This window comes from Microtus oregoni, unplaced genomic scaffold (assembly GCF_018167655.1).
Source record: "Microtus oregoni isolate MIOR12 unplaced genomic scaffold, Mior012 000007F_ref0000211, whole genome shotgun sequence".
Taxonomy (NCBI): domain Eukaryota; kingdom Metazoa; phylum Chordata; class Mammalia; order Rodentia; family Cricetidae; genus Microtus; species Microtus oregoni.
In genome coordinates, this window is record NW_024543066.1 from 29,593,015 (window position 1) to 29,737,193 (window position 144,179).

Genomic DNA, 144,179 nt, shown 5'->3' on the forward strand with positions numbered 1-144,179 from the left:
ACAAGATATAAGAACACACTGGGGATCCTATTTATGGTGAAAAATTAAGATTTTTGTCAGTGTGGCATGTGTCATAGGAGCATACTAATAAAATCTTATGGGAGGTTTAGTCATGTAGATGATTATCATAAATAAAATTGCGTAAAGCTTAATTTTCAAAAAGAAACTCCAAAAGAAAATACAAATATTTTTAATTTTTTAATTGATTTTATTAAGTTATACATTTTTCTCCGCTCCCCTCCCTTCCTCTCCACTCTCCTTATAACCTCTTCTATGGTCCCCATGCTCCCAATTTACTCAGATCATGTATTTTTCTACTTCCCATGTATATGAGATCCATGTATGTCTCATATATATATATGTGTGTGTGTGTGTGTGTGTGTATGTGTGTATATATATATATATGTGCAAATATATATATTTGCTTATTTGCAGCTTCTGTTTCAAAACTTCTATTTGGAGTATCCTCTTGTAGTTTCAAAATTGCATTTTTATCACCCTCTTTCATCTAAATATTTTTATATCATATTTAATCAACTTTTTGAAAAACATTATTCAGATCTCCAAATTTTTCTCTTTATTCCTACTACACTTGCAATGAATGACAAATATTGAAGAAAATGCTGAATTTTGCATTACAAAAAAAATAGATTACTAACAACATTTTTTAAAATATCATTCCATAACATATATGAACATTTTACTGGATGTAGAATCAGAGACAATGATTGTTTTATGATTTATGTATTTTATTTCTACACCTAGTTAAGTGTTTCTTTGTTTTGTGTTTTGTTTATTTGTTGCTTTCTGTGCAACATCTGCTCTCAGTGCCTGAATACATGAGAAAGCATTGGAGCTGGAGTTACATGCAGCTGGTGTAGAAATTGAACCTAGATCTTCATATTAGTAAGAATTCTCATAGAATATCATAGAATGATAATTTAAAATAAAACAATAAGGTGAAGGAGAGACGTCTCAGTGTATAAGAGCATTTGTTCCTCTTTCAAAGAAAAAAATAATTTAGTTTCCAATACACATCAAAGCTAACAATGATCTCCAGCTTCAGGGCACTTTTCTACTTAAGAATACTTCACACATATTGGGTATAGACAAACATGGAGACAATCACCAGTACACAAAAGTATCAATAATAAAATAAAAAATATTTGTTAGTTGATGTGTGTATAGTTTTTTTTTTTAAATCACAAACATTATAATCAGTTTGGGGGGGGGTCAGCTTTGTTGCATTTCCTCTTGTCCTCAAAAACAACACCAGTTCATCCATATCTAAAAAACCTATAAAATATTATTATTAATTTAACATCCAAATACCTAATAGTTAATTGATCTTGTATGTATATAAAATCATGCAATCATGTACAACTTAGATATTAAAAAGACAAAGGGAAAGAACAAACAGTAAATTGTAGGATAACACACACTTCCTTCTTGTGTCTCATCTTATTACACAGAGACTTTGGAAGCCTTGGATTCTAAATCCCATTACTGTATATCAAGGTTTTGACCATAAATTCCAACACACTTTTTCAACCTTTATTTGCTTGTATTAAGTCTACAGATAATTCATGAACTAACACAGGATTTTCTAATGGCTTTATTCTAAAGTATACTGTAATAGAATGCCAGCAAGAAAACACAACTTGTTAGAGAATAACAATAACAAAAAAAATCGCTAGTACAATTCTGAATGAAAAATTACTCATAAAGGGAAAGAGGAAATTTATTTCTAACATTACACCTAAAGGATACTTTCAAAATTGTTCACAGATACATAGCAGAAAAATAGAAACTTATCCAATCCGATGAAGCAATAACCATAGAAAAAGGAAATAGCAATGGAGAATGAATTATGTTTATACACTATATATACTATATAATACTCTCTTTCAAGATGGAAGCACAGGGGTCTTCAAGAGTGTCACTCACTAAAGCATTCAAAATCTGCAAAAGTGGTTCTATCAAACTGAACATATATTTACACAATGTTTGGATCAAAAAATAACCAGTAAAGTATTTATTAAATAAAATAAATTATAACAAAGATAATGAGTCTGTAATTCTTGAGATCAAAACACAGCTGTCCTTCCTTTAACCAACAGAGCTATTTATGATAGACAGGTATAAAGAAACGGGTGTGATTTCATCTTCTCTAGATACCAGAGTAAGGATGGAATATCTTCAAGAAGAGAGCACTCTATCATCATTTACAATCCTCTTTATCTCAAAATTTCAGCAGCTCTCTTTTAACTCAATATATACTAGCTTGCAATTGAATTACCATTTCTGACCCTCTATTTATGGAAGAAGGACAGAGTCAACAAGGGGACATAATGGAAGCAGGAGACTGATTGCTGTGCTGAGGAAAAAGGTACCACCATGTTATAGAGAGTAGAACAGAAATATGGGTCAATTTAAGTTGTAAGAGCTAGTTAGTAATAAGCCTAAGCTAAGAGCCAAGCAATTATAATTACTAATAATTCTCTGTGTGGTGATTTGAAGATACACCAGTCCCATAAAAGAACCCTACCCACAGGAATTGTACTATAAATTTGTTAGCAGAAGGCAAATCCAAGGCAACCATCATTTGGTATTTCTATTTTTTTCTTTTCTTTTTTCCCCTTGATCAGTTTTCTTCCTGAGTTTCTTTAATGTTTAGGTTATGTTGAATATTGTCTGATTTATGCTATATTATTTGATTAAATCTCTATTTTTATATCAATTGTCAATAAATATGTATTCAGAATGAAATACTTAGAATGGAGCCTAGGTGTTCTCTATTTTATTGTAATAACATTTTAGAAAAAAGGAGATAAATTTAAATGGCATATAACAAGAAGTTATCTATATGTATGGTATATAGAGATCGCTGATCCTAATTACTGTCTAAAATTTTGTGATAAATTTTTATCACAAATTGTTGAAAACCTTACCAGCTCGAAATGAAATAGAAGTGTACTTTGTCACGGCAAGATTTATACTTGATTTCAAATGCTTATTTGAATACATGTTTCAACTCCCCCCTACTTCTGCAACCAGCATGGGAGTTAGAAAGAAAAATAAAGGAAATTATTTTAAGTAAATCATCCCTAAGGAACTCACAGAGAATAATGGAACAAAACACTCTAACTCAAGGCTCATATGTATAAGATGTGTTGGATAAAAGAGGTAAACAAGACTCATATTGAACTATTTATACAGTAGCCATTTAACCTATAATATGCAATATTTTGATTTGGGCTGTCTCAATTCAGGACCCATGTGGGTAGTGATAAAAGCTACATTGTGGACTCTGAACTTGACATTGCATAATGTTTTTAACAAAGAGAAAGTCATAATGGGATTTGGGATTCTAAAACTCATTGAATACCATGGGATCTTCTTTTACCTTGTTCTTTTTTTTTTTTACTTTTTTTTAAATTTTATTTATTTATTAAAGATTTCTGTCTCTTCCCCGCCACCGCCTCCCATTTCCCTCCCCCTCCCCCGATCAAATACCCCTCCCTCTTCAGCCCAAAGAGCAATCAGGGTCCTCTGCCCTGTGGGAAGGCCAAGGAACCCCCACCTCCATCCAAGTCTAGAAAGGTGAGCATCCAAACTGCCTAGGCTCCCACAAAGCCAGTACGTGCAGTAGGATCAAAATCCCCTTGCCATTGTTCTTGAGTTCTCAGTAGTCCTCATTGTCCGCTATGTTCAGCGAGTCCGGTTTTATCCCATGCTTTTTCAGACCCAGGCCAGCTGGCATTAGTGGGTTCCCGATAGAACACCCCCATTGTCTCAGTGTATGGGTGCACCCCTCGCGGTCCTGAGTTCCTTGCTCCTGCTATCCTTCTGCTCCTGATTTGGACCTTGAGATTTACCTAGTTCTTAAAGGTTTCCCAGCTCAGAAGAAAGATCTCCCTCTTGGGAAAAGTTGCTGTTTTATTTTAAATCAAAAAATAGAAAAAAAGAAAAGAAAAAAGTTTTTGGGAAACATAGAATAGGCTATTGTTTTTTTTTTTATAAATTATAATTAACATAAAGCTGTTATAACCCAAAATCAACACCATATTAGTTTCTTGTTGTTAGATTTATGACAGTGCATTTTACTTAATTTGTTTGAGCAAATCTTAGTTTTTAGGTTGTTGGTTGTTTTCAAGAAAGAGTTATTATTTAACAGTTATTTGAAACCTTCTCCAGAGGAAATTCCTCGACTAACAATGCATACAGTCTTATTAGAGAGAGTTTTTATAGGAGAACCTTCCCTGATTTGTATAGCATTTAATAGAAAGTTTTAACAACTTTGGAGAAAGTGGAGTAAAAGAAACTCTATTAGTATTCCTGAATCAGTTAGTGGGTATTTATACAATCATATCTCACTTAGAATTACATGGGGACTATCATTAGCATTATAAGTATTAACTTTGGTAACATTACATGAAGAGTCAATAAATGAATGCATAATGTAAGAGCAGTATCATGTTCCAATATTAGCAACTGTCCTTGAACAGAAATTTCTTTTTTTCAAATTTGTGAACATTAGAATCTGGAGTTGAGTTGCTTCTTAATCACTTCCCTGCACTCACTGATAGCAATGCTTATTTTTAAGATTAAAGAGAAAACTACTGTGAATATATTACCCACAATAGATTTAGAGTTGTGTCTGGTACTTCTTCTAGAAAGGACACTTGTTTTCTTCATATCAGATATTACTAAGAAATCACTGATCAATGAACTATATTGGATAACTTTGAAAATTAAAATGCTTTTAGGTAATTTGGTAAATTTAGAATAATTAAGGATAACATAAACTGCTAAAGAACATTGTATTTTCATGTAAATTTTAAGCATAATATGTTTAAACTTAAAACAATTAAATATCAAAACTAAATATATAACTGCATATAAATATATTGTATATTCTGGTGTATTATAATGGTTATTTCTAATCTGTCCAGTATTCTATCCACTCAATTAGAACAGGTTTAGGGAAAGTTTTCTAATCTATGGGTCTTACTTAACTAAACAAAACTTACTTACTTCAAACAAAACTTGCTTATTTTCAATCTGAACAGGTTGAAGGCAAGATAAAATGGACTTCTTGAACGAGTACTCACACTGAAGTAGATAATCACATTTCCCTTAAATAAGGTTCATTCTGTTTTCTTTATAAGCATAACATCTACTAACTTACCGAATTCAGCCTATGAGCTCTAGTAATACAACACCACCCAGGTGCAGCTTGGATGAACTGAAGATACACCATGAAATCAAAACATGAATGATCCCCAAATTGGATCAAGCTGCTCAGTAAGTGTCCCACTCAGTTTAGCTGTTCTCTCATGAGAATGCCTAAAGCCTCACTTATTACTTTTCCCAACACTTCTGCTGTTATACAGACTCTTGTATGCCCCTCTCAAGCTCTTTCCATCCCTTTTCATGAAGACTCGCCCAAGTCCCAATGCTAGCCTCCTGTAACACTCCAGCTGCCACAGAAGGAAGCCTGGTAGGTTCCCTTGCTCCAGCAACTCTGTCAACACCCTCTTTACTCCCCCAAACCTCAACCACAACTGCCATCATATTACAGAGTCCCTCTCCAATGGCACGAGTTCTGGTAGGCACAAGTGAATATGTTCTTTGATCATCGCCCTTTATCCCCAGGACTTTCCAATACCCAGCCCTCACGCCAGGCCCCTACAACATTCAGGTTGCCAAGAGTTTGCTACTGCTGCCTCCTAGTGACCATTTGGCTAAGGCAAAGAACTGATAGCACCTGGCAAGGCTCCTTAGGAATCGCCAAAACTTATTCTAATTCACACTGTGACCCTCCTGCTAGGGTACAAGTCCCATGTCCTCTTCCTCTATTTATCTCAGTTTATGCCTCTTGGGATTCCTTAATTCACTGGCCGTAGACGTTAATGAATTTGCAAGGACAGACAAGCTTCTCAACACCTTGGGACTCTCCCATGCTTCATATTTCTCCCTCAAAAATCTTTAAATCTGCTCTCAAAGGCCAGTAGAACTGCACACAGTTTTGGACATGGACCAAAGCACAATCAAATATCTAATTCCATTTGTCTAGTTCCCACAGCAAAACCACAATCTAAAACAAAATCTCCCCTTCAAAACTTAAAAACTCAAATAAATGCTCCATAAATAAAACTTAAGACACTGACTAGCAATCAACAATTATATGTGTATGAAAGGAATTCAAAAATTCAGAGGGTACAAATGAGTGGTATTAACTCAAAGACACCAAGATTAAACAGAAGGTAAGGGCTGTGATTCACCAACATCTGGGCATAACATTAAAAAAATGCAATAAAAAGCTTACAAAAGCTGTGATTATCTGGAATACACATTTTAAGAGTCAATCATAGATCAGGCTTTATGGAGCTCTACACCTCCCTGCTGTACTGTTGGCTACTGCGCAATGCTGGGGTTTAATAGTCATTGCCTTCCATTACTGATGAGCCTACCATGCTCTATTGTGTGTATCTCAACCTTCTTTTGCTGCAATCATTTAGTACAGTTCCTCATGTTGTGGTGATCACAACCATAAAATTATTCTCTTTCTACTTCATAATTTTAATTTTGATACTCTTATGAATCATATTGCATGTATTGATACACAAGTCCAAAGGTATTACTATCCACAATTAAGCACTACTTCTCTATTGGATGGCTCCAAACCCTCGACCATACATGTGGCCCTCACTAAACTGACGGGAGTCAAAACACAACAGGGCAGGAGGCAAGGAAATGTAATTGTAGGTTTGAGAGAGGAAAGTTAAAATGATTTGAAGTTCAAAGAGATTATTAAGTAACAATAACCAATATGCTACTGAAATTTATGAGTTAATCAAAGAATAATTCAACACAATTTCTAAACCAATTAAAAATAAAAAGATCAAAACAGCATGCTGTTTGTCTTTTTTTTATTTATTTTTCTTTGTTCTCTATAAACCTTTGACTGTTTTCAAAATCTTTCAAAACTACAATGATCATTCCACATTACTTACTTAACAAATTAGTGATAACAACATTCATTTCCAGATCTTTTTATTGTACTCCTATTTTTTGGATGCATACATTTTCCTGTAGTCTCAGATAAAGTTAGTAACAATTCAATTTTGCTTTTTATACTTGTTTTAAATTATCACTACAGATTCTATAATTTCATTCTGCACCACTCAATATCATATCAGAGCATAGGCTGATGCATACCACCATGGAGGATAATAATAAATATCCATAATTGTTTGGTTTGAACAAACAACTGACATGGAGTTTTCTCTTTTCACTCTGTAATTCCTAGAATTTTCAATGGATAGATAAAAGTATACTAATTTTGTTTGGATTGATTGATTGATTTTTTTCCAGCCAGATCACATTTATGCTCCCTCCTGACTCTCCTCCCAGTCACTCCTCCAAACTTTCTCCCCATGTACTACTCCTCCATATTCTTCAGAAAAGGCAGACCTTTCAGGTATATAAAAGCCATCCATGACATATCAAGTTGCAGTAAAACTAGACAACTTATCTCCTCTAAAGTTTGATGAGACAACTCAATACGAATGGCTTCCAAAAGCAGGTAACAAAGTCAGAAACAGTCCCTGATCCTACTCTTCACAGACCTGAAGGAAGACTAAGCTATACAACTGAAACATAAGTGCAGAGTACCTAGGCCAGCCCCATGAAAGCTTTCTAGTGGGCAGTTTAGTCTCTGTGAGCCCTGTGAGCCCTTATTGGTTTTGTGGATTTTCTTGTTGTGTCCTTGGCCCCTCTGGTTCCCATAGTCAGTCCTTCCTATTCTTCTTCCACAAGAACCCCCAAAGTCTGCCTAATGTTTGAATGGGTCTCTGAATCTATTTCCACCAACTGTTGGGTGAGTCTCTCTAATGACAATTGGGCTAGGCAAAAATCTATGAATATAACAAAATATCATTAGGAAATATTTCACCATTTTTTATCAGTCATATTTGGTTCTATCTTACGTCTCAGGGCTATCCAGATTCGTGGTCCTGTCCCTTCAGGGAGTGTCTGGGATAGATTCCCTCTCGTAGTTTGGGACTCAAGTTGACAATCGTTGGTTGGCCAATCTCATAATTTCTGCCCCATCTTTACCCCAGCATATTTTGTAGGCAGGGAAAATTGTAGGTCAGGTCAAAGGTTATGTGACTGATTTGTGGTTCAAATACCTCCAACAGAAGTCTTGCCTGGTTATAGAACATGACTAGTTCAAAAAATATTCATGACTCTATTTAAGTGCTTTATTGTTTTGAGGTAAATGTGAAAATTCACATTATACAGAACTGAGGGATGGCTTAGTCATAAAGAATATTTGCTATCCTTCCATAAGATACAGGTTTAATTCTTAAGGAATCCATTTTCTTCCAAATAACCATAAAATCTTTTATTTTTTCAAGGCACATAGTACATATGAGTGCACAGACATAACTATGGAGAAACAACTATATATGTAAAATATAATTAGTAGTATTTAAATTTTAGATTTAAAAGCAACATTAAGCATCTTGTAATGAAAATTTTCTGGGAGTAAACCTGTTTCCTGAAATATTCACGCAGAACCTTATAATTACAGAGATGGGAGCATCAGAAAAGTTTAAAGACAGACATTGCAATCAAGATTGAGTTGCATCAAACTTATGAATTGAAACATGTTTATATTATTTTGTGAATTTATTTGCCAACGTGGTGAATATTAATTTATATTCTACAGATGTTTCTGTCATATTTAATAACAGTTTCCAGTCATCTGATAGCATTTTCTGCCTTCCAAACTTCCTTACGAATGTCAAAGACAGACATTGTTCATTTAATAATCATTTGCAAATACAATGTTTTAAAGTTATCAAAATTTCTTTTTAAATTTATTATTTAAAAGATTACCAGTGATGATTTACAGTTTAAAAATCCATATTGATGTGGGGTTGCTCTCTGTATGCTGTGAATACCATTGATTAATAAAAAAACAGTCTTAGGCCGTAAGGTAGAGTAGACTTAGGCAGGGAAACCTAAACTAAATGCTGGGAGAAAGGAGGTGGAGTAAAGGAGAAGCCATGGAGCTACCACCAGAGACAGATATGCAGAAACTTTGCTGTAAGCCAAGGCCACGTGACAATGAACAAATTAATGGAGATGGGTTAAATTAATATGTAAGAACTAGTCAGTAAGAAGTTAGAGATAATAGGTAAAGTAGTGATTTAATTAATATATTTTCTCTGTTGTTTTTTTCAGGTCTGAGTGGCAGGAACCAACAAGCAGCCACCCACAGAACAATCTTAAAGATATTTCTCAAAGCATCGATTATCAAAATGGCAAATTACCAAAATAATAATAGACAAATGAATTAAACAGCTGTTTTTCAAATAAAGAAAGACAAATTGCCAGTAAAGACAGTGTATTAGTGAATGGAATTAATATTACACTTACATTAAAGTTTTGTCTCAAACACAGAATTATCAAAAAAAAAAAACAAGACATAATGATGGCAAGAATACAGGAAAAATAAATGATTATATACTGTGATATGAATGAATGCAATAAGTGTCACCACCACGGAAGTCAGAAGGAGAATTCTGCAAATTCCAAATATTGAACTACCCTATTATCTCACTGCTCCTAATCATCCCAATGTTAAATAAAATAATCCAGACTCTAAGAAAATAAAACAGGATTCTTTTCTTATATTTTGTATTTATGAGAACATGACATTTTATTGGCAAAGAAACTCTTAGGGATTCTGAAGGAAGAAACATATAAGAAAGTGCAATAGAGGCACAGAATAATATCAAAGAACCTTGTTATAGTACAACGTAAGTATGAAGTCTGCATCTTTCTGCAAGAAATGATAATGTGAGCTCTGTTTTGCTTAGTATAAATTCAGAAAAAATAATAGCCGTCTTTCACAATTTAAATTTTATTAAGCTCATTTGAATTTATAAATTAATATACTGAAATTTCATTTTAAGTGAACATATTTTTGACAGTCTTCCTAAATATCAAAATATTTTGTAAATATAGTAAACAGCATAAATATAATAAATGAGGTTGAGGTTCTCTTGCATATCACAATAATGCACATGTTAGATGAAGGTTCAATCTAATATTTGAAATCATATAATTAATCATGTTTTTAATTTGTTTCACAGTAGCATTAATAATTCCAAAATGCTAACTTTTGAAGTCAAAATATACTGATTTTCATCTCTAAAAATTAAATTATTAGTTTGTTTTCCTTCTATATCTGTATATATTATTCTTTCAAAAATCATTCACTGAGAAAACTAGTATTTTAAACTCTAGTTTAGAGCTCTGAAATGAATTAAAGACAATGAAATCCTAGGTCATGTGAAGGTTTTATTTAGATAAAAAATATTTTCCTGTTGATTTCTAGGGAACTTGTGCTCTCCACATTCAACATTATTTAAGACATTTCAATTAATTCAGCACAATGTTGCTGAAATCTCTACTAACAAAATATAAATGAAATGACAGAGATTTTTTTCCACTGTTTACGTGACTCCTACATCATTTCTGATTAATGAACGAAAGCATGGAAATAGAAGACTTCTAAAAAGTACGTCGATGTACTATTTACTTCATTTTTCCATTAAAATAGTTACAGAATGCCATTCTACAATGATTCATTTAATTTTTATTCAGGGTAGCTGTTTAATCATAAACATGTTTTACATACATTATGTTTCATGCACAATATAAGTTGCTATGGAAACTACCTAAAATCAGGACCTTAAATGTAAAAATCATGAAAGAAAAAAAATTACATATAAATCCCACTGTGGTTTCTCAAATGACAAATTGTTGTGTGTTTTGTATGTGTTTAACAATCAAATAAATAACAAACATTAATAACCAAGTTATATTACTGCTTTGATTAAATTTTACATTATAATAAAATTCAATAACAAAATTATATTAATGCTTTTGTCTAAGTTTTTCATTATACTTAACGTTCACATTTGTGTAATTGAGAGTATGTAAAAAAACTATTTTTCTTTTTAGAAAAATGTCTTTATTATTTTACTCTTATTACTTCTGTTTGAGAGCTCTTCATTTTTGCTTTTGATTAGAATATGTTAATTTTGCACAATAATGGGCTTCATTATGACATTTTTATAAATGTATATAATGAATTTTAATAAAGTTCACCTTATGACCCTTGTTGTCTCACTCCACTCATATTAAATCCTATATTGCCATCTAGTCTCCATTATACCTCCATCTTTTTACTTTGTCCTCCTTTCTCTCTCTGCTTCTCTCTCTTCTTCTTCTCCTTTCTTTATGGTGACCAATGATTTTCATTTTTATAGGTAAGAGTCTCCTTACAGGTGAATACCTTCCATACTATTGGCTAAATCAGTAAAGAAAGTATCTCCTCATCCCCCATGAACCTTCTTCATATGTTTGAATAAAAATGTGTTCCTAAATCTTCAAAAAATTAAGGCCTCACAATTTCTCTCCCCTTAAACAACAAAGAATTGACAAACTCAAATTTGTGGAGGTCTTGTCCATGGATTGATAGTTGGTCAGACATACAGTGTTAAGAACCCATTTCATATCTGGATATCTGTTCTTAATCACATGCCTGTCCTTCCACACCTTCTTCTGTGATAGTCCATGTGTCACTGAGGGGGTAATGTAGATGTGTATTTTATAATCGTGCTTTCAACTAAATGCCAGGACCTACAAATGTGAGTCCATTACACCTTGACTAAAGACCAGAGAATTTGAGTTTATTCTTGCTCTCTCAAATTTGTTGACAACAGGTGTTGCTGAAAAAAAAAAAAATCCTTACCTAGGGTTTGGTTAAATAGCATTTTGAGTGTATAGTTGGATCCACTCCACCTTGACCACAGTTCAGATAATTCAAGTCTATTCTCAGTCCTACAAGGAGATTGTCAGGAAGGTTCCAGGGAGTGGCTGCCTGCAGGATACTTGGTCTGTTCCTTATATAGTGTTAAATAAGTCTGTTACTTCACCTCTCCCTTTTTGGAGAGGAGTAAATAAGCATGTGGAAAATGAACGTGGGTGAATTAAATATTTATTGAATTTCCTTCCTGGTGCCATTATTTGTTTTTGTCTTTTATTTGTCTCATATCTCTGTTCCTTTGCTTAATATTTCAAACCCGCACTCTTTTACCCTGGAACGTGTGAATTCCATTGAGACTGTGCCTCGACAACAAACTGCTTATGATTCTGAATTTGTCACTTTCAAAAGGCACTTTATTAAGATGGTAATAATACTATTTTATTATCACAAACAGCTATTTATACAGTGATTGTGTAGGCACAACATGTCTATTTAACAAAATAAGAATAAAGTTTTCCCCAATGATCATCCCATCCAGGGTTTTCTATGTTGGAGAAGGAAGTGCAAGATCTGCTTGAATGGAAAGCTCTGCTTGGGATAGGATAGCAGGGACTTGTGTTTTAGGAGACAACAAGAGCTGATTAAGGCAGGAATCTAGAGGTCTGTTGAGGTGCCAACAGGGGTGCAATTATGGAGTAGAGCATTAGATCTAGGACGCATGTTAGATCTAGGCATTTTGGGGAGGAATCTTGAGAGAATAATCAGACAGACCCACTGTGCTAGACCTAAGGAGAAATACAGACTATTTGATTCTGACTAGGTGGAGAGGTAGGATATGAGAACTGTGTTCTAATATTTAATAATAAGAAAAAGTTAACTGAGTTCAACCTGCACTGTCTGCTATGTGATGGCGTCCTTTCATGACTAGAAGAAATTGCAGGATAAAATAAAAAAAAAAAGCTAAGAAAAAGGTAAGTGAAGATAGAAAACACTACAATTCATTTAGATTAGCAGACTTGTAAATAGCACTGTTATTTTCTGAAATATGTATAAAAATATTATTGATCATAAAATCTTATTTAGTATATGAGATGCAGTTAGTTGTTCTTAATAGTATTGTCATCCCCAAATACTCACCAGATTTGACAAAATAATGACCTGTCATTCATAATCAAATATTTTGTGAAATAAAATTGTCAAAAATTGCAAGTAACATTTGAATAAAAACTTTAGGGCATGTCATAAGCAGTTTGACAGAATTATTCTTTACTGACAGGCTAGAAAGCTAGTGGCTAATCTCGTCTGTGGCATATTCGCATAACCTATGAATATCACTTTCAAATCATGATAGCTCATTACTACATGCCAAGCATTTTAGCAAAAGAATGAAGATCTAATAAAGGGTGATAAAATGGATTTTCTCTTAAAAGAATCAAATTCATTTTAATTAAAGTATATGTAGAAATAACACCAAATATATTTTTATCATTTTTTGCTAAAAAGACTGCTGTGTTCTAAAATTGAAATATTAGTTAGTTAGTTGAGCTAATTATGTCAAAGCTTTAGAGACTACAGGAAAACCTAGCAAAGGTACAAAAATATAGAAAGTAAAAACGAAAACAACAACAATATGATTGGTCTCCTCCTTTACCAGTAAAAACTGGTTTAATGCTTTAAAATATCTGCAAGTAAATGGTACTTTAATTTTCTAACATACAAGTCTCAAATCATAATGTTTAAAAATCTATATAAATCTAATTTAATGCAATAATATAGAGCTTCAAGTAATTGCTCTCATGCTAATTATTTTCTCATTTAAATTTTGGGTTCTGTCTACTGTAAAATGAATAAAATCTTAGAATAAAATTACCATTGGACATTTTAAGATAAATAAAAGTTTTAAAATATTATAAATATTCTATAATGCACAATTATGATTTCTGCATATGTTTTTAAATTTCAATTTATATGTAAATAACTTTAGATATAACTGGTAATGCACTTAAGGCTTTATTTACAAAAATAATGGCATACAAACATACATACATATAAAGTTTGTGCATCAATTATTTTATTTATTACTATATTTATTTTCTTATGTTTTATACAAATACAGATCATATACAACTTTGTAGAGGAAATTATGTTAAATATGTTCATATCTTGACTGTGCCTTCTTACAATTCATGCAATGTAAAGAGTTCATTCAATTCTGGAATGGAAATGAAATAGCATTTTCTTAAAGTTTTGATTGGAAGCAAATAAATTATTTAGATCACATCTATGTACTCATTGGCACTATCTTTTCTCTTCCTGAAGTGGAATGGTCCTTTACACTGTGTGAAAATATTTTGCTATAATTGGTTTGATAAAGAAGTTGACTGGCCAATAGCTGAGTAGAATAATGTTAGGCAGGAGAGCCAGACTAAGGTAAATGCTGGAAGAAGAAGGGTGGAGTCTGGAGTCTCAATGAGATGCGAAGAATGCGGCATGCTAATGAATGTAACACCACATGGCAGAGCATAAATAAAAAATATGGGTTAGCTTAAATGCAAGAGCTAGTTAGTAGTAAGCCTGAACTACTAGCTGGGAATTTATAACTAATGTAAGTCTCAGTGTGTTTATTTGAGAACAACCGCAGGCCATGGTAACTTTGCCTAAATCTTTCTTCTTTATCTCCAGTGTTTGTACTTCAAAAATTAAAACATTTTATACATTTTATATTTTATAAAATGAATTCACATTTGATACTACTTTTACTCTGCACTAGTGACCTTGTAAAAGAGTTGTAAACTTTATGATTCACATTATGGAAATAAATTCTAAGCTAATAAATTTATCTACTTTTCAAATCTGTTTTAAATTTCCTAGAATATTTCATTGTTTAGAATCATGTTGCCTTAATAATGATTTAGAATAGTGTTTCACTTTTATATTTCCTACTACTACAAATATTATTCAGTAGTCTCTAAAGGAACAGAACTGATAAAATGAATATATATATAATATTATATATATATATATATATAATGTGGACTGCTCCTTCTAGGTATGGCCCAGATTTACCATGGGTCAACCTACCTCAAATAATCTGATTAAGAAGATCCCTCATAGGATTGCCCAGAGGTTTGGGATTTAATTGATTACAGATGTAATCAAGATGACAGTGAGAAATATTCATCACACTACCTATGGATATTTTCAGTTATTTTGTATGACAGAAACTGACTGCATGTTTTGACATTTGCTTCTTTAAAAGCCTAATTTCTCACTCTTCCTTTTGTGTTCTACATATGAATAAGCAATAAACTCAGACAATATTACCTCTTTCAGGGCTGCCAGAATTCTTTACATGTTCAAGGATCTTCCTGATCAGGAGGGTCCATATTACATTTTTGTCCCCACTTCACCAGCACCATAACACTCTGAGGTTGGTTCCTCCTTATTAATTTTTCAGCTCATTTTCAGATTAATTTAGGAGGATACCTCTAAAAGCACATTCATATAAAATTCAATCCCCTTATTACCTTTTCAATTTCTGTATGTGTTTAAGTATGGTCATCCATTTTGATATTATACCTTTACATTAGTGAGTTTCTATATTTAATTAACACATATATTTGTACAGGTTTATAGGGTAATGTAAGATAACTGATACATGTATCACATATGCATTGACTTAAATAGATGCCATAACTCAATCCCCTTATTACTAGCCCTGGTAAAGCAAGATGTGAGCATCAGGATGATTAGAGTTCCAAGGATCTTCACACACAAAATTACATACACTTTTAGGGTTACTGATATTAACAAAGTCTGGGAGAGAAAGCTATGGACCTTGAGAGGCTCCTCAGTCATATGCAGCCTAGGAACTAGTGTCTTCCTTGACCTCCTTGACTGTATATGCCACATATCTTGAAAATATGCTTCATTTCTAGGCTTTACTGTAGGTTTAGAAAAGATAAGATTTTTGATTTTTTCATTATAGGTACATAATACTTAATCCCAGTTTTCCCTTTAATATCTTATGATCCTTTCAATACTGAAATGCATGCAAATCTAACTTACAAAGCTCTACGATACATAAATCACTTATTATTACCTTGAAAATCAACTAGTGAATTACAGAACAAAAAATATAAACACAAAAAAGATGTTATGTGGTACCTTTAGAAGTTATTCAGTCTCTTGTGTTCAGTTCTTTTCAGGAAGGAATACTCAGGAAGAAATCAGAAATTTTGAAATATTTTTTCTGCTTGTAAGTAAGATGTTTAATAAAATCAAAGTGTTGAATTCATTTCACCTCAAAGTCTACTTCTTTAATGTTTACCAAAATATTCCTTACATGTAGTTAGGTATGGTGGTGTGTGTCTGTAATTTCTGTATTTAGGATGCTGGCTGGAAGAAAAGAATTGTGAGCTTGAAGTCAGCATGGAATAAATAGGAGTTTGAGACCAGGTATATATGCTGAGTCTGTGTCTCAGATTACAAAAAGAAAAGAATAAAATATAACGAAGAAAACACCCTGCATATCAACCAGTAACTCTCTTAAAGAACATGAGTTAAATTAATTAGGTATTTTTCAGCATGAAAGAATAATGGTTCAATTCATAATGTTTTAATAAAAGCATTTGGGACCTATTAATTTTTAAGTAATGAACTAACTGTTGTTTCTTTTTCTCACAGTTTCACTAATAAGTAAGAATGTGACAACTAATTACATTGTTGTCACTCATTAAATATGCATTAGAGAAAATTTAATCATGTTCAAAGTTTTAGAAGATCATAAGACAAACAAGTAAACATTTAAAAGTTACATAATGCTTTTTTTACGTTCAGATACCACATCGGGGCTATACATACACGAATCATTCATGAAATATTCAGCTGTAGTGCTTTAAATATTTGAAACAATCTACTCATATTTTGCTTATAGAATAAAAGACAAGTGAATTCCTACAGTAAATATCTCCATTCATAACACTTATGCATTCCATACAGACTTCATTCATCAAAGGACTTCCATCAAACAGAGGTGAATATTTCAGGCATGAGTCAGATAAAGAAAACAAACATCATAGTATATAAAGATACACAGTAGGAAAGTAAGTGCTTAAAAACATCATTCCCAAACGGAGAAAGTTCCAGACTTATATGACTTCAATTAGTAACCAAAGAGTATTTAAAGAGGAATTAACTTTAACATATACATGTTGAGATCTTACAAAAAAGGAATCTTCCTTATTCTTAAGTATTTATCATTCTGAAAACAACAAAACCACAGATAATGATATCACAACAAAATTTTATAGCATTAGTGTAGTTAGAGAATATTTCAACAAGATTTCTATAGCTTGTTAAAGTGATCATACACATAACACACCAATTTGGATGTGTCTCATAATGTGATGTTGATTAAATATAAGAAACCATATTAAATGGTAGGCATTATAAAACGAAGAAAAATATACATATCATCTTGGTTGAAGACAAAATTCATTTTAAAACAACAACAATAGCAACCTCCTGTTAATGACTAAACATCCTCATCAAATTTGAAATATTTAATGGTCTTCAGAATGAGAAAATGTTCATACTACAGAGGTGTTATACTTAACACTGAAGATTTCAGACCACCCCAACTAAACTCAATCATAATTTCCTTTACCCAGTGTTATTCATCCTTTTACTAAAATATTTAACTAGAAGAGGTAAGGAAGAAAAACAAAAGAAACTTCATTAGTGTGGAAATACACTTTTAAAATGTCTTAACATTTCAGAGATCAACTTCAAAAAGAATCCATATGACATATACATCAAAAAAATCATCATTTTAAAAAAGTTTTATGAAAATGTGTCTCCCAGAAATATCAGAAACAATTCCTATAAAGTCATAAAAACATTCCTGCCTAAAGATTGAATGAGCAATATGACACAAATAAACATGCTAACACTAATGTGGCAGTGTGTGGGTGGAGCTCAAGAGGCCTCCGTCCTACAGAAAAAATTATTGGGAACTAAGGAATGAAAGAATGTCTGAAATTGTCTTCCCTATGGAAGAGCACACGAAATTATCACAAAAACAAAGATCTTGGAACGAGTAAAGAGAAGGTAAATATGATATCACAATTTCAAAAAATAAAAAAATAAAAACTGTTCTTAGAAATATGTGTTTTATATAGTAAATAGGCATGTGGGAAAAAGTTGACCACTCCAGTTGAAAACTGCACACCCAAGAGTATTTGAGCAGGACAATTTGTTCTTAATTGAAAAAATAATGAAACTTCAAATTAAATAGGAAAGAGCGTGTATATCTGAAAAGAGTTGGAGAGTAAAGATGTGTATGGTCAAAGTGCATTTCCAAGAGCATTCAAAATAACAGTCATTTAAGATTGACATTTTTAATAAGAAGGATGAAATATTCTGCTTTGAGAAGACAATGAAACTGTTAAAAATGATCTTTACATGAAGTGGGAGATGTTTATCTGAAGATTCAGTTTGTTGCAGGGGCTGCTTGGTCATCCCGGCTGCTTGGTTAGTCTAGCCCTGAAATAATCACACAGAAACTATATTCATTAAATCACTGCTTGGCCCGTTAGCTCTACCTTCTTATTGGCGAACACTTACATCTTAAATTAAGCCATTTCTATTAATCTGTGTATTGTCACATGGCAGTGCCTTAATGGGTAAAATTTACAGCATCTGTCTCCATCAGGCATCTCTCTCCACCCTCCTTTCTCCCAGCATTCAGTTCCATCTTCTGCTCCTACCTAAGTTCTGCCCAATCAACAGGCCAAGGCAGTTTCTTTATTCATTAATGGTAATCACAGCACACATAGGGGACTCCCATATCACCTCCCCTTTGCTGTTTAAATAATAAAGAAGGTTTTAACTTTATCATAGAAAAATTACATATAACAAAACCGAAATCAAGCAAGAATTACAGCTACAATATTTATATCTACTTTACCTTTTTTTTAATTGAGAAAAGGAGAAAAAAAAAACAAGTTTCCACCTCCTCCCAGCCTCCCATTTCCCTCCCCCTCCTCGCACCCTTCTCCCCCTCCTCCCACCCTTCTCCCCCTCCTCCCACCCTTCTCCCCCTCCTACCTTTTATCATAACTAAGGAAAACTATAATTAAATTCTTCAACTCCATTAAAGACTCCAGAAGGATATAATATTACCTAAATAAATAGGAAGTTCATTGTAAGCAACTTCCAAAACTCTAGAATTTACAGAGGCATCTTGGTGCCTGGACAGTCACCCAAAATTCTTCTGTACCATTGGGGCATCCTTAACCAGCCTACAGGCCCATAGTATCTGGCAGAATTTTCCATAAAGCAGGAAATTTCAGAGACAGTTCATTTACTTTCTTCTGTATCCTGCATAATGTCTTGCAGACTCATTCATGAAGCAAAATCCCCAAAGTATCATCTCACCTTCAGGCAAGTTCAGCAGTCATTTCTCTGTGGGTCGTGCATGTTCAGTCTAACAGTCCAGACAAAGGCAGTTTCTTGTTCAAATGGCTAACCAACTCCATAAGGAGCCTCTTTGATGCCCATCTTCCTCTTGAAGTAGCTTTGCTGCCAGGAGCAAGTGTGTCTCACTTTCATGAAAAGTCTTAAGTTCTTATACATTTTAAATGCCATATTCTGAAGTTCTCTAGAAGATTTGAAGAATACCTATCTAACTGAAATATATCTATATACATCTAAAAAAATCTAACTAACATGACTATAACCTTGACTATTATAGATGATCTATAAACCTATATTTTTAATTATACATTACATTTTTAAATAAACTGCACAAACACAATACCTTAACCAAGAGCAGAAATATATATATATATATATATATATATATATATATATATATATTAAGAAATTTATCTTAAATTTATATCAATAATCCAAGTTCCATAGCAATGCAAGCATTCATCTCTATAGCATCAATTAATCTCCAGAGCCACATAAAAAGTGAAAGATAGTGATACATGCTTGTATTCACAGCACTGAGAAGATAAAGACACACCGATAGAAGCCTGAAGTATACTGGATAGTAAAACTAGCATAATTGTCAATCCCGTGGTACTTGTGAGAGACCCTGTCTCAAAAAACATGATCTTTTCTCCGCAAAGAAGAACATCTGACATTAATATCTAGCCTCAACATGAATGAACATACACATTTTAATGTACTTTTACATGTGCAACACAAATACATCGCTTACTACATTCTTACATAAACACTTATAAAACTAAAGATCATAGTGAAAGAAAAGGTATTGCACTAATCAACTTTATAATCCCTGAGATCAACTACCTAATGAAAAAACCATAAGGGATTTTTATTTTAGCTTACTTTGTGAGGTTTTCATCCTTGGTTACTTGTAATAACTTAGGAAGGATCAGGTTGTTTACTGTTTGGTGAGTAAGTTTCAGACAAAGGAGAAGCCACGAAAGGGGAAGGAGATATAGAATTCTAATGACATATTCCTGCATGAACAACTTTTTCAAGTATAACCTACCCATTTTCACCATCTTCAAATAATAGCATCAATTATAAAACATCAAGGAATTAATCCAGTGATTATCTCAGAGAGGCTTTGTCCTGTAGCAAATGTTAGTGGGCACTTAGACTAAGCTCAGGGAACTTGTGGACAAGGAAGAGGGAAGATTTTAGGAATCAGAGGGAATGGATTACACCAGAAGCAAATGATTCACTAACTCAACTAAGCATGTCTCTGTCAATTCTAGAGTTTTGGAAGTTGCTTACAATGCACTTCCAGTTAATGTAGAGTGTTCAGCCACAAATAGGCATCTATATCACACTCTCTCCACAAGGGTAGGAGACTTTACAGAAGAGGGGGCATAAATATTGTAAGAGCCACAGGTTATGGAGGAACGGAACAAAACAGTGAACAAAACAGTTTCACTGCTCACATGGACTCGTGGTAGCCATAGTTGACCACACAAGATCTAAATCAGATCAAGGTGGTCAGCATTCTAACAGAGTGAGAAGAGGTTCATGAGCCCACATATCTAACTGAGGAGATATAGACAGTTATTTGGTATTTGGGGGTTATAAATTAAGTTTTCTCTAGGGGTAGAATTTCTGGTATATTTGATATTAGATTCTAGTGAATGCCCTATGCCCATAAGTATATTGGTAGCTCAGACTGGAATCTAGGGTTTTTTTTTTTTTGTGTGTGTGTGTGTGTATAGTTCTCTGTGTGTATGTCTGTCTGTGTGTGTGTGTGTGTGTGTGTGACAGAGAGAGTCATACTACACTGAGTCATATTATTTTTAATATGAACTACACAAACACAATACCTTAATCAAGATCAGAAAAATACATATAAGAATACTGACTTTAAATTTGCATCCATAAACCAAGAACCACACCAATGCAAATTATTTATATCTATATCATATCCCCCTTAAAATGTAAATAAACATTTAGAGACAATATTTGGGAATACGGGCATAGATTTGTTCATACTGCTTCCTGCTGATTGGGAGCACTGTTAATCAGGTCTTTTATGGTGTGTCCTGTGTGCTTGGTTCATATCATTCAACAGTTAGGAAAAGTAATTTTTTAAGGCTGTTTACAGTGACCTTTCAGGAAGTCTTGGTCCATGAAACAATATTCACCTAGAAGCAATCCACAGGTTCTCATCTTCTGTGAAAACAATAGAAAAATCTCTTTTCCAAAGCAACATATCCTTAGACCCAAATTTGGAAGTCATGTTACCTTTAGGATATATATGATGGTTTAGCTTAGCAGCCCATACAGTGAAATTTCCTTCAGTGCTTAGTTCCTTTACAGTCAAAAAATTGAAATAAAACATAGTATTTTAGTTATGAGAAAAGATAAAAGATATAAATATAGTAACTGTAATTAAAACTTGATACCTGTTTTGTTTTATGTAGTTTTACTATTTTGAAGATAAATCCTTCCTTTTCTTTTAAACAGAAAGGGAGTTTGGTGTGTGATTCCCTACTGTATGCCATGAATATCATTCATTAATACAGAAACTGCTTTGGGTCTATATCAGAGCTATAGGGAAACAGAGCTAAGCCTGTTTCCCTATAGCGAAGTGGCTAACTAAAATAAAAATGATGAGGTGGGGAAGCATAGATCTCCCTGAGAAGTGGAAATAAAATAGATTTTGTGAGTAGACCTGGAGTGGGTAGGAATGGGGACAGGAGGGTAGGCAAAGGGATAAAGTAAAAGAGGACTGGATGAGATGATTGGAAATCAGTTGGGGAGTGGGGGGATGTAGAAAGCTAATGCAATGAAAACTCCAGGAATCTTTGATAGTAAACCTAGAGAAGATTCCTAGTAACAGGATATATGGAGCCTGAACCAGCCATCTTCTATAACCAGGCAAGCAGTGGGACTGAAACACCAACGTAGGCACAAAGCCTTCAACCTACATAATGCTTTACTGAAAGACATGAGTTATGTTCCCAACGTCCATGTGAGATGCTTCCCAACCACAGTGACTTCTGTTCTGGGAAATCTGATATCCACAGTCTTATACCATAGACAGATACAGAGATATGAGCATAATGAACAGTAGTAAAACAGACATTAATATGAAAGTAAATAGAGTGTATTGTATTTAAACCAAGATATTAAAAAATGGATGTAACTTACACCATTTTGTGTCTACATTTATATTCAAAATCTTTGCCTTTAGTGATTTTCATATGACAAATCAAAATAACCATAGTTTAAACTAGATAAATGACATTTTTAAAATTACACTATGTGGTTTTAAAGAGGATAATAGCTTTAAAGCATTTTAATTAGCAATCTGGCAAATCAACAGATGTACAGTCCCATCTTGCATAATTTATCTACAACTATTGTAGCAGTCCATTTTAAGAGCTTGTAACACTGCCTATATAAACAGCCTCAATACATCATTGATTTCTAGTCTAACAGTTTGCAATAAAGTGGATAAACAATTCCAGTATGAAAATGTCAATTAAATATATGTTTATTCTATCAATGCAGATAAATAATAAATACAAATAATTTCACAGAGTTGTCAAAAGGTATGATATACTTTAGGACTGTCATGGACACATGAGTCATAGGCTTTATGAAACTCTAAACATCCCAGTGCTTTTCTGATAAGCCTTTCTATCCACCAGACTTTGTGGCATATTGGGATGAGTTGCACTCTAAAGGCAGAAAGTCGACTCCTAAGTATTATTTCTACTCCTTGCTGACAGGAAGATATAAAACCACTCAGGTCTCCATCAAATGTTTTTGTTACTGTATGGTGATGGCTAAGAGAAAACAAATCCTCTGATGAGATTATGGGGAAAATAGGTAACGTGTGAGTAAGAGGTTCAGCATGTGTAGTAAGGAGGCCGCTAGTTAGTACCCAGCTGCTTGGCCCTGAAATAATAGAACAGAAACTGTATTATTTAAATCACTGGTTGGCCCATTAGCTCTAGCTTCTTATTGGCTAACACATATATCTTAATTTAATCCCTCTCCATTAATCTGTGCATCACCATGAGGTCATGGACTATAAGCAGTTTCAGCACGTCTGTCATGAGCAGCGGCTCCATGGCTTCTTCCTGATTCCACTTACTTTCTCCAATCATTAGTTTTCCTCACTTAGCTCTGTTTCCCTATAGCTCTGCTACAGACCCAAAGCAGTTTCTTTATTAATGAATGATATTCATGGCATTCAGTAGGGAATCACACATCAATCTCCCTTTCTGTTTAAAAGAAGAGGAAGGATTTATCTTCAACATAGTGAAACTACATAAAACAAAATAGGTATCAAGTTTGGATACAGTTACAATATTTTTATCTATTTTATCTTTATCATAACTACAAAAACATAACCATCAATTCATCTACTCCATCAAAGACCCCAGAAGAATTACTTTTCAAGCTCTCTCAGGTTTCACGTGGATTTTGTCCACCAAGTTGGTGCCAATTTGTAGTAAGGAGGCTGCTTGTTAGTTCCTGTCCACTTTGCCCCAAAATAATAACACAAAAACTGTATTATTTAAATCACTGCTTGACCCATTAACTCTATCTTCTTATTGTCTAACACTTACATCTTAATTTAACCCATTTCCATTAATCCGTGCATCACCATTAGGTCGTGGCATACCAGGAATGTTTCAGCATGTCTTTCTCCACCAGCAGTTCCATGGCTTCTCTCTGTGTCCCCCTCCTTTCTCCCAGCATTGAGTTTAGTTTTCCCACCTCGCTCTGTTCCCCTATAGCTGTGCTATAGGCCCAAAGCAGTTCCTTTATTAACCAATAATAGTCACAGAATACAGAGTGGAAACCCACATCAAGCATGTTTTTCTTACCTTTCAATTTTCTTTTTCATTAATGAGAAGATCACAATAGAAATTGGAATTGATAAAGTTCAGAAAGGGAATGAAGAGGCTCAGAGAAGGCAAGCAGGAAAGAAATAGCATTAAACGAAGGAACTTGCCTAGCCCTGTTTATAGAATGCAGCCACATTTACTATGTCATTTTCTTTCAAATAGCCATATTACATAGAATGAACTTTCGTAGATATGCTAGAACCATGTAAAAATATACCCTGTGGTCTTTCCTCCAGTTGAAATTACTGTTTCCATATGTGAATAGTGGTGAATGATTAAACTAACTGCAGGAGTTTAAAATACACAAGGCCACAGTTCAGTTTTCTTTTGAGACTTTTGTCATTAAATTCCCTTAAATGTCTGTGTTAATATTGGGAAATCACTCAGATGATAGGAAAATCTCAGGGGCTATAAACTGGCTTGTTTCCTAAGACCAGAGGGTAAGCTGAGTGATTTGGGATGCTATTTCTATCCCTATTAGGTCATGGTGCTCAATTAAATTGATGTACATATCAATAGATGGCCTTGAATTAACTAACATTATGAGATTTTGCAAAATTCTTATTCAAGGAGTCAGTGAACAAACAAGAAGGTATTTTAGTTTGTGAAAGACAAAATTCATGAGTTTAAAATTCAAACATTCTTTTGTAAAGAATATTTTTTTTATTTCTTCCAAGTTTAAACTAAAACAATTCTATATATTACATTATTATATATCCACACATGTCTCTGTGTTGTGTGTGGATTTTTTGCCTACATAAATATATATGTGCAATATGTGAATATATGCTGCTTATGGACAATAAAAGGAAACAACCGATCCTCTTAGATTGAAGTTATGGATGATTGTGAGGTGTCATGTGGGTGCTGGGAACTGAACCCAGGATCTCTGGAAGAGTATCCAGTGTTCTTTAACCACTGGAGCCAAGATATTTTGTTTGTTTGTTTATTTTCATTTTAATCTTCTTTTTTTTTTGTTGGTTAGGAATTTGACTTGTAAAGGGACTTACTTTGGAGACTACCTCACAACATAAAAAATTGTTAGCTGGAAGTGGAAGGAAGGTGGGGCCCTCCACATCACAGAAATTTTAGTTTTGGCATGCCTTTAGCATTTGGTTATTGCAGTATATTTATACACTGGTTTAATTTTAGAGAGGACAGAATTGGCAATGTCATGCAGTATTGATAGGCATATGTAGATGATGGAGTAAAATAGAGAATGAAATTTCCAGTTAAAGAGCTAAGAAATTTAAGAACGCTTTAAATTCTTACTTATGTTCTCATCTCTGTAACTGGTTTTTGAAATAATCAGGGCAGGAAAATCAGGAGAGGAGTTGAATTTAAAAAAAAAAGGGGGGGGTAGATAAAGAACAGGACAGATGTTATTTGGTGTATCCTGCAATTCCAAAGAGAACAACTGAAACTCTCAACAGTATTTCCTTTTTTCTTCTCTTCTGATGATGGTGAGACTGTACTCTGGAGTATACAAGATCCTAGATGCAAATTAAACATTCACTCCTAGCCTTTTCCTCAGAGATAAAAGAGGATGCAGGAGAAAGTAGGGCAGGCCTACACTAGTTACAGTATCAGAGACAACTGAGTAGGTTAGTCACTGTTGCATGAATACTAAAACACTACTGCTTCCCCACATCCTTGTTTCTCAGGAGTCTTTCTCATCCAGTCTTACTGGAAATATCAAAAACGGTGGACCCTAGAAAATATAAACAATACAGATATGGGTTGGATCTTCTGTCTAGGGACACCAAACAAATCTTTTCATTCTCCCCAGAGAGGAAAAGCAAGTTTTCTAACAATGATGATAACACGGATTTAGAGTTCTTCATTTCTATAAATATAAACATAGAGAAAATCTTGCAATATCAGAAACTGTGATCAAGGAAAGTCTGTCTGCTTTGCTCCCTGAATTTCTTTCACTGGGTTGTGCTGATGTCTTGTTAGCTATCCACTGAATTTTCCCATTTAACATGCAGTTTATATTTTATAACATAGACTGTACATTTTATCTGTACTTTTAAGATAATGTGCATGTTACTGTTGATAGCTGATGTGATATGATCTGAATTCACCAGATTAAACAAGCTTCCAGTAGCCTTGCCTGGGAGGTACAGTCTTGATTAGGTTGAGGTGGGAAGAGCTACCTTAAATAAAGGAGTGTATCCTGGGCTGGGATCCTGGAATGCATACAGATAAGTAATGGAGCAAAGCAGGAGTGTACAGCTTATAATTTTCCTTTTGACAGCGTATGACCAGATGTTCTGCACTCTTGCCCCACAGTGATGGACTGTAACCTCAAACTCTGAGCCAGGACTAACTCTGCTTTCCTTAAGTTTCTTCTATCCAGATATTTTATCTCCAAAACAAGAAACGTAACTATGATTGGCAATTTGTTTTTTATTTTTAATTTATAACCTAAAAAGGGATAATATTGATATAATAATAAGAATATGAATAATATAATTTTCAACTAGCTTTTAACTTCCCAAATATAATTAATCAAAATATAATTAATTTTCATTAATTTTCTTTAAATAATCTTCCCCAGGAAAGTGCATACCAATTTGATACCAAATGGTTAGCCCTAAAAATACAAGCAGAAACTTTTATTATGAAAACTGTGCAAGTTGTGTATGTGTGTGTGTGTATAAAATGTATATATGTATTTATGTGTAAGAAACAATAATAAGATTATATAACCTGAAATCAATGAGTATAGGAAGATTTGGAGGGAGGGGAGAAGGAAAAAAAGAGATTTTTGTCTATATTTTATCTTAAAATAGAACATAATCTAATAAATAATACTTAGTATTTTTAAACTAATAGTAATATTTGTGTTATTTTTTAAATACTTATTTATTCATTTATTATGTATACAACATTCTGCCTCCATGTATGCCTGCATGTCAGAAGAGGGCGCCAGATCTCATTACAGATGGTGGTGAACCACCATGTGGTTGCTGGGAATTGAACTCAGGACCTCTGGAAGAGCAGCTAGTGCTCTTAACCACTGAGCCATCTCTCCAGCCCCCACTGTGTTATTTTTATATATGATACAAAATGTATATATTGAATGTGGCTTTAAAATCTCCAAATTTAAGTCATTATCATATTTATGCTTTCAGGAGAAAGAATAGTAGTGTCATTCACACTATTGCAGTTTTTCATTAAAAAATACTACTATTTTGGTAACTTTAATAAACATTCAAATATCAGACAAAGCAAAGTTATTCAGATCCTGATTTTTTTTTTAAGTCTCTTTGTCAAAGGAATTAGAACCAGAATGTCAAATGAATTGACGTCAGGAAAGTTTTTTACTTCGTTTTCTCCGTGTGTCCCTGATGTTGTGTTTAACACAATGCACTACATTTCAAAGAAGTTTGTAAAGACACTTGATTTTCATTTTCCATGTAGAGGTAACAGACTATTAACATCCTTTTGTGATTGTGAACTTAGTAATGTGAATAGTACTGTGAGTTGCATAGCCAAAGAGGACTAGAGCATCTACAGGACGTTACTCAAGATAAAACATTATTTCTATGTTCTAATCAAAACAACTAGAATAGCTAATACGACTTCAATATGAATTTTATTTGGAATTATTTCATTCAGGTTGCAAATAGATCTTGCACTTCTTGAAAACAAGCAACATATTCCATAGTAATTTGGCATGCAAAAGTTTCACATTGACAGGATGGTGGGTAGCCTGTTCATTTCAGTCAAACACAAATGTTTTCTGTGCCTCACTGTGAGTGGTCAGGGCTTAGCCTCACATTTTGACACAGTTGGCTAATTCAAAATACAGTAATGGTCTATAAAGTGCAATTCTTAACACAGGATGAAATCTTAAGTGCATACTTTGCCTTAGGTACATTGGTGACTTGGGGAATAATTGTTTTTTCTAATGGCCTTATATATTTCTTTTTTAAAAAATTTATTCATTTATTAAAGATTTCTGTCTCTTCCCCGCCACCGCCTCCCATTTCTCTCCCCCTCCCCCAATCAAATACCCCTCCCTCATCAGCCCAAATAGCAATCAGGGTTCCCTGCCCTGTGGGAAGTCCAAGGACAACCCACCTCCATCCAGGTCTAGTAAGGTGAGCATCCAAACTGCCTAGGCTCCCACAAAGCCAGTACATGCAGTAGGATCAAAAACCCATTGCCATTGTTCTTGAGATCTCAGTAGTTCTCATTGTCCGCTATGTTCAGTGAGTCTGGTTTTAACCCAGGCTTTTTCAGATCCAGGCCAGCTGGCCTTATATATTTCTGTTAAGACATAAAATCTTGTTCTTATTTAGTCCTTTGATACAATATATAGAGCTTCATTTATATTTTTCTTGTATATATATATGCATATATATATATTGTAAAATATATATTTATATTATTTTTATATAAAGAGAAAACGTTAAAATTGAGACACAAATAAGATCTACATCACATATATCAAATAAATTTTAAAGAATTTAGGTCCAATATACATATTGCCACAAATCACAGCCTCAAATTTACCACAACAAGCTTAAAACTTCTGTGTTCTTTGGAATATATGTGACATATATAACCCATTAAAACTTCTCTGTTCTTTGGAATATATATGACATATATAACCCATTCATGGCATTTCATTGATAACTATTCTGGTACAAGAAAAGAAGGACACAGATGGAAGATGGTTTTATCTAAAAAAAATAGCACAATGTTCTTCTGGAGTATGGCTTTGGTCATAAAACAGATTCAGATATTTATACGGACTCATTTCTGAAATGCAGTGATAACTAGGAAGCAAAATTACAGAAATTATCTACTCATTTGCGAAAATGAAATCCATATATTTTGCAATGGCCCCATATACTATATTTATTAATATTTAGGTACAAGGGGCACCAAAGAATAATAGGATTACTTCTCAGTGGAGATCAACAAATAGTCAGTTTTAGTTTTATACATCCAAAAGTTACTATTCTGATTTTGCTCAGAATATTTGTATCTTATATCTTCTGTTATTACTTTCATCTTTTTTTAATTTACAGGTAATTTAATTTAAAATATGATTATTTCTTGAAGTTTTATATTTGAGTTCGCTGTGTATTCTAGATGCTAATCTTCTGTTTTCTGATAGCCAGTAAAGAGTTTCTTCCTTTTGTCAGGCTGCCTCTTCACTGGATCAACCGCTTCCCTTTGCTGTTTCATATCAAATCTGTCAATTTCTGATCTTATTCCCTAGGTAATTTGAGTCCCATTTACAAGTCCTTATGCTTATATGTTAATGTCCATCTCTTATTTTCTTTTCTAGCAGTTTTATAGTTTCAGATTTTATATTAGGATTTTTTAGTCCATTTGAATGTTTTTGTTGTTATTTGTTTGCTGTGTCTTCATTTTTAGGATGAGAGCTACAGTTCTAGTTTCCTCCTAATACATGTAGATATCCACTCTCCGAATTTCATAAGATCTTCTTTCCTTTAGTATGTACTTTTATTGGGGGAGGGGTGTAATTTTGTAGCTTTAGACAACCTGGTAAAATCCCAGTTGTAAAAAGACAATTATAAACAAAAAGGAGCAAGAATATAAAATACTTTAAAGTTTTCAGTTATTTATTATCACAAAATGCAAATTAAAACTACCTTGAAATTTTATCACACCCAAGTCAGCATGGCTAGTCTGAAATAAAATCAAAAGCCAATAAATGCTGCCAAGGATGTGGGGGAAAACTCCATGTTCATTATTGAATTTAATGTTAACTGCTGTATATGCTTTAGAAATCGACGTGGAGAAGTAAGGAATACTTAGAATAAGATTTATCATATTACTCTGTTATTTCATTTCATCAAGTAGCAAATGAAATAGAGAGTAGAAGAAGAATGGTGATTGTGCTTATGTAGGACATTTTTTAAAATCATAGGATCAGAGATGAATGGCTACTGATTTCTAATTTTGTAATAGTTACTACAATTTCATTGATTATTTGTTATAAATTTTCAAATATAGGACATTTTCTCCATACAATTATCTTAGGTTTATCTCAGTAGTTACTAGTTCCAAGTTTTGTGTAGTATTTGTTTTCATAGAAATTTCTTTTTCACCAAAAAAACCCACCTCATTTTATAAATTTGAAAGATGCTTTCATGAATTCATAATTTTGTGGATCCAGAGACTCTGTCCCAAATTTTACAGGGAGTATATATCCAGTGTAGTGATAAAGATGTTGGGTTTTCTAATGTGAATTATGTTTAGTGTGAAGGTTATAGAACCTTCAAAAATTCCTTTGACTTGGTCCTAGTTTCTTCACAGTTGCTGTAAGGATTTCAGAGCCTGCAAACAAAATAGCTAATTCCTGTCCACTGATGGTTAAGTCACAATATCTAGGAAATGAACCTGGATTTTCATAGACAGACAAATAGTTAATGAAATTATGATGATCTGTTACAATGTAATTCTATTCGAGTGTAAAGAAAGATGGGATTTTGAATCTGCAGTTAAACAGATGGAAGCAGAAAAAAGTAGCACAGACCCGAAAAGATAAATACCACGTGTGGTATCCAATATGTGGATCCTAGAATCAAGTCTCTAATTTTGCATTTTTAACTGAGATTTTCTTGTAGGTCAAGGAATAATAGGCCAAATAGAAGGGGAGTCCTTAAGGAGGTATAATAGTAGACAAGAGATATAATCAAAGAGGAAAAATACCTGTGGTAGAAATTTTAAGATCATATATTTTATTACTTGCATTAACTTTGAGTCAGTCACCAATTCTGCCTTCAGGACTGATTTGTAGAAAATATTTTAATTATTATTAAATTCACTCAATGTGATTACATCATTTCCACAAGATAAGACACACTTAAATGTGTTTGAAACCAAGTGCCTTAATCTCTACCGAGCTGTAGTCTGCCCTTGGGCTACTTGGCATCATTTTCATCTCTTCAGAAGGACATCTGAGGCCGCTAAATGCTATTTCAGATATCATCAGAGGTGACAAATGATTGCAATGATAACATAAATTCTCACTTTTCCTCTTGCTTCCACTATGTGGGATCAGAGATGTCCGAGAAGGAGAAAAAGGTTGAAAGAAAGTCTCTGGGAGTTATCTTTCCTGGAGGGGAATGCAGAGATTTGGCACCTGAGCCATTTAGAATTAGTTTTCAGGATCAGAATGAGATAATGAAAGAAAGGTCAGCCTTCCTACTAAGAAAATGAATTGAAAAGACAAAATTTAATGAAAGTTATAAGGAGATAAAAGATTTCTTGAAGAGTTTTTGAAAAAATAGTATTCTTAAACTCTCATTCTTTTTAAATATTTTATTTATTCTTTGAAATTTCTCCTATAATGTATTTTATCATATTCTTTCTCCTTGCCCAATATTTCACTTCTTTCTCTAGCTCTTAAAAAGGTAAAACAAAGAACTAAAATAGAAGTTTATCGATTTAGCACATTCTGGTAATAGCAAAGAGCTACCTTCTGTTAGTAATGTGGTGAATATTAAAGCTTAAATATTAAGTTGTCACTGATGACTTACACCTCATGCAGATAAAACAACTTTGGTTCTTAATATCTTTTAAAAACACAAGCAGGGTATGAATCATTAAAAACATATTTCTTGATGATACATTTATTTATACTCAAATATAACATACAGAGCTAGAATCTTCTATTTGAAATCTAGCATGTTAGAGAGTTTTGTTGTTAGTAAAAGAACAGAGTCTTCTTGCTTTAATTTAATAAATGTTAATTTACTTAAAATCCTACAGTATCAAGGACATGATACTGTGCTTGATTTGGTCCATTTCCTTGCTCATGTTAAGTGTCATCGTGAAGTCAGGGGTATATGCAATATGTGGAGAACCAAGAACAAGGCGAGAAGCCAGAAAGTGACACAATGGTCAAAGTATTAAAATATGCACTCCTTATGAGAGCAATGTTTATGACAACTTTGCTCTAAGTTCCACCTCTTGATGATCCCACCACTTTTTAAACTATATGAGTTTGTTAGCATCTACCTGTCACGTATTTCCATATTAGGATAATGATGTGAAAGGTTATTAAGCAAAAGTAATTAAAATTAATTCTAATTAATTTTTTCTGAACTAAAAATATTGTTATTATTGGTAATATTATTTAAATATTAAAGTGATATATATGCAAATCATATTTGGCACTCTAATACAAAGGACACCATAGAATTCAATAACATAGTTAAAATACCAAGAAATGTATGTAGCAATTTACTGCAAAAATTTTAGCACCTCAGAAATTCAGATTGCCTGATAAGTTTTTCAACTCCTTTATTTGGGGAGTAAAATATACTAAAATATACTTTAAAAGCCCATTTGAATTAAATTTAACCCATAGGAATTATGGCTGATAATGTTAGGGTAATTTCTGTAAGTTAACTCAAAATGTGAAAAGCTTATATTCAAGAACATATTCATGAATACATACACATTTATACTCATTGAATATTAAAGCTTAAATATTAAGTTGTCACTGATGACTTACACCTCATGCAGATAAAACAACTTTGGTTCTTAATATCTTTTAAAAACACAAGCAGGGTATGAATCATTAAAAACATATTTCTTGATGATACATTTATTTATACTCAAATATAATATTTATCACCATATAAAAAGAGGGTGTATATTTTTAAATTTTTAAATTTTACTGGTTGTTTTCTTCCCTTGGTTCAAATCACCATGTGTTTGTTTGTTTTGTTTTTTCAATGCACTCTTTTCCACGGTACAGAATATCAGATTAGCAGCAGCAAGGCAGCTTATAGGCTGTTTCCTTAAATTGGATATGGCACTATCAACAAAAATAATATAACCTAGATATGTTGCGTTCCTATGATGAGAGGAGTTCACATGTGCCATGCCCATCATCTCTCTCAATTCCAGAGAACTCTGGAAATAGTTATAGCAGAAATAATCTGTTATCTGAACCAGTAATTGGCATATTCATTAGAGAAGTTTTACAGTTACCATGATGGTAGCTTTACTTGATTAAATAATTATTTGTGCTCATATAGATTATGTATTAATATTTGTTTGAAGTATTTGTTTAGACATTTTTAAACTTATTTTTTTAGAGAGTGTTTCATTACATAGCCTTGCCAAGCCTACGACTCACTATGCAAATTGGTTGGTCTCAAATTTATGTAGATAAGTGTGTCCCGTTCTTAGAAACATTCCTTGGTACATATAAACAATGGACACAATGAGTCTTTGGAGCAATTAATTCATATGTTGCCAAATTTCATTTAATTAATACATACTTTATAAAAACAATTAACTATATACATATAATAACGATAATGTTTTTAAATTATCTTCATGTCAAGACATCAAGGAAAAAAAAACCTGTACATTAGGGTGATTTTGTGATATCAAAATGAGGGGCCCAGAGAAGAAGTTTAAAATACCAATGCAATCATTTCAGGCTGAATAGTACATGTAATGCCATTCTGGACACTGTACTGAAAAGTGAGATTCTATGTCAAAAAACAAGACTGGAAAATGCTTCAAAACATTTCATTCAGTTTAGTAAAATAACTCACATTTTATTTGAGAAGTAGATTTAAGATTTTGGTTGAGTGGCATATTCTCGCCACAAGTTCTGAAGCTTATGTTCCAATTATAATAGAATGTTAGTTATGCTCAAAAAAAAAAATCTGTAGAACCCAGTGTCTGAATCTGGACTGTTGCAAAAAAGCATGAGATTCCACCCAACTGTTGTGCTGGTTTCAAGTAAAATTCTAACTTGAATGAAATAGACAGGATAGAAACATGGAGCATTTTTTTTGTTCACCGACAACACCAAGGGAACTTCAAATGGATCTTTATTGGATTTATCTTACAAGTGCAGTTCTTGGTCTATTGGCCTCATTTCTTACTCAAATGAAATAATTTAAAGCATCTAAAACATATGAACAACTCACTGAGACACCAGATGCCTGCCTATATTTAAAGAGTTGTATAAGAAAGTTGTAACTTTGAAATGTCGAAGTGTTTTTAAAGGCTGGCAGCAGCTAAACTACTAAACAAGATTTTTCTCTCATATGTCCTTTTGTCACTGTATCCTTATAAAGTGTATATATAGAGACAGACATAATGTATATACCGTCTTCTTTGTAAATGTTTTATTTTCTTTTATAATTTGTGAGATAACTTCCATGACTATTAGACATTCCATTGTTAAGAGAAACCTAAATGAACTGTTATCAAAACTCCCAATAATAAAAGATTATTTATAGCAGAATCTATATAAAGGCCACTAGACCTCATAAATAGAATTTCAGTAAATAATAGTGTGTTCCATTTAAACACCCATACATATGCACATAAAATAACATAAATTACAATACATATGTGTATATATTTGCATGCATGCATACACATATATTCCCCGTCTATGCACAAATGAGACTATTTTAGAAGGAATAATTTGTGCTTCATTGTTTTATTTTGTTAGAAGACTGAAAATATTTCAAGAAATAACATGCCAGTTTCCTTGATTTTTCATACTGAATGAATATGAATGTAGAGTTTTGAGGACCTTTAAGAAAACACTTTCAACAACTTACTTCAAATTCATTGTCCTTCTTGCCTGCTGCTTTGTATTCCAGCTACGCCTAAAGACAAAATATATGGGAAGCCTCAGACACAAGAGAAACTAAGTTAGGGATGCATACATACATTATACACATGCACACATACACACACACATATATGATACTTTAGAGTAACAAAGATTAAAAACTTTTATGAATCTGAATTAAGATAGTTAAGACTTCTATGTTTAAATATACATGTTTTGATATGACTTATAAATATTGTTTAATTTATGAAATAAGATAGAAAAATATTTCTAAGGACTCCAGAAAGTCATATTTCTTGCAAAGGTAATTCAGTACAGGAAAATCAAAGTGTACTTGATAATAAGATGATAAATATAAATATTCACAGTTAAACTTCTATTCTGACATTTTTATTTTAATTTTTTGATTTCTAAAGAATATGATACATGATATTGTTGATAACAATCCTTGCTATTCATCTGGCACAGAATTAGCTATCCTTTCTGAAGGCACATACTTTACATGATGGAATAATACCCCTGAGGCTATAAACATACCCACCAAATGATTGATATATAATTTAAAATAATAATTAAACATATTATTTACATTAATAATCACAAAATTACAAAGGAACATCATACCAAGGCGAATTCATTCACAATGAATTTCAGTACTATTTTCCAAGAGTGAATTTCAGATACAATTCACAATCAAATTGATTTACACACAAATACACACACATGCAAACACACACACACTTGAATATACAATTAATAAAACTGCTCTGCTGCTTTATATTTATTATAAATAAATTATAATTAGTTGTAAAAATGAATTCATTAATTTGGTTCATTCTAGTTAATAGTCTGTGATGATGGGTGTTAATTGCCAGCTTGTCATAATCAAGAAATACTTAGGAAAGTAGTCCCAATAAAGGATGTGGATGGGGTGCGCCCACCCACTGAGACGGTGGGACTGGTCTTATTGGAGCTCACCAAGGCTAGCTGGACTGGGACTGAAAAAGCATGGGATCAAACCGGACTCTTTGAATGTGGCGGACAATGAGTGCTGACTGAGAAACCAAGAACAATGGCACTGGATTTTGATCATACTGCATGTACTGGCTTTATGGGAGCCTAGTCTGTTTGGATGTTCACCTTCCTAGACCTGGATGGAGGAGGGAGGACCTTGGACTTCCCACAGGGCTGGGAACCCTGACTGCTCTTTGGTCCGGAGAGGGAGGGGGAGTGAAGTGGGAGGAAGGGGAGGAAAATGGGAGGAGGGGAGAAGGGGTACATTTTTAATTTAAAAAAAAAAAGAAGAAGACTCTAGCAGGGAAGAGCAGCTGAAGGCCAGGACCCCAATTGGTCCCAAAACTTAACTAGCCGAAAATATGTTTAAAGTATTCTTTTGATAAAGAACTGTTTCTAAAATATACAGAAAGCTAATAGCCAGCATTCCAAATTAATATCACCTATGAAAATATTGGCAGATATTTCACTAGAGAAATGATGAGGGATTAGTAACCATGTGACAACTCATTCATTGTCATTAAACATAATCACCTGTAGAATTCACAAATAAACTGATAAGAGATTATCATCAAATCCTTAAGAGAGTTAATATTTTAAAATATACATTAGTAGTAGTAGTATTTGGTAGCAATCACTAATAGGAACAAATTTCCTGTTGAATTTTAATTAAATGATAACCTGGATATTAATCATACAAGGCACTAATAACAAGAACTCTAAATAAAAGCTATTGGCATATGTAAAAATCAGGGATTTTACATACATACCTACATGCATACGTGTGTGTGTATGCATGTAGGTATGTATGTAAATTTTTTGAAACAGTTTCTCTGAATAGCTTTAGTGCCTGTCCTGAAACTATCTCTTTTTGACTAGACTCGCCTTAAGTTTAAAGACATCCACGTGCCTCCCAAGTTCTGGGATTAAAGGCCTCCACCACCACCACCTGGCTATTACTCTTAAGATAGTAAACAGTGCCAGGTGTGGTACGACATGTGTTTAATCCCAGGGCTGGCGGTCTGAGGCAGGCTGATCTTTATGAGTTCTAGGTCAGCCTGGTTCTAAGACAGAGTTAGTTCCAGGATGACCAGAAACCCTTGTCTCGAAAAAACAAATCGAGAATAAACAGTGATGTTTTGAATGAATAATTAAAAAGCTGAGGAGTCCATATAAGTTCAAAATTTAGTAAACAAAATTAGTGTTACTGTTAAACTCAATTTACTCTCTGGGTCACAGTGAGTAAATACTAATGTATCTATGATAAATGGTTAGAAACAAGAAATAAAAACCATCTAGAAAACATGAAAACACCATTTGTCTAAAGGCTGATGCTGTGTTGTCTGAGGGAAAGATAATAACTACAATACTTCAGTATTACTAGGTATAAATCTTTATGTTTTAAAACTTTAAAAATGTTTAAACTCTACTGAGATACATACCTGCCTAATTTAGAGAGTTCTGTCAGTAGTAAAAACTGTTAATTTTGTAATTCTCATAGAATTCACTTAAACAACAAATACACAATTATCTCTGGATTTTGTTCATGCTTTCATGTTATATAATAATTTTTCTCCTTCATTTCTTATTAAATGCTATATATTTGAATTCTATTTATTTTATATCAACCAATAATAAATTTAATCCTTCCTTATCCAAAAAAAAAAGGATGTGGATGTGCCTTAGAAAAAGTTTGTAATTTGGTTAATTGGGGTATGAAGACCAAATTCTAAATGGGAAAAGGAGAGTTAGTGGAACACTGGCAGGCTGACATTCATTCTCTGTGTACTCTTGACTTTGGATGTATTTAGATGCTCCAGATTCCTGCCTTCACTTCTCCACAGTGATGGACTGTGACCTAAACTTATAAACCAAATAAACCCCTTGATCCCTAAAAGTTATTTTGTCAGCACACTTTATTATATCCACAAAGAGAGAAACTATGACATAATCAAAGGGAGTAAAGGAAAACCTAACATACAACTTATCATGCACTTTGGAAATCAGGGTGTCCCGAGCTACATGTAAATTTTTATGCTGCAGATGTCTGGATATGCACAAACTACTTTCATTAATTTGTGAACATTTACTGGTAAGCTAAAGTAGCATGTACATTATAAAAATATCTTGATTTCAGAATTTGGGTCTAAGGATACATTGCTTTGGAAAAGAGGTTCTTCTTTTGTTGCCACAGAGGATGAAAACCTGTGGAATCCTTCCAAACTGCTGTAATTTAATGAATCAAGACCCCCTGAAAGGTTGCCTTAAACATTCCTCAATAAAATTACTTTGCCCAACAAAACAGAAAGTAGTTTCTAGAATAAGTATACCCATGTTCCAAAATATTGTTTATAAATGTTATTTTACATTTAAAGGGATATATGCTATAGAGATTTGCATTGATATGGATCTTGGTTTATTGATACAAATTTAAGGACAATTTTGTTATATGTATATTTTTGTCTTTTCTAAGGTACTGTGTTTGTGCAGCTCAATTAAAAATGTAATATGTAGTTAAGAACTATAGGTAAATAGAGAGTCATCTATAATAATCTAGCATGTAGTCATGTTAGTTAGATTTTCTATATGTACAGAGATGTATTTTAGATGGTTAGTGATTCTTCAAATCTTTCAGACCTTCAGAATGTGGCATTTAAAGTGTTTTAAGAATTTAGGACATTTCATTACAGACAAATGTGCTACTTACAGCACCAAGATACTTCAAGAGGAAGATGGGCATTGAAGAGGCTCCTTAAGGAGTTTGTTAGCCATTTAGGCAAGAAAGTGTTCTTGCCTTGACTGCTTGATGAACAGAACATGCAAGAACTTCAGATAAATGACTGCTTACCTTGCCTAAATGTGAGACATTCTTTCAGGGTTCCTGCTTCATGAAAGACCCTGATAGACATTCTGCAGGACACAGAAGAAAGTCACTGACAAACTGACAATATAGGCTGAACTGTGTGTGAAATCTCCTGTTTTGTGGGAAAGTTTGCTGGATACTATGGGCCTGCAGGCTGAATATGGATGCCTCAATGGTACATAAGAACTTTGGGTCATTGTCCAGGCAGCAGGATGTCTCTGTCAATCCTAGAGTTTTAAAAGTTGATTACCATGTACTTTTTGTTTAGTGAGGTAATATTATAGCCTTCTGGCGTCTTTGATGGAGTTGAAGAAATTATAGTTAGTTATACTTGTAATTTTCCCTAGTTATGATAAAAGAAGAAGTAGATATAAATATTGTAACTGTAATTCTTGTTTGATACCTTTTTCGTTATATGTAATTTTACTATGTTAAAGTTAAAGCATTCCTTTTCATTTAAACAGAAAAGGGAAGGTGATGTGGAATTCCTTTCTATATGCTGTGAAAATCATTGGTTAATAAAGCAACTGCTTTGGACCTTTAGCAGAGCTATAGGGGAAGAGAGTTAGGTTAGTAAAACTAAACTGAATCTTGGAAGAAAGGAGGTGGAGTTGGAAAGAAGCCGTATAGCCCTGTTAGAGTCAGATGGAAATTTAGCTGGTAAGCCACAGCCACATGGCGATACACAGATTAATAAAAGAGTTAACAAATAAGTAGCTAGAGCTAATGGACCAAGCATTGCTTTAATTAACACAGTTTCTGTATGATTATTTTGGTTCTGGGCAGTGGAAACCATCAAGTGGCCCCCTCTTCAAACAACTTCCTTAATGTAAAAAAGGAGATGCCTAACGAAGTAAAAGAAACATAAAGAAAATCTACTACATTGGATCAGAAAATAAAGTATTCTTGGTTGGAACATCATAATCAAAACACTAAACATACAAAACAAAGAAAAAACATTAAAACATGCAAGGGGAAAAGATCAAGTTACCACATATAAATAGGTCAATTAGAATAACACCTGAATTTTCTCAGGACATTCTTAAAGCCAGAAGGACTTAGACACATGGTCTACATACTCTAAGAGATGACAGATGATAGCATAAACTACCTAGCAAAACAATTAATCATAATAAATGGAGAAAATAAACATTCATTATAAAACCAAATTGAGACTGTATCTATACACAATTCCAACATACAGAAGGTAGTAAGGTGGTAAGAAAAAAAGCTCTAAATTAAAGAGGATAAATGCAACCAAGAAAGTAGAAGTAATAAATAATCCCAAACCAGTATATCACGAAAGTAAATATACATAAGCACACACACACACATACATGCACACACACCACAGAACAGAAAAATGACATGAATTCACAAATATTGCTCATTTATAACTCTCAACCTCCAAGAAATACACTTTAATATTAGGGGGCAGAATCACCTCATGGTAAAAGGTTGTAAAGGAAACAGACTCAAGCAAATAGACTTAACAAGCAAGCAGGTAGGGAAGATGTAAAAGTAACTTTGCATTGCAGATTGTCTTAGGGTTTCTACTGTGAAAAAAAAAAACAAGATCACCTCAACTCTTATCAATAAAACATATTTGGAGTGGCTTAAGGTTTAGAGTATTAGTTCATTACCATCAATTTGGGGTGAATGGCATTGGGCTTTCAGCCATTGTGCTGGAGAAGGAGCTGAGCATTCTACATACTAATCTCATAGCAACAGAAAGTGGACTGACACTAGGTGTAGCTTGAGCATAGGAAAACTCTATGCCTGCCCCACAGGGACACACATCTTCCAACAAGATTGTACTGACTGCAACAGAGCCACTCTCTTTAATAGTGCTACTTCCTATGAGTATATGGGGGCCAGTTACATTCCAAGTAAAACAAAGATGATATGAAAGTATATAGGAGTGACTATAATCTCCACTGCTGAACACTCTCAGCAAGGTAGCTTCAAAAAAATTAACTCATGAAAATCAGTAGCCATTTTACTTAAAATGGCAAAGGTACTGAAAAAGAAATACAGGAACCAACACCTCTCCCTATAGTCTCAAATAAAAATAAGAATATATATATATTCTTTTGCTAACTTTAAGAAAAGCAAGCGAAGATTTGAATGATAGAATAGATTATATGAGTGGATTGGGGAAGATGAGGAAAGGAAAGATGGGGATCAGATGTGAGAAGGCAGGGTGAAGGGAAAGAATGTAAGGAGAAGCAGCTGGAAAAATTCTAAAATTTGAGAAAAAATAACAATTTTAATACATTTTTATTGATATTTATTGAGCTCTACATTTTTTTCTGCTTCCCTCCCTGTCTCCCCCTCCCCACTTCAAACCTCCCCCAAGGTCCCCATGCTCCCCATTTACTCAGGAGATCTTGTCTTTTCTACTTTCTACTTCCCATGTATTTAGATCTATGTAAGTCTCTCTTAGTGTCAACATTGTTGTCTAAGTTCTATGGGATTGTGGCTTTTAGGCTGGCGTTTTTTTTTTTTTTTTTTTTTTTTTTGCTTTATGTTTAAAAACCTCTTATGACTGAGGAAATGTGATATTTGTCTTTCTGTGTCTGGGTCATCTCACTCAAAATGATGTTTTCTAGCTCCATCTATTTTCCTGCAAAATTAAAGATGTTGTTATTTTTCTGCTATGTAGTACTTCATTGTGTAAATATACCACATTTTTCTTACCGATTCTTCGGTTGAAAGGAATTTAGGTTGTTTCCAGCTAGCAAAAAATGTAACCACCAATCAAGCCACAAACTCTTTGATCTACAATGCCATCCTGCCTATAAGATATGTTAGTGTAACGATGGTACAAAGCTTGTGAGAGGAACAAATCAGTATCTTGGACTGAGATCCACTCTTCACAATGAAACCCATATGCAACACTGCATGGCTGACTAAGAACCTGAGACAAGGGAGCACATGGAAGTAAAGGAAAATCAATAATATTATCCTTCTAAAAAGAATATAGCAATAAAATGACTCCTATTTATATTGCGTTTTATGTTTATGCATCAGTGCCTTGCTCAGGTATCATAATAGAAGGTTCCTCTTGGAGCAGATAGGAACAAATACAGAGACCCACAACCAGGCATTATGTAGGGATTAATTTACCCTGGAACACCCTGACCCAAACTGGATTTCTTCATCACGTCCCTTATGACTCAGGCCGTCCTACAAAAGAGCTAGTGGAGGACACACACAAAAAATGACTCTCTTAAGGCAACATTATCAATGTACATATGAATTCAGAGAGCCTGAAGCATCAGGTAAAGGGCTTGAATGGGTCCATACCAGATAGGATCTTAAAACTAAAAAGAGAAGTGGACCCATTATCCCATCTCTAATCCAGAAAGATTATCAATTTCTAATTGATAACTTGTTTGCAAATGAAAATTTGGTTTCCTGTGAGAGAATAAATATCACTGGAGGGGAAAAGTAGTATTAATGGTAGACAGCATACCAGCAGAAAATGGCCAAGAGTCGATGAATTCAAGGGGATTCTGGCAGTTTCAGTGTCAGACCAGAGCTTTTCCTTGTTATTTGGCAGTTGTTAAGTTTATTCTAATATTTTTATTTCACTTGGTTTTATTTATATTTCTTCTCTCTTTTTAACCCTACATGTCCTTTGTATAAGTATTATGACTTCTAGTTTTGTGTTTTACTGAAATCTTAGGTGTGTGAATGAGTGGTTCTTCATCTTTTGTGCCTTTCTTTGGGCTATTTTCCTTCCTTTTGTTTGTTTTATCCACCTTAGTCTTCGTTTTATCTTATTATATTATAAATAATATATATATATATATATATATATATATATATATATATTATCACTTAGAAACCTGATTGATTTTTAGTGTGACATAGAAGGTGGTTGTATCCAGGTGTTGGGGGAGTATTGGGATCAACTGAGAAGGGTACAGGTAGAATAAACCATAATCAGGATTTTGAAAGATTTCCTAGTTTCTTCTATCTTGGCTCCAAAGGTTTTTTGCATATGAATGAATCTTTTCATTTGTTGACAGAATTTTTTGTAATCAGTGTTTTTTTTTCCTTACTCTGCATGTCTGTCCCTCTATCTTTGAAACACTTATTGTTTATAAATTGTGTGTATCTCTATCTATCTCTGTATGGCTATGAGCACTTGTGACTGCAGATGTCCTTAGAGTGCACAGGGGGGCATAGAATCACATAGAACTGGAGTTAGAGGTAGTTGTGAAATTCCTGACATGGGTTTAAGGAATCACGCTCAGAGCCATGGGAAGAATAATAGGGACTCTGATTCACTGAGCCATTTTCCAAATCCATCCATTCTGTCTCTTTTAAAGAGAGGTATTACTATATATAAAGTCCATAAGATTCTCCAATAGTTTCTTTAGATCCTTTAGTGGTTTGACCAGAAGTGGGACTAATATTAGTATATTTAGACACCTCTTCACAAACTCATGAATATATCACTAACTTTCTCAGGACTACTATGTAGCAATTTTTCTATGAAATAATCATCCCTGTTAGGAGGAATCTCATTAAGTCACAGGATGATCAGCACTACATCCTACAGAGAAGATTGCTAAAGTCAAAAGGTAAACAATGATACTGTCAAGAAGTCAATGGAACTAATCACATTCTAATAGGTTCCCTTTGTAGGCATAGTAGACTATAGGTATTGCTGAGAGGCACTTTCGGCCAAACTGAACTATCTGGAAGAAAAATCAGTGATATTCCATTCTACTTGAAAGAGGCCCAGACTACCTGATATTCCTGATACTCTAACAAACTTTCAAGTTGCCTTTGAGTCATGAGCAGAGCTACAGATTTCTTTGGTGAGCTGTAACCCATGGTGTTGTAGCCATTTGCTGACACAGCTATGGTTGAGTCTTTTCTGTACTTCTAAGTAATACATCAACTATAACTCTGTAAGTAACATTCACTTATATTTTTGTAAGTAACCAAAACCAAAGTCCCAAATTCACCAAGTCACACTTTTGAGGTATTCTACTTTGTCTTGTCAGCACCCTATCTAGTCTGAGTGCTTGATCATGTTTCATCAGATACAGTGTAACACAAGTAGAATGTGGCTAGTATGCAGATAATGTCCTAAGATTTGAAATGAAAATTGTTTCTGTCACTTATACTTTAACTCACGATGAAGAAAACCAAAGAATAAAAAGCTACCTGTGAGGTGATTAACATGCCAAATGATCCTAAGACCAGCATTGATTAATGCATCACTTCCTTTCCATAAATTATCTTTGATGAGCCCTAAACATACACACACACACACACACACACACATACACACAAACACACTCAGAGGGGGCAGAGAGAGAAAGAGAGAGAGAGAGAGAGAGAGAGAGAGAGAGAATAGCATACTAATTAATTGTGATTAAAAGTATCTACTTTTATGTTGCTGTAATAAAATGTTACCAAAAACACCTAAGGAAAATGTTTTAGCCAGGCGGTGGTGGCACACGCCTTAAATCCTAGCACTTGGAAGGCAGAGGCAGGCAGATCTCTGTGAGTTCGAGACCAGCCTGGTCTACAAGAGCTAGTTCCAGGACAGGCTCCAAAACCACGGAGAAACCCTGTCTCAAAAAAACAAAAAAAAGAAAAAGATTTTAATTCAACATCCAAGGAAATAGAGTTATTCAGTCATGGTGGAGACTTCAGCACAGCGAGGAAAATCTTAGTAGCAGGAGCACGAAGCTCTGTGATCCTATTGCATCTTGTCTCAGGAAACACAGAGAGAAAGTAAGTGCAGTTAAACTACCAAACTGGAAAATGATATGTTTTCTCCAGGAAGGTTACACCTAATAAAAGATGTATAATCTTTTGTAACAGCAACACCAAATGGAAAGCAAGGATTCAAACGCATCAGGTTTTGAGGAGCATTTCACATTCTAAGGTGTTTGTCCTTGCTTTACTAATTGTGTCCATTTCCTTCTCATGTATTTGAATCTTCCACATTTTATTTCAGTGTGAAATACTGAGCAAAACACTCTTTGAGAGTTGATGGTAGTCTTGTTAAATGATTCATTGTCTTTAATTAACTTTTTTTGTAGAGAATTCTACCACTTTTACCAAGTATAGTAGATTTAAAAGCCATCAGGCTATACAAAACAAATGTGTGTGTGTGTGTGTGTGTGTGTGTGTCTGTGTGTGTGTGTGTTTAAGAGCCTAATACAAAGTTGATGAACAAACTTTGCCTGTGTTGTAGGAATAGAAACTACTATCATTACATTTTTAGTCTCATTCATTAAAACCTGAAGCCAGTGGCCCTGATGTACCTTACTCTATCTTTTAATTCCCTAGTCACAGAACACAATGGGCCTATCAATCTTTGATATAAATGCAAACCTCTCTGCTTCAATAAAAGCCAAATCTCTGTGACTTGGAGGTATGGTTGTTACTAAGACAAACGTTTTGTATCCCACTGTCTCTATATTTTCAACTTCTGAATAAGCAAGAAAAAAATAAGTCTATATTGGTAACCTAAACAATTAGTATATCTGCAAGAATATCTTTCTTACAATATATCTAATATATTATTTTTTCAAAATAAAATAAAATATTTTTGGTATATTTTTAGAAGATAACATCTAATTAGAACCTGAATCTATATCAAAATTATTACCACAGGTTACATTTATCTACTTTCCAGTAAATACTTCATTCTAAATTATAGTCATTTATCCTTAAAATTAAAACAAGTTCCTATCAGTATATACATAATGATTACTTAAACGGGCAAGGAGTAGTTAAAATGCTATTAACAGTACATGCAAAATATATGTGAATCCTGTTAAATAGGTTATAAATAACCACTAATCTATTAACATAGAAAGAGTATAATGAGATAACATCTTTACTTAACAAAAAGTTACCTTGAATCTCAAATAAAAAAATCAATATAAAGGACTTTTTAATATAAGGATTGCTTCTGATAATAGAAACCAGTGAATTGTGGACTGAAGATACAGAGAACAGCATTACTGGCAATGAAATCAGAATATATCCCTAGTGAATAAACTTAAAGGATACAAAACAAAGCAAAATAAACAACAACAACCAAAAGTCTCTATAGGTTACAATGTGTTTGCATGCATATATATATATATATATATATATATATATATACTTAAGAAAAAAGAAAATAGGTATAGGCATATAGGCAATTATAGAAAGAAATAAATAGTTTGACAATATAAAACAAAGTCTTTAAAGACAGTAAAAGTAATATTAAGAAAGCCACATAAAGATAGAAAATTCATGTTTTCTTTGAATTTTTTTGACTATTAATGGGCTAACTACAAAAAGGCATTTGATTGTGGGAGCTGCCAAAGTAAACCAATATAAAAATATTGTGACTTGGCTGAGCAGTGGTGGCACACGCCTTTAATCCCAGCACTCGGGAGGCAGAGGCAGGCAGATCTCTGTGAGTTTGAGGCCAGTCTGGTCTACAAGAGCTAGTTCCAGGACAGGAACCAAAAAGCTACAGAGAAACCGTGTCTCTCTCTCTCTCTCTCTCTCTCTCTCTCTCTCTCTCTCTCTATATATATATATATATATATATATATATATATATATATATATATACTTGAAAATTTGGGTCTAAGGATATATTTCTTTGAAAATGAGGTTTTATTTTTGTTTCCACAAAAAAAAAATGAAAATCTATGGACGCCTTCCAGGCTAATATGGTCTGATCAAGGATGACCCCACCCTGAGAGGTTTCCAATGGGAGTGATAGACCAGGTGATCAAACATCCAAAGCAGCTTCAAGACAACTGGATACAACAATACAGCCCCATTAATTACTACAGCAAAGATTTAACCATAATTCTATTTTTTCTGGATCCCCATATGATTTTCAGCACCCATCAATCAGCAAGAAATAGTCTAGAGAACTACAATCAAATTACCAAAATATTATTTATGAATGTTTGTTTACATTTAAAGGGGGATGGTTGCAAATAGTTAGTGGTCATATTCAACCTCTTTCTAAACACAAAAGGGGGATATGATATATTAATGATGAAAAAAGTTAGATATTGAATCTATTTTAATCCAAAAAACACCTGTTAATCTCAAAATACTTTACATTGAAACTTTAGACACACAAAGATAGGACAGATAATAGAGTTAAAAGAGTATTTTCTTTAATTTGGCCAAACACAAAGAGTCTATAAATTGTAACTGTAATTCTTATTTGATAATCATTTTGCTATATATATATATATATATATATATATATATATATATAAATTTTGCAATGTTAAGGATAAAATCTTCCTTTTTAATTAGACAGAAAAGGAAGAGATGATGTGGAATGGTCTTATGCATGCTGTGAATATATTCTATTTTCATTGGTTAATAAAAAAAAGCTGATTTGGCCAATAACCAGTCAAAAGAGAGCCAGAAAGAAAACCCAAGCAAAGTAAAATGCAAAATTTAGTTATTTTTAAGCCTGAAGTAATAGGCCAAAGAATTTATAATTAATATTAAACTTTAGAGTGGTTATTCAAGAACTGGTGGGCTGGAAAGAAACACCCAGTTACAAATTCTGTTACAATGGAGAAGTTTTATTACTGTAGTCATTTTGTCATCTAGAGGCTTCTGATAGCATCACCCTTTACACACAATGATTTTTTTAAGTGAATAAAATATTGACTGGTGTGGGAGGTTCTTCTGTCTATGCATTGGTTTTATTAGTTAATGAACAAAGAAACTGGCTTGGCCTATAGCATGGGAAGAGGAGAATGCAAAATGATGCCATGAAGCCACTGGAGATAGGCATGCTGAAACTTTGCTGGTAGACTATCACCTTGTGGTGATGCATGGATTAATGGAGATGGGTTAAATTAAGATGTAAAAGTTAGCTTATGGCTAGAACCCAATTATGAGTGAGTACATCCCATCTTCATCTTTTTGGGTCTGGGTTACCTCACTCAGCATAGTATTTTCTATTTCCATCCATTTGCATGCAAAATTTGAGAAGTCATTGTTTTTTTTTTACCGCTGAGTAGTACTCTAATATGTATATATTCCACACTTTCTTTATCCATTCTTCCATTGAAGGGCATCTAGGTTGTTTCCAGGTTTTGGCTATTATATATAATGCTGCTATGAACATAGTTGAACAAATGCCCTTGTCATATGATCGGGCATCTCTTGGGTATATTCCCAAGAGTGGCATTGCTGGGTCCAGGGGTAGGTTGATCCCGAATTTCCTGAGAAACTGCCACACTGCTTTCCAAAGTGGTTGCACAAGTTTGCATTCCCACCAGCAAAGGATGAGGGTACCGCTTCCTCCACAACCTCTCAAGCAAAGGCTATCATTGGTGTTTTTGATTTTAGCCATTCTGACAGGTGTAAGATGATATCTCAAAGTTGTTTTGATTTGCATTTCCCTGATTGCTAAGGAGGTTGAGCATGACCTTAAGTGTCTTTTGGCCATTTGAACTTCTTCTGTTGAGAATTCTCTGTTCAGATCAGTGTCCCATTTTTTAATTGGGTTAATTAGCATTTTAAAGTCTAGTTTCTTGAGTTCTTTATATATTTTGGATATCAGACCTTTGTCTGTTGCAGGGTTGGTGAAGATCTTCTCTCAGTCAGTGGGTTGCCATTTTGTCTTAGTGACAGTGTCCTTTGCTTTACAGAAGCGTCTCAGTTTCAATAGGTCCCAATGTTGCCCTTAATGTCTGTGCTGCTGGGGTTATACCTAGGAAGCAATCGCCTGTGCCCATATGTTGTAGGGTACTTCCCACTTTCTCTTCTATCAGGTTCAGTGTGTTCAGATTGATATTGAGGTCTTTGATCCATTTGTACTTGAGTTTTGTGCATGAATAAAGGTCAGTGAGTCTATAATTTGATATCCTAAAGAAGCTAAATAAGAAGGTGAACCCAAAGAGAAACATATAGCTATCCTCCTGGTTATGGGAAGTAGACAAGATTGCCGGGCAAAAAATTGGGATCTTGGGGGTGGGCTAGGAGGGGGTAAGGGGAGATGGGGAGAGAAAAGTGAGAAGGGGAGGATGGGTGGAACTTGGGGAAACGGGATGATTTGGATAAAGGAGGGTTGGATAGGGGAGCAGGGAACCACATATCTTAATTAAGGGAGCCATCTTAGGTTTGGCAAGAGACTTGAACCTAGAGGGGCTCCCAGGTGCCCAGGGCGATGTCCCCAGTTAGTTCCTGGGGCAGCTGAGGATAGGGAACCTGAAATGACCCTATCCTATAGCCATACTGATGAATATCTTGCATATCACCATAGAACCTTCATCTGGCGATGGATGGAGATAGAGACAGAGACCCACACTGGAGCACCAGACTGAACTCCCAATGTCCCAATGAGGAGCAGAAGGAGGGAGAACATGAGCAAAGAAGTCAGGATCATAAGGGATGCGCCCACCCATGGAGACAGTGGGGCTGATCTATTGGGAGCTCACCAAGGCCAGCTGGACTGTGACTGAAAAAGCATGGGATAAAACTGGACTCTCTGAATATGGCGGACAATGAGGGCTGATGAGAAGCCAAGGACAATGGCACTGGGTTTTGATCCTACTTCATGTTCTGGCTTTGTGGGAGCCTAGCCAGTTTAGATGTTTACCTTCCTTGACCAGGATGGAGGGGGGAGGACTTTGGACTTTCCACAGGGCAGGGAACCCTGACTGCTCTTCAGACTGGAGAGTGAGGGGGAGAGGAGTGGGGAAGGGGAGAAGAGTGGGAGGCTGGGAGGAGGCAGAAATTTTTTTTCAATAAAAAAAATTAAAAATTAAAAATAAAAAAAAAGAGTTAGGTTATAAGAAGCTAGAGCTAATGGGCCAAACAATGTTTTAAATAATATAGTTTCTTTGTGGTTATTTTGGTCCTGGGTAGCCAGGCCCAACAAGTGGGTCCACCCACTGTAGCAATTGGTGACAATGTGGCCGACTAAATCCACGTAAAACCTTGGGGGATTGAAAAGCAATTCTAGACAAAAAATATAGACTTTAACATACCTTCTTGCTGTTTCCTGGTGGCATGCTGCAGCTCCTTTAAGAGAGGTTTTCCTGACTCAGCAGCAGCAGCAGTGGAATAAAAAAGACATGCTGTTTTGAAATGCAGGCATTCTGGGACCTCTGGCTCTTTCAAGAGACTGAATATTAGGATTGAGTTTGTGAGCAGAGTGCTGCTGCTTGCTTGATGGCAACTTGGACTGGCTCTCTGCCAGGAAGTGGGGAGGTGTGCACAGCACAGAAGCACAAGTGGCTCCACCATGCTAGACTGGGCGGGGCAAACCTGCAGTGCCATATTTGATCTAGTAATGCTGCAGCTAAAAGTTTTAAGAAGCACTTAGCATTTTAAAAGGACATCCTGGACAGTAAAGAATTGCAAATATAAAGACAAATCTAGATGAGTTATGGTGTTGGATAAATGTACGTAGACTTGGAAGAGGGAAAGGAGTATAGAAAGTCATAAAACAAAGTTAATGCTTTAAAAAATAACGTCTTTAAAGAGACAACATACAGACAGTCATAGATTATAAAGAGTAACAAAAATAAGCCATGTAAAGATGGACTATGCATATAGATTCTGGATTATGGATATTATTGTATTTTATTTGAATATTTTGACTGTGAAGGAGCTAAGTACAGAGAGACAGTTCATTGTATGGAATGCTAAGTTAAACAAACATAAAGATACCTTGATTCCAAAATTTGAGTCTAAGGATTTGTTGGTTTGAAAGAGAGGTTCTTCTTTTATTTCCACAGAAGATAAGAACCTGTGGATTCCTTCCAGACCAATATGGTTTGATGGACCAAGACCTCCTCAAAGGTTGCCTTGAACACCCCTCAAAAATTACTTGACCCAATAAAGAACAGGAAGAAGTTTGAAGAAAGTATCGTCATACTCCCAAATAATGTTTATAAATGCCTCTTTATATTTAAAGGGAGATATGCTATAGAGATGGATACTTTGCATTGGTATGGATCTTGGTTTATTGATACAAATTTAAGGTCCATCTTGATTAAGGACCTTGATTGTGTTTGTGTAGCTCATTTAAAAATGTAATATATAATTCAAAATGTAAGTTAATAGATAGTCATCTATAATAGTCAAGATTATAGTTATGTTAGGTTTTCTAGATATATAAAGATATATTTCAGTTAGGTATTCTTCGAATCTTTCAGAGACCTTCAGGATATGGCATTTACATGTTTTAAAAATTTAGGACTTTTCATGTCAGTGAAACACATCTGCTCCTGGCAGCACCAATCTACTTGAAGAGAAATATGGGCACCGAAGAGGCTTCTTTTGGAATTTTTTAAATGAATTTGACAGGCAGGATCCACAGAGAAATGACTGCTGAACTTAATTAAAGGTAAGATGATACTTTGGGGTTCCTGCTTCATGAAAAAGTCTGCTAGACATTCTGCAGGACACAGAAAAATGTGACAGACAAACTGCCAGTATAGGTGGAACTGACTTTAAAATTTTCTGCTTCATGAAAAAGTTTGCTGGATACTATGGTCTTTTGGGCTGAACATTGATGTCCCAAAGGTACAGAAGACTGTCCAGGTAGTGGGATGTCTCTGTCAATTATACAGTTTTGAAAGTTGCACTTTGGAAGTTACAATGCACTTCCTGTTTACTTAGGTAATATTACATCCTTCTGGAGTATTTGATGGAGTTGAAGATTAGATAGCAATGATATAGTTTGTGTTAGTTATAATACAAGATAAATTAGATATAAATATTATAACTGTAATTCATGCTTAATAACTGTTTTGTTTTATGTAATTTTACGATGTTAAAGTTAAAGCCTTCCTTTTTGTTTAAACAGAAAAGGAGAAATTGTACGAGACGGCCTCCTGTCTATGTGTTGCTTTTATTGGTTAGTTAATAAAGAAACTGGCTTGGCCTATAGCATGGGAGGAGAAGGGGAGAGTCTGAGGAAGATGCCATGGAGAGCCAGAGATAGATGTGTTGAAATTGCTGGTAGACCACAATCTCTTGGTGATGCATTGATTAGTGGAAATTGATTAAATTAAGAAGTAAGAGTTAGCCTTTAAGAAGGAAGAGCTAAGGGGCCAAGCAGTGTTATAAATAATATGGTTTCTGTGTGATTATTTTGGTTTTGGGCAGCCAGGATGAACAAGTGGGCTGCCCCCTTCAACAATTAACTACATATTCATAATTCCTTTAAGTATTTTTCTTAATACTGATTCAGATTTTCTGAGACCATTTCCTCAAGATAGTTTTATATTTCTTTCACTTCATAGAAACATCTGTTTGCTGTTACCAACATTGATATCTAAACTCAGATATCATAATTATTATGATATTTTAGGAAATAAACTAATTCGGAAATAATTTTAGCAATTCCAAAATATGAACCAAGTTCCTCTGCTGAAATAAACTAACTTCATCCTTAGATCTACTGAATCAACAAAAAAAAATGCATCTGTTATTTTTTATCTTGAATCTGACAAATGTGTAGTCTGGAATTCAAAAGGAGATAGAAGGAATAGAAGTGGAAAAGTCAGAGGAAGGAGGATGAAAATTCCTTCTTAGTTAGGCCAGACTAGTTTACACATCCATATTTTAGTAGCACCCTCAACATTATGTGCTACAATGTGTTTTTCCATTCTAGAGAACCAAAGCACATTAGGGGTATTCTTCCACACAGTCATAAAAATATGTGGGAACAGCCATGTTTCAGGTATAAAATGACCTGGAGGCCAAGGACATACCTGTTTCAGTCACAATTTAAGTTGTTCAGCAATGTATCATTTTAAGCCTCTTATCCATTGCATAGGTCCTATCTGTCACATACTAGACTTTTTTATATGTGCAAATTTTCCTAATGTACTTTTATTTATATATTTATTTAAAATTATACTTTCTAAATACATATTTAAAATATTTCAAATCAGATAGGTATTAGTAATTGATAAGTGATAGCAATATATGCTGTATTCATATCAGTAATTACATGTATATACTGATATTTGGTAAAAAAATATAACATGAAGATATGTAGAACATGTTAAATGATGTCTCTGGAAAAAGATGCTGTATCTTCAAGCCTATTGAGATAATTATGTTAGAAATTATAATGCTTAAGTTAATTTGTTACAGCAAAATGTAACATTATAAAATATTTACTTATAATATCTTTATTATATACTCATTGCAAGTGCATATGAAGTATTAATATAGATCTAAATTTATAACATTGGAAAGATCATAGCACCCTATGTACATTACTGTTTTGTTTTTAATGAGAAAATCAATGATTATCCAGAAAGATTTTTGAATATAAGTCCTTTGTAAATAAAAAAATGCATTTTAGTTCAACTTCAAGTGGATTGACACAAACACACTGCAAAATCGATTGGATGAAAAATATTGTGCTCATGGACAATGATGCCAATAACAGAAAGGAATTCCAAGAAATTCAAGCTGATAATTGGATTTGTTTCTTCATAGGAATTACTGGATAGCTCATTACTCATTGTCTATAACAGGGAAGATCAAATAACCACATCTCCCCCAGTGCAATCTAACTGCACCTGTTTTTAATACTATAGCAATTCATTTTTGCTTGCCTTCTGATTATACATTAACAGTATTACTTACTGTAAAGTGAGATAGAAAACAAGTATAATATTTGTTTCAGGCTTATAGTCTGAATCAAGATGTAATTGAACATATTAATATGAGAATATAAAAATACAGCAAAGATATTTTATATATTACAGAACATATAATATATAAAAGAAAATATAATACATAAAAAGAATATAAGAAAATCCTGTAAGCCAATGCTGCTCCTTCAGTTTAAAGAGCATCTGTTATACAAATACTGTAAAAGGAAATAATCATGAATCTGATAAATGTTCCCAGACATATCATTTATGAACAGTGGACTAGAGATCATCTCCTTTCATCAACGAGCACCTCATTTTGTATGGTGTACATGGAGATCCCAAAAGGGCTATAATTTTATCATTTCTGTTCATCCTTAGCTGATTAGAACATGAAATGAGTCCTATGAGAATCCACAAACATTCAGTTGCCTATAAAACTATACCATAAATAGTACTGTTGTTCAATAATAATAGTTTGTCTTCAATTTTAATTGGCAGAAGTGCCGTTTCACAAGCCCTTTTAGGAACAACTTTCAGTGAATGATCATAAATCAGCACCCAAGACAAGCCCAACACCATATAGCCAATTCTCCAAATAGTAATGTTTCATTACACAAAATACAAGTAACAAGATTTACTGCAGAAAATAGTCCTTGTATTACTGGCATGTCTTTAGTTATAATGCCCACAAAGTAAGCAGAATGAAACTCCAACCTACAGTTCAAGCAGCTCTGAAACTACAGCTGTGGCTTTTCTGATAGAGAAAGCTGCTTCTGTCTCATTTCTTTCCCTTTATGTGCACTTTACAAGGGGAAGTACTCAATCAGAGCAAAATCAAATCTAGAAGGAATGATGGTAGATGAGACATATCTTTATTAATGGTTCTCACCAGGAGACAAATCAGAGGATTTTTCACTTCCTCATAATGTTTTCAGTCTGGGGGTGGAGCATTGTGTAGAAATATGTCCAATTAAAGGGTCACATCAGCCTTCCTCAAGTTCAGCCAATTGTTCTATCACTATTAAGAAGAAAATATAGGTTAATATATTTTCACAGTTCTCCATAAATTGATTTGATTTATTTTATGAGTTAAGCAGATACATAGCAAAATGCCTTATATTAACATTGTCATTATTACCAGTACTATTATTGCCTTTTAATAAAAACAATTATCATTATTAGATTTGGGGGAGGATCAGGGTGAGGTCTCTTGGGAACACTGATGGAGACACTGTGGTAGAATAGGAAGTATGAAACTGTAGAATGCAAAGCTAAATAAAGATTGTACAAAGATAATGAGATGGCAAGTGTTTGAAGATTCAGTATGAATATGCAACATATGTATGTAAAAATTATTGAAAAATAATTGTAGATTGTCAAAAATGATATTTTAAAAATTATTTGGGGGAGTTTAGCTTTCCACAAAGTTTTTCCTTGATTTTGACTAAAATATCCATCCAGATTTTTTTTTTTTATTTCTGGTAATAAAAATATTGAAGTGTCTAAATTGAATCGTTTACCAAAAATAATAATAATAATAATAATAATAATAATAATAATAATAATAGAAACTCACCACATTACTTGTGGCTTTATGATTGGGTTATGGACAAGGGGAAGTTCTTAAGTTTGTCAGTAAGATGGAAGAAATATCTCTCTTATTAACTTTTTTTTTTTTTTTTTTCAGCAGGCTATTGGGTTCTGTCTACTCCCCTGGATGAGAACTGCAAGGAGACAAATAGAAGCTATTCCAAGTTTGGGAAGTCTGGGCCCTGCCTGCCAACAACTCATGCACTACATAAACTCCTAATCCAGGGAATCAGAGACTCATGGGTGTCAGCAAAGCAAACAGACTCTCTGTTCTGGAGCCATGGCTACTTGGTTCACGTTACAGTATCCACATGGCAGCTCACATCTCCGGTTCCAGGGAATTCAGCGCCCTCTTCTGGTGTCCCAGACACTGCATTTAGATAATGAAGTGATAGACAAGCAGGCCAAACACCCATGCACATAATAAAAACTAAAAGAAAAATAAATCAAATGAAAACCTGAGTGGAAAGGCTCTGGTTGCGCATGCGATAGGTTTCTGGTGAGCTTTCCTATCATAGATAGCCCGGTAGTCTACATTTAAAAAATTAAAAAAAAAAAAAACCTTGGCTTTAAGCACAGCTAGCAATGCTAGTCAGGAACAATCAGTGTCAGCCAGTGTTGGAGCTCTTAAACCAATGTCTGGATTCTCAGGGTGACTACAATCAAAGTTACAAATCCTATTCCAAAAATACTTCTAACAGTTGACAGACAGACTTCAGTTTCCTGGAACAGAAATACTGGAAGCAAGAAAAACTTAAATAAAAGTTTAGTTATTCACAGATCATGGGCCTTTTTAGTTAAAGCTCTGTAATTTTTTTTTGTCTTGTTCCTTGGTATTCCAGGCTTGGTACCTACTTGGACCTCTTCCAACTGTCATGCTTTTTAGTCTACCATCCTCCATCATCTGCCACTTTCGTTTCTTAACTCAGAGCATGCTGAAACTATTCAACAGTTTTCTTGTTTATTCCTCTGACTGATAAGTGCCACTGGCTCTGCCTCAGACCTTTCTTGCCATTAAAAAAAAGAAAGAAGAAAATAGACTCTAATTAAGAAAGAAAGGCCCATTTAAAAATAATCATATTATATGATAAAGTTATAGAAATAACAGGGTACCCAGGGATGACTAGAAAGTGAACTGAACACACCAGCTACAGTAAAAGGGGGTGGGGTGGAGGATGAGGACACAAAATGAATGTTTGTATTTGTACCAGTCAAGAGAAGCTTTCTGTATAGAAGACATGCCTTTTGAGGATCAGTCACAAGTCCTGAATTGTGGGATCACCAACTCTCACTAAGTTTCTGAAGAGGATTCCACCACCACCTAACATCATTGCAAATATAAGAAGGTTCCTCTAAAGTTTACTGAGGGTTTTTTGTTTGTTTGTTTGTTTTGGCTGAAGTGTTGCCATTCTAGGACAGAACACTCTGTCTGGAAGGTCAGGAGAATAGCAGTTCTTCGTGTTCTGTGAGTATAAGGGAATAATTTATCTGCTGCCACTCAAAGATCTGTAAATCTTAGTTGCATCAGTTTTTTTTTATTCACAAAAAATGTAATAGTTAACAGCAGTCAAGTGTATTATAGGGTCCTTAGAATAAATACTTAAATGTCAACACAAAATTTCTATATTAGCAACACTTAACAGTGGTTAATGACAAGTAGAAGAACCCTAGGAAGAGATGGAAAGCCTCTAAGCTGTCACCAAGTAAGAAGAGTTTCCAGAGATATAAGAAGAAAAAAATGAGGTATTTTCATCCTCTGTAGATAAATTATTCCCTTATACCCACAGTATAGGGAGATAAACTGGCAGAGGAAAAGCCTTGTCACCACCTATACAGGTTACTGACTATCTCTAGACTATCTCTGTAAGAACACTTTAGGCTGCAAGGATGAAAGACTACTCACAGAACTTTAGAGGAACCTTCTTATATTTGCAATGATGTTAGGTGGTGGTGGAATCCTCTTCAGAAACTTAGTGAGAGTTGGTGATCCCACAATTCAGGACTTGTGACTGATCCTCAAAAGGCATGTCTTCTATACAGAAAGCTTCTCTTGATTCATGCTTTAGAGCTATGTGATTGATATTGTATGGACTTAAAGAACTAGTAAGATTTAGCAGTGAAACTTTTTTCCCTGTAGTTTTCTTCATGACAAACATTCAAAAGACAGATCTAATTATGTTACAAAGCAAACAACTGTCCATGTTACCTTTGCAAAGACCCTATTCTAGAAAGGAAGCAGATGGAAAAAGAAACAAAATGATATTTCAGATATGTGTCTCAATTTTTGAAAACATTTTTAGAAATTCAACATAAGCAGTTCAATTCTTAGTACACTGAGCAGAAGTTAGCACAGGATCATGTTTAACTGAAATGAAGTCCAGGGGAAAGAATTTTCTAGATGAGGGCATCTTCATAAGTACAGGCATTTCATGGTAAGCAGGGAGGGCAGCCTATCACAAACAAATGACTAGGTTTTAGATAGAGACTCTATTAAGCATAATGTGTCTGCAGCACCAGTGGATCAAAAATGACATAATTTATTATATCAATAATGAACTACTACCACACTTCAGAGAGATAGAGATTGGGGAATCAAAAATGCTTTTTGATACTATTGAAATGGGTATAAAAATTTAAAAAAGAAATCTGGGATACCAAATTCTTCCTAGAAACATATCTTTATTTAAACAGTAAGGCTATGCTACTAAATGGTATTGTAACATTTAATGTTGACCATACATTCTCTTGACTATAAGCATATATTTCAGATCCTTAATGCTTCTGGAATTGTCTCTCATGGAAACAATGTAGAGAATTTTTTTTCTATAAATTATTATGGTATGTAAATCTATGGTAATCTCTAATAATATATTCTTATTGATGCCCAAATTGACTTTCAAATTATGTATACTTTTTTCCAATGGAATTTTTTTTTCATTATCTGTGTTTAATGAGAACATACTTTCTTTTTTGGTTAGAAATCACTTCCTCTCATTCTTTTATCTAGAAAATATATTATTTCAATAGTTTACCTTCATTTAAATTTTTACTATTATTCACAGTATGTTTCGTAATTTTGAAGTGTTCCAACTTAGCATGAATCAAACATTCATATCTCGTTATATATTAATTCAGTAATGAGGTGAATTTACTTTCAATGAATATATTTTTAATTTCTCTAGAGCAGTGTTCTTTAACAAGCATACTATTGTATATTATATTCATACATTAATTACATTATACAAATACTTAAGGTTTTCTATTATTTCTTTTATAATTTAAGCTGAATGTTTAATTTGTATTTTTATTTCTCTCTAAAGGAGAACTTTTGAGTGGTTTATTGTATTCAAGAAGAGCCATTTTGTTTTCAAAAGGTTTTGTCATCCTAGGTCTCAGATGCTTTTCTGTTGGGAATTGGCCACTTTCATAGACAGATCCTCAACACAAGATTTGCCAGTATTTTTTTTTCTAAAAAAGAGTTATTTTTTGTCACTAAGAGAGTGTGAGGTTGACAGCTAACATTTGGCAGCTAATCAACAAAGGGTGCTATGTTCTTACACTTAAGTTTTCTGATTTAGCCCGTTCTTTCCCCAAACTTTCTGTGGGAAAAAAAAAAAAAAAGGTTTCAAAAATTCTGGTACTTCTCTTGTTCAAATTTAACTAACAATCACGCTTCAGGATCCCCTTTACTGTGTAGAGAATTATTAGGCAACATGGCTCAGGGGTAAAGTATGTGGTTTCAAAATGTGACTTTATAATCCATCTTCTAGTTCCTCCTGTCTCTAACCAGTAAGAAGACTTGATGGGCTCCTACCTAATACTTTTCAAGGCTTATATGTTTTATCGGTTTATTTCTTTATATAGTGTTTTCTGCATGCATTTGCATGCTCCACAGTCATGTATGATATCTTTGAGGGCCTGAAGAGGGTTCAAGTATCATGAAATTTGAGGTAAGGATAGTTGTAGATGCTGCAGGAAGGTTACAGCTAATACCTACCCATCTATCTATTGGGGCGTGGCCTCACGGACTATTTACCTGGGTGCGGAAGCTTGTCTGGCCCCTTCCTTCCTCTCTCTGCTTGCCCCTAAACCCCGTTTTAGCTGTTTGGTTAGCTTTGAATCTGATCTTCATCCATCATTCAAGTGGAACATCCTGACTTTTTAAGTATACCCCTTAATATACACCGATCTGTTTTCTTAGTTTTGAGCTAGTTTGAGATTCCTTTTCTGTTAAGCGTCTGATCATTCTGCCTTCACTTGATGCCCAACTAGGGCAAGGACCTCCTACACCATGTCTGCGCGTGAGTGTTCTCCACAAGAACATCCAGTGCTGTTAAACACTGAATCATTTCTCCGGCATGTGGTCTATTATTTAGTTCTATGGCACAGACATAACTAAATATTGTTGCCATCCCCCTACTACTGGTTCTTAACAGAGAAAAAAAAATAGAAGAATTAATACTGATTCAGTGTGTCAATAGTAACATCTGCACACTCAAAATATCAGTCCACGTTCAGTTTTCATTATTCTATTTTCATTATTTTATACACATATACACATATGGCATACACATAGTATAAAACTAAGCATTTGTTGTTTAAGCTATTAGCTTCAATTCTATTTATAAATCATTGTATTTTACTCCCTTGGTGTAAGGTATCTCTGGTAGCTCCTATACAACTATACGAGTGCTTACAATGGAAGTACAGAACTGAGAGGTTCAAGTAGCTTCTGACCTCTCTAACTTTTCCTGTGACACATATACTTGTACATACACAGTATACACATAAAAAGAAATAAACATGTTTGCTGTTGGTATCATCACTGTTTGTATCTGAAGAATGCTATTATTCTGAAGGCTGTGAAAGGAAGAACATCAGGAGAAAAGAACAGGGAAGGCTAGAGGTGTGACTCAGAGAGCACAAGAGAGCCATAGTTTCCAGACTTCAGTCAAGCAGGAAGGCCCTACTGATGATCAAAGTCTTCTTTGAATGCAAAATCCAACATAAATTTATAGAAATTTTAACACCACATCTTCTAGTTTGTATCTGCTGTTGTGAAAAAAAAAAACATTGACCAAAATCATATTGGGACAAAAAGCAACTATTGACTTTAGAGATTGCAGTTTTCCAATAAGGGAAGCCAAGGCAGAAAGTGAAGCAGAGACCAGAGACATAACATTGCTTATTTATTTTCTCTGGCTTGCTCAGCTACATTTCATATACAGTTCAGGCCCACTTGCCAAAGGATGGTGATCCCTACAGTAACCTGAGCCTCCCCATCAATTATCAGTTAACAAGTGAGAAAATGTCTCATAGTAAAAGACACAGCTGAATCCAATAGGATCCATTTCTCAGTTGAGGTTACCTCTCCATAGATGTGTTAAGTTGACAACTGAAGTTACTCTAATAAACTTAAGTAAGTACCAAGTCAAAAAATAAAACATATTCTGAGCCATGAAACTCTGGCATCTTAGAGACATAGAGGTGGAGTTGATAACAAGTCTTCCAAGAGTGAAGGAAGATTTTTCTACAGATAGTCTCTTTTAATAAAATATTGGAAATATTTTTCTTCCTATATGTCATTTCAGAAAATTCAAACTGCTGGTAAGATTGTCAATTTGAATATCTGACAAATAACACTGATGCTGAAACGTATTCAAAAATAATAATATATAACAGAAGTGCATTCAACAGAAATTGATGATTAGTTTTGGAGATCAAATTGAAGGGTGTTTCTGGTTGAGGATGGGATATGGATCAATGAACTCTAAATAAAGCTCTTTGCCTCCACACAATACAGATGAGGCTTATTCAATCAACTGAAGGCCTGAAAAGAAACAAAGACCACTTGTACTTTCTAAAAGATAGCTTTTGGAACATAAGCTCCTCTGAGTCTTCATAATATCTCTCTTCAAACAGGAGCTTTATCACTGGTTATCCTGAATCTTTAGATGGCCAGCCAGTGTGAATGTAACATTAAGGGATGAAAAAAATGGGACTTTCTTGTAATATTTTTGACTAATACTTCTAACTCTGTGCATTTTGTCTATGTATAGTCTGGAGTCTGTGATCTGTCTAGTGTGTGGGGTGTGTGTGTGTGTGTGTGTGTGTGTGTGTGTGTGTGTGTGTGTTTGTGCAAGTATGTATGTGTGCTCTCTGCCCTTCTTGTCTGTCCCTAACATATAGGTTCAGTATTTACTGAATAACACAGAAAATATGGTATGGGAAAGAAATGAAGTATATGGTTTTATAAAAATCTATAACAGAGTTTTGGAGGGAAGAAGTTAGTTTACAGATCTGAACTGATACAGAACATCACACAAAGCCAAAAAGATATAATATCAACCTCTTTTCGCATATTGCCTCTAACATTTATGATGTATTTGTTTTGTTTAAGGTTGTTTTCAACCTGTTTGTGTTTTCAGCATATGATCACTCACACATATGTACATATTCATACATACATACGCACACAAATATAGATAGATAGATAGATAGATAGATAGATAGATAGATAGATAGATACACAGAACACATTGTTTAGGCTCAGATGTATGAAATGATACATAATTTAAGATTAAGGCTATGCATTTACTTTAAGTTGTAAAAATTCACTACATGGTAAATAAATGAAAGCGACAGGAGTTCTGTGTGCATTGTTTTAAAAAAGCAAGTTAAACATAAACAGAGTGAGTGCACAGGAGAAGGGCAAGTTGAATTCACAGGATTAACTGACCCGAAGATGTATTATTAACTTGTTTTCAAGTCCAACAAAAGCTCAACACTTTTTCAAGCTAGAGATATTTTCAGAAAAATGTATGCTACCACACCATTCAAATCTATGGAGGAGGATATATTCAGCCTCCTTAATCACTTGAGGTTATTCTCTGAAGAACACGAATACCCACGGCCTATGCTAATTTATCTATTCTAACAGAAAAGCAACAGGTTAGTATTACTTGATATTTTCTTTGGTATAAGATGCATTGTCATAAAGACATAAACAGAATTTAAATGTATATATAAATTTGTAAGAAATTGATATGAGTTGCTTATGAAAAATTATAATGTGTCCAATATTCATTAAATTGGACTGTTTTTTGTCATGTGTCATATCTTCACTAGAAACATTGTCAAAAATGAAATTAGAATTAGAAGAATCGCCAGAATAACTGGCTCTGACATTTCCTGTGTGCTCACAGGGATGATTTCATTTGCAAAAGGATTTATGCTGCCTCTAGGAACAAAAGGCAGATGACAGGTGCTGCTAATAGTGACAGGGTAGCTACTCAGCCAGCAAGGCAGGACTCCGAATAAATGATATTGCCGGTATTCTTTCTCTACTCCATGGAGCAAGAGAATGGTAGATAAACTCAGCCCTTTTTCTCCCACATCCAAAACAGTTGTAGAGAAAACCAATCCACCAGTACTTATTTTATTATATTAAATTATTAGTAGGATATGGAAGTTAAAATTTAACTCTTACTTAGATAATTTATAAGATACTTTTATTATACTATTAAGCATAGTAAACATTAAAAAGACACTTCCCTAGCACTCAAAAACAGATTAACACAAACATTAGGTGAGGGGTTATTTGTAAGCTAACTTGGCAGTTAAGTGTACTGGCTCCTCTTATGGAGAACCTGGGTTTGGTTCCCAGCACTGACAGGGAAATTACCATAGAATCTATACCCTCTTCTGGCCTCTGCAGACACTGTAGACACACGGTACATATGCACACATGCAGAAAGAAGAACCACACACAGAAACTAAAAGTAAATAATCGTTCAAAAAATTAATTTGTGTGTCAATAAGAGAATAAAGCAAACCAGGAACAGAATTTCCTTAATAAGATGACATTTCTGATAACATCAGATGCAGTAAGATTTATATATGAAGGGAATAATCTATTTTTACGGAAATAATGTACCTATTAAAACAGAATGAAAGCATTATGAAATACTATTCAAAAAAGGTGTGTAAGATGGAAGTAAAATTTGTATATAGGCTTTGCTCTTTTCTCTAACATAGTGGCAGAGAATTTCACCAAGTCAAACTGAACCCAAAAATTTCCCCTGCTGAAATTGTTCATAATATGATAAACCAAATCAATAAATTTAAAGCATAAATATATGTCATTTTACATTCCAGCTCCTTCATCTTTCCATTTCATAGAGTTTGTGAAAGGTTCTTTAAAGACACAAGTATTTATTTATGTGACCTGATAAACTTTTAAAAAGTGGAGAATCATATTAAAACCTTGTTAAGAGGAGTTTGGTGGTACACTCCTTTAATTCCAGGTCTCTAAAGACACATGAATCCCTGTCAGTTCCAGGCTGTCTTTGTCTACATGTAAATCGCCAGGCAGTTGAAGTTAGATAGACCCTATCTTAAAGCATTTTGCTTCTTTAGAAATGTCAAACCATACAGAAAAACTATGAAACAGAAAATTTAAATTTTCCATATGAAACAAGTGAAAATTGATTTTTATACAAATGAAAAATATACTCTACTATTTTTATTAGCTTAAATTTTATTTTTCCATTTTTAAATATTTTGAAGTTTTAGTTGAAATGGAATCATATCATTTTCCTCCTTTCCTTTCCTCATTCCAGACCCGTCCAGATGCCCATCTTCTAACCACTCTCATGTGACACCTCTACTTTCAATATGATAATCTATTTTTAATATTTACATTAAAATTTTATACCAACATAACATGTTGGGTCCACTTTCATTGTTCCTGTAATTCTTTGTCTAGGGGTGACATTCTCCCATTTTCCACATTAACATGCTCATTGATATCACTATTGTTGCAGTCCTATTTATGCAGATAGTATGAGGAGAGTCTATTTCACAGTAGACCTTCTATGTATCTTGGAATAATACACCTTCTGTCCCTTTCTCAGTTATGGTTCCTGAACTATATGTGCATATAAGCTGTAATGTCCATGTACCAATTGGGCCTTGGATCCCAATGATCTGTTGACCTTTGCATTGTTTTAAGTTGTGTTTTATCTAGCAGTGTACTTTTGTTTTAAATAGACACTTCTTTGATGAAGGGTAGTGCCTGTTTTTATCTGTGGGTATAAGGATAAGATTTAGAATACAGTCAAGAATTGAATTATGCTGTTTTTGCAAAGTGGTGTTAGTATATTATTTTCTAATGTTCATGGTCTCATTATTCTTAGGAAGCTGACTAGGATTCCAATAGCAGGCATGAGTTCCATCTTAATGAGTGGTTCATAAATCCAGGTAGACAACTGTTGATGTCTACCAACATGTGAATGCCAGTTAATACACTGTTATGTATATCCTGACATGCTAATAATTGTTTTAGTTCATAATGGTTGCAGCTGTTTAGAAATATTTTAATTGCTTTCCTTTCTTGACAGTCTGCATAGCATTTTCTGGATCCAAGGGATATAAATTACAAGAAAAGGGCTTTTAGGTTGTACCTATCTTAAATCATCTGACTCCTGTGTCTTAGGTGTCTAGTGTCTCCCTCAGGATGAAAATATTAAAGGGTCCCTTGACTGATCATTTACTAAATTAGAAAAGCCTTTATAGAGGAGATAACTATCCTCTTTGAGAAATGACAGAATTATATGAATATATGTTCCAAAACCCACACTTTGCATTTCTAACTTGATTTCCCTCATCTATTTATATATTTTAAATATATAATCACATCTAGAAACAGTTTGTAGTTGCAAGCTTTTATCTCTGGAAAGTCTCTCTAAATTGAGCCTGTCTTCTAGTTACCACATTTAATTTTCTATTTTATGTTTAATCATAAAAATCAAACGTCTTCAAGAAGGTTCATCTATCCCTTCTCTAGGAATTACCATCTTATTTTTCCTGTATATATTTCAGATGTGTTCTCAAAACCGGCATTTTTTTCTCAATACCTAAGCTTTGAATCAACAGAAAAAACATACAGGAGACATACAGCTTCACATTTCCATTGGTCATGAAGCAAAATGAGGCCTAGGCTTCTTGCAACAATGTGTTTTCTAACCCAGAAACACAAAAGTAAGATATTTCTAATTTAGTCATATGTCATCCTGAGCAAGCAGAGCCTCTGGACCCAAGGGTCAGCACTTGCATAATTTATGGCTGAAGTAAGAGCAGACAAAGAGCTCGCTGTATAGGAAGACAAATTCTGGGCAAAAAGAAGAAAGGAGCTAAGATGCATGTATCCATTTCCTTCTTAACATTTAGCAATAGGATAATATATCACTCTTCTCTTTAAACTAGAAATATATGGGAGGACGAATTGGAGGGTTATATATTAGCGTTTCCATTTCCATTAAGATGGTCCTCCAGAATGAAGGAAACATTTTAAGTGGTGAATATGGATGATGTTAGTTTTTGTTTATTTGCTTGTGTGCTTTTCTGTCAAAATGAAACATAGTGTAAGGAGACCGACATTAATTTTGATGTAAGAAAATATGGATCCAAGTCTTGCTTAATAATTTTTATTCACTATTTTACAATAGTATACTTTAAGTGAGCCCTTACAATTGTTCAACATTTCAGCTGTGTTTCTGTTATACAGTTTATATGCATTCTGGTCTTGCCTTTTACATGTCCATGATTAGTTTAAATGTGTGTTAATCTTCAATGTACTCTCTTATATAACAGGACTCAGTAACATGTCTTGGGGAAATTATAAATGAGTATATGATTTTCTAGTGTATGAATATTAATGCTATCTATTTTTTAAATCACAATCACTCTTGCTTAGTTATACTCTTTATGTTCAATAAAAGCCTGCCTGTGTGCTGTTTTCTAGTATGCCTTATATCATGTCATTAATGTTCCTAACATAGTTGATAGTATTTGCCTGCCTCGCATCTGAAGCTAGATGCATCTCGTTTTGAGTAATGAGAGGAAAACAAAAGTGACAGGAATCATTTCTTAGCAGAAATTCCAGCAGCAAATGCAGGGTTCATCATTAACCTCGCTTATGACATAGCAGTAATAGAAACACGGCTAGAGATAAGCCAACATCAACCTAGATTTGTGATCAAGACAGGTTACAGATGTGCTGTCTATCTATTGTGTGCTAAAAACATTTCTCCTGCAGAGATGGAACACAGCTATTCACCCCATATAGGAAACACACAACAGACCAAAGAACTTCCGTATTTATTCAACTGTTGTGTTCAGATTGATGAAACAATGTGTTTTATTCAGGTTACTTACAGGAATATGGGTAAGAGATTACTAACAATAGCAAAAATTACTCAAAGAAAGCTGCATTACCAAAGCCCACCCCAGTGTGACTGACAGCTCACAAAGTTGGGAGCCTGGAGGACACTATATAGCCTGCAGGCAACTCAACAGATTAGAGTGTCCTTTCCAAGAGTTTTAGTTGCTCTAAAACTCTTCCAGGCAGCTGAGTAGCTTTCTGTTTGCTACAGTCAACTGTTCTGGTCTCTGAGTCTTCCTTGCATTTTTTTCTCCTCGGACAGTCTGCTTTGAAGCTCAGCTTGCTTTGTCTGAGTGGGACGCTGAGTGGGACCCTGAGCTTTTGTGGTTTACTCTGGGAGGGCAGGCATACTGAAACTGGTCACATTCAGGAACATCCTGAAGTTACTTGGAGTTGTTTACCTTCCTGCTTTAGAAGCCTCCCTGCAGAATGCAGTGTGTCAATCTCAGAGGAAACCGCTACACAATAGCATAGTGTGACATCCCACAGCCAAATCAAGTTGCTACTGCTTCTAGATATTGAATTTGTATAACATTTCTTGTGACACTATTGAGAGGCTCAGCCCCCACTGATTTAGCGATTCCATAGGCCTAGCATGACCTCTGAGCAGCCTAGCTCTAGGTTCAGAGCCAGGGAAAGAAACATACCCTGAAAATGAGACAATATCCAGGGTCCTAGATATTTTGCCCCCAAAACTAGAGTCAGAGAAAAGTCACCAGACCTGAAACCAGTACCAAAGAAAACTCTATAACCCTAGCTTCAGAGTATACCAAAAATATTCACTGTGGTCCCATTATTAGAGTCAAATGGGTAAAAAGCAACAAAAGAAAGACAGTTTGACTCCAGAATCAGAGCCATTCCGCCCCTGACAAAAAACCAGGCAGTCCCTAAGCAGGGAAAACAAACCAACCACTGAGCACCTAGAGGCTTAGAATTCCCCTCTTGCAGTTGCTGGCTACCCGGAATTCCCCTCAGGTCTGGAAATTCTCTTACATCATAGTGGGCAGCCAATCCCAACCCTGGAAGTCTAGAATTCACCTCACTCCCACAATGCTCCAAGTCTCTTCCCCAATACAGACCCCATCTTTTCACTGCTCAGGGTCTCTCATGCAGTGTCCCTGGTGCTGCTGCTGGTGCTGCTGTTGGTGCTGTCATTGCTGCTTGTACCACTTGGTATGGGAGGTCCTTCTCTCTATGTGTTGCTTTTTTTTTGTTAATGAATAAAGAAACTGGCTTGGTCTATAGCATGGGAGGAGGAAGGCAGAGTTAGAGGGAAGCCATGGAGCCACTGCCATTGACAGTAACTGGGAACTTAACTGGATAAGTTACTGCCATGTGGAGATACACAGATTAATGGAAATGGGTTAAACTAAAATGTAAGAGTTAGCCGATAAGAAGTTACAGCTAATAGGCCAAGCAGTGATTTAAATAATACAGTTTCTGTGTGCTTAGTTTAGGTGCTAAGCAGCCAGTAACAAACTAGTGGCTCCTTCCAATAGCCACTTTGTATAACAAGAGGGACCCAAGTTAACTCACAATAAAATCTTTTTGTTTTTGTATCACATATGGTCTCACGATGTTTTGGGGAATCTGGATTTTGGACATAATACTAAACAACCACATAGTCCACAGGATCTTTTTTTTTTTTTTTTTTTTTTAACCTATCCTATGTTTGTGCTTTTACTCACTCTTACTTCTCACGGACTTTTCTAAATTCCCCTCATCTGTTCATTCAACAAACCTCTTTTCCATGGTTCTATGGACTGAAGCATATAGTACATCCAAATATAAAAGCACGCACAAACACACACATACACACAAACGTCATTTCCTGTCTTCTGGGAGAAGGGCTATTTACAAAAAGAGAAAAAATAAAATAAAAGCAAGAAAGATAGAGTGCATGTTACTGATTGGGGTTTTGCTGATCTCAGTGAACTTGTCTAACAAAATATCTGCCCCCACACTAAAGTGGCCATATAAGTTTAGAGAAACTAAACTGGCCATATACTTTTAGAGAAACTAAAACTGCCCATATACCTATTGTCCTTCCTGAACTCGAATCTCAAGGTGAATTCTCACTGGTGGAAACCCTTCACTACTGTTCTTTATTTGGATAAACAAGATCATTTGATTTGCATGGGGAGAGAAACAGTGACATATTCTATAGAAGCATCAGAAACCATGTCTCGGAGTCCATGAAAACACCAAAAATGTATGCAATCAATGAGAGGTTTTGTTTTTTCCCTTGCATGCAAAGTGTCAACCATTCAGCAAATGAGGAAATGTAAACCCGAGAGAAGCTGGCAGGCTTCTTTTAAGCACTATTAGGGGAATTCCAAGAAGGGTAGGTTAGTCTGGACACTGATTGGTAGGGATTAAAAACAAAGCTTTATGGGTTGTTATACAATTGATTGGTGGTTTAATTGTTAGAGACTTTATAGCAGCAAGATGAGAAAAGCTATCTTTGTTTTTTTAAGCTTATAGAAGGTTATGGGGTGCTCTCTGATTGGTTGCCCCTGGCTCACAGCTTTCCAAATGACTGCTTGTTGAGTTTCAGTGGACAGAAACTGGGGCCTGGACCTTGGCAGGGCTATTAGAAGCCTGTCATGACATTGGTATTGATCCTTGGCTCCTTCACATGTCACTACTTCTCTCCCTATGCAAATCAGAAAATATTTTTACAAAGCAAATTACATTGCTGTATTTTTTCATATTATATGTATATATTGAAACTCAAAAACCAGGGAGTTGATGAAAAATTTAAAGATATACACAGAAAAAGAGAAAGGAGAAACTGCTACTCATATGTTTGAATAAAACTTTTATTACTATCATGCTCAGTCTATATGTATATGGGTTTATGCCCATGTATATGTGTATACAAGGTAGGTTCCTCTTTTGTGACTGGAAAAATCAAAGATCTGTGTAGAGATACAGCATATGTGCTAACTGCTTAGTGTGAAGAAAACTTGAAGAACTGTGGGCAAAGAGAGCTGACAAAGAATCAGGAGGCTCTAATAAAGATAAGAAGCTGTGCATGGTACTGGACTGCACTCCAGCATTGAATGTAGTATGTTTAGTTGGAAAATTAGCAGAATGAGGTTAGTCACCCTTATTGATCAAAGGAGTGTAGATGTTTTTCCTTACAAGCAATGAAGCCATTGAAGAGTTTAAAAGGGAAATAAAAGGACCTCATTTGCATTTTTAAGAGCATATTCCTCTATCCAAGGCTGACTGGTTAAAAGAAGTGTGAAACAGAAAGAAGGAAGGATACTGAGTTAGTCTAATGCAAGCAGATTCTTAATGGCCTACTTGAAAGTGTTCAGTGTCTACCAAATGACTTCATAGGAATTTCCCCACCAGGATAAGTTCTATTTATTATCCCTATATTCAATATTAAGGCACTACTGATTATAGTTTAAATTTTGAAAGAAGAAAAGATTTGAGGACAGTGTCAATCCTCCTGAACACTTAGTTTCGATAACTTCAGTTTCAAATCCTTTAAATAGGAATTACAGATGCCTTCAGAATATCTATATTTCTACATTTCAGGTCAGTATTTTCTACTCTTAATTGACCCAATCTGTCAAAAAGTGCAATGCATATCATGATTTCAGAGGTTTTCTATGTTTGAGTTAAGTTGGTTAAGGAGAAAAGTTACTAAAAATTAAAAGAACAACTACAATAAAACAACTTTGAATTTAAATCTTCGCATTTTCTTTACTCCCACATTGTCACCCTCATAAGCATCCACTAGAACAGCTGATACAGCACAAAATGGACTGACTGAAGAGTCTGGAAAAAGGGTGACTACAACAGGGTGGAAGAAAACCTCTTTGACAAACTTGAGTATCAGACTGAGCTATACAAAGAGAAATAGATCCTATGAGTTATTTGGATTTTAGCTCCATGGACTGTGTTAGAAATCAGCAGGGCTCAGTGAGATAAACAAATGGCCTGGTAGTACATTTGTAGGGTAGGAACCCTACTACTCAGAAGGCTGAAGCACAAAGCTAAATATAGTTGAGATAAGCCAGTATTATTATCAGCATTACAGTTTGGGAGGACCTGGACTTTTTGGAGGCTTGCAGATAGACTTCATTTATGATTAGACAAATTTTCTTAGCAGTAGTTCAGAAGGGGAATATTTTATATGACAAGTACTTGATGTCTATGCATTGATCATGGTTGATAGTGCCTACCAATTTATGTAAGTTAAAAGTTGGTAATGTTATTTTTTAATAATAAATTAAACAAGGCAGGTAGCAGTAGTTTAGGCATTTAATCTCAGCACTTGGGAGTAAAAGGTGGGATGATCTCTGTGAGTTCAGGGCCAGCTTTGTCTACAGAGCAAGTTCTAGAATAACCAGCTCTAAACAGAGAAACTATGCCTTTAAAAACAAAAAAAAACCTAATAATAAAAAATTATAATAAGATAAATAAAAAAATCAAACAAGAAATAGAGCCAAAGCAAAAAAAAAATCACAAGAAAAATTACTTTGAGTATATTAGAAACCATCTAGTCTAAATGTGATAATCAAAGAGCATTGTAGCATAGGAGTAGAACTCTACTTTTCAGAAAGCTGAAACCATTCATACAGAAAGAGAAAGAGATAGAGACAGAGAGAGACAGAGACAGAGAGAAACAGAGAAAGTGGCCAATGTTTTATTATAAGCATTACTGTTTTGGAGGACCTGGCCTTTTTAGTGACAGGCAGATTGACTAAAGATATAGATGTAGAGACACATACATATGCTATAGGAAATCCTACAGCCAATAGTTTTTAAGTTACCTGCCCACTTGGTCGTGGCCTCTTATATTATAAATGCCAATGTAAAGCTCACATTCCCTCTCTCTTCCAGTTGATGGATTCAGTTCCTGCCCCCTGTTTGTGCAGAGGACTCTGATCTGTGAGTCCACCCCTAATTAAAAACCCTTTATTATATTTAATTCTGAGCTAGTGTGGGATTTCTTTGTAGCATCCATATTTATACACATGCATACAGTAATCACATAAAAATCCAAATTTAAAAAGAAATACTAAAAGGATCTGCAAGGTAGAAAATAAATGCCTCATTCTATATTATGAGGCAAAGACTCCAAAGATGTCATCGAGTTCATTCTCTCTTAGTCATATAGTGCGCATGGAGCCTAAATTTAAGATTATTTCCCTGACAGTCTCATTCTCAAATTTCTGAAGGCAGGATTTCCATTTGAGATTGAGGTGGAGAGTTTAAGTTTTGATACCCTATCTCAAAAAACAAAACAAACAAAGGTTTGATTATGGGGAGTTTTGGAGTTGGACTAAATACATTTTGCATGATGATAAGACTATAAGCCTAAGAGGGCAACTGAGCCAGTGACATAGGCCAGAGCAGACCTGAGGTAGCAAACGCAAACATGTATTTAGGCTGGAGTGCATCTGTTAATTTGAGTATTAACGCTGGGAGGGACTTGCAAATAGACTTCTAAAGACATGACATAAAGAAAAATGAAGGGACCGTAAGGCCCTGAATTACTGTGAAGACACTGGCCATGGTTAACTCCTGAAGCCACACAGAGAGTAATGTTACAGTGGGTGATAGATTTTCACTCTAGTCCAGAATAGAACAATATCAAGACTCCCTCTTCTGACAAGCTGTTGGCCTCTTCTCTAGTTTCATTTTCTACTTTGGTAATATTTAAACTCTTCATATGTAGGGTTACACTTTATATATGTAATTTGATACTGATTTTGAAGAAAATGGAATTCTAAGAAAAACCACAAACCTTTTCTAGAAGTGTCCAGAAAGGGACAAGAGAAAGAGACAATAGGGAAAAGAAATCCAAGGTTCATACCTGCTAGTTTTGATACTACTGTTTATCTTGCACTGATATTTCATTGAGTATATCCTTATATCTTTCCTTGATCTAATTGCTCTTTTGATTGACTGCTTGCACCTTTCCTTCTTGAGTTCTTCTTTTGGGAACACAATAACACAGACCATAGCTCTTGTTGAAGCAAGTGCAAATTCTCTCCGTAACACCTCTAAGAGATTATACTTGATTTAGTATTAAAACTGTAGTACTCACCATAAAGGGGCATTGAGATTTTTAACTAGTAGTGATTATCCCTGAGTTATCTTAATTTAGAAGACTTAATTTAGTAGCTATATATGTGATATTTTAAATCAAGGTCACTGAAGTGTTGCTAGCCTAACATGTACAACATAGTGGCAAAAAAAAAATGACAGAGAGATGGTCATATGTTCTGTGGTGTGTGCGTGCGTGTGTGTGTGTGTGTGTGTGTGTGTTATACATTCAACCTTGTTTGATATAAGGTGTCTCTTGTACTGTTGTCATTGCACAATATCCTCAAGGATAGCTAGCCTGAAAGCTTCTAGGAATTTTTTTTTTGTCTCTTCTTACTTTGCTCCACAACAGCTGGGATTACAGCTGTATATATTATTTTATTGTAATGCATACAGATTACATCTGGCTTTTACCATGGTACCATAGAACTCCAGTCATCAGACTTTCATTTTAAATTGCAAGTGATTTTATTCCTCGTGTCTGTTCCTTGGCTCATGGCATAGATCTTCTACAGAAGTTGTAAGAAAATGTGGAATTCAAAGTACCTAACCTAATCAAACTGGAAGGGCATTTTAACAATGAAAGAGCAAAGAGGATTAGAGAAGAGAGGAATTTAAGAAAGAAAAAAATAGTATAGAAACTCTAGGGAAAAACGATGTCTAAGAGAGATGTTTTTGGGGATTAGAATAAAGAGGTGAGAACAAATAGAAAGCTTAGAGATTTTCTAAGATTCCTTTCAGGCAATCTGTGTGGTGTATCCAAGGTTAAGAATAGGATGATGTTTACATGACAAGTTGGTGGAACATTTACTGAGACAAGAGAACATTGCCAATGCCAAGAGAATATACTTTGATTCTGTCATTTCACTATTCATTCACACTCTGTGCATCATCTCTCATTGCACTGTAAAACTTGAGAACATATATGACTCTTGTCACTGAAGGGATTCTTATAAAGAAACTATATTCTAAGAAAAAAAATCCCTTACTAAAATTTTCCAAAGGTAATATCTGGTTGTGAATAGAATATTACAAAATTTCTTTGTCAAATAGGATATTGTTTTAGCTGGGGACCTATCTTCTAGAATTTATTTTAATGGAATAGAATTCTAATTTCCATACTATAAAACACTCCTCACTTTTATTGAAGGATAATTGATGAATAAAATTTACACACATTTAAGATACCAATATAATTTGATATACATATATTGAAAAATGATCACCACAACCAAGATAATTACATCATCTGTCAACTTAAAGATTTTCTTTGAAAAAGTAGTTTTGGAGATAGAACACAGATAGAATCTAAGTACAGAACACAGCTTCAACCCACATATTTTGTTGAGAATTAGATACTCTAGGATATTTCCTTTATAGAACTGGAAGCGTGAACCTTTTTGTAATCATTTCCTCTTCCATGAAATTTTGTGCAACTTCCACATTGAAAGATGTGATATGTCAGTGTTTTGTCTTGTGTCTGTATTATACCAATTAACATAATGCTCTACTAGAATTATCCATTGCAAATTATCACAAGTCTTTAAGTCCTGCCGTAAAATATGGACTCATGTTATTATTCATGATTTGAATTTACCAAAGTATTTTATTTACAGTTAGTATTCAAAAGAATAATTGATCAAAATAATTTATGATTTGCTTCAATAAAGTAGCTGTTTTTATTAAGAGAAGAGATTTAAAATGTTGACTGCAATAAAACTGAGGCACCCTAAGTTTATAAGTGTAAATAAGCTTTTAATTTAGCATGAACTGCACAGACTAATATAGGATGGTGAACTATATTTGTGTTTTATTTACAAGCAAATATCTGTTAATTCATATGAGAGATATATTCTTTTTTTCTTTTTCTTTTTGGTTTTGCAAGACAGGGTTTCTCTGTGTAATAGTCTGAGCTGTCCTAGAAGGAGCTCTTGTAGACCAGGCTGACCTTGAACTCACAGAGATCCACTTGCTTCTCCTTCTCAGTGCTGGGAATAAAAGCGTGCATCACCACTGCCTGGCTAACACAAGCAATAGATGATCCCTTTTAGATATATAAAGTATTGCATTTTAAAAATTATATGAAATATTAGTTGATATTTATCACAGAAATTATTTCAAAGTGAAACATGAATGCACACTTTAAAAGAACTGAGAATCACTAACACGGAGGAAAACCATGATGGGGGAAAACAATCCAAAATTGCTACTTATATTATTAATGTAATTTCTTCTTTTATTAAAAGTATTTTTTTTATTCATTATGTTCGGATTTATTTTCCTGCTCCACCAAATCACCTCATTTTCTTTCCCATTCTCTCATCTGGACTCACAACCTTTGTGTTTTTCCTCAGAAAGCAAACAGAAATCTAAAGAATAGTAATAAAACAAATGAAATAAAAATAAATAAATATCAAGAGGAAAAAAAGATAAGAAAAATTGCCAAAGTAACATGTGAGAGATAATTTAGACTCACAGATTTACATGTTTGTACACACAGAAATCCCATAAAAACACAAGTGAGAAGCTGTTATACCCAAAGAACTTGTGAGACTAAAAAGAAAATTCTGAAAATCACTATGAGACTAAGAAACACTGAGGATGCCACTGAGTTTGTTTTGTTTTGGTCATCTATTGCTGAACATGGGTCCTACCTTTTGAGTGGTTTGCTATTCTTTAGTGAGCTTTTCTTGAAAAAAAAACTATTTTTTTTTATTTGCAGATGGAATCAATGGAATCAATTTTCTGGGTTAGAATGGGGCCAACTTTCCACGTCTCCTCTCATCACTAGGTCCTCAATCTGGCTTAAACCTGTTCCTGCATCATGCAGGCTGCCTTAGTGTCTGTGAGTTCATATGTGCACTGTTCCTACTACACTTAGAGTTCCTGGTTTACGTGGTGTGCCCTATCACTTCCGGCTTTTTACACTCTGTCTATTTCTTCTCCTGTGGAGTTCCCTGATAAGAGGGAAATGATGGAAACATCCCACTTAGGACTGAGTACCCCAAGGTCTCTCAGTCACTGCATATTGCCTGACTATGAGTAGTTATTTGTTACATGGGCCGTAGGAGGACACTTCTCTGATGATGGTCCAGCAAGGAACTGACCTATGAGTACAGTACAACACTGTTAGGAACCACTGCTACAATCCTTTAGCAGAACAGTAGTATTTGGGTTTCTGCTGGGTACTTAGAGCATCTACTGTCAGCTTCTTGGCTACCCATTTTATTTCACAACACACTTCTTCATTGTGTAACTCTGAATAAGAAAAATACAGCTTAAGAGAACAGAAGTATAAATTGATTGTTATAAGCTTAATTGTTTTGATTGGATTAGGTAATATTTTGCATACTTTAGATGTATATAACATTCTTTTATTTGAGAAAATCAAATTTCAAAAGAATTACAGGTAGAAACAGATAGAACACTTAAGGGGACCAAATTAGGCTCACTGAATGTGGGGAACAGTTGTGAAGCTTGGACAGTCTGTGAGGCTTCTGGCTGTGAAACCAGGATTTATCCTTAGTACTTGAACTGGAATCTAGGAGCACATTCTTATTGGAGGGATACCTTACTCAGCCTAGATATAGGAGGGAGGGCCTTTGTTTTGCCTCAAAGTGAAGTGTCAGACTTTATTGAGTCCCCATGGAAAGCCTTACTCTGAGGAGTGGATGGGGAGGTTGGGTAGGGAGAAGGTGGAGGAAGCTGGGGCAGTGGAGGGAGTCAGAACAGGGATAGCTATGTGAGATGAGAAAAGACTGTATTAAAAATTTCTTTATAAAATAAATTAATTAAAAGAAAGAAAGAGGCCGGGCGGTGGTGGTGCACGACTTTAATCCCAGCACTCGGGAGGCAGAGGCAGGAGGATCTCTGGGAGTTCGAGGCCAGCCTGGTCTACAAGAGCTAGTTCCGGGACAGGCACCAAAAACTACAGAGAAACACTGTCTCAAAAAACTAAAAAAGAAAGAAAGAAAGAGAGAGAGAGAGAGAGAGAGAGAAAGAAAGAAAGAAAGAAAGATGAATTTGCAGTAATCATGGGACACTTGGTATTAACTACAAAGAATTGAAATTGAATCCAGTGTTCTATATTAAGAGACTAGGTACCTTACTTTGAGTTTATCCATGGCAGTGATTCTTGAAAGCAATGGGAAAAAGCTATTATCATTACAATACTATAACCAGTAATTGTACAGAGGAACAAAGTGTATCTAATAACAAATTTAGTAGAAAAAAATTATCTGTAAGATTGCCAGTTTCAGAGGAAGAACCTAAGCACATTTGACTACCATATATTTGTGTTGAACTCATCCATAATAACACAGTCCTTCCCCCAAACTAAATGGACCAGTGCTATCCTTGCATGGAGAAAGAAGGCAACGTGAGCTGCCATAGTGTATGCTGACGTCTTGTCACCAAAACTCTGTCAGTATGCAATAGCTTGTTTTTACAACCTGCTCTCCACCATGGTAATAAATTTTCATAGCTCTTTTTTTCAATTTTAAAGTCTGGCGACACATGAAGGCCTCAGATACAGAGAATAAAGCAGAACAAGCACTCGTGTTGGAGATGCAGGAATTCCAGTACCACACATTGTAATGCAAGAGGTTTAGTATATGATCTTGAATTATAAGCTCAATGTCCTTTATTTATGGCTAGAAACCAAATATGAGTGAGTACATCCCATGTTCCTCTTTTTGGGTCTGGCTTACCTCTCTCAGGATAGTGTTTTCTATTTCCATCCATTTGTATGCAAAATTCAAGAAGTCCTTGTTTTTTACTGCCGAGTAATACTCTATTATGTACGTATTCCATACTTTCTACATCCATTCTTCCGTGATCTTGATATGGAAGTATTTCAAGTTCAAGGTGCAAACTGATATATTGCATGGAGGCATAAAGAGTGCATATAACATGGTCTTTCATACCAACTACATTGAATCTTGTTTCCTTCAGAGATGTGAAGTGGATGCTGTATAACAAAACTGGTTTGAATGTTTAGATTAGTTTCAAAATTCATTCCCCAAGAGGATATAAGTAGCTTTAAAACCCACACGTTTAAAGTTTTATTGAAAATAAACTGGTTCTGACAAAATTGTAAATGGCCAGAAGAAAGAGAAGTAAAATGTATTTTGCCCATTTTCCATTTCTTTTCAATTTATTGAACTCTAAGGCACAGTGGAGACGATGCCAAATTGTCCTTCCCTTGTAATCAGACTGATGATTACCTTAATTGTTATCATAGAACCTTCAATTAGCGACTAGTGGAAGCAAATATAAGATCTACAGCGAAGCACTGCGTTGAGCTTCCTGAGTTTGCTTCTTTCTTCAGGGAAGATATTTTTACTCAAAAGATACAAGAATGAAGTACATTTTCAAAGCCACTTTTTAAAGTATGTTTTCATTAGTGTCAAGTTTACAACATTTGCCATTCTATTTTGATGTCATATGCTATTGTGTAAATGCAAGTCACTTACAAAATGCACTGTGGATTGAAATGACTTGCTTAGAGAGAGTTGTAAAATAATTATAAAAATACATTTGGAGTAAATAGAATAGAAAATAAAGGCATAAGGTTTCTAAACATTGAGACATATGAAGTTTGTATGAGTTAATGTTTCAGTGCTTACTACTGTTTAAGATTGAGCAAAGTTCAGTTATGACTTTGCTGAGAGAAATGTTTTGTTCAAAAGGAGACGCAGTTGTAACAGTACTTTACTTATGGTACATTGAATACCCTATTGTCTTCATAGTATAGCATCTTGTTAGACCTGAAACAGAATTTGTGAACAAATCCAACAAAGACTAATTCGAAAATAGAGAAGTTAATGAGGAAAAAGAGTGAACACCCTTTAAATATTACCCCACTTTATAGAGAATAAGACACTGGTTTCCTGGAATGATCAAATACACAAAGGGAAGCCAGTTGGATGGTACAATACACTAGCAACTTGCACTATCTGCCTAAGACTGTTGGTTTCTGGAAATGAGACTATATTTCTGGATATAGGGGTCAGACTTGTCCTCTGACACACCTGAGTCCAGACAGGACCAACGAGCCAAGGCCCTGTATTTCATGTTAACTTGGACGAGTTCCCTCGTAAAATATAAATTTGAATCACATAAAATAACCATTTTGTAGGTCAAGAACAATAAAAGAAATCAGCAATCTTTTAAATAGATCATTAATACTCCTCCTAGGGAAAGAAGAGAAGTCATTGACATCACTTAGGTATCATTTGGTGAAGTGATTTTGTTATACTTTCAACTCTTCCAGTTAAGACCTGTGTATCTAGAATGAACTAGAATTTTTTATTTGTTATCACTTATAAACATACATATGATGATCAATAATTGTATCTATGAATCAAAATTTTCCCATTTTATTAAAGATGTTAATGTCCATAAGGAATGTATGTATGTGCGACATTTGCCCTTTTATCACATTTATTAAGTTTGAGTTACAGTTATGTATAAACAACCATTCAACATTCAGTATAATTCTCTCAGTGGTGTTACTGGGTACTTTTTGATTTGAATTTTGCATCAGAGGACTGCTGTGTGATTAGATTTAAATAAAATTCACGGCACAGCAATAAATATAAACTGGCATTTCATAATTGATATTTGGAAAATCCTACAGTTTGTGACAGGTCAAAAAATTATACTTTCTAAAATGCTGTCAAAAAATTTAAATTACAGAATAATCATGTAGTTTGAAACATGGAAGTAGGATGATACATATTTGAAGTAAGTTATATCTTATATTTTATAGCAATCATAAAAACATTGGAAGATACACCAAATAATTTATTACATTTCAAAAACTATTTCCTGATAAACTCTTGGCATACTTTTAATGGTGACTGTCACAAACATAACTTACAGATATTTTTCACATTGTAAGATGTGATATTGGTCTTCTGAAATCATCTTAAAATGGACTTAAATGACTTAATTAAATTGATCTTATTTCCCCTTTGCTCTTTAAAGCCACAACTATAAAATTAATAAATCAGTTTTTCTCAAATTTACATTTCACTTATCTTTAAGAACATTTTGTAAATTAGTTGGCCTCAACAATAACTGATTTACATTTTTAAAACATGTCTGTGTTTTATAGTCATAGATGTTCATGTGTGTGGAGGCAAGTGATCTGTGGTGAATCTCATCTTCAGTCACGGTCTGTATTCCTTTTTGAGTCAGCATCCTTCATGGACCTGGAAGTTTATCATTTTAAGCTGAACTGGCTGGTTAGCAAGGTCCACCACTATCTGCTTCCCAGTAGCAGCACTGGGATAACAAACAGAAGCCAAAGTGTCTGGATTTTTACAGTTTCCTGGGGTTCTACTCAGGACCCTACATTTGAGAATTCCCTTTGTGAATTGGGCTGTCTCTTCAGGCCTCTACTGTTTTCTTGTTTTAAAAATTCATTTATAAAACACAAACAACCATCATTTCTTCTTTACAACAAAGTGCTTTTAATGTCTTACTTAAACGTTTGTATTATATAATCTCGGAGTATGTGACATTTCCATGTCTGCTACTCCCTGTGAGAACGAACAGCTGTGGGTAGATAAACTTGAGGCACAAGAACAGTGAGAATTAGGTAGAGACCCACATGGCGGGGGGTGGGGGTGGGGAGGAGGAACAGGTCAAACCCAAGAAATGATGTTGCTGAGGAGAATGACTTCACAATAATCATGGAGGTAGCCATATCCAGATGTAAATGTGAGGAAAACCAGGCCTAGACGGGGTAGCAGCTTAACTACAGGGGTGGTTAGCATATTAAAACGGCCTGATTGCAAAAGAAGAAGGGATCTACTCAGATAAAATCCTGACTTGTCAGTTCAGCGTTGGTTGGATAGAGTGTCTCTTTTTAGAGGTCTAGTTCCTAATCCTAAATTCATTTATATTTTATATGGGCCTTACAATTCTATTACCTTCACTCTAGAGAATACCCTTAAGTCATAAGAGCAGTCCAAGTATCAATTTTTCTTTATTATTGTTGTTCTTAATTCCCGTTTGTCCTATGGGGTAAAGACGATTACGCAGGGAAAAGACACAGACACGCGGTGGTACCACGTGGTACACTTTTTAATGGGAGGGGAAAACACACTAGGAAAAGTGAAAGGAAGGGACAAAGGGAAGGGTTAAAGAAGGGGAGGGAAGGGGCAAACTCGTGGCTTGTCCTTGCTTTTAACAGAGGATGCAAAGGCTTCTGGGAAATGTGTCCCGCACTTGCCGTCCAGAGGGATGTTGGGAGTTGTAGTGTTGCAAGGGAACAACAATTATAACTTCTCATTGGAAACTTCTATCCTCCTTCCACAGACTAATTTTCTTTAGCCACATTTGTTAATGAATTATAAACTTTATGATGACTGAATTTTTTTGACTAAAGAAATTTCTTTTTCCTGATTAAGCCAATTCTTATGAATTTAATTTTGGCAAGGCAGCTCAGCAGGGATAAGCCCTTGCTACAGAAACCTCATGCCCTGAGTTCCATACCCAGATTCCATGGTGAAAGCAGAGGAGCAATTCCTAAACATTGTCATCTGGTCTTAACACATGCTGGAACCACAGGTGTGCCATATTCACGTGCGCACACACACACACACACACACACACACACAAACAGATCAACACAATAACAATGAATATAACTTATTTCTAAACAACTGAAAATTAGGAATATAAAAATTTCATTTTCATTCAACAAAGGTATAAAATTTGATTACCAAAACACCAAATCATCTAGAGGTAGATAAAATAAGGATATATTCTCTATAAACCCTAAGCTGCTACTAATATTATAAGCTACACAGAAAAAATTATCAGCAAGAAATAAATAGAAAAATTGAATATTAAAACGGAGAATACTTTTGAAAAGTTGTAACGAGTAATTGCTGAATATTTGCAAAATGAATATACTATATAACACTTACTTAAAGATTTGTAATTATGTGATAAAAAACCTCAAAACCCTAATTTTAATTAATTTAAATTTAATTAATTTATTTAATTAATATTTGTATTAATTTGCATGAGTACAAAAAAGTAAAGTGATTTCAATAAGCCTGTAAGAAGTATTCCATAAAAAAGCAGTACAGTGAATACAAAAGCAAAATTAACTGCAATATCTTATAAGTGATGTTATGAATACATACAATATTGGTTTATTAAATTATGATAATAAAGAAAGTAATATTTTTGATTATCTTGGTGTATGTACAGCATGTTATATAGTATATTAGTAATGAGATATCACAGTCTCTGTAGCAGTCATTAGTGAATACTTGATTAAATTTGCAACATTTTAGCAGATCTCTTTCTTCATAGAACTGCATCACATATATCACATAATATGGGAGGTCTTCATTTTCCATAATAATCAATGAAATTGTAGAGACTAGTATCTATGTTCCAACGTACTGTCTGGTTTTCTGTCTCATTAGGCGTTGACATTAAGCACAGTGTTTTGCTCTTTCCTGGCATTCTGAACTTACATTCAGAATTTACATCCCTCCAATTAGTGAAGGGATTTGTAAAGCATGTTGGTAAATAAGAATTATTTAGGGGACTTCCATCAGCCAGTCAACCTTCCTCTCTTAACAATATCCGTAAATCTATGGTTTTCCTATAGCTATTATATTTGTCTATACCTGCCCTGTGCATGTATGCAGATATATAGGAATATCTACCTTGAAAGAGTTTTTCAGGACTTTCATCTTTTCAAGTGAAACAAAGTTAAACTTAAGTGCTGAGCTGTAGAATTTTATTTATAATTTTTTACTAATTCCACTTTACAAATTTGCATATTATATGCCCTTTTACATCTACGAGTATGCATGCTTATATATACAATGAAAGTGCTTGTTTAAATAAACCAATACTTAAAATACAGATATACTCTTCTGAAACAATACTGAAAAGACAGAATAAATCCCTTGGAAGTTTCTTGTTCTGTTTCTTACCTTGGCACCCAAGTACCAATTAATACAAGAATTTAGAAGATGACCATTCTATAAAATCTAACTCTAAGGGTCAGAATTTCTTTGTTGGCTAGACATTATTTTCTTCACTTTGCCATATAAGAAACAAGAATTGTAATATATCTTATTTGCATCACACTAAGATGCTAATAAGGATTAGCAAATCATATAGAAGTCAATAGAATTAAGAAACAATTCAGCTGTGAGAACCAGTGGCTGAATTAGCTAGGAACTTGGCATGATGTAGAATGGGCCTCATTGAGAATTTCGTGTATCTCAGTCTTGCAAATGGTCCCATTAGAGATTAGAGTTCTTCTTTTTCCATCTCATCGACATTAAATAATCTTCCAAAAGGACAAAGGACATTTGCCAATGTCTATTTGAGTCTAACAATTATAGCTAAGTGGGCATGGCAGATACCCGACTGCTAACAGGGTATCTCATAAGTGTTAGTCACAATGACGGTGGTGGGAACTGGAAGTAATCCACTTCATTTGCTTCTACACCAGAGGGTTCTGAGGAGCTGAGAGCATATCTTACTCTCACCTTGACTGGATGACTTCCAAAATAAATTTTATCTGTGACACTATAGATATTATGGGTGTACTTGAATTTATAATGAACAAAAACACAACTGTGTTTCCAATTCATAATGGGAGAAATTGTATCTTAAAATTTTATGTAGTTTTATTTCTCAACTACAAAATGTAGCTAGTTTCTCAAGAACTTTATATGAACTGTTTCAGGGTTTTCAAAAAAAAAAAAGAATGTCAGTTTTTTTTGCTTGCTTTTCATTTTGTGAATATATCTGCTAACTAGAAAAAGAAAATTTACTTTTGTGAATACATTTCTTAAAATGAATAAGCCCATTTTGCTAGTGGGGAAAATGAATGTTTCTACTAATGGGAGCATAATAACCACTAATTTTATATTTTAAAAAGTTGACCTGGCCTTCTCTGCTAATCTTGTGGGTCTTTTGTTTTTTTAACACTGCAAATGGAGATCTATTAGCATCCGCTTCAGAGGGCATCACTAACAAAATGGATATCTGGAGATAGCTGTCACCTTACTCTGACATTCCTTCAGAAATGCTAGCCTTATTCTTCCACTTGTGCGGTAGCAATAGAGCTCAATTTGCCTAAGACTGCCTGTCCCTCCAGAGTTATTCTGCCTGAGGTTTTCTCTTTCTGCCATTGGGTGTTAATTGTTCTTCTCTTTATGACAGAGGATGAAGAGATTCTGAGTACAATTAGCAAAGTTTCACAAGCCTCATCCTTCCTTCAAAATGCAAATCCTGTGGGGCAATCAGACACAGTGCTCTCCTCTATGATTGTCACCATAAAGTACAATCCTAATGTCTCCATATGAAGTCCTAACCTTTGAGCCTATGCTATCCTTTGCATTTATTTTATAATTCATGCTGTTTTCCTCTAATCTAAGAAATATCAGTGTCAAATACTTTCCCAATATGTTTTCCTTCAAAAGAGTTATGGATTTATGTTTTACCATAACTAGCTGTGAGCCAATATTAGCGTCCCTTGTGGAGTTATTTGTTATAGCTTTCTTTAGCTAAGGAAGAGATATAGATATATTGGGTGCCAAAAATTCCTTCTTGCTTATGAGAATTCTATTGTTGATCATAGCTGCTTTGTTGATAATGAGACACTGTACACACACACACACACACACACACACACACACACACACTACCAGACTCTCCAGTGAGCACTATTAAACTGACTAGGAACTTACTATTTCTCTGGAACAGAATCTTGCTGAATGGAGTTACACAGTTTTCAGTGAAGCTAGGTGTGGTCTTAGCAGAATCAGGTAGACAATTTCTTCCAAAACAATCTATTTTGTATATGAAAATGGGATGCTTTATTTAAAATCAAGCTGAAAAATTAATGTCTAATAATATTCAGTTTTGTGATACATATACTTATAGTATCAGATGTTTTTATTTGTCTTCACTAACTTGTAATATCAATGCTACATATTTTAAATATCACATGTATGCATATATATGTGTGTAGTACACATATGTGATTTTAATCACTTGCATTCAATATATAGCAATATTGAAAATGGTCGAACAAGAAACTAACGGATATAATTATTCTAGATATAAAAATAACAACTGGATCCAATCTCTGTGTCATAGAGCAGTGAAGCATAAATTTGCTGAGTATGTTGTGATACTTATCCACTGCATGTCTTCCCTCTAGTCCTCCTCATTCCTTATTCTCCTAGTCTCTGGTAATTATTATTAATTTCTCTTATTGTCATATCAACACATTTGCTTTCAACATACCAAAAAGTGTGTACGACTTGCCTTTCTGTATCTCACTAATTTCACCAAATGTGATACACTTGACTTTTTTGCATGTTGTCCCAAATATTAAGATCAATTAACTTTATTGCTGAGTAATACAATTATTCACATTAACATTTAAAAAATGTGCTTTCCCTTTTATTCAACATAGATTCTTTTCTCATATAATATATTCTGGGTATAGTTTTCCCTTCTTCTACTTCTTCAAACCCTTCTCTACCTCCTTTTCCATCTAGATCCACTCCTTTTCCATTTTGCATTAAAAAAGAACAGGCTCCTAAGATATAAAAACTAAACAAAGAAAATAAAACATGATAAGATAACAAAAACTATAATACTAAAATTGGACAGGCCAAGCCAAAAGGAAAATAAAGGAGCCCCAAGAGAAGGCACAAGAATCAGAGAACTAGTCCTATTCAGGAGTTCCATAAAAGAACTAAACTGAATCCCACAGTACATATATAGAGGACCAGGGACAGATTTGTATAAGCCCTGTTATTACTATTTCATTCTCTGTGAATTTCTACGAGTTTATGAGCTTTCCTCAGCTGTTTTAGAGGATCTTGTTCTCACTTAATCCCCTTTGTTTTCTTGACTCCTCTGCCTCCTCTTCTGCAAGATTCCATAAGTTCTGAGAACAGGGACATGATGGAGCTACCTTGTTTACAGCTGTGTTTCCAAGGTCACTAACTCTGTTGTCTGGTTGTGTGTCTTTGTATTTATTCCAATCTGTTGCAAAAGAAATCTCTCTGATGATGGCTGAATAAGGCATATATATATATAAAACAGAATAACATTAGGAGTCATTTACTGTTATTTTTGTAGACCCTGGTTTCTACCTCTATTCCTTGATAGACTGATCATTACCATTTTTGGTTGATCGTTGGTGAGAGCACTTTTCAATGATGTTGTAATTACACTGCTATAAAATTATCTATTCAATATTTATTTCATTTTGAGGGAAATATACATCCTCAAGTGAGAGAACTGTATCATAACTTAGACTTTTTTTTTGTTTTATCAGGAACCTCTGCTGGATTTCTAAAACTGGTTTTGTAACTTACATTCCTACAAAAAGTCAGTGAGAAGACACTTTCCCATATCCCCACCAACATTTAGTGTCTCTCCCCTTTTTACATTAATTTTAAAGCTTAAATTTATATTTTCAATTATACAAATGCATGTAGCATGATTAATACAAACTCAGAGACAGATATTAGGGTTCAAAATTAAGACTAGGAAAGCAAAGCAGCCAGGCTCTGGCTTTTAGCTCGACTTCAGTGTGAAAATGGTGATCCTGCCTCCAGGAATCTTCAGAACGTGATAGATACTGACAGCTGTCTCCTCCCATTTTATAATCCTTTCTGGTTCTGGGTTAGAAATTATCTTGGTTTGGGAAAGCAGCAGTAGTACTATATTCTCCATGGAGGGTAACAGGCATGAATTTCCTCTTATTAAGATGGACTTACAAACATATATATTAGATAACTAATTCTGCCAGTTTATGAGTACTTTTTTAACTTACAGGGACATATTTCCATGCTGGCCATAGTTGTTCTTCATAGGCAATGTAACTAGGTAGGATGATTACTTTTCTTCCTTGACAGCTTCCATTACACCTCACTGTATTATGAAAGCTATCTTTCAATGAAGAATCCATCCAGGTCAAATCGAGCTACATTCCACTGAGTCCAGCGTTTGACGTGTGTGGTATCTTCAGTAGTAACTTCGAATTCTGAGAGACAACTAAGGGCAATACCAATAGCCTATATTTGTAGGTAGTTACTTAGAGTCCCCTGTTCAACAACACAAAAGAAAGATTTGTTTGTTTAATCAATATTATTACCTTGTACAGTATATCCTGACTCCAGTTTCTCCTCCCTCATTGCTCCCATTCCCTCCCACCTCCCTTCTAGACCCCTCCACTCTGCATTCATTTACATTCAGAAAAAAGCAAGCCTCCCAAGGTTATCAACCAAAAAGAGCATAATAAGATACAATAAGACTAGACACAAACCTTCATATCAGAGCTGGGTGAAGCAACTCAATAGGAGTAAAAGGGTTCCAAGTGAAAGACCCTCAGAGAGGTCCTTCCCTCAGGAGGAGACCCCTAACCCAAGGAACAGTTGAGACCACAGGCTGTAATTAGCAAGAGGTTTATTGGGTGGGTACAGGTACCCGTGGGCGGCAAAGTCCTTTCGGAGGACTTGCGTGCCTGTAGGCTGGGAGAAGGTCTTTTTATAGGAAAAGGGTGGCAAAAGCAGGCATATAGAAGCAATGCATGGTTACAGGGATCTCATTGGTCAGTTCGAATGAGGCGAAGGGTTCATTTAGGGGACAAGTTTCCGGGAGACATGAAGGTCTGATAATAATAGCAGACTTGGCCCTATCTAGGGTACATGTAGTTTTTCCCAGAACTGTCCGTTTCCCTCCTAGGCCTGGTTTCTGACCACAGATATCCTGTTTGACCACTTAGGAGTACTGACTTTACCTTGAACTTACATTTATTTGTGTGAAGGCTTTGCAAAATGCATTTCAGCAGCTAAGCTGGGGTCATTCATTCCCCCATTTTCTTTTAGCATTGAGTTAAATCTTTTACTCAAGATAATTATGGAATCTCAGTTTTCTGTTGTCTTAGCCTTTGGTATTCATGGGTTAAGACTAGGGCCTGGATGATGGATAGCCTGTCTTTTATAAATTGGACCAAGCGGTTTAAGATGTAAGGCCCAAACAGGAGTATCAAGAGGAGGATAATTAAAGGACCCATCAAGGAAGACAACAGGGTAGTAAACCATGGGGACTTATTAAACCATCCTTCGAACCATCCCTGTTGTGACTCCTGTCCCTGGGTTTCCCAAACAATCTCCCCATTCTGGGACTGGATTTGCCAGGTTAAGGAATACACCTGGTGTGGGCTTTTCCCTTGGGTTGCCATTCCCAGCCTCAGCAGGGCCCATATAATGGTCAAGGGGCCCCAGGCGTGAGTCTTATCTTTAAAGGATTTTGGGTGCGCTGGACTCTTCATGCTGGGGTCACAATTGGCTCTGCCTCCCCCGTGGTGTGGGCGGCCTTGATGTGGGAGGCTTGGATCCAGGCTGCAATGAGGTCGACTTTTAATGCCATTGGGGTAGTCTGGAGGACAGTATAAGGGCCTTTCCACCGAGGTTCCAAGTTCTTAGTCTGGTGTCTGCGAACCCATACAGTGTCTCCTATCTGGAAAGGATGCGGTATCACAGGCTGGTTCAGTTGGTCTTGGTATGCTGCAGTGAGTGGTTTCCAGACCTCTCTTTGCATAATCTGCAATGCCTGCAAATGAGCTTCCAGAGAAGGGCTGTTAGCAAAATCAGCAATATTTGAGTCAAAGAAGTTTACGATTGGGGGTGGGGCCCCATACAGTATTTTAAAAAGAGTCAGTCCATGGGGGCCTGGAGTGTTGCGAGTCCTATATAAGGCTAGGGGCAAGAGGAATACACAGTCTCTAGAGCCAGTTGCAAGTGTTAATTTAGATAAAGTCTCCTTAATTGTCCTATTCATGCATTCTACCTGTCCTGAACTTTGGGGTCTGTATGCACAATGTAATTTCCATTCAATCCCCAAAAGCTTGGCCACCAACTGACTTACCTGGGAGACAAAGGCGGTCCCATTATCAGTACCCAGGCCTTGGGGCATCCCATACCTGGGAAAGATTTCTTCCAGGAGTTTCTTGGTCACCATTTTTGCAGTTTCATGTTTGGTAGGGAAGGCTTCTGTCCATCCTGAAAATGTGTCTACAAACACCAAGAGGTACTTATATCCATAGAGATCTGGCTTAATTTCTGTAAAGTCTATCTCCCAGTGTACACCAGGATGATTTTCCCGGACCTGGACCCCTGGCCCAAGCTTAGTCTTACCTGCATTTACTTGAGCACAGGCTTTACATTCATCAGTTACCTTTTGTAGGGCCCCATCTCTGTTTAGGAGGTAGGGGCCTGTCGTTCCAGTAAGGTTTTCATCTTTCTTGGTCCTAAATGGGTCAACTTATGCAGGTATTTTATCAGCTCATAGGTATGTCTCATTGGCATAACAGTCTTTCCCTTGAAGACCCAATGTTGCTCTTTGGGGTCATAGTTGGCCCCCATCGTCTTTAGGAGGTTGGTGTCCTCTTGATAATAGGGCAGTCGACATCGGAATGGCCTTGTATTTTCTGAATCGGTCAGAGGGAAGGCTTGGGAGATGCTGATTGTTTTTAGGGCAGCCTCCTTGGCGGCAGCATCCACCAATCGATTTCCTTTTGCCTCTGGGCTGTGGCCCTTTTGGTGGCCAGGACAGTGTATAATACTGTTTTGGAGGCAGAAATAGGGCTTTGAGTAGTGTCAAGATTTTAGTCTTATTTTTAATTTTCTTTTTCTCTGAGGTCAGCAGCCCTCGCCTTAGGTAAATTTTTCCATGTATATGGGCAGTGGCAAAGGAGTATTGACTGTCTGTATAGACATTAAGTTTCTTACCTTCTGCCATCTGAAGCATCTGGAGTGCCTGGGTCAATGCGATGAGTTCTGCTCTTTGGGATGAGGTGCTCACTGGTAGGGCTTTAGCCCAAATTATCTCAGTTTCTGTGGTTACTGATGCCCCCACTCTCTGCTCCCCGTTTTCCAGGAAGCTGCTACCATCGGTGTGCCAGGTGTAGTCAGCATCCTGAAGAGGGTGATCTGTCAGGTCCGGTCTTGTCCCGTGTATTTCCACAAGGATCTGGAGGCAATCATGCTGCTCTGCCTCCCCAGGCAAGGGGAGCAAGGTTGCGGGGTTGAGAGCAACCACAGATCCAAATTGTATCCTGTCCGCATCCAGGAGCATGGCTTGGTAATGAGTCATGCGGGCATGGGAAAGCCAGCGGTCTGGAGGTTCTTTGACCAAGGCCTCCACTGCATGGGGTGCCAGGATGGTCAATGGCTGGCCTAGAGTCAATTTACCTGCATCCTTGGTAAGGACTGCAATAGCTGCTACCATCCGTAGACAGGGCGGCCATCTGGATGCGACTGGGTCGAGTTTCTTGGAGAGAAAGGCCACAGTACGCCTCCAGGGGCCCAGTCTCTGGGTCAGGACCCCCTTGGCATATCCTTGCTTTTCATCTATAAACAGTTTAAAGGACTTGGTAACATCTGGAAGGCCCAATGTGGGTGAGGTTAGCAAAGACTTTTTGATATTGTTGAAGGCCTCCTGATGCTCCTTTTCCCAGGTGAACATCATCCCTTGCTTGGTCAAAGGATATAAGGGAGCAGCCATCTCTGCAAACCCTGGGACCCAGAGGCAGCAGAACCCCGCTATTCCCAGAAACTCCCGCAGCTGGTGGGGGTTCTGGGGGTCATGAATGTTAGTGATAGTCTGTTTGTGTGCCTCGGTCAGACATCTCTGTCCATCTCTCAATTGATAACCTAGGTAAATGACTTGTTTCTGACATATCTGAGCCTTTTTGGCTGATGCCCGATATTCTAATTGTCCCAATGTCTGTAGGAGGGCTTTTGTGCCCTCCTGACATTCTTTTTCTGAGGCAGCCGCCAGAAGGAGGTCTTCAACATATTGGAGCAATATCAGGTCGGGGTACTGAACCCGAAAGTCTGCCAAGTCCCAGTGAAAGGCCTCACCAAAGAGGGTTGGGCTATTCTTAAATCCCTGGGGGAGCCTGGTCCAGGTCAATTGACCTGAAAGTCCAAGATCTGGGTCCTTCCATTCAAAGGCAAAAAGGGACTGGCTCTCAGGATACACCCGCAAGCAGAAGAAAGCATCCTTTAAGTCCAATATGGTGTACCAAACGTGGGATGGTGGCAGAGTACTCAATAGATTGTAAGGGTTGGGGACTGTGGGGTGTATGTCCTCCACCCTTTAGTTAACCTCTCTCAGATCCTGCACTGGCCGATAGTCCCCAGTCCCCGGCTTTTTTTTTTTTTTTTTTTCTGGCAGGAGAGGGGTGTTCCATGGCAATGGGCAGGGAGTGAGAATGCCCTGATCCAGCAGCCTTTTTATGTGGGGTCTTATACTCTGATATGCCTCATGAGACATGGGGTGCTGCTTAATTGAGACAAGGGTAGCTGTGGCCTTTAGTTGGATGACGAGTGGGGACTGTTGCAGGGCTAACCCCATTCCCCCAGTTTCTGCCCATGCCAATGGAAAGTCATTAATCCAGGAGGCCAAATCAGGTATTTGTGGCTCCTGAGGCTCATAAAGTCTATATTTATCTTCCAAATGGAGTGTTAAAATTTGGATGGGGCAAACCTTAGGGCCCGTTATCTGAGCCCCCTTGTCCTCGAAGTGAATTTGGGCCTTTAATTTAGTGAGAAGGTCCCTACCCAATAAAGGATAGGGACAATCTGGAACAAGCAAGAAGGAATGTGTCACCTGACCAGTTGCCAATTGAACCTTCCGATCCATTGTCCATCGGTATCTCTTGCCTCGGGTTGCCCCTTGAACCCAGGCTGATCGGTCACTGAGAGGTCCAGGTTCCTGGGTTAAGATTGAGTGCTGGGCTCCGGTATCCATTAGGAAGGTAACTGGTTGTCCCCCAACTTTAAGAGTGGTGTGCATACCTTTGATCCCAGAACTCCAGATTCAGAAGCAGGCATATCTCTGAGAGATCAAGGCCAGCCTGATCTACAAAGTGAGTCCAGGATAGTCATGGATATTATAAAGAAAAACCCTGCCTTGAAATTAATTATAACAAAAAAGTTAAAGAATAGTATACACTAGCGACCCAAAAAATTTTATCAAAGAAGTCCTACAAGTGGCAAATTTCTTCAGCAAAGTGGCTGGATACAAGATTACCTCAAAAAAAAAAAAATCTATAGCTTTCCTATATACAAAAGACAAATGGACAAATGAGAAAGAAATAAAATAAATAACACCCTTCATAAGAGCCACAGATGACTAATCAAACAAGTGAAAGACTTTTATGAGAAGTGCTTCAAATCTTTGAAAAAAATAAGATTAAAAAGATTTAGAAAGATATCAATAAAGGAATATGATCAGAGAAATTAACTCTCCCTGCCCCTCTCTCTGTGTATTGTCCTTCTTTCTCTCCAGTTAAAGGCATCTCCATGTTCCCTTAGCTCCCTTCATGACAATTTTACATGGCTTCATCCTTTTCTTTAGCCTCTTTTCTCCCACCCCATTGTGCCTTTTTACTGCCTTGGTTTTTGGGGTTACTCCATGCTAATCACTCACATTTGATTACTTAGACATAAGAACTACAGATTGGGTATAATATAAGGCATTTGCCTTTCTGTGTCTGGACTGCATTACACAATATATCATTTTCCAATTCCATCCATCTATCTATAATCTTCATTATTTGATTATTTCTAAACTGAATAATATTTCCTATTATATATGTGACACATTTTCTTTATCCATTTCTTTGTCTAAGGACCTTCAAGTTGCTTGCATTGCCTAGCTAATGTAATAGAGTTGTAATGAGCATGACTGAGAAATTATCTGTGGCATAGGATGTAAAGACCCTTGGGCATTTGCCAAGTAGTGATTTAAATGGATCATATGTTAGATTTACTTTTAGATCTTGAGAATTCTCCACAACACTATCCCAGAGTATTGTGGACTAGATTAGAATCCCACGAATGGAGAATGAGTATTCTCTTTCCCCACACACTCTTCAGAATTTGTTTTCAAACTGTTTAATGAAAACATCTTTTATTTTTTTAGTGTGTCATTGTGTGTATGTGTGTGTGTGTGTGTGTGTGTGAGAGAGAGAGAGAGAGAGACAGAGACAGAGACAGAGACAGAGACAGAGAGAGAGAGAGAGCTTGCAGCCTAAAGAAAATAATTCATCTACACATGTTTTGCGTATATTCATAATGTATCCATAGAGACTGAAAGAAGGAATAGAATCCCTCTGAAGGTGGAGTTACAGCCTGTTGTGAATTACCAGAAGTGGGTTCTGGAAACCATGCTGTTCCGCTACCAGGTCAGTATGTGCTTTAAACTACTAAGCCATCTGATTAGTTCCAAGATAATATTTTCTAAACAATCTCAATGCATCTCTATTCCTTTCTATCTCTTTCAGCCCCTATTATCTACCTAGAAACAACTATGCTAGTCTTTAATGAATTCATTAAACAGACTTTTAATCAACTTTTTAGAGCCAAGCTATTTTTTATGTGTATGCTTTACTAAAGGGGAAAATAGTCTTGCCTGATATGTTCTACAACATATATATGTTTTTATAAAAAATATCCATTACAATCAAGTATAAAGCAGGCAGTGAAGAGCTATTTTTGTATGGTTCACTTGAGAATTTTATTCTACAATTTTTTAATAGATGTTCAAAGCCCTCAGGATTCTCTATTCTATTTCATTTGTTGGGTTGAGATCTGTACAGGATAATCCTTTTGAAGACAGCCTAATAGGAGTTGAATCAGTTTGAACAAATTTAATTGACAGATCTGCCAGCATAACACCTTTATTTAAGAACCTTTATTATAAATTTTACGCTGTGTCTACTTCCTCCAATTCCTAAAAGAATAAAAAACTATTTTATTATCAGTAATATGAAATAGGAGATATCATTTTGAGAGACTCTTCCTGAGGAAAAATCCAAACACATGTACTAGTAATTTTACGTTAGAGATATTAGAAAATTGGATAGAATTGGGCAATGTTAAGTTCTTAATAACAGATGAAATATTTGATCAAGCTTGGGTCTCAGATGTGACTAGGTTTTGTATTTTTGCTTATCTCTGATTGTTGTTTTAAAATGCTGTGCCTCTGTCCTATGGAGGTAAAAGACTTCAGGACATTTCTTTTCACTTTCCTCTTCTGCCTCTTCTTTCCCTCTCATTTCATACAATGTTCCCTTGTTCTCCTTACTTTTCTAAGTTCTCTTTCTACTGCTCTTCTTCTAGAAATCTTTCAAGCACATTCTAATGATGATTTTTAGATTTGTTAGAGGTTCCAGGTGGAGGTGAGATGGAATGTGAATAAGTACAATAAAAACAAGTTTCAGTAACCTGCCACAATAATTCTGATCTATATCTGCAGCATTCAGTCAAATTCCACCATGTAAATATTAAAATGACAGAAACAAACAAGGAACTGATGTAAATAATGATGATGAGAATAATTCACAAAATCTAAATTAGGAGATGAGGGTATACATTTATAACTACAAATGTATTAAATATAAACAAAAGGAAAAAGGAAGAGAGAGAGAGAATAGGCAGCTAATAGAGAAATGTTTTCAGAATGTATTCGCTTTAAAATTTAATTTATTCACAACATGTGAACCTAAAAATTCTTGAAAGGAACTTCTACAACTCACAAACACCTTCAGTATTAGTCCTTATTTACACAGATGGTAAATGCCCTGGGAAAGAAATCAGAGAAACATCACCCTTTACAATATATTTGTGAGTTGTAGAAGTTCCTTGCGAAAATTTTTAGGTTCACTTATTTAAACTATCATATCACCAGCAAATAGAGAGTTTTACTTTTTCCCATTTGTATCTCCTTGATCTCTATTATCTTACTGCTCTAGCTTGAACTTCAGGCACTATATTGAGTAGATATGGAGAGAATGGACAATCTTGTCTTGTTCCTGATTTCAGTGGAATAACTTTGAATTCATTGAGTTTGATGTTGAAATGAAATTGGTATGGTGAAATAAATAATGGAGTGTTCACAATTTCTAGGATACTGTACTGAATTATCAAACTTTTTCAAAGATGAGTCACAATAATGTGAATAATTTCTATATTTTTTCCTACCAGTTTCTCTAAAAGACTACTACTACCATAAGCAGATAGCCTAACACTGAAGAATCGAGTGTGCATGCTATTTACTGTGGGAAATATTTTATTTTATATTTATTGATTCCGGCTGTGGGTTTAACCACTGTAGAAAATATTGTGACACTTTAAAGAATCTTTTGTTCCTGTGGAACCTCCCACCTCAGTTTTGTTGTGACTTATAAATTGAAATTTCAGAATGCCTCCATTTCTCCATGTCAAGTCTAGGGACAGAGAACATTGTTAAGTTCATTCAAAGAGAAAAGGCTTTATTGTGAAAACAACAAAACTTGAAGACTGTGAAAACCTCAATAAGTGGAAGAACTTTAAATAGAAAAATCGCTAAAATGACAGAATAGATTAGTTATGTGAAAGTAGAAAAAATCAATTGGTTTAGACCTAAAATTAAAATATCCATGATAACAATAATAACACTAAATATATAGGTTTTGAACAATGAAATCTTGAGGCAAATATTATTTACCTGAAAGAACATTTTGCATTTTGACTTTAAGGTAAGATTGAATTCCTTGAAATATAACATATATAATGGAAATCACAAGGCATTCTAATAAATTTAGTAACATTTTCTTTTACACTAATTTATGTGTAAGAGATAAGAATTGCATATTTTACAGCTATATAAGAACATTTATATAATAATTTAAAATAGAAATGATAACAATAAATTTAATTTTCTTAGATTACATTTGAAGTTATGAAAGAATAAACTTTACTTACTTCTAAATATTAAGAAACTCTAAAGCCAAAATTGAGATATACAATTTGTTTGTATACCTTAGTAATTTCTGAAGTTAGTTTTACATTTACAAAGAGTAAATAAAGCAGTTCAAGTAAGCAAATGAAAATACAGATAAACATGCTTTGATTTTTTTTAATATACCTGTGATTTTTCAGTTTTTCTGTTGAGAAAACACTTTTTGGTTTCAAGTTTCAAATATATGAATGAACTTGTGATAAGCATTCATTGAGAAAATTTCATGTGGACCTCATTTTTATAGATTTTTTCATATAATATGTAATTACTGATTGTTCTGTGATAACTCCTCCTAGATTTTCCTTACTTCTTACTTATTTCCCCTCTTCTTAATTACAATGAAAATAGGTATCTAAAATAATAATAAGAAAATAAGAAAAATACAAGCCATAATAGGACTGAATAAATAATCAACAAAGGGAAAATGTGAAAGCAAAAGCTCACGAAACACGTAGAGATGCTGAGAGACACATGCTCACACACATACAAATTCCCTAAAATCACAAAACCAAAAACCATAATAAATACTCAAAAACCTATAAGGTAATAAGCAAAACCAACCAACCGAACAAACAACAACAAAAAACAGTACTGGCACAGCATTAAGACAATTTCATTTGAATTTGATTAGTATTTCTTAATTACTGCTGGGCATGGGGCATGCACTTAAGATTAGTTTGTATATCCACTGAGACATTTGAGAATTTTCAATTTGAGTACTATCATTTGTACATAGCTTCTGAGTTAAGCATGGAAACTTGGGTCCACTTCCTCTTTCAGTTCTGGGACCTCATCTGGAAGAAAAGATGTATGCAGGCCCTATGCATGCAGCTGCAGTAGTTTTTAAAGAGTAATATTCTGTTGTGTAAACATATCATGTATTTTTACCCAAATTCTGACAATTATAAACACAGTTAGGCTAGTATCTTAGCAGTAAGATGTAGAGTGTTTTGGGTATATGCCCAAGAGGAGTATCGCTGGAACTTGAGTTAGATATATTTCAGGCTCCTAGGAGAAACATCACACTGCTTTCCATAAACACTATACGACTTTGCACTCTAAGTAATTAATGAGTATTTTTTTTCTGTTTTTTGCATCCTCAGCAGCATGAGTCATTATTTGTTTTATTGATCTGCCTACTGCAAGATGAAATATCAATGTAGGTAATTTGCATTTCATAGATTACTACTGATGTTAAACATTTCATTAAGTACTTCTCAGCCTTTGTGTTTCTTCTTTTGAGAATTCTCTGTTTAGATCTTTGTCTAGACCCAAATTTAATTGGACTGTTTGTTTTCTTGATATCCAGTTTTAATATTCCTTTTTTTGTTCTATACATATGAGTTTTGATTATTATATGTCATGAGGCATTTCTTTTTTGATCCTGTATATCTGGTGTTCTGTATCTTGATAGACACCTAATACTTAACGGTTGGGTAAATTATTTTCTATGATATTTGAAAATTATTTCTGCTCTTAATTAACTGTCTTTTATATCCTTCTGTTGTTCTTATTATTAAATTTGGTATTTCATAGTGTCCCAGGTTTCCTGGAGGTTTAGTGCCTGGAATGTTTTAGATTAAATATTTATTGAGGTATACATTTTTTTCTATCTTATGTCAAATGCCTGACATAAAAGATTCTCACTTTTATTTTTTATCTTCCTTTGGTGAATCTCTTGCTTCTGAGTAACCTCTCAAAATCTAAAATTTTCATTTATTTCCAATAGTTGGCCTTTTGTTAATAGTTCCATTTCCACTTCTATGTTTTTAACAGTTTTCTTCATTTCATTCTAATGCTTGTGTGGGTTTTCATAGATTTCAATAATGGATTTATTCGTATTCTATTTGATGCTATTGAATACAATATTTATTAGATCAATAATATATATTATATTCATTGATTATAATTTATTCATTTATTTTGCATTCCAATCCCAGTTTGCATCTCTCCTCTCCCCCTATTACTTTCCCAGTCCAATCCTCCTCTGCTTCTGTTCTTAACAGCTATTTCAAATTTTTGTCTTGTTCTACAGTTCTGTTGCATTTTTGCAGATCTACTGTAGTAAGGTTGATTGACTTTAAATGAAACACATTGTCCTATGTTTAATTGCTTTTGATTTTATGCTGGGGTGTAGACATCTGGGTTTGAGGTGATTTTCATGTCAATTCCAGTAATATTTCTCCAAATAGTATTAACAGAATGTGTAATGACATTAATAATAGAGTCTTACTTTCGAGTTTTGTTGAACAACAAACAGAATTGACAATTATAGCCTGTATTAAATGGGGATCTATTGGATGCTCCCATCCAAAAACCCAGTGGGAATTAGTTCATGGTGTTGTATGACACCATTCTTTAAAAAATTGATCAAAAATCAGTTTGCTCCAGAGAGAGAAGCTATAAAAGCATAAAAAAGGGTGTCATCAAAGTACAACTTTATGAATCAAAAAAATTTACACCACTTTTCTTCATGGGTTCCAGAAAGCCACACCCTAACTTGGTTCCACCCCTTGAAGATAATTGGTTAACACAGCTTTCCCATCACTTCCTCATGACTGTTTTAGTGTTTGCTAGTAAAATATACCTTTCTTAGGTTTGAAGTTTTTGTTCAATTATTAAGCTACATAAAGTTTTAAAGATTTGTTCTCTTTTTAAAAGAGAAAAGTTTGGTTTAAGTAAAAAAAACAAACAAAACATTGTTTTTTTTTTTTAAAGAAGACAAGCTTATAAATAAAGATTGACCACAGTTTATTGCTTGCCATTGTTTCTATCAGACAGAAGAAAAACATTTCTTACATGAAGAAGTAAGTAAACTACATTGGAACATCATGAAGGGGGTGTCAAGTATTTTACAATTTTATTTTGCCTTGTTTTATTTGCTTTTGTTAGTTAAATGACATTTTAGAATCTCTGTTTAATAAGAACAGATATCCAGTTTTATCTGTAATCTTGAATACAATAGTGAAATGATAGATCCAATGGACATTTTTAAAACATAGCCAGAAACACACAGAGAAATAAAGCAATTTTAGCAGCTGTCAGAATATGCTACTTTCCTGAAGTCTCTGATTTTATCCATTTTCTAGTTTGCACATACATAAAATAACCAGCAGAAAAGATATTTCAGCCACATCAATACGAAGAATTGAGCATTGAAGGGGCAATATTTGCTGTTAAAATTGTCCAGTCTACAATACAATATTTTAAGACCAGTCATTTTAGTGAATAATCTCCATTTATGACCAGGATCCATAACACCCTTTCGTGATGAATGTCTTTTCACTACCACAAGCAAAGGACTTACCAGGAGAACATATCTATCTTTACCTGTTTTATCCACAGCCCAGATTTGTTTTTTATAGTTAGTTATAAAAGTAATTTTAAGGTAGAAAATAATAAAAATTCAAGATCTAATTACTGTTGTACAAGGATATAGAGTGTGGGATACAATAAATTTTTTTTCTTAATTTATATAAAGGGCTGAATTTTTAATCCCAACATATGCATCTATTGTTTGTACATATATTCTTTTAATATTGACAGTTAAGTTGAAGTGCTTATATTTGAAAAGACTGACTTTAAAGTGTTTTATAAAACAAAAGCATGAATAACAAAGAAATCTTTTAATGCTGCAAGATTAGAAAGATCACAAAATATGTGAATTTCATATAATATCAAGAACTATAAATAAATCTTTAAGTGATCCAAATCTATGCCAGTTCCACTTGTCCTATTATCTCCTAAATAACAATTTTGTGATTATGTATAATGAGACCTAACACTGTCTTTGAATTATCCAAACTGGTAAGGATATATTTGACTTAAAGCTTTTAGAAGCTTACCATATGTCAAACAGTCTTAACTATTCTTCTGGAAATAAAATAGTCACATTTTAGAAATCAATCAACTCTCCCTTTAGGATGTTGGAGGAGGCTGCTTGTTCATCCCAGCTATCCAGAACCAAAATAATCACACAGAAAAATGTATTAATTTAATCACCGATTTGGCCCTTTAGCTCTAACTTCTTATTGGCTAACTCTTACAACTTAATTTAACCCATTTCAAGTAATCTGTGCATCACCATGAGACTGTGGCCTACCAGCAATATTTCAGCATGTCTGTCTCTGGTGGCTCCATGGCTTCTCTCTCTTACTCCACCCTCCTTTCTCCCACATTCAGTTCCATCTTCCCCACCTACCTAAGTTCTACCCTGCTATAGGTCCAAAGTAGTTTCTTTATTAGCCAATGAAAACAACACATAGACATAAAGATGTCCTGCACCATTAAGAGACTAGCTGCCATGAACATTTCACAGATACCCCCAGAAAACTTTACTTAATTTTGAAGACCATTGTAAGGTTGGGTGTGGTTATCACTTCAACTTTTGCCTTAAGAGACCATACTCATGCTAAATAAGGTCACTATATCATACATAGGATCTAATGTACTCTGTTCAATACAAAAACCCTCATGATCTGTAGAAAATTATGTTCTCAGTTGATATTATTGGTGATGATATCATAGAACTTGGCCCAGTTGGGCATGAAGAGAACTAATAAACCTTCTTGATTACTCAGCTAAGAATCTGTAATTAAAAGTGCAGATGAACAATCCTGTTATACAATCACCCAGTCTCTTAGTACATCCTACATCCCTTTAAGAGACTGCTTTATGAAAATATCTTTGTAGCACTTTCTTAATGGCCATTATTTATTGGTGTATTGTCTTGATTGGAGGAAGAACTGGTTGGAAAGATTACTCTAGAAAAAGCCCAACAACCTCTGTAGTTTTCAGGGCATCTAGAAGGGACATTAATAGGAATCCCATAAGTCTCAATAAGTCCTCTATAAAGCAACTGAAGAATTCTATAGAATGTCAAGAGTAAGAGAGACAGTGGAGACTACTGTAATACTAAGAAAGTTGGAAGTGTGGCAAGATTTTAGAACTGCTGAAGCTAAGAGGTACTGAGCAGCCAAGACCATAAATCATGAGGAGCCATGCATAGTTGAGGAGAAGAACCTTGATTCTGCATTCTAGAGAACTCCCAAGGAGCCACTGAGGATTAAATTCTGGTGGTTCCAATTTAGGAATGCTCAAGCTGTATTGCTAGCGGCTCATTATGGGCTGATGATAAAAGGAACAACTATGTTATAAACTGAGTACATAGGGGTATAAGTCTCTGACTTTGAAGGCCTAGCGCTATAAATCCTTTGCTTTCAATGTCCACAGCTTTACATATAGCACTGGCTTCCAAATCTTGGAAAAATAATTCTATAATGCCAATTATTTGGAGTCATAAATCTGTGGCTTTGAGTGGAAAAATATATAACTCTCAAGGCCTATAGCTCCACATTTCTGAACTTGAAATATATGTGATAGAAGGACTCTACATTCAGAGATTTCAAGGAACTCATTCCCTTCACATTCATGATTTGCATCTAATGAGAACAAATAAAACCACTCAGTCATTTGTAAAAGTTATTCTCCATTGTGAATTTCTCCTTACATATATTCTTTCCAAAATACTTCTCTAATTTCTCTCCTGGTATTTAGCCTATGGAATTTATTTCTACTAGGATGTCACTGTCTTATTTTGGGGTATTTAATGTATTAACATGGTTGAAGCCTATCACTACACCTTTTATTTAAATGTACCTTTGCTTGGTATATAGTCAGTTGTTCTTTTTCACCTGATTTCCAATTGAATATTATAGCTAGATATTCTGTAACCAACAATAAATTATAGGATTTTGCAAGAAACTGGATTTGAGTGCATCACACTGGTGTAATTTTTGGTATGTTTTGTTTTGCTTGCCGTGTGTGGATTGATATTGATGAATTGAGAATCAATGAACATTAGTTCCCCATGGAGAACTATGAAACATTAGGAACCTTCATTGTTTTACCACTATCTGCAGAATAATGTCTTATGTTTCCAGAGAATTATGACTCCTTATAGTTTTTAATTTTCAGTGTCTATAATTATTTATATTAATTTTAATTTAAAGAGATGCCTGTGAAGTAATCATTCCACACATCCATTTCATATCTGCATTTTCATTACGTCTTATTAAGTATCAAACTCTTAGATAACAATATATCTTGCATTTAGTTTTTATTATGAACACTTTCCACAAATAATAATATATATCAGCCAAAAACAGACTGCTTTAGTGTTACTCTTCTATGAAGAAACTCCATGACCATGACAACTCTTATAAAGGAAAGCATTTAATTGAGGTTTGCTTAAAGTTTCAGAGGCTTAGTATATTGTCTTCATATCCAGAAACATGGTGGCATGCAGGAATACAAGGTGCTGGAGAAATAGCTGAGAGTTATCCATCTGGATCTGCAGATAGTAGGAAAAGAAGCTCTGGACTTGGAATGGGCTGCTTTGAAACTTCAAGGACATCCCAAGTGATACTTCTTCCTTCACAGTCACACCTACTGATCCTTTCAAATAGTACCATTTTGGAGGAGGGCCTGCTTGTTCACCCCCGTGGCCCAGCTAGCTTAGCCCTGAAATAACCACACAGAAACTGTATTTAATTAAATCACTGCTTAGCCCATTATCTCTAGTTTCTTATTGGCTAACTCTTACATCTTTATTTAACCCATTTCTATCAACCACCATGAGGTCATGGCCTACCAGCAATGTTCTGGCACATCTGACTCTGGCAGTGGCTCCATAGCAGCTCTGTGACTCTGTCTTCTTCCTCCCAGCATTCAGTTCAATCTTCCCCACCTACGTAAGTTCTGTCCTATCAACAGGCCTAGGCAGTATCTTTATTCATTAACCAATGAAAGTAACACATGGATAGATGGACCTCCTCCACCAGTACCATGCTGTGGTGACAAAGTATTCATATTTATGGGGGGGGGGTATTCCTATTTAAACCACCATAGGAAATTTCCACCAAGATCATTTATTTGATCTCATAGTAGAAGCAAAGAACAGCTCTTCCAACTTATCTTCTAAGCTCCATATATATTTTGTAGCATGAACATTCATACACACATGCATGCACACACACAACCACAAAAGAAAAACTATATAAAAATATAAACAATTCTCAAATGATGGGAATTATTGCATTCTTTCTATAAGTCATAGAACTGTTTTTCAAACATAATCGTTCCTGAATTAAAGATTTATTCTCAAGACATAAGACACCGTGCTTCAGCCATATTCTATTTTTCCTTTCTTATAACTTATAAATATAATAAAAATTTCCCATATGTATTTATAAATGGTTTTTATGTTGAAAGCATGTTTTTAATTATATTATAGAACCTGTGAAAACAGATGTGGTGCATGTTTTTTTCATCCTAGTTTCTACATATGTAGGAAATTATATTACATTGCCTAGAACAGGTTTAGAGAACTAAAGTAGCTTAATAGATAACCTTATGGCATTTGTGATTTAGCAACTAATTTTGCAGGCTAATTTCATGATTACAGTATTGTATTCACATAAAAATAATCTATGTAAATGACTAAAGTGGAAGACTCAGACCATAACCTACACAGGTACAGCCATTGAATCAGTTACAAAGAAAGATGCAAGAATCTATTGAAGACAGCATCTTCAACAAATGTTTTCTGAAGACTGGATGTCAACATACAGAAGAATGTAATTAGATACTTATTCATCACCTGGCATAAATCTACTCCAAACACATTAAGAAATCTCAGTGTAAAATTCAAATCATACAAATTTCTTAAAGATCATCTAGGAATAATTAAAGATTTTCTAAATAATCTCTTCTCTTTCACTAAATAAGGCCTAAAATGGAAAATGGCAACCTTATAAAACTACAAAGTTTACAGACAACAAAGTAAAATGTCACTGGATTGAAGAATCAACATAAAGGACACATGGAAATATTTGCCAGTTACACGTCCACCAAGTGATTAATATGTACAATATTGATTTTGCACAATAACGGAAACAACAAAACACACATACATTCAGAAAACCAAGTAATACCAATCAGAAATGTGCTAAGGAACAAAACAAAATTTTCAGAAGAAATGTGAATGGCTACTGATTTCTTTTAGCAGTCATTATCATTGGACACTAGAAAAATGAAAATTAAAACTATGTTTATGTTCCACATTATCCAGTTCACATATTTAATCATAAGAAAAAAGATATCAAGGTAAGATCAATGACTGCCAAGAAGAAAAATTTCTGCATTAAAAAAAAAAAGCATGAGAGAGGGCCAATGAGAGGATTAAATGGCCTAAAGTCTGTATATTCATGTATGGAATAACAAGTAACAGCAAAAAGTATATTTAAAGTGAATTATTGAAAACTATAATATTTAAATATAATACATCAAATTAATTATTTTAAACACGTATTTTTAAAATCTAAGATTGACTAATTCACTTATAGAGATTAATGCAGAAAAGTAAGTTTTAGAATCCTCTAAAGTACTTTTGTCGGTGCTTGTCAAGGCACCTTTTTCACTTCCCCTCATGTGAATATATATTCAGGTAAGAGTAAAGAAAGAATATGTGAAATCACAAGGAAGCTGCTAAACATGACGTAGATATGTTTTGCTTTCTGACTATTAAGAGCATATTCAGCCACAGCAACTTAACAGGGGCTGTTATTGCTGCATCCGTTTTCCTTAGCCAGGACCCAGCTTCTTTTCTCCTCCAGATGTCATATCTGCATAAAATTTTCCTGAAGTCACTTATCCTAAAAAAAAAAAAAAATGTTTTTATCCCTAAAGTGAAGAGGAATCAAAACTCTTAAGCAATCAATGTCTTTTAGGGATTTGTCTAAATTTTTCAGCAATCTGACATCTCTGAGGGGTAAATTGAAGACAGTTCTTTTATCCACTTCCCAGATTTTGCAGCATCATTAACTCTGACGCACTGGATAACTATGGTAGTAACACAGCTTCACTTACACAGCAAGTCCTCCATTATACACCAAAGTAAATCCCCTACAAAATCACCCATATAGAAATCTTTTATTGTTTGGTCTGCTTCTAAGAAAATCTGAACACGTTTGTAGATGTAAAATGAAGAAAGGATAAAAATATCACTGAAAAGATCTAGGAAAGTTTTAGCCCCAGGGACATAGGTATGATTATCAAATTTCAGAGAGAAGCAGGTATTTATCATTCTTCCTAAGTTCTTTAATGTCTCAAGGAATTAAGCTGGTTGTCTAAAGCACTCATTAACAGAAGAACAGTGGAATCTTCCCAGGTCAGGCATCAAATCCTTCATTTGACTAATAGCCACTAATACAAATCTGTATAAAAACTCTGTTGGACATATCAATTTAAAGTCCATTTTATCTCCAATGTGTTACTGGACAAAGGTTCTATGGTGATATTCAAGACAGTCATCAGTCTGACTATGGAGCAAGGCCCGCTTAGGCACCCTCTCCTTCACTGCCCAGAGTCCTAACTGGGGACATCCCTGTGGACATCTGAGATGCCCCCTCTAGAGCCCAGCTTCTTTCCAACCCCACAATGCCTCCCTTAGTTAAGATACCATCTTCCCTGCTCCCATATCTGTCCTTCCTCCATCTCAACCATCCCACCCTGCCTTGGACTTCCCTTTTATTCTGTCTAAATAAAATGTCTCCTCTAGCACTTTGTCAATCTTCATATCCTATAAACATCCTCACATAAACAGTCCTATATAAACCATCATTCCAAAGTAAAAAAAAAATCTGCCTTCTTCCAAGAAGTTAGCTTTGACATCTGACAAGAGTGGTGCCTGGTGATTAAAACTGGGAGGAATTTAGTGTAGAAAAAGTCCACATTCACACAGACAGCTACAGATTTTTATAATTCGCTAGCCCTTGCCTCCACCTGGTAGATGTAATAAAGTTTTGCTCTATGTAGTCCCAAGTAAAACAACCTGATGTTATTCATCTTTGCTATATTTTAATGTAGCTACAATTTTTCCCCAAATATAAGTCAGTTGGATAGGATAATTTTATGGTAGACTTATTTGAGAAATGTCACTATATGTTTCCAACAGTTGGTGGTATTTCTTTCTACTTTCAATTTTCAGGCTTTAAAAATATCAGGGCAGGGTAACATTGTGTGGTCTATTGAGGATGTTCAGTGTTGTCTATAATTTCTTGTTTCCTCAACATCATTAAACAAAATTATACTTCCCTGTGTGTGTGTTGTGTTGTGTGTATGTGTTATTCAATAACCAACATTTCAGCACTGATTTTCTTTTCTACAAGAAACATTCAATCATCAAATTTCATTGCTCTAACATTAATATTGTTTGATGTGTCATTTTTACAATATTTCTATTAAACTCTGAATTTTAATTTGAACGTTTTTATGTTACCTATAAGTTTGTTATAGAACATGAATTCCTTGGGCTTTTTGTTTACTTAATAAATTCATCAAATTTTTAAACCCAATATCTCACTATGATGCTCAGTCACACAGCAAGCCTGCCTCAAGTAATCCACCAGTTTCCTCCTTCCAAAAAGTCAGGATATAAACATATGCTCTTATCCTTTCAAAAATTACTTTAAATTACTATTTTATGCATTTATATTTTCATTAAGTTATACTTCACATCCATAATCTAAAATATATAAAACATATTGTTTTTTTTCTTTGTTTGTAAAACTGTCCAACTAACATCACTGTCTAACTACAAAATAATTTCTATATTCGGAAGTAAATTGCATATTTATTAATATTAACTAAGATGACTAGGCATATACCTTCATATCAAGACTGGAAATGCCAACCCATTAGGACGACAACGGTCCAAAGATCAAACAAAAGATTATGAGATACACCTAATCTTACTGTTAGTCGTCCCACATAAACACTAACCTAACAACAATATCATATGCAGAGGGTCTAGTGCAGCTTTCATGATTGCAACCTTGGTTTCTGTGGGGCCTTTAAAAGCCATAGTTAGGTGAAGTCTGTGGATGATGTTCCGCCGGTATCTTTGAGCTCTCTGGCTTTTACATTTATTTTTTACCTTGTTATACCATGTTCAGTGGATATTCCTGGGTGGTCTTCTCATTTCTGATGGGAAAATGTGGAAGGATGGATCTAGGACAGAGGAGAGATGGGGAATAGGAATGGGAGAAATGGAGGGAGGGGAAAAAGGTTGAAAAGTATTGACTACAAAACTAAACTAAAAGGATCCAGATCTTATCATATTGCTAAACAAGCAGTGTTATAAAAAATGCTTCCTCTATCATCCTAAAAAAGCACATTTGGCATCAAAATAATAAATATCTTTTACAACTGAACCTGTGTAGACCACACACCAATCTGAAGAACAGGAGCATGCAACATTAATTAGAAAATCAGGCCACAAAAGTTAAAAATATAGAGACACCCTGCTGCACCAAAGGCCAAGAAAACCATCAGAAGGCCAGCTCCCAACTTGGACAGAGATTCCCTACTAGGTCAGAAGCCAAATTGGCCACTACAAATCCAGGCCACAAAGATAGAAGACAAAACATAAAAAACAAAAACAAAACAATAAAACACACACACACACAAAAAAAAAAAAACAGAAACCAGGGAATAAAAAAATGAAAAAAATCAAAAAACTGTCCAACAACGACAATCTCGGAAATCAGGACATAGAACTACAATCACAACAAAACAAGATGCCTAAACACCAGTGTAAGAACATAACCTATTGCCAACCCTGAGATGGCTCCCTTAATTAGGATATATATTTCTCTGCTCCCGTATCCACCCTTCCTTTATCCCAACCATCCCATTCCCCCAAGCTCCCCCCATCCTCCGCTTCTCATGTTTCTCACCACCTTTTCCCCTTAGCCCCATGCCACCTCACCCCCAAGTTCCCATTTTTGCCCGGCAATCTTGTCTACTTCCCGTATCCAGGCAGATGACTATATGTTTTTCTTTGGGTTCACCTTCTTATTTAGCTTCTCTAGGATCACAAATTATATGCTCAATGTCCTTTATTTATGGCTAGAAACCAATTATGAGTGAGTATATCCCATGTTCATCTTTTGGGGTCTCTAGAGGGACTCGCAGGTGTCCAGGGAGATGTCCCCAGCTAGTACCTTGGGCAACTGAGGAGAGGGAACCTGAAATGACCCTATCTTATAGCCATACTGATGAATATCTTGCATATCATCTTAGAACCTTCATCTGGCGATGGATGGAGATAGAGACAGAGACCCAAATTGGAGCACCGGACTGAGCTCTTAAGATCCAAATGAGTCCTAGGTCCTCCCCCCTCCGTTCATTTCTAGGAAGGTGAACATCCAAACTGGCTAGGCTCCCACAAAGCCAGCACATTACGTAGGTTCAAAACCCCGTGCCATTGTCCTTGGGTTCTCATCAGCCCTCATTGTTCGCCATGCTCAGAGAGTCCAGTTTTATCCCATGCTTTTTCAGTCACAGTCCAGCTGGCCTTGGTGAGCTCCAAATAGATCAGCTCCACTGTCGCAGTGGGTGGGTGCTCCCCTCGGAGGGGGAGGGTGGAGGACCTAGGACTTACCACAGGGCAGGGAACCCTGACTGCTCTTTGGGATGGAGAGGGAGGGGGAGAGGAGTGGGGGGAGGGGGAGAAGGGTGGGAGGAGGGGGAGAAGGGTGGGAGGAGGGGGAGAAGGGTGGGAGGAGGGGGAGGGAAATGGGAGGCTGGGATTAGGAGGAAATTTGTTTTTTTTTTCCTTTTCTCAATAAAGAAAAAAAAAAGCAAAAAAAAAAAAAAGATCCAAATGAGGAGCAGAAGGAGGGAGAACATGAGCAAGGAAGTCAGGACCACGAGGGGTGCGCCCACCCACTGAGACGATGGGGCTGATCTATTGGGAGCTCACCAAGGCCAGGGGAACTGGGACTGAATAAGCACAGGATGAAACCGGACTTTCTGAACATGGCAGACAATGAAGGCTGATGAGAAGCCAAAAACAATGGCACTAGGTTTCGATCCTAATAAATGAACTGGCTTTGTGGGAGCCTAGCCTGTTTGGATGCTCACCTTCCTTGACCTGGATAGAAGTGGGAGGACCTTGGACTTCCTGCAGGGCAGGGAATCTGGACTGCTCTTCATTCTCCAGAGGGAGGGGGGATGGAGTGAGGGGATGTGGGGGAGGGGAGTTCGGGGAGGGGGCGATGTGTGGGAGGAGGGGGAGGGAAATGGGAAATAGGGAGGAGGTGGAAATTTTTTTTTCAACAACTAAAAAAATAAACAACAAACAACCAAACAAAAAAGAACATAACCTGTAAGAACCCGAGCAAATAGCCTGACCCTAGATATCTGAAGACATTAAGACGTGGATATTCCTAGGGAGCTGAAGCACAGGAAAATTACTTAAGATAGCTTTATATTAATGATAATGTTTCTTAAAGATTGCCCCTAAAGAAACGGTAAAGATAATCAAAATTGGAAGAAATCAATATACTCTAAAAGAGTACCAAATAATTCACCATCCTAGAGAAGCTAAATAAGAAGGTGAACCCAAAGAAAAACATATAGGCATCCTCCTGAATATTAACCTTCATCAGGCGATGAAAGGAGACAGAGACAGAGACCCACATTGGACCACCAGACTGAAATCTCAAGGTCCAAATGAGGAGCAGAAGGAGAGAGAGCACTAGCAAGGAACTCAGGACCGCGAGGGGTGCACCCACACACTGAGACATTGGGGATGTTCTATCGGGAACTCACCAAGGCCAGCTGGCCTGGGTCTGAAAAAGCATGGAATAAAACCGAACTTGCTGAACATAGTGAACAATGAGGACTACTGAGAACTCAAGAACAATGGCAATGGGTTTTTTATCCTACTGCACGTACTGGCTTTGGGGGAGCCTAGGCAGTTTGGATGCTCACCTTAGGAGACCTAGATGGAGGTGGGTGGTCCTTGGACTTCCCACAGGTCAGGGAACCCTGATTGCTCTTTGGGCTGATGAGGGAGGGGGACTTGATCGGGGGAGGGGAAGGGAAATGGGAGGCGGTGGCGGGGAGGAGGCAGAAATCTTTAATAAATAAATGAAACAAAAAAAAAAACAATGACATGAAGGAAACTATTCAGAGACCTTAAAATCTAAATAAAGACAGTAAAGAAAACATTAGCTGAGCGATTAGAGAACTGTAAAATCTAGGTAAGTGAAAAGAAACTACAAACACAAATATCACAAACATCATACAAACAATGGATGAGAGAAGCTCAGACTTTAAAGATATTATAGAAGAAATAGATTAATCTGTCAAAAATGTTATATCTAATAAAATTGTTACAAAAATATCCTAAAACTTATGGATACTATGAAAAACCAAAAATAAGAATAGTACAAACAGAAGATTCTGAACTCAAAAACCCAGGAAGCATATTTATATAATTAAAATGAAAACATTCTTAAGAAAGGACATACCTATTACAGAACACAGAATAGATTAGACCAGAAAAGAAAGTCCAAGTCCACATAATAATGAAAATGCTAAATATACACAACAAAGAAAGAATATTAAAACTTTCATGAGAAAAAAGACAAGTAACATACAAAGTCAGACCTAATAGAATCTTATATCTGACCATTCAACAGAGAACCGAAAATCCAGTAGGACCAGTACTGATATTTTGCAGACTCTAAAAGACCAAGGATGCCAGGCCTCACTATGTCATTCAGCAAAAATATCAAGCACTAAAACTGACAAAGACAAGATATTTCATGACAAATCAATTTTTAATAATATCTATCCATAAATATAGCCCTACAGTAGGTTTCTTAAAGAAAACTCTAACTCAAGGAAGTTAGCTACACCCATGCAAACAGGTAGTACATAACCACACGTCAGAAGAATGGAATAAACAAAGAAAAAAAAATACACACATGCACTAAACCACCATCACCAACAAAAATTAACAGGAGTTAACAATCACTGGTCATTAATATATCCCAATATCAATGGATTCAATTCACTGATAAAAAGATACAAGATAACAGATGTAGGAGAAAACATAATTCATTCATCTACTGAACAGAAGAAACACATCTTGACATCAAATATAAACATTACCTCAGAGTAAAGCATTGAAAAAAGATTTATCAATCATATCACTCCAAGAAGCAAGATTGTGTAGCTCCTAGTATCTATCAAAATAGATTTCAAACAGAAATTAATCAAAAGATGTGGAGAAAAATATTTCATGCCCATCAGAGGAAAAACCCATGAAGATGATATCTCAATGCTGAATATCTATGCCACAAATACAAGGGCACCCACATTTTAGAGAAAACATTACTAAAGCTTAAATCACACATTGAAGCCCCGACATTTATAGTGGGAGTTTCACTCTCACGAAAATCATGAAAACAGGAACTAAACAGAGAAATACTGGAACTAACAGTCATCATGACTCAAATGGACCTATTAGATATCTACAAAACATTTCACACAAACACAAAAGAATATATCTTCTTCTCCACATTTCATAGATTCTTATCCAAATTACCCATATATTTCAGAAGCAAGTATCAACAAACTTAACATTTATGACCCTTCTGCATTACTTCCTTCAAATTAGAAAATTGTATTTTCTATCATTGCTATGAACTTATTATCTTACATTTCCATTCCCTTAAGGAATTTATTTAAATGATAGTTCATTGTACATGTAAATTAACATTTAATTATATAAAATTCAAGTTTAGATATATAGAAAGAAAGAAATGTATATAGATAAGTAGGTACCTAAGCTTAAAGAAAACAGATATTTAGACAGATTTAAAGATAGACACATACATACATACATACAGATAGAGAAATAGATGAAAGATACTGAGAAAGTTTCTCTTTCTGCTCATTTAGAAATTAATTGGTTTGTTTTTATATAATGGAAAATGGCCCTAATAGTTTAATTAGTTTTTCTAAAAAATTTCATATCTGAGTTATCTTGGAACTGACAATGATCAGTAATTATATAAATAATGTTTTGATTCAATTTTACTATTGTATAAATTAATATCCAATTATCAAAGTAATGTGTTTAAAATATTTTTAAAATATTGTTTCCTTACATAAATTGTTAAGTACAAAAATATATTTACTTATTTATTTAATTTATTTATTTGTATATGTGTGTATATATACAGTCTTTCTTTTCTAATTTCTAAATTCAGTATACATTTTAGTATTTAAGATCAAGACTGTTTGCATAAAATTCTATTATTTTGTTTAGTTTAAACTTTTATTCCTTAAAATACAGTCTTGCTGGATAGACTCTTAAGAGTGATTTCCTTATTCATATTTTTATTACTTTTTTTCCAGCTTATTAGATAGGAGAAATAGCATACTGATGCATGAACAAGCAAATTGTTTTATAAAATGTAAGCAGAAATAATTTTATATACATTTTGTTTGCTATTTCTGTGAATAATTCAAATCAATTATAAAACTCTGTAAACTAGTAACAAGCATGTTTTCAGATACTGTGATTAAACTGAATTGAGAAAAAGAAATCATGGTGGAATCCTACTTCAGTAATGCAATAATAATTTCTTTGTTCTCTTAAGAACTTTTAGACATTTCAATCCTATTTTCACACATTTTAAGATTAATTGCTTTGAATTTTTATATAACATGTATAAATCATTGCATTATTCATTGAAATTTCGGATAAATTTAATGTGTGTATATAGTAATCCTTGCATCTTATTGAAAGAGATATTACACTTGTAATTTTCTAAATTTTTGAAGTGAATACAGTCATATTAAAAATATAAATATCACACCATGTAAATATTCTCTTTTAGGCACATAGAGTGATTTATCAAGAATTTTGTGAAGCCCTCAATGATATTGCTAAATCAACACTGTAGTGCTACAGCATATGCTTCTGTGCCAGTAAAGTCATGACCCTCTTGTATTAATAACCCATTGTTACTTGGCTCATTGAACCACCAAAAATTTCAAAAGAATTTTTATTCCATAGTTAAAAATTAAGATACTAAATACTTTTTGAAAAACTCACTTATATATTTTTTACATTCTTAATAGGATTTATATAAAATATTCCACTGCAGTCAACTGTTGGTAAGATGCATTTTCATTTTCTACTGAAGGTATTTGTTATTAATTGATACTTCGATGTTGCCTCTGTAACACTTCCTCTGAGGATGTTCTATAGAGCACATTTACACTGTTAAGAGCCATGACAGGTCAAGTATCTGTAAGGGATTGATGCATGACAGTTAATGGCTGTCTTTGAAAATATTTATTTCCAAATAAAATAATATGCTGATTATTAAAATGCCATCCTAAGTAGGTATAAAGCAGTCAGTAACTTCACAACCATCAGAAGCAAAGATCAAATACTGTCTTCTCTTCCTGTTGAAATTGTCTTTTCCCAGGTGGTCAACTGCACTTGTCAGCTGTTATTTTGGAAAATGTACAGAATTTAATACATGAGGTATATCAAACTAACTACATTAGGAATGTACCAGATGTCATCATGGCATCTGCCCAACATCATCTTCTGGTAAAAGCAAGTTCCAAATGCAGACAAACAACGATTAGCCTGAAAGAATGATGATAAGTCTCACCATCTGTTGCACATTTTACAACTAATTGTGATTTGTTTTTTCTAAAATGCACATTTTCTTTGTTATATGAAAAATAAGGTATCACAATATATCCCTTACCTTGTTATGACACAATAGAGTTATCACATAGAGGCACATTCTTACGTTTTGGTATTCAAGGAAACAGAAAATGTATATATACATTATACATGAGTACAATATATACATATGCATATTATTATAGATAATAAAAGTATATTGTATATGTATATATTATAAGAATATATATATTATTATATATAATAAAATATTGTATTAAAATAAAGTTAAATATTCTGTTCAAAATTTTATTTTTCTTTTAGTTTATTCTGATCCTCTGATTCTCTTTTATTTATTACTAGTCAAAATATTGAGTACAAACATGATTAAACTGATTATCCAAACTCTTCTTGAAGTTATTTAAAAGGTGAAAACCTTTCATATATTTGTATGATGAAAGATTAACATCTCTATTCTATATTATAGTTATAACATAGTTCTACTGTAATGCCTTATTTTATCTTGATAACTTAAACAGTTATCAAGAAATTCATGAGATTTTTCAACTCAACTTTGCCCAAAAGGTGTATTTTAGTTTTAGCTTACATTCTCTTTTCTTGCTTTTATTTATTCGTTGAGAAATTCATAAAATGTATTTTTATTATATTTGTTCTCATCATGGACACCACTCAGAGCTTTAAATCTTATCGCACAACTTCATATACTCTTTTTAGAAAAGAAGAAAAAGAAAGGAAACAAAAGGAAAGAAAAAGAAAGAGAAAATTCTTAATTGTATATGCCCATTTTATCTGGAAAACATCATTTTTCTTAAAATTGCGTATCAACTCTTGCTCTCACAATGTTCTTGTATTATATCAGGTCATATATATATATATATATATATATATATATATATATATATAATCATTAGTTTAATTTTTATGAGACTCCTGACACAGAACAAGTAGGTCCCTGTCACTGTGGCTGCCTTTTGGGTATTTTTTCTCATGTTGGGTTGCCATGTCTAAATTCAATATTTTTCTTTATCTTATTATACTTTATTATGTCATGTTAAAAATATTGTAGTTGTATCAAAGAGTTCCACAATAGCTCAAAATTAAGTGTAACAAAAGTTTATTTATTTGGAGATAAACTCACAGAAAGGGTAGCTATCTGCAGTCTTCTGCATGTGCTGGGACCTGGCAAGAAAAGGGGCCATGGTATGCTTTTGTTCTGGACTTATTGTACTTAAGATTATGCCTGAAGTGGGCTGGTATCTTAAAGGTTCTCTGCTGAAGGATTTCCCACAACATCATATTTTAAGAAAACTAGGAATAAAACCTAAACAAAGGAGATTAAGGAATCCTAAAAAGAAAGCTATAAAATAATAAAGAAATAAATATAAAAGGATAGTAGAAGGGGAGAATATCTTCCTCAGCTAGATTGACAGAACCAGTACTGAGAAATGGCTCTATTGCAGAGAGTTAACAAATCTGACACAATCCTAACAAAGTTGCAATGGTTTTCTTAGTAAAATTATTTAGACAAACTCTGTAACTCATACTAAATTTTTATAAAGGTCGTTAATATCCAAAGCAAGCATATATAGAAAGGGCAATGTGGAGGGAATCACAATACCTGATCTCAAATTGTGATATAGGGAATAGTGATAAAGACAGCATGGTCATTGTGAAAAACAGGCATATAGACAAATAGAGTAGAGGAATAAAAAATATAGTCACAAAAATGTGGCTACAAATTCCTTGACAAAAATCAAAATCATACATTCAAAAAAATATGATCTCTTCTATGAATTGCATTAGGAAAACAAATATCCAAACTTAATAATGACACTATATCCTTGTTGTTTAACCTATAATCACAGATTAAAAATATAAAATCTAAGATTGAAACTTCTAGGCAAAATTTAGAGAAATCATTGTGATGTACTGTCATAGGCAATGGCTAACTGGAAGTGGCCCCATTAGCTCAGGGAATAATGCCAATAATTGACAAATAGTGTTATTCAATCCAAAATATTCCATAGAGCAAAGAAAACAGAGAGTGAAGCAACGGTTTAATGAATGGGACAAAATTGTGTCCAAGTGAATATTTTATAAGGAATTAATTTCTTGGATCAATGAAGAACTTCCAATATTAAACACACCCAAAATAATTTGACCAATGATTGAGCTCCTGAATTGAATAGAGAGTCTACAAAAGAATAAACTAGAATGACCAATAAACATTAGAACAAATATTTAACATCAATCACCATCATAAAAATTGCAAATTAAAATTTCTTTGTAATTCCATTTCATATCAGTCAGAATAAGTAAAAATGACATGAAATTGGTAGAAATGAGAAGTATATGAAAAGTTTTGGAGATCACAGAGGGAGGGGTAAATTATAAATTATCATATTGAAAAGTAAAAGATAAATTTATTTAATAAAAAAATAAAGGCGATGAAAGGAGACAGAGACAGAGACCCACATTGGATCACCGGACTGAAATCTCAAGATCCAAATCAGGAGCAGGAGAGAGCACGAGCAAGGAACTCAGGACCGCGAGGGGTGCACCCACACACTGAAACAATGGGGATGTTCTATCGGGAACTCACCAAGACCAGCTGGCCTGGGTCTGAAAAAGCCTGGGATAAACCTGGACTCGCTGAACATAGCAGACAATGAGGGCTACTGAGAACTCAAGAACAATGGCAATGGGTTTTTGATCCTACTGCATGTACTGGCTTTGTGGGAGCCTAGGCAGTTTGGATGCTCACTTTACTAGATCTGGATGGAAGTGGGTGGTCCTTGGACTTCCCACAGGGCAGGGAGCCCTGATTGCTCCTTGGGCTGATGAGGGAGGGGGACTTGATTTGGAGAGAGTGAGGGAAATGGGAGGCGGTGGCGGGGAAGAGACAGAAATCTTTAATAAATAAATAAATTTTAAAAAATACAAAAAACTCTTACCCCCCCCAAAAAATAGAAAACAAATGAGAATAGCTATTTTGAATATTTCTAAGAGTTATTGTAGTCACCTGCAATATTACTTTCGGGATGAATTATATTAAGTAAATGATGACTCTGAAAGCATCAGAAATGTTTAGAACGAAATTGAAAATATGATTTGTAGCAACTAGTTGGTCAAAGTTAGAATTTTTTACCTTAGACTTGATAATTTGGTATGCATTATCACATTGATGTAGGAGTTCCCCTCAAAATAAATGTTAAAATTTGGTCAACAATGGTGTTATTAATCAGATGAAGGACCTCTATCTGATGATTAGGCCTTAGAGTTGTGCACATAGAAATGAATTACGGGGTTTACAAAAGAATGAACACTTGTCTCCTCAATGGGTTATTGTAGTGAGAGGTTGCTTGTTTGTTTCCTGGCTACCCAGCAGTTCAGACCCGGAATTATTAGACAGAAACTGTATTATTTTAAAAACTGTTTGGCCCGTTAACTCTAGGTTATTATTGGATAACTCTTATATCTTAATTTAACCCCATTTCTATCATTTGTGTATTACCATGTAGCTATGGCTCACCGGCTAAAGTTCTGGCGTCTGTCTCTGATGAAGCGACATGACTCCTCTGCCTCCTTTATTCCAGCATTCAGTTTAGTTTTTCCATGCCTACCTAAATTCTACCTATCAACAGGTGAAGGCAGTTTCTTTATTAACAAAAGTTATTCACAGCATAGGAAGGGGAACCCCACATCTGGTTATGTCTTTTTCTATCTTTTGTTCCTTCCTTCTACTATTCTTGCTAAGCAGGAAGTTGCCTTGTATCAGTTGCTCCCATCTTGATATTTGCAGATGATATGATAGTGTACATAAGCGACCCCCAAAACTCTACCAAAGAACTCCTACAGCTGATAAACACCTTTAGTAATGTGGCAGGATTCAAGATCAACTCCAAAAAATCAGTTGCCGTCCTATACACTAAGGATAAGGAAGCAGAGAAGGAAATCAGAGAAGCATCTCCTTTCACGATAGCCACAAATAGCATCAAAAATCTTGGGGTAACTGACCAAGGAAGTGAAAGATCTATTTGACAAGAACTTTAAGTCCTTGAAGAAAGAAATTGAAGAGGACACCAGAAAATGGAAGGATCTCCCTTGGTCTTGGATTGGGAGGATCAACATAGTAAAAATGGCAATACTATCAAGGGCAATATATAGATTCAATACAATCCCCATTAAAATCCCATCAAAATTCTTCACAGATCTTGAGAGGACAATAATCAACTTTATATGGAAAAACCAAAAAAAAAAACAAGGATAGCCAAAACAATCATATACAATAAAAGAACTTCTGGAGGCATTACCATCCCTGACTTCAAACTCTATTACAGAGGTTCAGTATTGAAAACAGCTTGGTATTGGCATAAAAACAGAGAAGTCAACCAATGGAATCATATAGAAGACCTGGATTTTAATCCACAAACATATGAACACCTCATTTTCGATAAAGGAGCTAAAAGTATACAATGGAAGAAAGAGAGCGTCTTCAGCAAATGGTGCTAGCAGAACTGTTTGTCAACCTGTAGAAGAATGAAAATAGATCCGTATCTATCACCATGCAGGAAACTCAAGTCCAAATGGATTAAAGACCTCAATATCAGTCTGAACACACTGAACCTTATAGAAGAGAAAGTGGGAAGTACTCTACAACATATGGGCACAGGAGATCACTTCAGACGTATGTCCCCAGCAGCACAGACATTGAGGACAACATTGAATAAATGGGACCTCCTGAAACTGAGAAGCTTTTGTAAAGCAAAGGACACTGTCACTAAGACAAAAAGGCAATCCACTGACTGGGAGAAGATCTTCACCAACCCTGCAACAGACAAAGGTCTAATCTCCAAAATATATAAAGAACTCAAGAAACTAGACTTTAAAATGCTAATTAACCCATTTAAAAAATGGGGCACTGAACTGAACAGAGAATTCTCAACAGAAGAAGTTCAAATGGCCCAAAGACACTTAAGGTTACTTTGTCTTTAAATCTGGAGTCCAACAGTGATAAAAGAACAAAAATAATTTCAACTACAAATCATCTTTGTGTACTCAGGATTCACAGGTTCTTTCTCAGTTTTTATCTTAGTCACTTGACTTATTGTTCATTCTTGATTTCTTACTATGTTGTCTGCACACCCTAAAGAAAATAAAAGTTTAAAAGCTCATGAGAACTACCTAAGTTCTTCCCAGCATTACATGAAATCAAGTCACTGAGAATCATTTCAAAACCTCTTGACTAGTCCCACAATTTTAATCATATTCTGGATGATACATTAGGAAGCCCTCAATTAAATTAATGGAGTAAGTTCAAGCCTTTTACTCAATTATTCAATGCTACTACTAATAGTTACACATTTATAATCAAATTCTGATTGATATGTTTGGGAAAATGCAATGTAAATTTGAAAATGTTGGACAAATCTTGAAGTTTTAGGCCAACCAGGCAGAAAAAGGCCAGATTTCAGTTAGTATATAAGAATGATAAATTAACAGAACAACTCAAATTAGAAATAGAGATGCCTTTTCCAACACTACAGTTAGCTATGACTAAGTCCAACCTCACCCTGCCCCTGCCTTGCTTTCTGTCAGCATGCAAATTAAATCTTCTCTAGGAGATTTATGGTATCATACAGATTATCAAAAGAACTTGTAAAATATATGAATATCACCATCTCTTAAAGAATTTTTTTCATTTTTTAACATTGTTTTTACATTTTATCTTTCAAAAATTATGTACAATGACTTTGGATCATATTCACCTTACTTATATTAGTTAGGATTTCTATTTCTGTGAAGAGACACCATGAACAGGGAAACCCTTATATAGGAAAAATATCTAATTGAGGTTTAGTTATTTATTGTCATGGTGTGACATGGTGGCATGCAGGCAGTTGTGGTACTGCAAAAGTAGCCAAGTGTCCTACATATTGACTTTCATACAACAGGAAAATGTTTAAGATACTGGGTGGTATCTTGAGCTTATATGAGACTTCAAAGCCTGCCTCTACAGTGATGCCCTTCCTCTAACAAAACCACACCTACTACAACATGGCCATTCTCTTTGGAGGCCAATTTTTTTTTTTCAAACCACCACAATCTCTCCCCCAGCTCTTTCTAGATCCACACCCTTTCCTTTTTCTCAAAATTTTTGTTCTTTTTGCTTTATATAGGACAATAATTGTTGCTAAAATATTCTTGGATACCTGACCTTCCACTGAAGCATGGTCAACTTATCAGGATTTACCCTCTTATAAAAAATAGACCCTTTCTCCCTCAGCCCCTAGCAATAGTGAATAAAATCTCTGCTGAGGTGCAACATCCTTCAAAATTCTTTTCTCCATGCTGTTACTTAGTCTTTCTTGGACTTGCACATACCTTGTGCATGATGTTATCATCACTGTGGCTGCATATACTCAGTTGCTTGGGTGCATTCAGATAACATTGTTTCCTCATAATCTTCCACTGTGACAGGCTCTTAGAGTCTTTAAATCCTCTGTTTATTTAAAAATAAAATTATTAAGCATTTTTTTCTTTTTAAACATTATTTATTTTACTCTAAATTTGTCATAGATTTTTGCAATGCATGTTAATTATATCTTCTACCCTACTTCTTCCATGCTCCACCCCTTAACCCACCCTTCTCAATATAACTTTCCATATTTCAAATATTATTTTTTCTTAGATAGCCTGTTGAGCTCTATCAGTGCTTCACATAAGTGCTTGGCTGTAAGATTATAACTCGGTCTTAACTGCTCAAAGAAAAGTGCCTTTCCCTACCCTAGCAATCACTTACATCTAATAACACCACAGACTTGCCACACCCATGCCAGCTTTGCTGCCTTGATGTTATGGAAAACTTGGGCACATAACTACGGTTGCAATAACCTGTGCGCATAAGAACAATGTTATACTCAGAAGACATCATTTCACAACATCCCTCCTCATCTACATCCTATGTATCATGCTTTCTTTCCACTGCTATGTTTAATGGTTCCTTAATATTAAAAGTAGTGTGCCTCTACATTGTCCCATCTACTCTTGAGTGCTCACAAATACTTGATCTCTGTTTCATAAGAAATGGCGAAAACAAATTTTGATGAAGTCTTTCATTTTTTTAGTAATGTGATTTAATGGTAAAATTTTCAGTGTAAACAGTTTATATGAGAAAATGCAAGCCTATTTGAATATTTACACTTGAAAATATTTAATATTATATAGTAACTACATTATTTATATTTATGCAACTACATAAGTATTTCTTATATTGTATATTATAAATTAAAGCATATTTATATAGCTCTTTATGTACAGACAAATATTTGTTATGATACTATAACTATAAATTAACTTAAAAGGCAAAGAGATTTTATAGGCTATGAAGGATCAATCTAATATTTGATATTGTTTTTTCAATCTGTATATGTATATACTATTAATCTTTGTTGGTGGTTTGACCATTTATTCTCCTGCCTGATTACATCTGTGTAGTCTCTTAAAGTTCTTATAGAAACTCATCTTCATTTTCTTACATTCAGTTTTCAAGGGACACTGATGAGGCCATTTCTAAGCACCGAAATTTAGAAATATATTAAATTTAATTTTTTATTATACAATTTCAAATATGCAAATAATATACTCTCATTACACTCAGGACCTCCTCATTTTAATGATTCCTCTCTCCATAAACTTTTCTTTTACAGATGTTTGGTCTTTGTTTTTTTTGTTTGTTTGTTTGTTTTCTTTTTTTGATTGACTGAGCTTAAACAGTGTGCCCTGCTTAAACACGGGATTGGAACTATCGCCTGAAGCCTGGGAGATTCCTCAGTTGGTAGACACTGAGGACAATGACTGTCCATTCCCAGGACTGATCAATAGTTAATAGGCCTATAAGGAGGTATGGCCCTATGAACTCAACCATGATCCATAATTAACTCTTGGCAAAACTCATCTTGTTCATGCCCTGTGCTGACAATGCTAGCTGCTGGGATATTATAAAAAAAGTTTGTGCTATAAGCAGAGTACAGGTTCTATAATATTTAGAGTTAAAAAAAATTAATTATTCAAGACCAGGTAGAACCTGCATATAAGAGAAAGAGTGTAGTAATATTTCCTGATCCTGAGTTAGCTTACTCAACCTAATCTTTTGTTTTCATTTCTATTCATTCATATATGAATTTAATTTGTATTGCAGCAATATGCTCAGGGATTGAACATGTCAGCAGCAATATATTACTCAATGGCTTTCGGTTGGTAATAGCTTTTTTGGGTTATGCTGTGGGAAACTGGCCTCGTCTTCTGTAATGATTTGTTCCTTGTCCTTGTTTAATAAAATGCTGACTGGTCAGTAGCAAAACAAGAACTATAGGCAAGATGAACAGAACAGGAGAATTCTGGGTAGAGGAAAGATTCATTCTGCAGTTATCACCAAGAAACAGAGGAAGTAAGATGAGAATGCCTCACTGATAAAAAGTATGAAGCCATGTGACTAAAACAGACAAGAACTAAGGATTAATGTAAGATGTAAGAATTAGTTATTGAGAAAGATTGAGCTAATCAACTAACCAGTTTATAATTAATGTAGGCCTCCATGTGTTTGTGTTAAAACAGTCAAATTGACATAGAGCTAATCTCACAAAATTAACTGCTAATAGACCACATAGAAATTTCTATAGAAGATATACACTGAGCAGGAAGGTCACATGCTCCATGCTTGCTAACAATCTGGCTGTCCTCAAAGTTGATTATCACCAAAGAGAGTAGATGAGGAGAATGGGTGAATCCAGGATATAGGGATGGTTAGTACCTGTATCTAATGGTTTGGAATGTCAGATACTTCCCCTTGAATGCTGCTTCTTTCCTGGGTGATGTCACCTATTCTAGAGTACTGCTTTGTCAGATTCTACCTACCCCTTTTTGTGATTTTGATATGCATATCATCATTGCCCTTGCCTAGGATTTTAACAATTATGTCTATCAAAACTAGAAAACTCGTCAAGATCAGTCTTTACACTTACTCTTTTTCTTCTTCTCGCTATATCTATTTCTTCCCTTTACTCTCCTTCTTTTTTTGTGAGCAATTTAAATAGACTTATAAACTGCAAGATAATAGAAACTGTCCTAAAAGCCTCCCAACCAAAAAAAAAAAAAAAAGCCCAGTGCCAGGTGGTTTTAGTGCAGAATTCTACCATTACTTCAAAGAGCTAATACCTATACTCCTCAAAGTGTTCCACATAATAAAAACAGAAGAAACATTGCAAAACTCTTTTTATGAGGCTACAGTTATACTGATACCAAAACCACAAAAAGACTCAACCAAGAAAGAGAATTACAGAACAATTTCACTCATTAACATGTACACAAAAATATTCAATAAAATACTGGCAAACTGAATCCAAGAACAAGTCTGGAAAAGCCTGGGATAAAACCGGACTCTCTGAACATAACGGACAATGAGGACTACTGAGAACTCAAGAACAATGGCACTGGGTTTCTGATCCTACTGCACGTACTGGCTTTGTGGGAGCCTAGGCAGTTTGGATGCTCAACTTACTAGACCTGGATGGAGGTGGGGGGTTCCTTGGACTTCCCACAGGACATTGAACCCTGATTGCTTTTCGGGCTGAGGGGGGGGGGGACTTAATTAGGGGAGGGGGAGGGAAATGGGAGGCGGTGGCTGGGAAGAGACAGAAATCTTTAATAAATAAATAAATTTAAAAAAAAATTATCCATCATGATCATGGTAGGTTCATCCCAAAGATTCAGGGCTGGTTCAACATACAAAAATCTATCAGTGTAAATATATATATAAATGAAGGAAAAATGTCATTTCATTAGATACTGAAAAAGCACTTGACAAAATCCAATACCCCTTCACTCTCCTCCTTTTTTCTTCTCCTTATTCTTTCTATTCTTATTCTTCCTCTCCTCCACACCCCTTTCACTTCATTTTCCCCATGCACAAAAAAAAAAGATTCAGAAGTAATGTACTTGAGTTATTTTTACCCTCAGATCCTCACCTGCCTTACACATGCAATTCTGAGCTGTGAGGGAGTACTGAGTCTGGTACTCAAGACCCCCCTCTAAAAATGGAAAATGTATTTTCTACTAAGAAAGCACCTAAAAATAAATTTTGGACACATGTGAAAATGTGAAATATTTCTTCCCACTGTAGATTATATGTGTCTTTCCCTAGAACCTTGATGGTGTAAATTATGTCTGGGCCTTAGTGCTATCTCTTGTTGAACCTAGTTAAATGGTTCCTTGTTTAAAACTGTGATGATTCCAAAAATTCTCCATTATGTGAGTTCTGTGTAATAAACACATAACCTAGTCTCCCTATATAGAGCAGCAACAGCAGATAAGAGAAAGAATTTCCCCAAGCCCAGCTTAATGAACCAAGGTCTTTAATTGGAATTACTTAAAGCAGAATGAGACATATATAAGTGGATATAAAGCTGACAATTAAAAAAGAAATCTTTCCTAAAACACATTCGTGGAGGGGGCCACATTCTAAGAAACCCCTCCTCTCTACCAATTGTCACAAATTTGTTAGGTTGCGAGTGTCTTATGCTCCCTTCTCTGCTTCCATAATGGAATATTAATGGGTCAGTTTTGTTCAGGTCTCCTGTGAGTTACCATGGTAGCTGAGGATACCCAAAAATATGGTCATGTGATTCCTAGAAGACTGTGCTTCAAAATGGGACCTTGTGGCAGGTATATCATTTATTTGTCTTTCCAAACTAAATACTTAACTTCTTATGTGTTTATTCCTTATTTAAAAATTTAAGTTTTCTATGCTTTTCCTTAATGTTCTACATATTTCTTGGAGTATCTGTAGGTGGCATTGGATTCCATTTTCTTTCTGACTCTTTGCATGCTATCCAAGTCTATGGAAACATATCCATTGTATTTCAACCCCTACTGTGTTTATAGTCTCTTGAGTCTTTCTATCATATCTACTCTTTAATTTTAAAGAACCAATGCCTTTGGAAAGAAACCACATAGTACTCATTAATGGATTGTTCTCCCACTATGTTCACTTAAATTCAAATCACCACATCACTGTAAAAGAGTAGGACAGTGTAGGAAACACCTGTCAGAGCATTTTTAAAGCCAGAATTAAGATACTTAGTCAAACATGAAAAAAAAAAGAACTCTAATAGCAATTATTTCTGGTGCATGCTGATAGAACAGCAAGCAATAAAGCCAAGTCAGGATTCCAGGCCACCCATGGAACTGTTAATGGGGTACCCAGGAGAGAGAAATCAGTATCATTGATATGAAATCTCTTCAGAATTATAGTGAAATAAAGAATTTCATTTTCTCTTGATTCAACTGTGTTTCAAAATGTTTATTTTATCTTAAATATAAAGGCATACTTTCCCTATTATTATACTTACAAGCATGTGTCATTTAATAGTGTTTTATAAAACTCAATTTTTGACTATTTTATAGGAAACATTTGTTGTGATTAAAGAATTGTTGCAAAGTCGTTGTTGTATTGCATGCCGGCATTTGGTATGCATCAATATATTGATGTGCAGTACTAGTGAGTATTCTGTGAAGCTTTTCTTCACACTGAGGAAATTACCTAGGAAGACCATGAGTGTGTAATAACATGGTTCCTTTTTTTTTCATTTAGCATATATCTCTGAAATCACCACCATGCCCTCGTATGTCCAACACCTGTCTATTCAGCACACAGTTCTTGAAGACTTGATGTTATATTCAACACATAAGCAATCTTGCAATTCAGATTAGATTTATTTTGTTGTTATTTTGTTTTTGATTTTTGTAATTTGTTGTTATATTTTGGCTGTTGTTTCACTATAAGCCCAATATTACCCCCTTTTCATGATAGCACAGGTTATAGGCTAGTCCCTTGTATAAAATTTGTAAACTGATCAAAACTGAGATAAATGTTTTTAATAGCACCATTTAATAGTTTAAAGGACTTATAAGATATGCTGACCTATACAGCAACTTTACAAAGTGAGCCCTTAAAACCAACCAAGTTTTTCAGCAATTGTCAGAGGGGCATATCCTTATCCTTGAAATATAAGTACATGCCAGCACTATATATAACTTCCATTTCATGGTGTAGTCAAGGCTGATCTCAAAGCCAGAGCTACTCTTCTGCCTCAGTATCCCAAATGCTAGGATTTCAGGCATGAGCCACCAACTAAGCATTTCATTCATTGAGTAAGACTGCTCTGAAACCACTTTTCCTAATTACAACTGATTGAAATGATATTAACAAAAAAAGACTCAGTTTCAGCCTCCATTTTATGTTTAACGGGACTCGGTGTTTAGATGTGACCCCATGTCCCATAAACAGAATAACTGTGACAGATGTTTCCCAAAGTGTTTATCACCAAGAAGTCCCTGATTACTGACTTTTTAATTAATATGACTTTCTTTTCTTGTCTATTTATTAACCTCCTATTCATTTATTCCTCATTCTCAAAAAAGAAACAAAGTCAAAAAAACATTTACTTACTACATATTATGTGTGTGCACATGTATGTGTGTGTGTATATATGTGTGTATATATTTAGAATTATATTTGCTCAAGACAGAATGACTTTATTGTAAATGTTTCAATAGCATGAGAAACTATGTTTCCCTACTTATTCTTTGTGAGTTCATCCATTCAGGGATAGAAATAATATTGCTTCTGCCATTTCGAAATAGGAACTATAAAGGTACAGATCTAAAACTTTCTAAACCATCAATATTCTATGTCAATCATTTGATCACAGATATTCTGTGGACTGTTTCTTTTTTTTTAATTTATTTATTTATTAAGGATTTCTGCCTCATCCCCACAACCGCTTCCCATTTCCCTCCCCCTCCCCCGATCAAGTCCCCCCCCCCCCCCTCATCTGCTCTAAGAGCAATCAGGGTTCCCTGACCTGTGGGAAGCCCAAGGACTGCCCACCTCTATCCAGGTCTCCTAAGGTGAGCATTCAAACTGCCTAGGCTCCCACAAAGCCAGTACGTGCAGTAGGATCAAAAACCCACTGCAATTGTTCTTGAATTCTCAGTATTCCTCATTGTCCGCTATGTTCAGCTAGTCCGGATTTATCCCATGCTTTTTCAGACCTAGGCCAGCTGGCCTTGGTGAGATCCCAATAGAACATCCCCATTGTCTTAGGAGACAGAGACAGAGACCCACACGGGAGCACCGGACAGAAATCTCAAGGTCCAAATCACGAGCAGAAGGAGACGGAGCACGAGCAAGGAACTCAGGACCACGAGGGGTGCACCCACACACTGTGGACTGTTTCTTATGCTTCAATCATGGAAGGATAATCATATCTTATTCTGCTATTGAAAAAGTGGTACAATGTTAAAATGTTTATTTTTGAATTTTCAGAATGAAATCTCTATGGTGGCTGTTCTGCTTCCTGTCATAAGAGGTGCTGAAATGTAATTACTTTGGAGAATCTATAGCATTGGCAGAGGTAATGCTTATATTCTAAGTGAAGATTTATATATTATAATGTGTGGAAACCTTACTTAACTTGGTAAGAAAGAAAATACAATATTTCAAGAACTACTCTAGTATGGCAGTATCATTTCTTAGGTGAAAGTGCGTAAATTGGGAAGCTTCAAAACTTTTAAACTGTACAAATGAGAAAAGCTGAGGATATGGACATCCTCATTCTTCACTGAAGAAAAGGAAACTGAAGATAGTAAGTTTAATGAAATTTTCCAAATCACCACAATATTCCTATTACCCAAAATTTGTAAGAGGTATTGACATAATCTTAAAAACCATCTAGTTTTAACTCCTTTATTATTAGAGTCATTTTAACAGTTCACTTATTTGGTTTTACTTTCTTTTTTTTATTTATTAAAATTTCTACCTCCTCACCTCCTCCCATTTCCCTTTCACTCCCCGAACTCCCTCTCTCCCTCCCTCTCCAGTCCTAACAGCAGTCAGGGTTCCCTGCCATGTGTGAAGTTCAAGATCCTTCCCTCTCCATCCAGGTCTAGGAAGGTGAGCATCCAAACAAACTAGTCTCCCACAAGGCCAGTTCATGCAGTAGAATCAAAACCCAGTGCCATTGTTCTTGGCTTCTCTGTCAGCCCTCATTGTCAGCCACATTCAGAGAGTCCAGTTTGATCACATGCTCCATCAGTCCCTGTCCAGCTGGCCTTGGTAAACTCCCATTAGATCAGTCCCATTGTCTCAGTGGGTGGACGCCCCTCTCGTGGTACTGACTTTCTTGTTCATGTTCTCTGTCCTTCTGCTCCTCATTTGGACCTTGGGAGTTCAGTCCAGTGTTCCAATGTGGGTCTCTGTCTCTATCTCCATCCATCGCTGGATGAAGGTTCTATGGTGATATGCAAGACATTCATCAGTGTGGCTATAGGATAAGGTTAGTACAGGCACCCTCTCCTCTGCTGTATAATTCTCTAGTCATTAACCGTGACAAAGATTTCTTCTATCAAAGATTTCTAGAGATTTAAATAATACTCTGCAAAGAATATTAACACTTGCTATATTAGTCCTACTTTCTTTTTACTTTCTCCGATATTTCCTACACTTTTAGCCCTCCATTCCCTTTTAATTCTTCCAAAAAGCATATATATATATATACTGTATATATATATAACTGTATATATATATATTTACAGTTATATGTTGGTCTTATTGAGTCTTCAGCTATATTTAAATTTAAGTTCTTCCTAAATTATCATTAACTCCCTAAATATTTTAATGGAACTATAAGATTTTTGTGGTGGTGCACAAGAGCTAGTTCTGGAACAGACTCTAAAGGTACAGAAGACGAGGGAGGGGGACTTGATTGGGGGAGGAGGAGGGAAATGGGAGGCGGTGGTGGGGAGGAGGCAGAAATCTTTAATAAATAAATAAATAATTTTTAAAAAAAGAAAAAAATTCAATATAATGTTTTTATTAAATATTTGGGAGTTTTGCATAATGTACCTCAATCATATGCACTTTGCAGTCTTCCCAAGTGCAACCCCTAATACCTTGTGACATCCCCCATAGAAAACAAGAAGAAAATAAAACATTTTATGTTGCCCACACACTCCCTCTAGCATGGACAAATAGCAAACATTTTCTTCACATGCCTTGCAGTATTTCCACTCATGCTCACTAATATATTGAGGACCATGGGATAACTTGATTCTGAGATTTAACTTTTAGAATTTCACTAAACTAAGTTTCTTCACAACTCATGGAACACTCAGTATCCATATTGATGACAGAATAGAATTCATAGGTATCTCTCCCTAAACTCTGAGTCTTGTATCTGACTTATTCCATCTTTAAAAAATTCCTTACCAAAACAAGTCCACATGGTATCTAAATCAGATAATCAAAATGGATTGCATAAAAAATAGTATCTTTTCATCAGAGAAGTGTCATATACAATTTCTATTACATTTCATTGTTCAGAAGAGTTATGCATTTTTGGTTTCTCTCTTCCTAGAATGAATACTATATGATGGAGGTGTTTTCTAGTTTTAGGTAAACTTGAAACAAGCTGGAGTTATCAGAAAGGAGGTATCCTCAATTGAGAAAATTTTTATAGATTCAAATGTAAGGAATTTGCTTATACAGAATTTCTTAATTATTTTAGATGTATTTATTTTATGAATACATTAGTCATGGAATATATATTCCCAGGAACAGGAGTTACAGATAGTTGTGAATAAACATATGTGTACTGGGAAACAATTCTCTTACAGAGAGTCCTCTGTAAGAACAGTAATTTCTCTTGGCTCCTGAGTGAATCTTCGACATTCTATTTATTCCAAGTTTTGAAACAGAGTACCACAATGTAACATGGCTTTTTTGAAACTCACTATGTAGATCAAGTTAATTTTTTTTTTTTTTTGGTTTTGGTTTTTTGAGACAGGGTTTCCCTGTGGCTTTGGAGCCTGTCCTGGAACTAGCTCTGTAGACCAGGCTGGTCTCGAACTCACAGAGATCCGCCTGTCTCAGCCTCCCGAGCGCTGGGATTAAAGGCATGCGCCACCATCGCCTAGCTGATCGAGTTAATCTTGAACTTATAGTGGTCTGCCCTTTGCTTCCTTTTTTAACTCTAGAATGCCTCTGTTAACACCTCGTTGTATGAAGCATAATTTTGTACATCATGGAAATCTCAATAGACTCTACCCACAAACATCTCATTTTATTTTATGCTACAACTCATTAAAAATAAGCCAATTTTCACTCATACCAGACTTTATATATTTATATAGTGATTTAAATTATAAATGTATACTTTATAATAGAATGTCATTTGACCAGCAAAAAACAAATGCTTTGAAAAGATTTTCTAGTTCCCTTCATGATGAAGAAATGCGTTAAAAGATATATGGAGGTGTTGAATTATCTAGAGTTGAGTAAAAACCAGGATAGCTAAAAAATTGGTCAATTATATTTTTCTTTATTATAAGCAGCAAACTCATGAAATAGCAATGAGAAGTAAAACTCACCCGTGTAGCACGGGAACCACAGAGTGAGTGAGTCAACTTTTGGCCACCTGGTGTTTTATCTCTGGGTACCCAAAGGTCATGCCTTAACATGATCCCACCCATTAAAGATCAGTGTCTGACAAATATTCCCCATCATCTCCCCCTTTTTTCTAAGTAAGAGTGATCCAAACCCAATACAAAACTATGTACAATCATAACAGATATTATTATTTGGTGTTTTGGCCAGAACATTCTGAGAAGGTGCATCATTTCAGGGGCTGGTACCCAAAAACCCATCTGCTATCTGTATTATGTTGTCATCTTAACAAGATGGAGTTGTTGCTGTGGGGCCCCATCTTCTTCCTTGAAACTTCAATGATTACTGTAGGAACAAGATATATAAGAAACTCAACTGTTCATTGTGAAAAACTTAAACATTATTCATATAGACATATAACATGAGACTCTTAATCTCAGGGTCATAAGTTTGAGCCCCATGTTGGGTGGAAACTGTTGAATTATCTCAGGTCAAGAATAAAAACAGGCTAGCTAAAAGATAGAAAAATATAAAAAATTATATTTTTCTTTATTATAAGTGACAAACTCACAAAACAGGAATGAGAAGTTCAAGCTCAATTGTGTAGTATGGAAACCACACACACACACACACACACACACACACACACACACACACACACAGAGAGAGAGAGAGAGAGAGAGAGAGAGAGAGAGAGAGAGAGAGAAACTTGAGCCACCTGATGTTTTTCTCTGAGCACCCAAAGGTCATGCCTTAACCTGGTTCCACTGCTGAAAGATCATAGGCTGACAAATATTCCCCATCATCATGGAGAATAGGATAATGTTAGGGTAATAAAAAATTACCAGTGAGAGAGTACATCCTGGGGAGCATCCAGATATATGTACCTAAATGTTTATCGGAGCAGATGGCTCTCCCTCCCAATGGCTTCATCACTGCATAGACATCTTGCACAAGAATAAATGCATGTTTTCTGATAACACGAAGATAAGCAGTGTATAGTTACTTTTGTCTTCAGTCTGACATGGTTTGCCTAAAAAATGATACATAATATTTTGTTTGGATTGACAGTTTGTCTATCTATTTTATCACCAAGAAAATATGAAATTCCTTATTCCTTGAAGATCCTTGCAAGGTTTTCATATAGGTTTTTTTTTTATCTCTGATCCATCTCAACGGGTGTACGTAGGAACACATACCCCTGTATAGGTGTCAACAGTAATCTCTGGCATGTATTAGTTTTTTTTTTTTTGCAGGGGAGAATGATGTGGGATTCACTGCTGTATGCTATTAATATGTTTTACTATCATTAGTTATTAAAGAAACTTTTTTTCAGCCAATGGCTTAATAAAGTGAAGCCAGGCAGACAATCCAAACTGAGGTACAGAGAGAAAGTAGGCAGAGTCAAAGTGGTGCCCATGTAGCTGCCAATGAAGAAATCACCAGCTGCCAGCCAAAATCTTACAGATGGGCCACAACCTCATGGTGATTCTCAGAACAATAGAAATGAGCTAATTTTGCCAGGTTGTGGTGGTGAATGCCTTTAATCCCAGCACTTGGGAGGCAGAGGCAGGTGAAGCCTTGTGAGTTCAAGGCCAGCCTGGCCTACAAGAGCTAGTTCCAGGATATCTGGGACTGTTACACAGGAAAACCTTGTCTCGAAAAACCAAAAAGAAAAAGAAAGAAAAAAGAAAAGAAGTGGGTTTATTTAAGACATAGCAGCATAGCAGTTAGCTAAAACTATACATAAGCTATTTGTCAAACAATGTTTCAATTAATATAGTGTCTATATAATTATTTCAGGTCTGGGTGACCTGTAAATGAATGAGCAGTTTCTATTTACAATATGGCACCACATGCCCAACTATACCCATATAAAACCTGAGAGAGCTTGAAAAGTAATTCTAGACACAAAAGAACAGTTTAGCACAGCTTCTTGGTAGTTGCATTTTTATTTTTAGATGGACTCTGTACACCGGCAGCAAGCAGGGTCATCTCAATTCCTTTAATAGATGTCTTTCTCACTCAGTTTTTGCAGTGAAGGCTGTGTGGTTTCTTTAAGGTAGGGCTTTGTGATATATGGAAGTTGCACAAACAGTTCTGGCCATTAAAAAGTTCTTGGAATCTTTGGGACTCCTGTTTCTCTATAGATTCTATTCAACACTTATTATTGTCTTTAGTAATATGGCTTTATGGAGTTGCTTGAAAGTTTCACAAAGTCATGTTTCTGTCATATCAATGCTACATTTCCAATTCTCTAAGTAGCGCTCTTTGTTTAGTTTACCATTGACTGCTAATTTTTTTAATTAATGAACATAATTATACATGAAGAACTGGATCAGAAAAACATTCATTAAGTACATATTTTGATGGAAGGAGGTACTAAATTTAATAAATGCTGATTATTTTATTTGCTTAGAGTCATTGAATTATTTAAATCCTTGCACTTAAAAATAATTATAGACTTTGAAATTTCATATCTAAGTAATTTCTTTTTAGAATAGATGATGGTAGGTAAAAAAAATACTGCCAAGAAAATGTAGAACATGTATTTTCCTCTTCACCGAAGGAGCTATTATTATAGTTTCTTATCTATATAAGACACTTGGCAACGAAAAAAAGGTGCGGCAGCATATAAATGTAGGAATGACTAATATCACATACATACGTGTAGTGTCATCTGATCAGAAATGTTTATCAAAATATTCTAGTGGCAAATGTATTTCTATTAACTAAAATTCCTTTTCAAATTTTGTTTGCTTGTTTGTTTTGGGGTAAATCTATTTTCTAAATTGTGGTTGTCTTATTTTTGTGACTCTATGGGGGAATAATTTGTGCTTAATTATATGTGTTCTGTATATGCACATAATCATGGAAACAAAATCACATTAAAAATAAATTTACAACAGACTCAAAATATAAAGATTTTTGCTGCTTGCTCATTCTGTTCCTAGGCAACCCCTGTTTAATTTTCCTCTATCTCATTGTAGACGGGTTTCTATAAATTATATATCATGTATTCTTTTTCATATAGATGCTCTTGACATAAAAATTGCAGGCAATGAAAATTTATCGTAGTTGATGAAGGCAAGGATTCTATTATACATATGCAGGCTAATTTACTCATTCATTCAGTTGCTAAGAAAATATGGTCTGTTGCAGCTTTGATTATTATAAATAAAATCACAGTGAATACTCAGGCACAGATTTTTTGTGGCAAGTTAGAATTTTAGTTCACATGGATAAATGCCTAAGAGTGGAGAGAAATGACAAACAATATGTGACTAAATTTTTTTTTAAATCATCCCTAAACTGTCTTTCAAAGTTACATTCAATTACAAAATCATGTCAATAACCTACCATTGCCATTTGAATATTCTGGTGAATATGCTTTTAATATCTTGTAATCTTGTAATACTTTACTTATAATATTTACTTTTTACTAATATAAAATTTCAAAATTCTGAAAAAAGAAAAATCCTTCATAATATGCATGAAGAAATATTTACTTGTATATTTCTCTGTGTTTGCTGGGCATTTATATATTTAAGAATATTTTATCTAGAATTTTTATGATAACATGTTTAGAGACTTTCCCTTGTAGATTCTAGAATCGAATAAGACTTGAAAAATTATCAAGTTCTTATTTAATGACACAAATATTGGTGCATGGAAATGGGATAAAGTCATTAAAATGAGCAGAATTTTGTCTTTGTGTGTGTGTGTGTGTGTGTGTGTGTGTGTGTGTGTGTGCAAACGAGCAAATAAGATATAATGTGTTCCAGGGAGTGAATAAACATAAATACAAGGGCAGGTTATGAACAAACCAGTCTTGGGAAGGTCTCTAAGACTTATCTTTGAGGTGAAGCATATCAGATTATAAGGAAGTAATATTGAAGGACTGGAGAAAGTTCTTCATAACATAAAACATGGAAAATATGAGCAGAAAAAATGAGCAGAATAAAACAGTCATTATATGGGACTTCGAGTATGTCAATGAAAATAAAACATTAAGCGTTAATTTTGCAAATGGATTCCACATGAATAAATTGTGGGAAATTGGAGTTTGTGTCATGATTTGTTTCAAAACACATAGACCATGCAACTTGATTTAGAATTGTAAATGGCATTTTAGTTGCTTAATAGATGAAGCAAATATGAATGTGGAATAAATATTAGGATGGTACTGCAGCTGTGTCAGTGAAAGTACAGGTAAGTTAAAAAAAAAACATGCTAGGGACTACTGCTGTGACAGTGGTGGCAGAAGTAGCAGTCTTACTCTTAATTCTGTAGCCTTAGTGACAGAATAAACCCAGTCAATCTTTATGATGTTCACTGAGATAACAGTGCTGTTGCTCTGATAGCCATACTATCATGCTATCTGAGTATGGGTACTTCCTCTAAGAAATTCTCTAAAATGCCATATTAAAGAATCAAAGTGTGATTTACTGAATATTGAACTTACATTAAGAAAGGGATTCAAAAGTTTTTGAAGCATCTCTGAGGCACAAACATTTCTTGTAAATATTAACACAGTCATTGATAAACTTAGTTAAAAATCATGTTTATTTTGGTATTAAGGAGAACAGTGATGTTCATTGACTTTGGACAGATACAAAAACTGTCAGAGGAAAAGAGATTCACTTAGACAGAAAGAGAAAGGACTAAAGAACTCTGGGGCTGTACTGTAGAGGATATGCAAGTTTTTTGGGAGCAAGTACACAGTGCAATAAGCAACAACACAAAGAGTCCTTTCATTTCCAAAATTTTTTTTGGTTCCTTTTTATGTTTCAATGATTTGCTGAAGTTATACTTCTATTTTTTTGAAGTTTATCTTCAGGTAGCTACTGGTTTCATTCACTTTTATAGTATCATGCCAGGTTACAAATAGATTTCCTTGATTTGTTTACCTACTTAATTGAATATTTTATATTGTCATTGACTCTTTTTAAAAGTGAGAGTGTGCATTACTTCAGAGATTTCAGTGATACTGACTCTCATTATAAGAGAGTTGGAGTCATGGGAATAGATGCTGACAGGAAGTTGTCTCATGTTATTTAGTGAATTTGCTCTGTTTATTTTTCTCTTGGATATATTCTACTAGTAACTTTCTTTTTGTTCAAACTCAGTTTCATTGTTCCATTAGTTTTCTCATGATTATGCAGCATGACTTCTTGGAAAGAAGTCTATTTCTTCCATTTGTTTAGCATGTAGTAATTGTGCTGCTTGTTTTATTTCCATCAGTAGACCTTGGTTTTATTAGTTATAGGACATTCTTTTGAATTATATTTGTAAGTCAGTAATGTTTCAGCAAATGTAGCATTATAACAATACTTGGAAAATATCTAATTCATTGATAATTTTTGAAAGTGAAGAGCATCAAGGGTCACATGTGGGAGCAGGTCTGAGCTAGTGACCTCTGCAGGACTAGACACAAACCAGGGTCCTCCACAGTAGCAAGACGAAACAAGTGACCTCCATGTGAGTAGGCCCAAAAGATCACTGGGATTGCAAATTTAACCCTGGGTCATGCTCATTCGCATTGGTATGAATCTTGGTTTATTGATAGAAACTTAAGGTCAATTTTTTTATATGTATATTTCTGTTCTTGATTACAAAGATATATTTCAGATGGGTAGGGATTCTTTAAATCTTTCAAAGACTACAGAATATGCCATTTAAAGTGTTTTGAATTATAAGCTCAATGTCCTTTATTTATGGCTAGAAACCAAATATGAGTGAGTACATCCCATGTTCCTCTTTTTGGGTCTGGCTTACCTCACTCAGGATAGTGTTTTCTATTTCCATCCATTTGTATGCAAAATTCAAGAAGTCCTTGTTTTTTACTGCTGAATAATACTCTAATATGTATATATTCCATACTTTCTTCATCCATTCTTCCGTTGAAGGGCATCTAGGTTGTTTCCAGGTTCTGGCTATTACAAACAATGCTGCCATGAACATAGTTGAGCATGTACTTTTGTTGTATGATAGGGCCTCTCTTGGGTATATTCCCAAGAGTGGTATTGCTGGATCCAGGGGTAGGTTGATCCCGAATTTCCTGAGAAACTGAAACACTGCTTTCCAGAGTGGTTGCACAATTTTGCATTCCCACCAGCAATGGGTGAGTGTACCCCTTTCTCCACAACCTCTCCAGCAAAGGCTGTCATTAAATTCATGTTCCTAGAGAAGCTAAATAGGAAGGTGAATCCAAAGACAAACACATAGGCATCCTCATGAATATTAACCTTCATCAGGCGATAAAAGGAGACAGAGACAGAGACCCACATGGTAGCACCAGACAGAAATCTCAAGGTCCAAATCAGGAGCAGAAGGAGATGGAGCACGAGCAAGGAACTCAGGACCACGAGGGGTGCACCCACACACTGAGACAATGGGGATGTTCTATCGGGAACTCACCAAGGCCAGCTGGCCTAGGTCTGAAAAAGCACGGGATAAATCCGGACTAGCTGAACATAGCGGACAATGAGGAATACTGAGAACTCAAGAACAATCGCAGTTGGTTTTTGATCCTACTGCATGTACTGGCTTTGGGGGAGCCTAGGCAGTTTGGATGCTCACCTTAGGAGACCTGGATAGAGGTGGGCAGTCCTTGGGCTTCCCACAGGTCAGGGAACCCTGATTGCTCTTCGAGCAGATGAGGGAGGGGGACTTGATCGGGGGAGGGGGAGGGAAATGGGAAGCGGTTGCGGGGAGGAGGCAGAAATCCTTAATAAATAAATTAATTAAAAAAAAATAAAGTGTTTTGAGAATTTAGGGCTTTTCATGACAATGAGACCCAGCTGCTCCTTGCAGCACCAATCTACTTCAAGAGGAAGATGGGCATTGAAGAGCATCCTCATGAAGGTGGTTAGACTTTTGGGCAAAAAACTTTACTTTTGTGTGGACTGCTTGGGTATGCTGTGTGAACTGAACAAGCAGGACCTATGGAGAAATGACTGCTGAACGTGCCTAAAGGTAAAATTGTCCTTCAGAGTTCCTGCTTTTTTGGGAGCAGTGAGACCCCAGATCCTGTATTTCTTGTAATCTCCTGATCTGAGTGCCTACAGCTGCTCTGAGCACGAGACCTTCAGGAGTTCCTGATGGCAGGAGAGTGGTTTCTGGTGGGTTTGGCTGCGGTGTGGCTATCTCTATATAATCTGCCCCTGAACTCAATAATGTGGGCATTCTTGGGAATTTCAAGGATGACCCGTGTCGCTGTCTCTCTGTCTGAGTGTGTCTGTGTATTTTAACCTCCAGCCCCTTGCATGAAGCTGACACGGGGGTGCGGTACGCGGCATTTGGAGGTCTCCACTGAGATAGTGACACTGCTTCTTGAAAGAGTTCGCCAAACATTCCTCAGGACAAAAAAACTGTCTTTGAAATTTCCTGCTTTGTGGAAAAGTCTTACGGATACAATGGGCCTTTTGGCTGAAGAAATACCCCAATGGTACAGAAGAACTTTGGTTGACTGTCTAGGCAATGAGATGCCTCTTTCATTTCTAGAGGTTTCAAAGTTGCTTTCAATGTACTTTGCATAAACAGCAAAATACAGAAATAGAAAAAAAAAAGTGGAAATGAGAATCTCAAGCACTGAAGATAAAATACTCATTGGTTAAAGAAATTATTAAATCTAAGAAAAGCTTAACACACAACATCCAGGAAATTTCGGACACCATGAAATGAAGAAATCTAGGAAAAACAGGAATACAAGAAGGAGAAGTCCATCTCAAAAGAACAGAAAATATACTTAACAAAATCATAGAAGAAAACATTCCTAACCTAAACAAAAGATATGCATATGAAGATACAAGAAGCTGAAAGAACACCAAATAGACTGGACCCAAACAAAGTCCCCTTGCCACATAATATTCAAAACATTAAACATACAGAATAAAGAAAGAATTTTAAGAGCTGCAAAGGAAAAAGTCCAAGTAACATATAAAGGCAGATCTATCAGAATTACACCTGGCTTCTCAATAGAAACAATGAAATCAAAAAGATTATGGTCAAGAATTATGTAGACATTAAGAGAACGTGGCCAGCCTAGACTACTATTCCTAGCAAAATTTTCAATCACCATGGTTGGACAAATATACTCTATGACATAACCAAATTTAACCAATATGTAATTACAAACACAGACCTACACAAAGTACTAGAAGAAAATCCAAATCAAGGAAGTTAGTTACAACCACAAAAACAGAGACAATAAAGGATATCACCTCAACATATCACAAAGAGTGAGAAAATACACAAAATAACATCATCAACAATGAAACCTAAAATAATAGTAACTAGAAATCACTGGTCATTAATATCCCATATTATAAATGAACTCAGCTCACTTATAAAATGACACAGGCTAATAGATTGGGTGCAGAAACAAAAGCCATCCTTCTGCTGTATATAAGAAACACATCTCAACTTCAAAGGCATTCATCACCTCAGAGTAAAGGGTTGGGAAAAATTATCCAATTAAATGGACGCAAGAATCAAGCTGGTGTAGCTATCATAATTGCTAACAAAATAAACTTCAAACTAAAATCAATCAAAAGAGAAAAAGAAGGACATTTCATATTAGTCATAGAAAAAATCCACTAAAAGGAAATTTCAATACTGAATGTCTATGAACCAAATAGAGGGCACCCTCATATGTAAAAGAAACTCTATTAAAACTTAAATCACACATTCAACCACACACACTAATAATGGAAACCTTCTTACAACTGAACAGGTCTGCCAGACAAAAAAATTAATAGAGAAATAAGAAAAGTAGCAGATGTTATGACTCAAATGTCATAACAGACATCAAGTAAACATTCGACACAAACATAAGAGAATATACCTTCTTCTCCGCACTTCATGGAACCTTCTCAAAAATTGATCACATACTAGGTAACAAAAGAACCTTCAACAGATAAAAAAATGGTATATCCCATATATCTTATCAGAGCACCATGATATAAAATTAGAATTCAACAGCAATAGTAATTCAAGAAAGCACACATGGAAATTAAACAATGCTCACCTGAATCATTAATGGGTAAAGGAAGAAATAAAGAGAGAATCTAAAGACTTCCTAAAATTCAACAAAAATGACCACACAACATATCCAAATTTATGGGACAAAGCAATGTTCAGAGGAAATCCAAAGCACTAAATGCCTACATAAAGAAGCTGGAAAAATTCCACACTAGTGAGTTAACAGAATATTTGAAAACTTTAGAACAAAATGAAGCAAACTCATCTAAGAGACCTAGATGGCAAGAAATAATCAAATTGAGAGCTGAAATAAACAAAATACAAAAAAGGAAAATAAATCAATCAGACAAAGAGCTGGTTCTTCGAGAAAAGTAGACAAACTAACCAAATAGCAGAGAGAATAACCAAATTAATAAAATCAGAAATGAAACAGGGATATAACAGCAGACAAGAAGGAAATCTAGGTCATACTTCAAAAACCTGTACACCACTAAATTGGAAAACTTGAAAGAAATGCACAATTTTCTGAATAAATATCATTTACCAAAATTAAGTCAAGATGAGATAAGCAAATTAAATACACCTATAACTGCTAAAGAAAAAACAATCATCAAAAGTCTCCCAACCAAAAAAAAAATGCCCAGAATCATATAGTTTCAGTGAAGAATTCTACAAGATTTTCAAGAAAGAACTAATAACAATATTCTTCAAATTTTTCCACATAATAGAAACAGAAGAAACATTGACAATCTCTTCATGAGACTAGAGTTACCCTGATACCCAAACCACAAATAGATATTACTAAGTAAGAGAATTACAGATACTTATGAACATTATTGCAAAAATATTCCATAAAATACTGCCGAAATCTAAGAATACATTAGAAAAATTATTCACCATGACCAAATTGGCTTCAACCCACATAGTCCTGACAGATAGAAGGTTTAAAAAAAGAGGTAAGAAAAAACAAACAAACAAATTTTATTTTGAAAAAATGCATGAAAAAATGCAATTTTTGTATAATGACAAAAATGAACCTAAAAGTTATTAGATTCAGTGAATCTATTTTGTTGAGGTATTTCGACAACTTTGGACTTTAATTTTTACTGGGTGATAAATATGGATTTATTTACATTCTTCTCCTTAAAGACATCTAGATTGACAAGAACTAGTTGTTGACAAGTCTTTCTTTTGTCCAGTGTACACTTTTGGCTTTTAATAAACTAAAAATCAGGCATCTTCCTGTGGATGGATTAATGTCTGGGTCATTTAGTTCCATTGATCAACATAAAATATCTGGTGTTTTTGCTGATACAATGTTACTTTAATTACAATAGCACTGGAGTACAACATGAAATCAAGAGCTCCGAGAATTCCAGTTCTTTTATTGTTCAAGAGTGTTTTAACTATTCTGCATTTTTAACTTTACATTATGAAGCTGAAAATTTTCCTGCCAAGATCTGTAAAGAATTATGTTGGAATTTTGACGGGGATTGCAGAATGTGATGGAGGAGAAACTTGAGAAACATATTAAATTCATTGCCAAAGGAGGCAATCTTCAGAACACAACGTATTAATATCATACGTGCTAGAATCAACAACTAATAAATGGGATCTCATGAAACTGAAAAGCTTCTGTAAGGCAAAGTGGCAGCCTACAAAGAATGGAAAAAGTTGTTTTTTTTTTTTCCCAACTCCACATTTAATACCAAACTATTTTCCAAAATATATAAAGAATTAGAGAATCTAGACATCAAAAAACAAAACAAAATAAACAATCCAATCAAAATCCTTGGATACACATATAAATAATTTCTCTATAGGGTAAAGTCAAATGGATAGGAAATATTTAAAGGAATACTCAACACCTTTAGACATCATTGAAAGGCAAATGAAAACTTCTTTCAGATTCCACCTCATGTAAGAATGGCTAAGTTAACGGAGTGACTGATCATGCTAGTAAAAATGGCAAACAAGATGGACAATCCTCCATTTAAAAGACTGTCCATCCTACCACAAAGATGCTTATTCAACTAGGTTCCTTGATACTAGCCAGAAACCGGAAACAATATGGATGTTCCTCAAACAAAAGAATGTATAAAGAAAATGTGGCACATTTACATGATGGAATATTACCCAATTTTTAAAATAATTATCATGTAATTTGGAGGAAAATAAATAAAACTAGAAAAAAATTAATCCTGAGTGAAGTAAGCCCACCCAAAAAGAGGAACTTGGTATGTACTCACTTATAAGTGGGTATTATCTGTAAAGTAAAGGATAACCATTTTACAACCCACACATTAAGAAACATTAAGAAGCATGAAGGGCATATGGATCGATGCATGTATTTTCCTGGGAGGGCAAACCAGAACAGATTTTATGGTCAGACTGTGGGCATGTGGTGACAGGGGCAAGGAGTGCAGATCTAGTGATGGAGAAAGGGGTAGAGAAACAGAACACTGGGAGAGAGCATTGAAAATTGGGGGGTTGTATACTTCCTGGATTGTATGAAAGTGATGGGGGAATATGGATTCTCAAGAAGCCACTTCTTGTTACCAGGCGAGTTTTCCAGTTGCAGAACTGAGTTGTATTCAATTGGGTCAGCCATTGAAATTCCTAAACAACTCAGGCTTTTGTTAAGACAAAGGATTGCTCTCAGCAAACTGGCAGGAGGGCCCCGTTGCCAAGGAAAACACTCACACAATTAATTGAACATGAATAATTCCAGCTGATGCTTACATGGAGCCTTAACCCATATTTCTAGCCTCTTTGGTGCAGGAAATTAATCTGCTAACTAGTCACCATCCCTGACTACGAGCTCTCCTATAGTGCTATCATAATAAAAAGAAAAAAAAAAAAAAAACAACAACTTGAAACAGACATGTAGAACAATGGGATAGAATTAAAGACTCTGACATAAATCCACACTCCTATGAACACCTGATTTTTGACAGGGAACTCACCATTTTACAATGAAAAAAAATGAAAGCATCTTCAACAAATGGTGCGGGCATAACTGGATATCCACTTGTAAAAGAATGAAAATAAATGCTGATCTATTACCATGCACAGAACTCAAGTCCAAAAGAATCAAATACCTCAACATAAATCCAGTTACTCTGAACCTGATAGGAGAGAAAGTAAGAAGTAGCCTTAAACGTACAGAAGAACACTTCCTAAATATAACACAAGAGGCACAGATATGAAGAGCAACAATTTATAAAAGGGACCGCCTGACACTGAAAAGCTCCTGTAAGGCAAGGGACACAGTGGAATAAGACTAAAATGGAGCCTACAGGATGGGCAAAGATTTTAACAAACCCCACATCTGACAGAGGGATGATCTCCAAAATATATAAATAACTCAAGAAACTAAACATCAAAATACCGAATAATCCAATTAAAAAAATGGGCACAGATAAACAGAACATTCTCAACAAAGGAATCTCAAATGGCTGAAAAACACATTAGCAATGATTCAATATCCTTAGCCATCAAAGGTATGAAAATCAAAATGACTCTGAGATACCATCTTACACCTCTTGGGATGGCTAAGATCAATAACACTAATGACAGATTATTTCTTGGAGAAGATATAGAATAAGGAGAGCACTTCTCCATTCATGGTGGCTGTCTAAACTTATACAGCCACTTTGGAAATCAGCATGGCATTTTTTTCAGAGGACTGAAAATCAATCTACCTCAAGAACCAGCAATACAACTCTTCGGCATATACCCAAGGGATACACAGTCATGCCACCAGGACATTTGCTCAACATGCTCATAGCAGCATTATTTGTAACAGCCAGAACCTGGAAGCAACATAGATTCCTGTAGTGATAGTTCATTGGTACTTTAATAAATAAAGTTTGCCTGAAACCAGAGAGTGAAACAGATACACTGCTCAGCCTTATAGAAAAGGCAGTTGGAGACCATACCTTTAATTCCAGTAGCCATGCTAGTTTACCGTAGAAACTAAATAATAGTGGTACATGCCTTTAATCCCAGCACTAGAGAGGAATATAAGACAGAAAGAGATAGCTCTCACAAACAGTCTTATTCTGCGATTTCTGGAAGCAGGATCGCCATTCCATATTGGGGTAGAGGTAAAAGCTGGTGGCTGACTGTTGAAAGTTTCTGACCTTCAGGTTGAACCCCAATTTTTGTCTCTGGGTTTTTAATTAATCATGCTACAGATTCCCCTCAACTGAAGAATGAATAAAGAAAATATGGTACATTTCCACAATGAAGTATTTATTACTCAGTGGTATAAAACAATGGCATCTTGAAATTTGCAGGCAAATGGATGGAACTAGAAAAAAACTAGCAACCTGAGTGAGGTAATGGGACCCAGAAAGACAAACAAGGTATGTTGTTGTGTAATGTTTTACTCTTTTCTTTTTTGGGGAGGACCACCACCAGCTTCCCATAGATTACACAAGGAGTCTTATTCTTAGTTATAAATGCCCACCCTTAGCCTGTCTTGTTTCTTGCCAGCTCTTATTAACTCAAAACCCTTCTATATTTGGCTTCAGGGATTTTAACTTTCTCTATTCCTGTATGCCTATTCTATGGCTTTGGTTATTATGCAATAAACCTCATAATGAATTTTGCTGTTTTTATACTCTGTCAAGAGCTTTTTGAAGGGTTTTATGTACATTTGTATGCTCAGTGTGCATTTTAGAATTTACCTTAAATGTTAGGCCTATGATAGTAATGTAGAGTCATGCTAGAAAAGCAGTTATTTTTAAAAGTTTGTTACTTTTATCAGGATGTTTGTTTTCATAACACTAAGTTTTTGAAAACTTATGTTATAAGCAGCATTCAGATGGGGCTGATGAGTTGGTTCCACCGCTAAGAACACTTGTTCTTGGGAAGGATAACGGCTCTATTTCCCAGAACCCACATGGAGCCTCATGACTTCCTCAGGTACACCATCGGCTGTACAAACATATGTGCAGGCAAAGCACCCATTGGAATAAAATAAATCTCAAAAAAATGTTAAAGAGTAACATCGCACTGTCATCAGCATAGCATGAAACTTGCCATTTTGTTTTAATGCTATTAATTTAAGGCAAAGCTTTACTCTGACAATGAAAATGAAAATTCTATCATTCAGCTACAATTAAATTTAGTTACAATTTAATTTATTTATTCTGATTTGTGAACTATATAAGATTGTTTGTACTCTAGTGGATAAAATTCTGCAAAAAAATAACCACTTTGGCCTTTATAATATTTTTCCTAGAGAAGTGACTTGGGTAATGAGTGTGACATGACATTTATTCCACTTTATATTTATCAACTTGGCAAAAAATTCTTTCTTACATCATATTTGAATGAAATGAGTATAGTTTATGTTGTCAACACCTGGAAAATAAATTTAAAATCAGTTTATGAATAGAAGTTTATAAAATATGCATTTTCTGACGCCGGACAGATGGTGCTTCAGAAGTTAAGGGGACTTTCTACTTCAGCACAGGACCCATGCTTATTCCTAGCACCCACTTGGAAGCTAACAACCAACTGTATCTCCAGTCCCAGAGGATCCTTTCACCTCTTGTTGCCTTTGTAGGCACAACATACATGTTGTGTACAGTCAAACATGAAAAGGGAATCCTGATTGCTCTTCGAGCTGATGAGGGAGGGAGACTTGATCGGGGAGGGGGAGGGAAATGGGAGGCGGTGGCGGGGAAATCTTTAATAAATAAATAAATAAATAAATTAAAAAAAAGAACTTGAGAAAAAAAGAAAGCAAAGCACATACACAAAAAAATAAAAATAAAGAAATCACATACACATGTGTGTGTTCTAATTTCATTGTCTGAACTACATGACATATAATTGTAAAAAAATCATATTTTATGAAATTAACTTATATGTCATACATATCATGGCTCCTATTCATTGACATTGTACCTGTTAAAAAGAAAATCCCCATGAATAATGATTCTTTGGTTATTTAATGGCCTATGTA